This window comes from Pongo pygmaeus, chromosome 7, assembly GCF_028885625.2.
Source record: "Pongo pygmaeus isolate AG05252 chromosome 7, NHGRI_mPonPyg2-v2.0_pri, whole genome shotgun sequence".
NCBI lineage: Eukaryota > Metazoa > Chordata > Mammalia > Primates > Hominidae > Pongo > Pongo pygmaeus.
This window is the reverse complement of record NC_072380.2, coordinates 41,575,270-41,718,824: the sequence shown is the minus strand read 5'-3', so window position 1 is coordinate 41,718,824 and position 143,555 is coordinate 41,575,270. Positions and strand designations below refer to the sequence as shown.

Below are 143,555 nucleotides of genomic sequence, written 5' to 3'. Positions count from 1 at the left end.
AGGAGCCCAGTAAGCCAAGTGGTAAGGTTTGTGGCACAGATTAAGAATTAAAGTTGCTTGATTATTGTGAAGAATAGTTCATTAATTGCAAAAAGTGTATAGAGTTTTCTAAGATCCTATTTGAAAGCACGTAAACATATATTTTTGTTAAATCAAGGAGTGGTATTTTTTTGAGCCAGGATTATATTACAGGAACCACATTGCTACCTGTAAAGGCTCGTTTCTTTCCTTGTCTAGAGGTATGGTGCTATCTACAAATCACATATTTTTTTAAAGGAAAGGGATTTCCTCGAGTATAGGACAGATAAGAAAAGGGATTTCTGGTCAACCCTACCATAGTAATAACCAAAGATCCTAAATAATACGACCTCACAATTTAGCATGTTTTCCCATGGGGTGGTTTTGTTCTACTGAAGTCTGTCTCCTGTCTCATTTTCTGGTTGTTAAGTAGACTGGACCAATGGGAAAGGTGGGAAAAAAACAGTCTCCTGCACACCCTTTTAGCTGGGCGTCTCCTGTTTTGCCCCAAGCCTACAAGAAATTACTTATAGGAATTATACTTCCCAAGATGCAACAGAGCTCTCTAACCCCTTCCTAGGTTTCCAGGCTGTTGGCTCTTCCTGGGCCTTGAAACACATCTTCCCTACCCCCTCGCTCCCTTTCCAGCATAGCTGCAAGTCACCCTGAATATACACTCCCAGGATGCCCTTTGAATGGATCTAGAAAGTTTGGGAAGGAAGGTTGGGATGGATGAAAACAGGGTCCTTTCAAAAACAAAAATAATATTATTAATAATAATAACAGCAATGATACTAAAATAATATTAATAATAACAATAATACTAATCACAATAAACTGCACTTGGAAGTTAGAGGAATGACATTTCCTGGGTGTTATTGAATCAGGAGGAAAACAATGCAGGTTGATATGGAGGTTTTGTTTCTTAAGTTTTTCTCAGGAGGTCTTTATTTTATAAGGCAAAATCTAGGATAGGGTGGTCATAGTTCTCAAAAATACGGGTCATTAGCTATGTGTGTTAAGAAATACATTTTTGATCAAAATATATTTAAACATTTCAGCTGGTAATTTGTTTTTTCCAGAAATAATTGCTTCGCTGAATGTGAACTTCATGGAAAAAATGTTGAAAAATTTCACTTCACACAGCTCTAACTCACATTCCACTTCCCTCATTTACACATTATTCTTTCTAGTGAAATTTCTTTTTACACCTTCTTTTGAGACAGGAAGGGATACACAACACTAAAACAATTTTTAACAAACGTTAACTCAAAAGTCAAGAAGAAATTTACCAGGTGTACTTTTTGAATCAAAAAAATGTTATTAATAATAAAAGACATTTGCAGTTTGTAAATTTCCATTTTACCGGGCAGGAAGCCAAAGTTCTGGATAGTTAGACTAACACCAGATATCCGGAAGCTGGCTTGAGGATTATTTTCCTCATTCTGCTCCCCCTGCACTTGAGGTTAGTGGCGACTCCTTCAGCTTGTCCCAGAGGCCTTCAGTGAGCTAGTTCCTGGTGAAGTTTCTGGGGGTTCAGCCTGTGGAGGGGCGTGGGACACCGGCCACTCTCTGCCATCCCCTGGGGCAGTGCCCTAGGAGATCCCGCCAAGAAAAGGCCTTTCCAGGCACTGGAGGGCTCTCTAACCCCTTCCTGAGAGTTTAGCAACCTCTAACTACCGATCTGGCTGTGTATCTCGGCCCAGGTGAATTCGAGACGTTACATAAAGGCCTTCTTACTCTTTTTCAAGTTGTCAGATTCAGACGGAGCTGTAGAATTTTTTTGAAATGCATTTTATCAGTAGGACTCTTTTTAAAAAGTGTTAACTACATAATAGTTTTCTGCCTCTCTGATTAATTGATGGGTCCTCTACCCAATTAACTAAGGCAAACTTCGAATTTGCATTATTACTGCCCTTTCAGATCCAAAGGCACTTAAAAAAAAAGCGTTCAATGGCTCATTTCAGCTCGACCTAAATGTCCTCACAGCGCAAGCGCAAGCGTTATTTTTGGCTCCAGGCATAGCTTTCCCCTATCTCCCCAAAGCTTTCTCCGCCCAGCCCGCAGAAACCCAGCTTTGCAGCGTCTATTCAGGCCGCTTCCATTTGCATGTCTATCAGTGGTCTTTCACAGCCCAGGGGCCCCCACAAGTGCTCTCCAATAGCGGCATTGTTCTGCAGAACCACCCCAAATCAGAGCTCCCAGCTTCCTTCTCACTTGCTGCTTCAGTGTCCTTGAAATACCTGTTAGTTTTCAAGGCACACTAAATCCCTCGCTTCTACTTCTAGGAGTTTTGCCCTTCCTTCTTGCTGAGATGGCTAAATGTGGGGAAATACTTGAATCTGCTTTTTGGTAAAGTCATTAGAAGCCACCTCAAGTTTTATGTTCACGCCATCTGATCTTCCTTATTGCTTCTTTCCACTCCCTCCAGGCTGGAGACTGGATCGCCATAAAGGAGAGAATGAAAAATATATGTTTCTCTCTCTCTCAATTTAAAATTGCTCTGAAGATGAAGTCTGCGTAAACAAAAAGTGATTATACTGATAGTATTTTGAGATCAACATTTCAGATTCGACGATTAAAAAAATGACCATGGCCAGGGGAATGGATTAAAATCGACTTCACATATTTCCTCCATATTGTGACAGGTCTGATGAGTCCATTTCCAAAAGAGTTGGACCAGGACACATCTGAGTAGATATGTTTGTGTGAGTTTATATATGACACATATATTTATCCCAAATATGTTTGATTGCATCCACATTCAAGATTACTTATACGCTTTGAAGACTAGATAATAATAATAGTAATATCTTTCATTTGTTTGATTCCTTAAAATCTGTACTGGAGCTGGGCACAGTGGCTCATGTTTGTAATCCCAGTATTTTGGGAGGCTGAGATGGAAGGATCACTTGAGCACAGGAGTTCGATTCAGCCCGAACAACATAGCAAGACCTTGTCCCTATAAATAATAAAAAAAAATTAGCTGGGCATGGTGGCATGTACCAGTAGTCCCAGCTACTTGGGAGGTTGAGGTGGAAGAATGGCTTGAGCCCAGGATTTCAAGACTGCAGTGAACTATGATCATGCCACTGCACTCAAGCCTAGGCAACAGAGCAAGACCTTGTCTCCAAACAAACAAACCAACCAAATGCCTGTACTAGGGTGAATACCAGGTAAGCCAGCTCACTTGTAAATCTAGAAAGTGCTATTACATACATACATTAGACATTCACATCAGACCTGTGAGTAAGGCAATCCACTAGTTTTTATTTCCATGTTCTATGAATTAATTATTATCTTTGGGCCAGGTGTGGTGGCTCATGCCTGTAATCCCAGCACTTTGGGAGGCCGACGTAGGTGGATCACTTGAGGTCACGAGTTTGAGACCAGCCTGGCCAACATGGTGAAACCCCGTCTCTACTAAAACTATAAAAATTAGCCAGGCGTGGTGGCATGCACCTGTAATCCCAGCTACTGGAGAGGCTGAAGCAGGAGAATCACTTGAACCTAGGAGATGGAAGTTACTGTGAGCTGAGATCACACCACTGCACTCCAGCCTGGGTAACAGAATAAGACTCCGTCCCCCCAAAAATTTATTGTCTTTAGCAACTTTTTATCATTACTAACTTGCCTAAAGACACTTAATTACTTGGAAGCAGACCTAGGACGAGAAGCCAGGCTTTGTGACCTCTGGCTTTTATACCTGGCTGTCCTTTTGTCTGCTCCTGGCTAGGTAACAACCTCCCCCAAAGCTACACTCACGTTATATGATCATAGATCATTTTTATTTAGTTGGGATATTGATAACAAAAAGCAGATAATTAATTATAAAATGAGTTTTAAAATTCATTGAACTCAGGTAATGCTGACAAAGATTCTTTGGTTGGCCAAACTTTAGTCTGGCTTCTGAAACTTCTCATGGACCCATCTATGCACTTCCTTGTAAAATTCAGGTTTAGCAAAGAACCCTGCTAAATCAGGTTAGCCAGCAGCCCCCACCCACAATTTTGGGTTAGGTTCCTGATCCCCCACTATCCCCCAGGTGATATCTGATCACCCTGGCTTATCTTCAGCAGGAATCCTGCTAGGTTGGTTACCCAGAATCTGCTTTCTCCCTGTGTTTTTCCTCTTAGTAATTTTCCATCCACTGACCCCTACACTGCTCCTTGTCTATCAGTTCCCACTTGCCCATGCTGTATTGGGAATTGAGATCCATCTATGTCCCCCACTGCAAGATCCTATTTCAGTGTTCCCTACACCTATCACCATGGTCCGGAATAAAGTGTTACTTATTGTACTTTAACAAGCATCATTGAATAATTTCTTCCTTAACAGCTATGGTGTCATAACTTGGATAAGATTAGATTCATTATTCAATGCTTGAACCTCTCACTCAGGACCCTAAGTGTGTGCCTTTGAAACCTTTGTCTTCACTCCTGACAGTACTTCTGGGAGTACAGGCATGTACCACCATGCCTGGCTAATTTTTATATTTTTCATAGAGATGGGGTCTCACTATGTTGCCTAGGCTGTTCTTAAGCTTTTGGTCTCAAATGATTTTCCCACTTTGGCCTCCTAAGGTGTTGGGATTCCAAGCATGAACCACTCACTGCACCAGGCCCCCAGGCTACTTTTGACAGCTACCTCCTGGGCTAGAAGGTCATCTTCCTAGCTCCTTGTTCTGAGGAGGGATTATTCTCTGACTCCCTGGGCTGGATGTTCTTCCTGACTGTCTGTGAGGCCTCTCTGTTGTCTCTGTTCTCTCTGTCAGTTCCTGCTTCTCCCATGGAAACTTCTCTGCCACCTGAAAACCCTCTTCTTGAACCCCTGCTGCCTGTATGCTGTGGCAACTCTGTCCACACCCTGCCAGACCCTTTCCTTCCCCACTTCAGCCCCTCAGTCACTTGAACTTCAGGCCCCTCTACCCTCCACTGGGGGCTCTCAAGGGACTTGGAGGGCCCCCAAAGCAAACACCTGAGGCTAAAAAGAAAAAAAGGGAACTACTTGGAAATTAGGCAAATGAAGAATCGAAGGAGTCTTCTCCACAAGTATTGGTTAAAAGCTTTAGCCCTTATTGAGTAGGTAACCTCAACTTGTCCTGTTTTCATTACAAACACAATTTGAATAAAAATATAAGTGGAGGAGGGAGATTCCAAGATGGCCAAATAGGAACAATTCCAGTCTGCAGCTTCCAGCGTGAGCGACGCAGGAGATGGGTGATTTCTGCATTTCCAACTGAGGTACTGGGTTCATCTCACTGGGGCTTGTCAGACAGTGGGTGCAGCCCATGGAGCAGGGCGGGGCATTGCCTCACCAGGGAAGCACAAGAGGTCAGGGAATTCCCTTTCCTAGCAAAGGGAAGCCATGACAGATGGTACCTGGAAAATCAGGACACTCCCACCCTAATACTGTGCTTTTCCAATGGCCTTAGCAAATGGCACACCAGGAGATTATATCCTGCGCCTGGCTTAGAGGGTCCCACGCCCACGGAGCCTTGCTCATTGCTAGCACAGCAGTCTGAGATTGAACTGCAAGGTGGCAGCAAGGCTGGGGGAGGGGCGTCCACCATTGCTGAGGTTTGAGTAGGTAAACCAAGCGGCCTGGAAGCTTGAAATGGGTGGAGCCCACAGCAGCTCAAGGAGACCTGCCTGCCTCTGTAGACTCCACCTCTGGTGGCAGGGCATAGCTGAACAAAAGGCAGCAGAAACTTCTGCAGACTTAAACATCCCTGTCTGACAGCTTTGAAGAGAGTAGTGCTTCTCCCAGCATGGAGTTTGAGATCTGAGAACAGACAGACTGCCTCCTGAAGTGGTGCCTGTCCCCCAAGTAGCCTAACTGGGAGACACCTCCCAGTAGGGGCCAACTGACACCTCATACAGCCGGGTGCCCCTCTGAGACAAAGCTTCCGGAAGAAGGATCAGACAGCAACATTTGCCGTTCTACAATATTTGCTGTTCTGCAGCCTCTGCTGGTGATGCCCAGGCAAACAGGGTCTGGAGTGGACCTCCAGCAAACTCCAACAGACCTGCAGCTGAGAGAAGGAAAACTAACAAACAGAAAGGACATCCACACCAAAACCCCATCTGTACGTCACCATCATCAAAGACCAACGGTGGATAAAACCACAAAGATGGGGAGAAACCAGAGCAGAAAAGCCGAAAATTCTAAAATTCAGAGTGCCTCTTCTCCTCCAAAGGAACGCAGCTTCTCACTAGCGATGGAACAAAGCTGGACGGAGAATGACTTTGATGAGTTGAAAGAAAAAGGCTTCAGACAATAGGTAATAACAAACTTCTCCGAGCTAAAGGAGGATGTTGGAACCCATCGCAAAGAAGCTAAAAACCTTGAAAAAAGATTATACAAATGGCTAACTAGAATAAACAGTGTAGAGAAGTCTAAATGACCTGATGGAGCTGAAAACCATGGCACGAGAACTACATGACGCATGCACGAGCTTCAGTAGCTGATTTGATCAAGTGGAAGAAAGGGTATCAGTGATTGAAGATCAAATGAATGAAATGAAGTGAGAAGAGAAGTTTAGAGAAAAAAGAGTAAAAAGAAATGAACAAAGCCTCCAAGAAATATGGGACTATGTGAAAAGACCAAATCTACGTCTGATTGCTGTACCTGAAAGTGACGGGGAGAATGGAACCAAGTTGGAAAACACTCTTCAGGATATTATCCAGGAGAACTTCCACAATTTAGCGAGGCAGGCCAACATTCAAATTCAGGAAATACAGAGAACACCATAAAGATACTCCTCGAGAAGAGCAACTCCAAGACACATAATTGTCAGATTCACCAAAGTTGAAATGAAGGAAAAAATGTTAAGGGCAGCCAGAGAGAAAGGTCGAATTACCCACAAAGGGAAGCCCATCAGACTAACAGCAGATCTCTCGGCAGAAACTCTACAAGCCAGAAGAGAGTGGGGGCCAATATTCAACATTCTTAAAGAAAAGAATTTTCAACCCAGAATTTCATATCCAGCCAAACTAAGCTTCATAAGTGAAGGAGAAATAAAATCATTTGCAGACAAGCAAATGCTGAGAGATTTTGTAACCACCAGGCCTGCCTTACAAGAGCTCCTGAAGGAAGCACTAAAAATGGAAAGGAACAATTGGTACCAGCCACTGCAAAAACATGCAAAATTGTAAAGACCATCAACGCTAGGAAGAAACTGCATCAACTAACGAGCAAAATAACCAGCTAATATCATAATGACAGGATCAAATTCACACACAATATTAACCTTAAATGTAAATGGGCTAAATGCTCCAATTAAAAGACACAGACTCACAAATTGGATAAAGAGTCAAGACCCATCACTGTGCTGTATTCAGGAGACCCATCTGACGTGCAGAGATGCACATAGGCTCAAAATAAAGGGATGGAGGAAGATTTACCAAGCAAATGGAAAACAAAAAAAAGCAGGGGTTGCAATCCTAGTCTCTGATAAAACAGACTTTAAACCAACAACGATCAAAAGAGACAAGGCCATTACATAATGGTAAAGGGATCAATTCAACAAGAAGAGCTAACTATCCTAAATATATATGCACCCAATACCGGAGCACCCAGATTCATAAAGCAAGCCCTTAGAGACCTACAAAGAGACTTAGACTCCCACACAATAATAATGGGAAACTTTAATACCCCACTGTCAACATTAGACAGATCAATGAGACAGAAAGTTAACAAGTATATCCAGGAATTAAACTCAGCTCTGCACCAAGTGGACCCAATAGACATCTACAGAACTCTCCACCCCAAATGAACAGAATATACATTCTTTTCAGCACCACACCACATCTATTCCAAAATTGACAACATAATTGGAAGTAAAGCACTCCTCAGCAAATGTAAAAGAACAGAAATTATAACAAACTGTCTCTCAGACCACAATGCAATCAAACTAGAACTCAGGATTAAGAAAGTCACTCAAAACCGCTCAACTACATGGAAACTGAACAACCTGCTCCTGTATGACTACTGGGTACATAAAGAAATGAAGGCAGAAATAAAGATGTTCTTTGAAACCAATGAGAACAAAGACACAACATACTAGAATCTCTGGGGCACATTTAAAGCAGTGTGTAGAGGGAAATTTATAGCACTAAATGCCCACGAGAGAAAGCAGGAAAGAGTGAAAATTGACACCCTAACGTCACAATTAAAAGAACTAGAGAAGAAAGAGCAAGCACATTCAAAAGCTAGCAGAAGGCAAGAAATAACTAAGATCAGAGCAGAACTGAAAGAGATAGAGATACAAAAAACCCTTCAAAAAAATCAATGAATCCAGGAGGTGGTTTTTTGAGAAGATCAACAAAATTGATAGACTGCTAGCAAGACTAATAAAGAAGAAAAGAAAGAAGAATTAAATAGACACAATAGAAAATGATAAAGGGGATATCACCACAGATCCCACAGAAATATAAACTACCATCAGAGAATACTATAAACACCTCTATGTAAATAAACTAGAAAATCTAGAAGAAATGGATAAATTCCTGGACACATACACCCTCCTAAAACTAAACCAGGAAGAAGTTGAATCACTGAATAGACCAATAATAGGTTATGAAATTGAGGGAATAATTAATAGCCTACCAACCGAAAAAGTTCCAGGACCAGATGGATTCACAGCCGAATTCTACCAGAGGTACAGAGAGGAGCTGGTACCATTCCTTCTGAAACTATTCCAATCAATAGAAAAAGAGGGAATCCTCCGTAATTCATTTTATGAGGCCAACATCATCCTGATACCAAAGCCTGGCAGAGATACAACAAAAAAAGAGAATTTTAGACCAATATCCTTGATGAACATCAATGCAAAAATCCTTAATAAAATACTTGCAAACTGAAACCAGCAGCACATCAAAAAGCTTATCCACCACGATCAAGTTGGCTTCATCCCTGGGATGCAAGGCTGGTTCAACATATGCAAATCAATAAACATAATCCATCATATAAACAGAACCAAAGACAAAAACCACATGATTATCTCAATAGATGCAGAAAAGGCCTTCAACAAAATTCAACAGCCCTTCATGCTAAAAACTCTCAATAAACTAGGTACTGATGAAACGTATCTCAAAATAATAAGAGTGATTTATGACAGACCCACAGCCAATATCATACTGAATGGGCAAAAACTGAAAGCATTCGCTTTGAAAACTGGCACAAGACAGGGATGCCCTCTCTCACCACTCCTATTCAACATAGTGTTGGAAGTTCTGGCCAGGGCAATTGGGCAAGAGAAGGAAATAAATGGTATTCAATTAGGAAAAGAGGAAGTCAAATTATCCCTGTTTGCAGATGACATGATTGTATATTTAGAAAACCCCATCATCTCAGCCCAAAATCTCTTTAAGCTGATGAGCAACTTTAGCAAAGTCTCAGGATACAAAATCAATGTGCAAAAATCACAAGCATTCCTATACCCCAATAACAGACAGAGAGCCAAATCATGAGTGAACTCCCATTCACAACTAATTCAGAGAGAATAAAATACCTAGGAATCCAATTTACAAGAGATGTGAAGGACCTCTTCAAGGAGAACTACAAGCCACTGCTCAACGAAATAAAAGAGGACACAAATGGAAGAACATTCCATGCTCATGAATAGAAAGAATCAATATTGTGAAAATGGCCATACTGCCCAAGGTAATTTATAGATTCAGTGCCATCCCCATCAAGCTACCAATGACTTTCTTCACAGAATTGGAAAAAACTACTTTAAAGTTCATATGGAACCAAAAAAGAGCCCAAATTGCCAAGACAATCCTAAGCCAAAAGAACAAAGCTGGAGGCATCACGCTACCTGACTTCACACTATACTACAAGGCTACAGTAACCACAACAGCATGATACTAGTACCGAAACAGAGATATAGACCAATGGAACAGAATAGAGCCCCCGGAAATAATACCACACTTCTACAACTATCTGATCTTTGACAAACCTGACAAAAACAAGAAATGAGGAAAGGATTCCCTATTTAATCAATGGTGCTGGGAAAACTGGCTAGTCATATGTAAAAAGCTGAAACTGGATCCCTTCCTTACATCTTGTACAAAAATTAATTCAAGATGGATTAAAAACTTAACTGTTAGACCTAAAACCATAAAAACCCTAGAAGAAAACCTAGGCAGTACCATTCAAGACATAGGCATGGGCAAGGACTTCATGACTAAAACACCAAAAGCAATGGCGACAAAAGCCAAAATTGACAAATGGGATCTAAATAAACTGAAGAGCTTCTGCAAAGCAAAAGAAACTACCATCAGAGTGAACAGGTAACTTACAGAATGGGAGAAAATTTTTGCAATCTACCCATCTGACAAAGGGCTAATATCCAGAATCTATAAAGAACTTAAACAAATTTACAAGAAAAAATCAAACAACCCCATCAAAAAGTGGGCAAAGGATTTGAACAGACACTTCTCAAAAGAAGACATTTATGCAGCCAACAGACACATGAAAAAATGTTCATCATCACTGGCCATCAGAGAAATGCAAATCAAAACCACAATGAGATACCATCTCACACCAGTTAGAGTGGCAATCATTAAAAAGTCAGGAAACAACAGGTGCTGGAAAGGATGTGGAGAAATAGGAACGCTTTTATACTGTTGGTGGGACTATAAACTAGTTCAACCATTGTGGAAGACAGTGTGGCAATTCCTCAAGGATCTAGAGCTAGAAATACCATTTGACCCAGCCATCCCATTACTGGGCATATACTCAAAGGACTATAAATCATGCTGCTATAAAGACACGTGCACACGTATGTTTATTAAGGCACTATTCACAATAGCAAAGACTTGGAACCAATCCAAATGTCCATCAATGATAGACTGGATTAAGAAAATGTGGCATATATACACCATGGAATACTATGCAGCCATAAAAAAGGGTGAGTTCATGTCCTTTGCAGGGACATGGATGAAGCCTGAAACCATCATTCTCAGCAAACTATCACAAGGACAGAAAACCAAACACTGCATGTTCTCACTCATAGGTGGGAATTGAACAATTAGAGCACTTGGACACAGGGTGGGGAACGTCACACACTGGGGCCTGTTGTAGGGTTGGGGGAAGGAGGAGTGATAGCATTAGGAGATATACCTAATGTAAATGATGAGTTAACGGGAGCAACACACCAGCATGGCACATGTATACATATGTAACAAACCTGCACATTGTGCACATGTACCCTAGAACTTAAAGTATAATAAAAAAAAAAATAAGTGGAGATAAACCAGTGAGTTTTTATTACTCTGTTTTACTGCTTCATGATAAGAATTTTTAAATGAAAAGCAATAGGATTTGGTTGCATCTGTCTGTATGTTTATGTTTGTGTACATGTATGTATTTAGTTTCTATGTTATGTGTACATGGTATTTTTCTACCACCAACTAAATGCCAACTAATTATCAGCTAAAATGCCAAGTTGATTTAGGTATAAATGGTGCTCAAATAAATTAAATATTCATAAAAGTCTCAGAAAAATGGAAAGTGACCCCAAGTTTTAAAGTTCATGTGATCTGAGATAATCTTTGGTAAATAAAAGCTAGTTTAAAATTATTGGTAAAATAAAAATAGGAAACCTGGTACAGTGGTCCAGTTACTTGGGAAGCTAAGGCAGGAGGATTGCTTGAGTGCAGAAGTTCAAGGCTGTAGTGAGCCATGGTCATGCCTGTGAATAGCCACTGAACTCCAGCCTGGACCTACTAGAGAAACTCCCATCTCTAAAAAAATTAGTTAAATAATTAGTTAAAATAAGAATGTTTTTAGAATTGTCAGCATTAAATATAATATAGACATTCTTGTATGCTTATGCTGGTCAGACAGGTTTGTGTTGTCTCTGCTTAGATGTTTAAAATCATAGACACATTAAACACAATACACAGTACAAACGAGTTGCCTGATGCATGTTAGTTGCAAAAGTTAAAAAAAAAAGAGGTTGTTAAAGAGCTATGAAAATCTTGTGTAGTCAAAACTGCCAGATAGATTCATTTATAAGGTTTCATTAAAAATTTGTTTTAGTAGTATACTGATGCAAAATAAACTTTGGTCTTCTCTATTAAAATGACAAATTTTTTTTTGAATATTGGTCTGAGAATGTGAAGGGTTTTCCTTACCTTTTATGTAACTGGCCTAGGAAACAAAGATTATGTGTTTTATCAAGATAATTTCTTGTGCTTAATGTTGTATTTTATTAGTTCTTTGATTACTTAAGAAAATTGAGTCTTCTCAATATTAAAAGAGCTAAATTTTTGTTCATAAGTATGTAACCTGTATTTACATTTAAAATCTTCCATTATCAGTTCAATTAAATAGATAACTAATATTTAATCAACTGTTTTGTTTATTTATTTATTTATTTTTTGAGACTGAGTCTTGGTCTATTGCCCAGCCTTGAGTGCAGTGGTACCATCTTGGCTCACTGCAACCTCCGCCTTCCTGGTTCAAGCGATTCTCCTGCCTCAGCCTCCCCAGTAGCTGGGATTATAGGCACCCACCACGATGCCTGGCTAATTTTTGTATTTTTAGTAGATGGGGTTTCATCATGTTGGTCAGGCTGGTCTGGAACTCCTGACCTCAGGTGATCCACCTGCCTTGGCTTCCCGAAGTGCTGGGATTACAGGTGTGAGCCACCACACCTGGCCTAATCAAGTGTTTTAAACCTTTGATATTCTGGACAAACCCAAATCAAGTTCTAAATTAAGTCTTTTTGACTTTGAATTAACTTTGGGATTTTCCAGTTGGGCCTCAAGAAAGCCTTGAAGGATGTATCTTTCACTTTGGAAAATAGAGCTATTAAACTAATTAGGCTTATTTGATATGTTAAATTACATGGGAAGCATTGTCAAATAACAAGTGATGCTAAATGTTCTTTAAGTTATATTTATGAATGTGTTATTGATATGAGTGTTCAAAAATTGCATGAGATTCCTAGAAATCTATTATGTTATCAGTCATAATTCTGGTTATTAAATGTTATATGCAACAGAAATAATAAAATTCATTGTGAGTTGTGCCATTATTACAATGAACTCACATCAGAACTTTAATCATGGCCATTTGAAGTCTTGTTGTCCACAGTTAAGTGCTTTATTCTGAAAACTTTTTTCTTTGTAAGCAACTACAATCCTAAAATATTGTATCTTCAAGGAGATTTATAAAAAAAACTCTGACAAATATAGGTTTCTGATAACTTTAAGATCATACCATTGAACTGGGTAAGAATTTCCAGAAATCTAATGAAACCAATGGGTTCATGAAACTGCTGTCCCAAGATCAAGCAGAACAAGAATTAATTACATGGGATTGAATGAACTGATGAGGATAATTTTTAAGTGACTTTTCATTTGAAATATTGTCAATTCTTCAAAAGTTTTGTTTTTCAGATTTAAGGAAGCTTTTAAAAGCTATTGATAGCTTACAGCAATTTGGTAAAGTATACTTTTGTGAACAAAAGTTGAAACATTTATTTTTTCTCCATACCCAATCCCTCTAGAATTAGGAAACTATTTGTGAGTATTCTTATTTTTATGGCAATGTAGTAATTTGCATCATTTCAATAAGAATCTATTCTTTTTGTAACAGGACACAATTGGAAACACTGGTTATATTACCAAGGCTTTCATTGGAATGTCATATTTCAGCTATGACCAAAGAGCTTTAAGAAACTAAGCCTGACTTTATGGAGCCAATAAAGCTCTCTTTTTGAATAACTGGCCTGAGAGTTTCTGGCCTTACAGGTGAGTCAGGAATGTCACTTCCTGGCTGGCATAAGAAACAGGATATTTTGGGGATCTTGAGAAGAAAGGAATTCATTCAAAACTATAGGTGTTACAGACATAGCCTTATGGCAAGTCCTTGGTTTGGCTTTCTGTCCTTGCAAGGCTTTTACAAGTCCTATCTGAGATTCCTCATCTAAAGTTCCATCAAAATTAACGGAAGCCGATATAGTCAATCATAATTCTTACACTTATGTATATATGTAAGAATAGTGATGCAGTTATGTAAATAATCAAGTTTAATGAGACCAAAATTATTTTGCAAACAAGTCAGTCTTATTTTGATCATCTTTGTTAGAAATGGGGGTGACTGTAAAAAGAAAAATTCTTTCAGAAGAAAACTATAGTGTACCCAACATTAGAGTCTAGCCCTCTTTATTTTCTCTGAAGTTTTATTATCTGCCTGTAATCTGGACTGCATCCTGAATTCTTCTAGTTTCCTCCAATATCTAGCTACAATTCTCCAAATTAATATTTCTAATTTTCTCCCACCCTTCTGACTTGAAATCACTGAAGGTAAAACTACTCTTTTTTGTAGTCCTGCAAGCTGAAGCTTGAGGTCTTGATATAAACTTGAAAGAGATCACCACAACTGTGTATGTACGGACAACCTTTGTGACACTCAAAACTGTAAACCAGGAAAATCTGTCATTTGCCACTTCCTGCCTCTGCCTTACTCCAACTGCAGATGCTTGAAGCCCAGCATCTAGAAATTTTCTTGATTGGCTGCTCTCTGAGTTTGTATAAACCTGAGTTTATAGTTTGTTCCAGGTAGTAATCTTTGTTTTTCTTTTGTTTTCATGGAAATTAAGCTCCCCTGATTAAAGGCTCACACCATCCAGGAGATCTTCCTCACTACCAGATCCTAACAAATGAGCCAGCTGGTCCTTCGTGAACAAAAGGCAACCAAGCAGGAAAATAGCCTTATATTGATAGAGGAGGTAGAAAGAAGTTATTTAGGCAGATAGTGAGGGCAAAAGACTCCTGACAGAGCTTCTTCCCTCTAGCAAAAAGCATTCCCCAAAATCATTTCTTTTCTAAAAAAGAGCAGCCTGAAAAACTGAGCTGCAGACATAGATAAGCAAGCTGGAAGCTTGCTCGGAGGAATGCCAGCAGCTGTGCCAATAGTAAAGGGATACCTGGGGGCCAGGCGTGTCCACCACGGAGGCTCCATCTTCCCTTTTTTTTTATTACCAGGTGTACAGTAATAAAGAAATGGGCAACATTGCGAAGCTCAGGCAGAGAACTTGCCTGCATAATAAAAGATTGGAATGGGGGCAGCCAGAGTTTCACACTCTATGCAAATGGAACACCGGGTCCAACCAGTTTTTCACACCCTATGCAAATCAGACACCATAACACCCCCTATCACACTCCCGCCATGGCTGCATTTCACTGCAGATCCAGCAACCCAGTTTTCTGGGACCCTACTCTATAGCAGAGAGCTATTCTCTTTCTTTCGCCTATTGAACTTCCACTCTCAACCTCACTCTTTGTGTGTCTGCGTCCTTGTTCTCTGTGGCTGTGAGACAACGAACCTCAGCTGTTATTCCAGAAAATGAGGCTGCTTTAATATTATTCAATGAAAAGAAGAATGTTTCTTTTTTCCTTGAACAAGAGTGGGGACTGACAAAGTTTCTTTTGCTTGGCCAAACTTTAGTCCAGCTTCTGAACCTCCTCCTAGGCCTATAAGTGCACTTCCTTATAAAATCCAGCGTTGGCAGAAGAGCCCTGCCAAGTTAGTTTCGCCCAAACCCCCACCCTCAGTATATGATCAGATTTCTCATCCTCCACCATCCCCAGGTGATGCCCGAGCACCTCAGCCTGTCTTCAGCAAGAATCCTGTTAGGTCAGTGTACCAGGGTCCCTCTTACCTCTGAGTTTCCCCTTAGTAATTTTTCATCCCCTGAAGCCCACACTGCTCCTTGGCTATCAATTGCCACTCACCCATGATCTATTGGGAGTTGAACCCCATCTCTCTCCCCCACTGCAAGACCTCACTGCAGTGGTCTGTGTACCTATGGTCATGGTCCTGAATAAAGTGTCTCACTGTGCTTTAACAAGTGTCACTGGATAATTTTTTCTTTTACCATGCTTATTACCCTAGATGTAAAAATAGTTTGAAATGGTTTATACTGTCTGAATTCAATGAAACACATATTTAAAAATTTCGCATTGTTGCCTGTCAAGCAATTTTGCTTTGCAACCCAAGGAGCTTTATTCACTGTTTCTCAGGAGGGTGGTGGCAAAATTGCATTTGGGCTGGTTTCAGCCAACATCTCTGGGCTTCTGGATAAATTGCACAAAAAATATTTACTCTATGGAGTCACCCAAGAGAAATGGCACACATTACAATTTTTGGACATTTTGTGATTAAAGCCAGAGAAAGCTAAGTGGAGTGGAGTCTAAGGAAAGAATTAAAACCTCGATTACTCAAATGAATGTAGCACAAAGTGATTTCAGGCTGGTCCCCAAGTCTCTGGGTGTCTCAGACACCAGGATGACCAGAGGAGCCATGGGACACTTGCTCAGAGCTTGACCTTTCTTCCTCTGGGTCCCCTCTTCTTTTCCTGGAAGGATTTTCTTGACAGTCTGGCTATGTTCCTTGAATTCACCACATTAGGTTGTTACCACTCTCCCCAAATATATTTTCTTTTCTTTTTTTCTTTCTTTTTTTTTTTTTAAGATGGAGTCTCACACTGTCACCCAGGCTGGTATGCAGTGGCGCAATCTCGGTTTGCTGTAACCTTTGCCTCCCGGGTTCAAGTGATTCTCCTGCCTCAGTCTCCTGAGTAGCTAGGATTACAGGCACCCACCACCACACCCAGCTATTTTTTTTGTATTTTTAATAGAGGTGGGGTTTCACTATGTTGGCCAGGCTGGTCTCGAACTCTTGACCTTGTGATCCGCCCACCTTGGCCTCCCAAAGTGCTGGAATTACAGGCGTGAGTCACCACACCTGGCCTATATTTTCTTCTTTCCTAGGCTTAAAGGGAGATCGGCTGTGTGGAGGAAAGTCAACTATCTAAGGGTAGGATGAGAAAATCAAAACGTCTGCTGGAAAGACAGCGTTTGCGAGACAGGAAGAATCAGCTGTGGTCTCAAGGGCTCCTTGGGAAAGGCTTCTAAATTGTGCAGGGCTGGAGATGGGATTAGATACAGCTCCCAGCCTGCGTTGCTCATTCAGTCCAGTTCTCTTTCTGCCCCTTTTCTCTGGGGAGTGACCAGGAGACGGGGCAACCATGTCACTCTGTTTCCCAAGGAGCAAACAGTAGAGGTCGCTGGAGGTGAAAGGTTAAACACTGATGTCAACTAAATGAAGGGAATTTGCGGGGGAGGGGGAGTAGGTCAGCATGGAGGTTGGGGAAAGGTTGGTGGGGTGAGAGCCATAGTGTGCCTGTCCCAGAGTTGAGAGAAAACAGACTGACCCCCCTCCCCAACTTTAGCCCTGATATTCATGTATTAATTTCGATCAGGTCTTTTGCTTCTCTCAGCTGTGATGTTTGGCCTCTGTGTCAATGCTACAGCTACCTTCCCAGAAGATGCTTCAGTTATCCTGGTCCTGCCTAGACGTTGGCTCCATTGGGCACATTCTGCCTTTGGAATTGTTTTCAGTATTGCAGTGTCACTTTTCATGCTGCCCTAATGGTTGCTAAGTTTCCTAAACTAAGGGCATGCTATATATATATATTTTTTCTATACTGATTTTCCTACACTAAGGGTAGGCTTGATTTTTGGAAAAATCCCCAAGTCAATCAGAATAAAATCTGAAAAAAGGCAGAGAATGATGCTGGAGTTCACGAAATGTGAACCTCCTCTTGAAAACATGGGGTTCTTAGGAAGTAATGTGTCTGATGTTTTTTGTGCTGCTCTTCTATATGTTTTAATTTCCAAAATCATTTCAAATAAGTGTGTGGCTTCTCAAAGTGAGTGGTCATTTTGTAGAGCCAGGTTAACTTCGAGATCATTTAGAAAGAAAGGTGATTTTCTTCCCCCATTGCCACATCCCACAAGATGGACTCTTCCTTGAGAGCTGAAAAGAGGCTCCACTCACAGCTCAGGAGAAAAAGACCCAGTTCCCTCTTGGACCACGTTCATGTTGGCTGCCAGGATGGCGTGTTAGAGGACTTCTGCCACCTAAGTCAAGTGGGGAAAAGTGCGCTCTGTTCTGAGGGTGAGATGGAGGCAGGAACACCCATTATGGGCCTGGCTGGGACAGATTCTGCCTGGTGGTTGCAGATTTCTTTCTTTATTGAGCAATGACTGAATTTAAGAGTCCACACTCCGGCTTATATTCTCTTGCCTATAAAATAGGAAAAAAGAGACTGGGCATGGTGGCTCATGCCTGTAATCCCAGCACTTTGGGAGGCCGAAGAGGGCGGATAACCTGAGGTTAGGAGTTTGAGACCAGCCTGGCCAACATGGTGAATCCCCGTCTCTACTAAAAATACAAAAATTAGCTGGATGTGGTGGCACGCACCTGTAATCCCAGCTACTTGGGAGGGTGAGGCAGGATAATCGCTTGAACCCTGGAGGTGGAGGTTGCAATGAACCAAGATTGTGCCATTGCACTCCAGCCTGGGCGACAAGAGGGAAACTCTGTCTCAAAAAAAAAAAAAAAAGGAAAAAAGAGGGTGGTTTCTGTCTTTGTACAATCCAACACTATAGGGATGGCTGTGAAATTCTTTGGACTCAAAAAGGAAAAAGACAGGAAGAGGCCAAAATCCTAAGGAAGGATAAATGAGGAAACAATATAGAGAAACGTCTGGCAGGGAAAAGGCAGGAAAGGAAGCAGATGGAAAAAGAGGGAAAGAAAGGAGAAGAAGAGAGGAAGAAAGTGAGGCAGGGGAGAAGGCAGACAGAAAGGGCAGAGGCAAGAATGATTCTGGTGACGCAGAGGCCAGGCTGTAGGATGGACACTCTCCAGTGCATCTGTGGACGAGAGAGATTTTGATTTGAACATTTTCAAGGACCTGTTTTCTCAGATGTCCTGGGGACACGATTCTAATGCCTTGGAAAACACCAATGTGTGTTCTTTGGTGTTCTGGGTCCTGGGACTGGAAGGAGGGAAAGGAAACCCTCCCAGAAGCAGGACGTACTGGATCCTGGCTTTGGGCTTGTGTTGGATGGGGAGAAAACAGGCCCTCATAGAGAGGATCTGTAAATGTCTAAAGTGGGATAAAGCATTTAGCATATATGAAGTCATGGATGTAAATTTTAAAACATTATAATTTTATTTGTTATAGGTCAATGTATTAAGAAAATCAGTATGGCGTCTGGGTGTAGTGGCTCACACCTGTAATGCCAGCACTGTGGGAGGCTGAGGTGGGAGGATTGTTTGAGGCCAGGAGTTCAAGACCAGTCTGGGCAACATGTTACGAACATAACGTTTGTGGAGACCCTGTCTCTACAAAATAAATGAATACATAAATAAATTAAAAATTTAAAAAAATTGAGCTGGATGTGGTGGTGCACACCTGTTGTCCCAGCTACTTGGGAGGCTGAGGTGGGAGGATTCAGCCCAGGAGTTTGAGGCTGTAGTGAGCTGCCATAGCGCCAATGCACTCCAGCCTGGGGGACAGAGAAAGACCCTGTCTCTAAAGAAAAACCCAATTACTGTGGAAACAATTGAGCTATGAAATACCAAACCACTACCTACCCCCAGCTCCCACCTTCAAAGCACACCAGCATCTCTCTGTGGGAGGACTCCTGTGAGCCGGGAGGGGTCCTCTGGCTTCGGTGCTGGCACCCGGTCTTAGAGCAGCTTCAAATTCTCAACTCCAAATGGAGACACGCAGCTTCGCACATGGTCTGAGGGTGGGCTGGAGTATTTAAAGTTAGACCATTCTGGGAAATATCACTGACGTACAGACTTCCCAGGCAGGCCTCAATGATTCAGCCACGGACCCGCTTTGCCCTCAGGGGGAGGAGGTCCCTTTTCCCTGACAGCGTGGAGGTCCCTGTCCCCCCACAGGGAGGAGGCCTCTGCGTCCTGGCAGGAAATAGCCTTAGGTCTGTGTCTAGGAGTGGAAGTCAGGCTCTGCCCAAGGGATGACCCATTTCCTTTTCCTTTATTTCTCCAAGTGGAGAATGCCCAGGACCCTGAAGGGGAGCACCCTTCTGGAGGGTGCCACATGTCCCGCCTTCCCCTTGGCGGCGGGCATGGAGCTGCCTTCTTCCCACAGGAGAGCAGGGAAGGAAAAGGAAGGCAGGGCCGCTGGCGGGGCTGAACTCAGGAACCGCTTGCCCGGTGCAAGCCTCTCCCAGCCCGGCCCCCACTTCCCCATCCCTCACCACCCCCATCCGCTGGTAACGCAGGGTGTAATCTCGCTTCTAACATAGAATTACAGAAAACGAGGGGGAAAAAGCCCCGAAAAGAATAATTAATTTCTGCTTCCTCATGCAAATCCTTCGGCCAGTCATCCAAGGTTCAGAGCAGGACCAATTCAGTTCCTTGTGCGAATTCCAAGCTGAAGGCGTTTAGAAAAGAAGAGAGAGCGAGAGGAGAGAAATTGAATGGATTTACTTTTCTAAGAACCAGAATTAACAAAGGTTCCATTTTCCATGGTTATGGGTCTGGCTAGACAGCCCTCACTGACAAGCTCTCCAAACACATGTGCTGGCCTGCTGAAAAGGCCTCAGTGTTGACTGACAGATAATTGAAGTGACAAATTGTTTCATTGTATTTGGCAGAGAGAGTGCTGTATTAGATAATTATGGGGAACAGAGGAGCTCTGGGGTCTCAGGTCACAAGACATGCCTGACCCTATTTTCTGAAAACTCTGAATGGAGTTCTGGGTCCCCGAGGACCTGAGTGTGAGGCTGGCTTTTTGTTGTTGTTGAGTTTTTTTCTTCCCCTTTCCCTCCTCCTCTGCCTCCATTGCTTGCCCCTCCCCCCTTTTCCGATCTAATGATTAAGAGCTAAAGAATATAGAGACCTCCAGAGCCGAGGGAACGGGCCCTGCCCCCACCATGCCCGCCCCCACTCCAATTCCTCCCTTTTTAGGAAAACAACTTGTGAATTTTTTCCATGGTAGCCCGTTTGCAAACTCTTCTTCTTATCAGCTCCCCACAGTGGCCTGAAAGGAGGCAGCCGGGGACAAATGAGTGGCTTCAAAGGGTTGAGGGGTGACGGTGTCCCCCTACCCCTCAGAGGGAGGGGAGCAGAGCTGCTTCTCTGTGTGGCCTGGTGAGGTGGGAAAATTGGGCCAGAAGAGACCCTAAAGATGATTAAGTAGTAGAACCATCTCATTTCCCAGCTGAGATGGCCAGGTAAGACCCACAGTTAGTGGATGGTGAAATAGATCAGACCCCAGCTTGTGAAACTCTCCATCCAGGGCTCTTTTTCCCAAACCTGCTGGGATACAAATTTTTTAAGATCAGGAGTGCAAAATTCAAATCACAATATCTCCCTTTCTCTTCCTGGCCCTCTTTACAGCTGTATAATCCTATAAGAAACTGGAAGCAGCTTCACACACACCGTCTTTAGCCTCATGCGTGATCGGGCCCGGGCACAGGGTGGGGGCAGATTTCCCTGTGCCACACAGCAAGGAAGGGGCCAGTCGCTGCCCTGCTGTGTCCTCCACCCTTTTCCCCGATGCCCCCTAGAGAGGTGGACAGGGATTCTTTAGGGGAGAGAGAGACCCTCAGAGCAGAGACATTTCTGGATGGTTCAGGAAGGAGCCCGGGACAGGCTGGAGGAAAACCTACTTACTCCTGCAGGGGACGAGTGAATGGCTTGGTGCCTCTGCTCTTAGCACCAGTGGGGGAGGGGCGGTCTTCAGATTGGGGATTTAGAATCTTCAGTATAAACCCCATTTGCTCTCTACAGGGCTTTGATGCTCTGGAAGATTTACTTTGCTTTCAATCAGAAAGGGTTTTGGAATTATTCAAACTCTCAATGTTCATTTTTTTTTTAAGTTGCGTTTTCACTTTTCCCTCCCTGCCTTTTTCTCCTTTCTTTTGGTTACCTTTTATTCTTAATTATAAGTCCAGAGAAGACCCCCAGGAAGCAGTTTGATGTTTGGTTTCCAATTCTGTTATCTTAAATAAATAAATAAATAAATAAAGCACACGGGGGGAGCACTGGGACATTTCTGAATATGTGACACAGCTTAGTTCCATAGATTTTCTGGTGTTTTTTTTTTTTTTTTGAGGCAGTTCTGCTCTTGTCACCCAGGCTGGAGTGCAGTGGTGTGATCTTGGCTCACCACAATCCCCCCCTTCCGGGCTTGAGCAATTCTCCTGCCTCCCGAGTAGCTGGGATTACAGGTGCCTGCCACCATTCCTGGTTAATTTTTGTATTTTCTATTTATTTATTTATTTATTTATTTTTTATTTTATATTTTTTTAGTAGAGATGGAGTTTCACCATGTTGGCCAGGCTAGTCTTGAACTCCTGACCTCAGGTGATCAGCCTGCCTTGGCCTCCCAAAGTGATGGGATTACAGGCATGAGCCACCCCCTCTTGGGATTTGGCCACCATCGTGTGGGAAGTCCAGGCCATCTGGTGAAGCCACATGGAGGTGCTTTGGATAACAGCACAGCTGAGCTGCTGACAGTCAGTGTCAACCATCAGCCATGTGCATGATTCATCTGGGAGGTCCAGTCTTATTCAGACTCTAGGTGATCTATGTCCAGGCTCCATTTATCTAAATATAGCCCATGAGAGACCCTAAACGAGAACTGCCTGGCTGACTCAGTCAACATATACGTGAACCATAGTATATTGTTGTCTTAAACGACTTAAGTTTTGGAGTGGTTTGATACACAGCAATAGTTAACTAGAGCAAACTACCAGGACTTTGTCCCTAGAGCCCTCTCCTTGGGATGGTGCTGAAGAGAAAAGGGTTTCTCCAGGAGAAGAAGGAGAAATTGGCACACAATCCACTCACAGCAGACAAAGCAAAGACCCAGGAGAAGATGGTGCAGAAAGCCCTGGTGCTGCCACTGGGCCCCATGTGCTTTGAAGTACTAGGGAAAACACTTCATTTTTCTCTCTTTTTACTAAAGGATGCTTTTCCTTACAAAATAGATCTGAAGTATTCACCATGGCAGGCACCCGTCATCCCTCCATCATTTGTGGAGTTGAGTATTAACAGATTTGAAGGTTAAGACAGTGGAGGCTGAGGATGTCTTTGTGAACAGAGGACTCTGCTGGAAGGTTCACATCCAGAAGCTGGAAGGGCTGGTAGAAACCCAAGGTCACCGGGAAGACAAACCGGGAACCCGGCTGACTCTGTCCTTGGGCTTTAGTACCTGGCCTAGCAGAGAGCTGGATGCAAGAGCAAGTGAAATCCAACAACATCAAAGGACTTTGTCATGGGGTTTTAATTTCTCTGGCCCAATGGGCTTATTATTTTCTATTTTCTTTTCCTGTCACTCCATCCCATCACATCCTCCGGCCTGGGTCCTCCCTCATGATTTAATGACCTCTTTGGGTACTAGTGATCTCAGCTTTTTCTCATTTACTAAACCTCTTTTTTTGGAGCCAGCCTTCTATTTGGGCCCAGATACAATTCTGGCTAACAGGCCCGCCCTCCTGGGGCCTCAGTCCTGGCTTCTATGTCTGAGGAAGGAGATTCCACTGGTAATTGTCTTTTCTGAAAGAAGAACAAAGAAGAGAGAAAGTTTCCTTGAGCAAACCCAATGTGAAAGACTCAGATTGGACAGGTAGGTAAATTAGTGAGTTATTCATGTTGAGAAGATGTTTCTTTAAATGTCCACAAGTGCATTTAAATATAATTTGATTTTTAAAAAATAGCAAAAGTAGCACTTCTTCAGGCCATATTTATCATGTAAAGTGAGAGGGACAGATGTTTATAAGACGGGAATCTAGCAGAATGCACCTTAGTCTAAAGACAAAGAGAGCCCTTGATTGATTTCTCACAGGAGGAGACATTTTTCTACCTTCTGAAGTTAAAAACAAACAGCGAAAGAGGTGAACAAATCCAGACTTTCTGCATTCAATTCACTTCACCAAGTCTTTTTTAAGAACCCATGTGTGCCTGGTGGAACTGCCAATAAAGGTCTCAGATTAGTAGAAAAGGCTATGGAAAATCCATTTTCAAAGCTGTAAGAGAGGGATACCCACATAAAAGAATGTACAATGAGAGAGCATCTTTCATTCTTTGTTTCACATCACTTCTAGAGTAATGGGCGGATAGACTTAGGTCTCAGGAATGGAAAATTTTGCCAAATCATCTTGGGAGAAATGTCTAGATCTGGAAAGACCTTCACATTCTAGGCCAAACTTCTGCCTCAAGCAAATCCGTTCTGAGAGTAAGTCAAAATCAAATCCAAACAACCAAAATAAACAAACTAACGAGAGAAAAAAACCAACAACAAAAACCCAACAACAATAAATGCAAAAGGAAAGAGAAGAAATTTTTTTAAAAAACCCACAAAGGCTCTGTGGAAGGAAACCACAGTTAGAAGGGAGGGAGTAGGAGACTGATTCAACTTGATTCAAACCAATCCAATCCAACCCAATCCAATCAACATTTATTGAGCACCTACTATGTGCGGACAGAGTGTTAGGTTCCGAGGCTGTGGAGTTGAACAAAACGCGGTCTCTGCTCCCAAGAAGCTACATTTGCAAGTCTGCACAGAATCAGATGTGTGTTTGTTCATACATCAGAAAAGGGCCCATGCTTCCCGGCCCCTTGGGAAAACTCTGCCCTTTCCGACCTCCACTCTGTGCCGCCAGGTCCTCTTGGCTGCATGCAGGGGGATGCCATCACCCTGTGTGCGGGGTTGGGGGCACGAGGGCAGGGGTAGCCAGGCAAGTAGGACCATCTTTCCCAGCACATCTGCGGGAGCCTGAATTTCATGAAGACCCCTTTTTACTTTCTCCCCACTGTCAGTCTAGCACAAATAATCATTTAAGACCGTTGCCCACGATGGAAATAAAATACAGCCTGAGAGCTACAGCACAGCCCCTCCATTGAGAGCCCGCGGAAGCTTGGTAAGGCCAGTAATTCAAAACAGATGAACGGCCCGGCAAATACTATGGGCTCAGTATCCCAGCCTGACCCGACCTTTGAAACTTGCTGAAAGTTATCCTTGAAATTCCCCAGAACTCCTTGAAAAACTTTTGTAAAAGGCTTATTTATCACAAAGCCATAAATAATATTTGCTAGGTATTTGCTCCATCTATCTAGAAAATGAATTAGGCTAAAAGATGTGAACTCAATGGCTGAGCCTGGGTGGGGGCGGGGTGGCCAAGGTTGGGGGAGACCACTCAGTTTCAGGTAGGAATAAGGGAGAAGCTGAGAATAGGGGAGAAGCTGCTGTGCTCCATCCTCATGTATCTGGAGGGGGGCTGGGGGACAGGGTGAAGATGGGGCTGCTCAAGGAGTTAGATTTAATGCAACAGATTTTAATTTCTTTGCTTCTACAAAGAGGTGGCTGTAGATTGCTGTCAAGGGACATAGCTCTGGTAAATAATTTGCGTGATACTTTTACACAAAATTGCTTCTGGGCAAGCGTCCCAGGGTGCCTGCCCAGAGAGCTACACATACTCTGTGACTGCCTTCTGTGAAAGCTGGGGGCTTCATTCATTCACTCACTCACTCATGCATTCATTCACTCATTCATTCATTCATTCAACAAATCCATCCAAAGGCTTCATCCTAGTTCTGTGGAAGGTGTAATAATATAAAGGATGTAGTTACATCTCTCAAGGAATCTTTATCAGCAGGGAGACAGGAAAACACACAGATTCCTAGGACATGATGTAGAAAGGGATACACAGCTTAGGACAGTACAGAGACAGAGCTATAGGAATGCAGAGGACAGTGAGATGACATCCAGCTCCCGGGAGAGGGTTGCTGGGAGGGGGCAAGGTAGAAGATGAGAGGATTCCTAGAGGGGCTGCACTGAGGGGAACCTTGGAGGCTGGGTCGGCCGTGGCAGGGCAGAGGTGAATCCTTCCAGGCTGAAGGGAGGGTAGGAGGATCAAATATAGGGATGTACAAGCCTTGGCCCCAAATAGGCTATTTATTTAAAAAGGGAGAGGAAATGGTGGAGAAATGAGGGCCCAAAGACTCTGACTATAGTCCTGAGAAGGTGAAAGGAAAGGTGTTCATGGGTACGAAGAGAAGGAATGGTTCACAAGCTACCATGGAAGATGATAGATAGAAGCTGGCATATGGGGCCGGCAGAGTGGCTCACACCTGTAATCCCAGCACTTTGGGAGGCTGAGGCAGGAGGATCGCTTGAACCCAGGAGTTTGAGATCAACCTGGGCAACATAGTGAGACCTGAGACCCCATCTCTAAAAATAAAAATAACCATGCATGGTGGCACATGCCTGTGGCCCAGGTACTTGGGAGGCCGAGGTAGGAGGATCGCTTGGTCCCAGGAGGTCAAGGCTGCAGTGATGATGCAGGTATGGCCATTGCACTCCAGCCTGGGCAACAGAGCAAGACCCAATCTCTTTAAAAAAAAAAAAAAAAGAAGAAGAAGAAGCTGGCACCTGATTGTGTTGGGGGATGGGGAAGAGAGACGAAGGAATCCTCAAGCAACAATGCTAAAAGCATTTCCTATCATGGCACGTGATGCTATTAAAGATGAACCTCAAAGTCTGAGCTTGCATGGTTGGGAGTCAGGGAAGAGCAGGGAAGTTAGGAAAAAGTGCCTGCTTGGGAGAGAGTATGAGGAAGGAGAATCAACAGCATCTCATGCTGTTGACAAATGGGGACAAAGGAGGGTGCTGGAATGTTTGTAGGCCAGCAGGGAGACAGACTGAAGATAAGGTAAGAAGACAACCTACTTGGGTGAAGTGTAATAAAAGGCGATATCCAAGCCTGTGGGAGGAAGGAAGGAGGTAAGGGTGAGCAGGTGCCCAGAAAAATTTGGGAGGGAGAGAGGGAAGTTGAGAGAGCGCCTGTCCTCATCCTGATGAAGTCAGTGGGCTGCAAGGGGCACGCCAAGATCTCAGGAGGTGCCTGATATTTTGGATGTGTTTTTATTCTGCAATGAGGGCCCAGTGGTTCCACTGGGGGCTGCACCGGCCATTTGCTCCCTGAAGTATGGAGTTCTGAGTTAGGTGACTGAGTTCTTTGCCTTTACTCAGGAAGCTGGACTTTGTCATGAGAGGCTGGCTGGATAACAGATCAGGGAAGCTGGGTTTGTGCGTGGTCATGGAGCTTGGTTTGGGGGATGTTCTGAAGATCCTGTCTTGCTGTTCTGTTGTTCTTAGGGGCTTTCCTGTGTGGGCCATCAGTGGATGTCTGCTTTCCCCACAGTGCAGGATTACTGATTGTGATGGAAGGCATCACTCAGGGGCTTGTCATGGTTCCAGTTCTTACTAGAGCATTAGAGCTAAAAGGGATCTGAGAGGTCCTATTGGTCTGGGATGCCCTATCCTGTCAATCCAGAAAACCAGCTCTGGCCCCAGTCTCCCATTGCTCCCAGCCCCCAGCCTGAGAGGCCCTCGAGGTTTAGGGAGGGGATGTTGCAGTGGCAACGCGAGTGGGCCTCTCCTCCTCCCAATGCAGGTGGGAAGCATGCCTCAAAAGAGGTCTGGGACCCATTCATTTAGAACAGCCTCTAACTGGTAATGTCATGGGTTTAGGGGCCAGTGCCTGGCATAGAGTAGATACTCAATAAATACTAATTGAAACAGAAAAATGAGGAAATTAATGAATCATGTTAGGATTAGAGAAAGAACAAAGTTTGAGGACTTAGGGCTTTTTATTCTTTCTTTCTTTATTTTGAGATGGAGTCTTGCTCTGTCACCCAGACTGAAGTGCAGTGGCATGACCTTGGCTCATTGCAACCTCTGCCTCCTGGGTTCAAGCGATTCTCCTGCCTTAGCCTCCCAAGTAGCTGGGACCACAGGCATGCACCACCATGCCCAGCTAGTTTTTGTATTTTTAGTAGAGATGGGATTTTTCCATGTTGGCCAGGCTGGTCTTGAACTCCTGACCTCAAGTGATCCGCCCACCTCAGCCTCCCAAAGTGCTGGAATTACAGGTGTGAGCCACCGCACCTGGCCAGGGCTTTTGATTCTTAGTTCAGTTTTTTCTCATTGTGCCCATAGTCTGTTCTCCCCAGACATCTTCTTTAGTGCTTCTATATCTTAAAGAGTTGTGTGTTCCTACCTTTCTTCTCCAAATTCCGGAATCTTCCCCCAGGCCTGAGGACTTAAAAAAAGACACCTTGAGTGTTAGGACAGTATTCACTCACTCTCTTACTGGCCTCTTGTTAATTCATTCCTTCCTGTCTTTAATGCATTGTGTATTTATTCATTTATGCAGCCATTCAAATATCTATTGAGATCTATTTTGATAAGTCAGGCACAGTGGAGAAGAGCTGGTCTTGATGTTCTGGTAAGAGGAGTGCATGAGTAAATGTCAGCCTATCTGCTGGTTCATTCAACCTTGGGATAGACCTCAAAGGTGGCTACAATTTGTCCCTCCTCAGTTTCACATCCTCTTGCTGTGACTTTGACTGCTTTCACACTTTGAGATGGGGCTCTGTCAGGAGACTTGCTTAGGCTGCTGTGAAACAGGCAGAGGCTGACAAGCACCTATGCTGTGGGGCCTGTCTGCTATTACTGCTTTGGGAACCCTGTGACTGCCACCGCGTGCAGCAGCCTGGGCTGCTTCTGGTGATGAGTGGCCTCTGTCATCCCAGCCAATAACCTGCCACTCACGGACATGTGAGTAAAGCCATTAAGTTTTGGAGTTGTTTTATGGCAGTAGCTGACTGACACAATACTCCTCATTGCCCTTGAGAGGCTATAAGAAGTGAGATTCTAATGTCTTTCCAACCAAAAATCTCCCTTGCACCATGATGCACCTTAGTTAAAGCCCAAAAGTACTTCTGCAGGGACCAGCTGCAGATCCTGTATATCATATACACACTTTCCTGGGAGCCATATGCTCTCTTACAATCTCTGGGCATTAAATCAACCATAAATACCTATTGGATTCCCAGTTGCAGATAAAACTGTCTGTAGGGTGTGGGCAGTCACCAGGTTTCCAGGTCTGATAGGAGCATAGGAGCGGGTCAGGCAGAAACACTAGAGGCATAAGTGAGTATCTGAGGTCAGCACTTCCAGAGGTACCCCCCACCACACACACACACTCAGGGAGCACAGGAGCAAGGATGCAGTCACTTGTGCTGGCCAGCTCAGGGCTCTCTAGTCATCTGCAACCCTGGAGGATCAACTGTCCTTCATGGGCCAGAGGTGGTTCTCCTGCTGCAGGTCCCCAAGGAGTGACATCTCTGTTTGCCCTCCAGGGATCTCCCTCGTAAGGGTAGGGTCTCAGATTCCTGGGCAGGAAGGTTCAGCCCAGGAGGCTTTGCTCTATGTATGCCATCAGGCTGGAGTCTGCAGTGTTCACTGTGACTCAGTGGTTGCTGCCTTAGTGAAGGAGAGAGTTAGAGTGATGCAGGGCATGGGAGCCCAAATTGGGGCTTAGCCCGAGAGGGTGCCTGGCTTTGCCCAGGGAAAAATTCAAGGGTGAGCTGGTGGTAGAAGAAAATGGCTTTATGGAGGCGGCAGTGTTGCAGCTCTGTGCCTGCTCCTGCAGAGCGGGGCTGCCCCACAGGCATGTGCTGAGAGTAGCAGCTCAGGGCAGTGCTGCAGTCAGATTTATACTCACTTTTTATTACATGCAAATTAAAGGGCGAATTATGCCAAAATTTCTAGAAGGGGTTGGAACTTCCGGGATGCCAGATTGTTGTCATGAAAAGGGGCAGTAATATCCAGGTGTTGCCATGGCAACGATAAACTGACATGGGACACTGGTGGGCATGTCTTATGGAAAGGTGCTTCTACCCCATCCCTGTTTTAGCTAGTCCTCAATTTGGTTCAGTGTCTGAGCCCTGCCTCCAGAGTTGAGTCCCACCCCTCCAGGTAGGAAGTACCAAATTGCACTGGGTACCATGGAGAGTGCAGAGAAGATAAATGAGTGATGCTGATCAATCAATCAATCGATCAACTGATAACACATAATTATCTTAATACAATGCTAATAGCAGCTCTTGTTTATTGAGTGCCAGCTGTTTTGCAGTCACTGCATGGTAAACACTTCACGTATATTTCCACTCATGTTCCCTGCTCCCAGTGCTTGCCTTCTTGACGAGCAGGGCATCATGAGTGTCCTGCATGGGCAACAGCCCTAAGTGCTGCAGCTAGAACAGGGCAGTAACAGCTCTGCAGCATGAGTAACGGAGCTCGAGACATGCAAACCTGGGTCTGCACAGGAAAGTGTAGCATGCACATTCAGCTGCCCTCTCTCTGGGCTCTCCCACATCCATCCTCCAGGCTTCCCTTACCCCATTACCCTGACAGCTTCCTGAACATCCACTCCCCACCCCCCAGTCAAAGTGTCCCCATCCTCTGTCATAATCCATTTGGGCTCTGTTCTTTGCAACAGACAGTTAAGCCCAGATAAAGGCAGCTAATCTGTCTGTTAGCTCATGTGTTCCCGTGACAGATAACATAGCTCATTACCACGGATACTTTGCAGGGCTCTTGAAGAAGGTCCTTGAACAGTAACTGTCAGGTTGGAATTTGGTTGGTGCCATGGGAGTCATGGAGGAGTGCTTGGACAGATGGGGGTTCATCACCTCTCAAAACTGTCATGAAGGTGGCTGTGCCACCCTCCTAGGTGTGCCTGATGCCAACCTCTAGGAGCCAGGTATTCCGACTGGGCAGTGGAAAATGGAAGTCTCAGGCTTCAGGATCAGATGAATCTGAATTTGCATTTTATAAACATGGTGATATAACAGTTTTACTTAATATCTTGAGGCCTTGGTATTTCTGATCTGCAAAAACGGGAAAATTATACCCATCATGCAGGCTCACTGTGAGGATTAGAAATAATATAATGGGCTGGGCATGGTGACTTCCACCTGTGGCCTCAGCTACTTGGGAGGCTGAGGCAGGATGATCGCTTGAGATGAGGAGTTCGAGGCCGCAGTGAGCTATGATCCCACCACTGCACTCCAGCCTGGGCAACACCCTATCTTGGAAAAAAATAAATAAACAAAAGGAAGAACATAGCCACTGTGGGTCCCTGACTCCTCTTGCCTGAAGCCTCTGGGTGTGGAGACACAGAGATCCCAAGGTTTAGGGGTGCAGGCCTTGACTCCAGAGCCAAGCCTCATGGGCTCAAATGCTGGTTCTGCTCCTTATTAGATATGTGACCTTGAGAGTTACTTTCCTGGGCCCCAGTTTCATTATCTGTCTGGGACAGTAATAGTTCCTACATCAGAGAGTTGTTATGAGGATTAAATGAGATAGTTCAGGTATGTGATGGAACTGGCCCTATGCCCAGGTAAAAAGTGGTCAGCGTGAACAGGCATTAGCGGGTGGGGGTGAGGACATCACTGGCTGAGTGTTAACTCCCTTTGGCAGCTCGGCCTTCCTAAGTTATTGCTGAGCTGCTGCTCTCAGCAAAAGCACAGAAGGAGTGTGTGTGTGGAGACCGAGTGGCTCAGTGAGGGCAGGCGCTTGCCTGGATCTGCTTCAGCTCCTGAAGGCAACATCTGGGGGGTGTCTCAGAGTCTGATGATTCCAAACAGCTCATCTCAGGAGCCAGAGCAACCACCTGAGGCCTGGAGGGCTTCCAAGAGGAGGCTCCAGGAGTGACTGCCAAGGACCTGGGGTGGGCAAGAGTGGAAGGAGGAAGAGGAAACTCCATGTTTGTGTAGTTCCAACTGCATTCTGCAGCCTGCTCCAGGTATTTTCTTAGAGATCTCATCTCTATAAAAAATTTTAAAATTAGCTGGGCATGGTGGCGCATGCCTGTGGTCTCAGCTACTTGGGAGGCTGAGGCAAGAGGATCGCTTGAGACCAGAAGTTTGAGGCTACAGTGAGGTATGATCACACCGCAGCACTCCAGCCTGGGCGACAGACCCTGTCTTCGAAAAAGTAAATAAACGAAAGAAAGAACATAACCACTGTGGGTCCCTGACAGGGCGCTGGTGTGAAGTGCCCTCTGTGAGTCCTCAAGAAACCTGAGAGGGGTGTGGTATCATCCTCTCCACTTCACGGAGGGGACCCTGAGGCTGTGTCGTTCAGGGACTTGCCAAGGTCCCAGGAGAGGAAATGCCTGTCTGCTGGACGCCAGTGCTCATGCTCAGTGTGCTGCAGCAGGCAAGTGATGACCAGCAGACGGCTTTAGGCACGACACTCTCTGCATTTTTCAGTTACCAGGGAAAGGAAAGTAAGCAACAGAAGACAGACCACCTGGGGTCGTCTGGTGTGGGGTTAGGGAACTGGGTCAATCAATCCACAAATACAGGCAACCTCCAACTTGTAGACACAGGCGTAGGGCAGCCTGGACATGCAAATAGCTGTGTTTGCTAATTTGGGAGAGAATTACTTGTGTGGCTTTTGCTAAAATTGTCACCGAAACTCCAGATGCTAAAGGCTCCCCCAGTTTTTTTTTTTTTTTTTTTTTTTTTTCTGGAACTCTTCTTGACTGCATTTTAATGTCAGCTTGTTTTCTTGGATGGTTTCTCTTTTTCTTCCCGAGAGGGCACTGAGATGGAAAGCAGAACAAACAAAAACACAAACAAAAACCTCGATGAAGTGAAGATTCCGTCGGCTGGAGTTCTGGTTAACTGAAGCCTCTTTGTTGAACGTGGCTTTTCTTCTTGTTTCCAGCATCGGCTTGCGGCTGGACATTTGTGCATCTGTGCGGTGTGGAGGATTTGTCGATGCCGGTGCTAACCAGAGACCCCCTGGCGGAGGGGATTGTGTGTGTCTCCTGCTGTGTGTGGTCGCAGTTAGCTTCTGGGGTGTTGGGGCCAGGGAATAAACGGGCCCAGCAGGTTGGTCCTTTCCTCACTGATTTCCTGTGGGGGCAGTGGCCCTTGAACAAGAGGATTTCACGGGGCAGGGCCACCCCTGCTCTGCCTTTGCATGTTTTTTCCTCAATGAGCACAGGCCTGTGTGACGAATGCTGCTGAAGGCAGGCCCCAGGAAGGGGAGCAGGGGAGGATGAAGCCATTCAGAGATGGTGTGTGCTTTTACCACCTAGTCTCCAGGGAGCCTGGCCTCTCTGGCTACTCATGAGGAGCTGGCAGAGCACCACAATCAGGGGCCTTCTGTTTTTTCCCTCATTCTTTGTTTATTCCTTCATTTCTCCCTCTTCCTTTCCCTTTCTCCCTTCTTCCATCCATCCTTCTGTCCATCTGTCCATCTGTCCATCCATCCATCCATCCATCCATCCATCCATCCATCCACCCACCCACCCATCCACCCATCCATGCATGCATCCATCCATCCATCCATCCATCCATCCATTCATCCATCCATCCATCTTTCCAACCAACCAGCACATTGTGCAAGTGCTGTGGGAGGAAATATACAAGACCAGCTCCTTGCTCTTTCAGAGTTTCCAATCCAGGAAGGGAAAGAAGACAAATGCATGTATAAAACAAAGTAGAAAACCAGCAGGCCACACAACAGAGCACACACAGTTATGGGTGCAGAGAAGGGGTCCTGCCAATGTTGATCAGGCAGAGGGGGATGTTGATTTGAACCTGGAGGGACAAGCGAGGGGATTTCAAATGATGGAGGTGACAGGGTTTGCCTTCCAAGAAAGAGAAACAGCAAGGGGAAAGGTGGGAAGGTGGGAAGTCTTGTGGCTGTTTAGGGCAAGGTGAGTTGTTTGATTTGGCCATGGAGCAGGAATGAGTGGGAAGGGAAGCTGGAGGGACCATTGGAGCCAAACTGCAGAGGGCCCCGAAGTCAGGATGTGGTGCAGGAGGCATCAGGACCCACTCAAGGCTTCTGGGTAAGCATGTGGCACACACAGAGCTGAGCTTTGAGACGGCTATGTTGGCAGAGACCACAGCATGGGACCTTCATGGCCTTATCAGATGCCCCATGGGGAATGCACACCCACTCTTGTCCCCAACCCAGGAACCTGGAGTCCTTGCTGGCCAGGCAGGGCCAGCCTCTCACTCCCCTTCCCGGTGGCACCCTCTCCTTCCTGCCTTGTGCTTTTGACAGCGTGGCCTCCCAGTACCACACACACCAAGGTGTGAATCCAATGCTTGCAGCACCTGGTGTGGCCGGGTGACTCAGGGACTTTGGGTTTCAAGCAAGAAAAACACTGGCCAGAAGAAAGTTCCAGAGCCTCTGGGAGGCAAAGTTGGAGATAATTAAACTTTGCCAGTGACACTGAGCGGCACAGCCTGGCAAATGTAAATGTCCCGGTCATGGCTGTCATGTGGGACCCCAGGCTAGCTTACTTCTAAGGGTACTTTCATGAGTACCAATAGGTATTTTTTCCACAATAATTATTTTACCCTACTCCCACTACCCCAATGCCTTAAATGGTCACTACGAAACATTCTTTTGTTTAGATTACAAAGCCCCAGCATGCAAATGTATCAACGTTGGGAGGTGTGGAGACCACAGTGTCTCAGTGCAAATGAATTCCTTAGGTTAGCAAATCCTGTTGCTGCCAGCTTTTGAGAGATTAGCACCCAGAACTGAATGGATATGGAGGACTTTTCACAAACAATTATCAAGCATCTGTGTGCAAAGGTCCAAGCTGCGGCTGGGGCTGCAAGAATAAAGGTAAACACACCTCAGTTACTGCAATCCAGCAAGAAGCGTTCTGCAATCCAGCAAGAAGAACAAGCACAGCTACCATTTTGCAGGTGAGGGGTATTGTTGTCAGGCATCGTTATGTTTTTTAATGCATAATCTTATTTAAATGCATTAAAACCTACTTGTATGTTACTAGGATTATCACCATATTAGGCTGTGGAAACCTGCTCTGAAACATATGTAGATAGTATTAAGAATCAAATGAAGGAGGATTTAGGGAGATGGGCAGGAATTGGAGAGGGGTTGAGTGTGGACTCAGCCAGCCTTCACCTTCCCTGTTGTGATTATGACAAGGTTATGAGGTGGAAATGACATTTATTTATTTATTTTTAATTAATTAATTTCTTTTTTTGAGACTGAGTCTCTCTCTGTCACCCAGACTGGAGTGCAGTGGCATGATCTCGGCTCACTACAACCTCTGCCTCCCGGGTTCAAGTGATTCTCCTGCCTCAGTCTCCCAAGTAGCTGGGACTATAGGTGTGTGCCACCACCTCTAGCTAATTTTTGTAGTTTTAGTAGAGATGGGGTTTCACCATGTTGGCCAGGCTGGTCTCGAACTCTTGGCCTCAGGTGACCTGCTCGCCTTGGCCTCCCAAAGTGCTGGGATTACAGGTGTGAGCCACTGTGCATGGCCGGAAATACCATTTAAAATGCTACCCTAATGGTGGGATTGGAGTGAAAAAAGCCAATCAGACCCGGAGGTGAGAGAGCAAAGTGGAGTGGCACCAGGAAAGGCTGTGAGCCCAGGCCAGGGCGGGGCAGCTGGCTGTAAAAGAAGCAGTGCCCCATCCACTGCTGCACCCATGCCCATCGAGGTGCTTGGTGCAAGTCAGGCACACTGTACAAGGCTGTCAAATTCATTCTTCTTTCTCATCAGTAAATTTAGGGACTAGAACCAAAAGAAGTGCTGTGGAGGGCAACTACCTTTGTAGGGTTCACTCATTCACATTATGCCCAGGTCTCCTCGAGATGAGACCTGCTCCCTCCCAGGTATAACAGAGGATCCATCTAATTTCTCCACTTGGGTGCCATGGTAAATATTGTGTGGCCCTAAAACTGAATTGAGAATACAAGCCTCCTCTGGTGGGTCCCAGGAGTGGGTGTGTGTGTGTATGTGCGCGCGAGCACATGTGTGCATGTATGTGTGTGCCTGTGTGTTTGTGTGTCTGTGTGCATGTGTGCCTGTGTGCCTGTGTGTGTGCATGTGTATGTGTGTGTGCGTGTGTATGTGTGTCTGTGCATGTGTGTGTGCATGTGTGTGCGTGCATGTGTGTATGTGTGCGAGTGTATATGTGTGTGCATGTGTGTATGTGTGAGAGTGTATATGTGTGTGCATGTGTGTGTGTGTGCATGTGTGTATGTGTGTGTGCATATGTATGTGTGTATATGTGTGTGTGTGCATGTGTGTGTATGTGTCTGTGTGTGCATGTGTGTGTGTGCACATGCACGCTTGGGGTCAGCCAAGCTCTCCCATGCCCATGCAAACAAAGCTGGCTTTCCCTGCAAGGTCGGTGACAACCCAGCCTCCCCTTCACAGGTTGGAGCAAGGCATTAATCTTCTTGACATGGCAGCAGTGGGGGAGGGAGATTTGGGGTGGAAATCCCTCAAACAGGGGCATCCCATGAGCAGAGAGGTCCTTGTCTCATCTGGCTGTATGAATAGGCTTTAGTTTACAAACCCAGGGCATAAAGTCAGGTTGGCTTCAAGAAGATCAAGTAGCATTATAGAAAGTATCTCTCTCTTTTCATTATGTTCATTTTTGGGGAAGCGGGGCAGGCAGAGGCAGATGGGACTCTGTGCCCATAGAAGAACTTGGGAGTGTATTCTGGGAACAGGCACCCATCTCCTCTGCAGCAGGTGGCGGAGTGGGAGGGTGTGGGAGCCCATGCTGGAGAGAGGGCAGGCCTAGAGAAGTCTAAACTTGCAAACAGAACATGATTTATACAGCCAAAATCTTTCACAAACTACTGGCAAGTTGGTGGGGCCTCCACCTCTCTCTTAGGAAGTCCTCCTTTGTCTGATGTTCCTACCTATGTTACTTGTCTTTGTTAACCTGGGCTCTGTGGTTACAGGTTGGGGCTGATTGAGAAAAGCCAGGATCCAGAGGCCAGATAGACCCACAAGGTGCCCTCATTTGAGAACTCTTCTCTGACTCCCCCCTGCACCCCAGATTAGGTCCCATTTATCTGGAATGAGAACTGTAGGATTGGGGTGAGAAGAGTTATTATAGTGCCCAGACACATCAGTTAGGGACTTAGGACAAAGAGGCAAACAGCTGCTGGGCATAGTGGCTCAAACCTGTAATCTCAGTGCTTTGGGGGGCCAAGGTAGGAACATCATTTGAGTCCCAGAGTTGGAGACCAAACTGGGCAACATGGTGAGACCTCGTCTCTACAAAAAACTTAAAAATTAGCTGGGCGTGGTAGTGTGCACCTGTAGTTCTAGCTACTCAGGAGGCTGAGGTGGGAGAATCGCTTGAGCCCAGGAGTCCCAGAAGGTCGAGGCTCCAGTGAGCTATGATCATTCCACTGCACTCCAGCCTGGGCAACAGAGGAGATCTTGTCTCTAAAAAAAAAAAAGAAGAAAAAAGAAAGAAAAAAAGAGGCAAGCAGTTGTCACATACTGTGCTGGGACCCTTGTCCTGGCTGTGGCCGTTGCCCCATAGGAAACACCCAGCAACCCTTTCTTTGACAAGCCAGATGTAACCCATCTTAGGTTCTGCCTTTTTCTGGAACTTCCAACCAAGTCCAGCTATGCGTCAGACCCACACAACTTAATGCCTACTCTTTCCGCAGTTGTTCCCCTCAAGATATCCCAGCTCTCAAGGACTTTAGGCTCTCCTTGGGGAGCTGGAATTGTCTTAGACTCCTCCTTCAGGTCTCAAGCTAAATGTCATGTCTTCAGGGAGGCCATCCCTGATCTAAGCCCTCTAGGCGTAATCATGCTGTTTGACTTCTTTCCCGCTTTCTTAGAAATTCTTGTTTCCGTGTTTCTGTGTGTGTTTTTTCTTGTCTGACTCTATTGGAAAGTGAATGCTGAGAGAGAGCACACTTGCCCACCTTGCTCTCTGCTGCTGCCCCAGTGCCTGAAATGGCACCTGCCACGTGGTAGACCCTCAAAAATATGTGTTGAATAAAGCAAATGAATGAATGAAGCCTCTTTTGCCCTAGCAAGAAAACCAATGCACATGAGTGAATGGGTTGGCGAAGTAGCCACAGGAAAACATTTTAGTTGTGCTGCCTTTAGGCTGTGTTTGGAGGAGGACAGTGAGGAGGGCAAAGGATGGAGCACTGGAGAGGGGGGCTGTGGGTAAACCCAGGACCAGGACTTGGGTTTCTTGACTCCATCCTCTGGGTGACCTCAGGCAGGTGCATCAGTCTCCTTCTGGTTGGATGACACAATCTCTGGTCACTTCTAGTTTTCCCTTCTGTGGCTCACTAGGTCTGCAGGTGACAGCGCCAAGACTCTCTCCCTGGGCGGGATACTCTGGCTGGGCCGGACCTGGCTTGGCAGCGGTGCCTGAGCAGCACAGAGGTGCTCTGCTTAGCTCGGGGGCTGCCGGGCTCTCTATGGAGCCTCTGGGGCAGGATCGTTAGCGAGGAGAGGAAAGAGGAACAAAGGGGAACCTTCCCAATTATTAATAAGGCAGCAACCCCATCCATCTTAATGAGACAGGGCGGAAAAAACCAGTGGCCAGGCATCGCACACACAATAGGCTACAATAGAGACCTTGCTTTCTTTTTAAAGAGGGGGAATGAAAGACAGACAGAAAGGGAGGAGACTTGGAGAGTGGAAAGCAGTTCCCAAACATCCGCCTCTGTGCCCCTCATGCAAACAGTCAGCCTGCTGTGTGGCCACAGCTGTTTAAAAAGCACAGAGGGCACCGTGGTCCTTTGCTGGGCCAGGGGATGGGATGGGGTGGGGTGGGGCGACTTTCCTGGCAAAGAGTAGTTGAGTGACACCCATCCTAACAAGAGCCTTTGTTTCCTGGGCATGGGGTGGCCCAGTGGGACTGTGAAGAGCTCCCACCTGGTGACGCAGGACCTGGTACATTACATGGGGCTCAAAAAGCCCTGTCATCCTTTCGACCCAGCATCTCCCTTCCTCCACCCACCCCACCACTGCTACCATGTCCCATCAAAGGTCTTCTGAGTCCTGGCACTCGGTTCTTCTATTTCTTAGCCTTTGGGCAAATTGCTTAATGTCTCACCTTCAGTTTCTTTATAACTGACTTCCCTGACAGACTTGCTGAGAAGATGACATTGTGCCAGTGTGTGTATAAACCATGGTTGGGCAGCTGACACAAAGCAGACATTCAGCAAATCTTAATCATCAGAATCGGATCTTGCTTCCACTGGAGGACAGCCCAGTGAGGTCTCCTCCAGGAGCTGGGGCTATCTTGAGAATGGATCTGTCTCTGTCTGCTTTGATTCCCTGGGGCCCAGCACTTAGGAGCTGAATGAGTGACTAAAAGGCTGGAAATGTAATAATTTTGTTAAGACAGCATGTTCTGCAAGGGTTGGCCATATCTGGGAGGTGGGGCATTGTGCTTCCTTTTGGGGAATGTTGCACCCTCCCCACAACTGTAGGTTCCCCTGCTGCTGGGCTCAGCTGGGGAGCTCGGGGGCCATGCTACTGTACTTCTGGTTAATATTCTCCTGCTGCCTGGGAAGTGTGGAGAGAGAGAGATGGGAAGCACCAGGCATGGTTGGAGGGCTCCTCATCAGAACCCCAGGAGATGGGCTGCACAGAGATTCACTGGTGCAAAGACCTGAAGCACACAGGTGGGGCTGCAAAGAAGGAAAGACACTGGTCTCTTCTGGCCATCTCTGCTTAGGCTGATGTTTCCTGGGGATGGTGCTGATGGGGACATCAAAAGGATTTTGACACAGGGGAAGAGGAAGGAAGAGGAGCTAGAAGCAGAACCACAGGGCCTGGGATGGGACAGAGAAGTCTCTGTGGAACTAGGCTCAACACTCTCATGCTGGTACCCTCCTGGTGAGCAGAGGCTGCATTCGACTTGGAGCCAGGAATCCTGCTCCCAGTTGCTGCACTTCTGCCCTGAGCCCTGTTAGCTTTGCAGGAAATCCAGCCCTGCTGGATCCTGCCTCATGTCCCCACACACTCCCTGATGTCTGAACCACCCAGCTCTCTGTCTCTCCTCTCTTATCGGGTGACATACAGCTTGACCAGCATTTCCTGAGAACAAACACCTCTAGGCATCTGCAGGGAGGAGCTCGGGTGCTCTCTGCAGCACCCAAGGCAGCCTTCCACCTCCCTCCTGTCCCGGGACAGCGTCCAGTCCAAACGGGAAAGGTGTGTTTTGTGTGGCAAGTTATTGCAGGATGAATTCCTGCAGGCTGGAAGGAGCAGCTGCCAAGCGCTCTCCCAGAATGACAGGTATATGACCTTCCAAGCTCTCCTCCCAGCCCGGCTGCCTCAGGCATTGCTTGTTCTATGCTCAGGAGGGCCAGGAGGGTGGAGGAGCCCAGAGAGCCAGCTGGGAGGCGGTCCGGAGGCCTGGTGTCCACCTGTGACTTGCTGTGAGACCTGGGGCGGGCTGTTCAACCTCTCTATGCCAGTTTCAACCCTCCTATGCATCCCTGTCCAGAGGCAGGGCAGGTGGAAAAGGCTCTGATTCTCTTCTCTTTCGTGGGGCATGTGGCTCAATGAATAGATGCTCAGGGGGTGTGTGCAGGAGGCCCAGGGAAAGCTGACTGCGATGGTGAGAGGAAGACGGAGCATAGAGGAGGGCGTGTGTATGAGCCAGCTGGTGAGAGTGAGGGAGAGCACGAGAGGACATGCTCTGAGCACAGAACCTTGCACATAGTAGGAGCTCATTAAACATTTGCTGATTGATTGTTGGCCTGAAAGTTCTCACTCCCTCTTTGGTGTCTGTGTGTTCTGGAAGAAAGATAGAAAATATGACTCCGCATGCATCACAAGCTGGACAATGGGGGCAATTATCCAGAAAATGTGAGCCATCCTGCACCCCCCACCCCAAGTCTTTTGCAATCATTACCTGACACGTCAGATGAAGTAGGATTTTTAAGAACCTGTGTCACAGAGGTTAATACCAGAGACGCACATTTTTTCTTCCACCCAAGAGAATACTGATTTTTTCTTCCACCCAAGAGAATACTGATGCTGTTCTATGTATCTATCTCCTTTTCTTTAAAATTAATAATCTTTATTTCTTTGCAAAGGTGATATATGGTCATTGTGGAAATTTTTGAAAATGAAGAAAAGCAGAAAGAAGACAGTGTAAATCACCTATAATCTCAACACCCAGAGGTGGCTAACATTTCAGTGTACCTATTTCCAGGATTTTTAGCTTTTTTTCTTCTTTCCTTCCTTCCCTTCCTCCCTCCTTTCTCTTTCTTATCCTTCTGTTCTGTCTACAAAATTGGATTCATACTATATATTTCTATCCCATATTCTCCATAAAAATTCCCTCCTCTCTCTCTCCCCTCCCCTCCCCCCTCCCTCCCTCCTTCCCTTCCTCCCTCCCTTTCTTCCTTCCTTCCTTCCTTCCTTCCAAAAGCCTTTATTTTTTGAGTGCTTAGCAATGTACTATGAGACACATAGGAAGCACGGTCTGACTTTTCTTTTTACATAAAATATCAAAGTTACAAAGGACCTGAGCCTATCTAGCCCAATCCCTTCACATGTTTAGGACCTGTGACTCAGAGAGGGGAAGAGATTGTAGAAGGCCACTGAGGCTAGAAAACCAGACTCCTAGCCCAGTGCTCTTTCCCTGATTGCAGGTGCCTCACATAGGTTGACATGAACATCTTTCCCTTCCAGCAGCCAAGCTGGTTTTTCCTAAGTGAACCTCCAAATAATAAAGACTGTTCTGTAGTCAACCACTGCACCAAGGCTCTCTTGTATTGAAAACGAAGGGTGTGCTTCCCGTTTTCAGTGGCAGCTTTACCCCCACGCCCTGGGACAGATGGCCTGAGTGGCTGGTGTCAGCTTCAGGCCCTTTCCTGGGCACTGGGATGCTCTGGTTGCTGGTCCTGGGAAGTAGCTCAGTGCCCCAGTGCCGACCAGCCAGCCCCTCTTGAAGCCCTGAATATGGACTTTGTCTGGTGGGCTCCACTCTGCTCCCAATGGACAGAAGCCAGTCATTTGGCAAAAATTAGCTCAGTTGCCACCATTGTTCTTAAAGAGGCAGGGCTGAATGGCCCTGGGGACTAATGTATTCTATTATGCCCTTTGGGCTGGCCCCTGAGTGTGGGCAGAGGTCTGCATTCCATAGACCACTGCACCCCCGGCCCTGCCCCCGCCACCCCACCAAGCCCTCTGCTCTCCAGCCCCGCTGGTCCCCACCCCAGAGGGGAGAAGAGTTCCTGAAGCCAGCCATGGGAAGGCACCCCATCTGGCACCTGATGTGGGTGGGAGAGGAGTTGAGGGTGACCAAGAGTCCGGGGAGAGGGCCAGCAGTGGAAATGGGGCATGAGGACCACAGCGATGAGGGCAGCCTGGAGGCTAGGGGAAGGCCAGAGGTGGTCGGTGACTTCTCTGTGACAGGGACTGCTACCCCTGCCTCCTGCATTGATTGTGCCACATATGTCTGCAGCTCCTTCTACTCTGCAGCCCCTTTCTGGCAGGAACAGTCTCCTCCAGAGGACGGAGAGTCATGGGGCTTGTTTTGAGCAGCCTGCAGATCTCTCATTCTAGGGTCAGTGATGCCTGAACCTTGAGAAATATGATGTGTGAGAGACAAGTGGGAGAGGGGCTTGCAGACAGAGAGGCTGCATGCAGGCATTCATTATCAGTGCCCTTTTAAGTAGGGAGCAGGGGTTTGTGTGAGTTTCTGGGTCCCTACTTCTGGCTCCTGTGTTTTGCAAAGTGAGGGCTCCATCCAGGACTGCCCTTCACCTTAGAGAGGCTGAAGGCGAGGAAGGAGGGAAGGCAGAATGCAGCTGTCCTGGCTCAGGTGTCTTTTCTAAAAAGACAGAGATTTGCAAGTATGACTGCCCTGGTCCCAGGCTGCGTGAGCTCATTCTTCAGAGTACTCTCTCCTTTCTTGGGTGTTAGGGCTGCCTGGCTCCACCGCTTATCGACTACAAATGTGCTTCCTCTCATTAACAACCCCCACCCAGACTTGGGGAGAAATATCAGAAGTCTCAAAGCCTACTGATATAGTTCAGAATAGTTTGTGGGGCACGAACAAAAATGATAGAGGTGGGGGAGGGGAGAGAAAAGGAGAGAGGAAGAGAGAGAGGGAGAGAGAGAGGAAGAGAGAAGGAGGTAAGAGGGAGGGGGGCAGATAAGGAGATGGGGGGAGAGAGGGAGAGAGGGAGAGAGAGAAAGAGAGGGAGGTGGGGGAGAGAGGAAGAGAGGGAGGTAGGGAAAAGAAGGAGGGAAAGAGTGAGGGAGAGAAGGAGAGGGGGGTAAAAAGGGAGAGAGAGAACAAGGAGGGAGAGGAAGAGAAAGAAGGAGAGAGAGGCGGGAGGAGAGAGGGAGGGAGGAAAGAGAGGGAGGAAGAGAAAGGGAGAGGGAGAGAGAGTGAGCGCTGTCACCCACTCTGTCCTGCGGGGTATGGGCATCATACTCCACAGAGGGACTGAGGTGGGGTCCTGGTGGGCTGGTTCTGGGGCCATGTCCCTAACATGTCTGTTGGTTTCTCTGGGTTGCCAGACAAAGGGTGGGCAGATAGATCTACTAAAAAGAAGCATGCTGTCCTGACTGGCTGTGACATCCCCTCAGTCCAAACTCTTCCCATCTCCACTCTCCCCAGCCATGGGCTCTATTATCTTCCCTGCTATCCTTTATGTTCTCTTTCCTTCCCACCTTTGTGCTTCTTGGGGTTGGGAATCTATCTTTGATGTCCTCTTTTCCTCACGTGACCCAGCACAGAACCTGCACACAGCAATTGACTGATAGACACCTGTTGATTCATTGACTTCTGGAATTGGGAGAACAGAGCTCAGACAGTGCCTGCCACTGGCCAAGGCTGTGTCAGCAGCAGGGAGAGGATGCAATTAAACTCCAATCTGAAATCCCCATTAATTGTGAAGAGTTGATTTCCTTGGGGTGGGGACAGAAATAAAACCAAAAAGAATCTTGATGAGTTAAAATGTGCAGGATGTAGAGCATTTCATCTTCCAGAAAGAATATTTTATTCTTCTGTCAAGAGGCCAATGATAATGGCAATAAAAGAAAACATAAGTGATGGTGGTAAGGATTATGCAGCAATTTAGGAAGCAGCCAGTTATATATATTTATGGACGTAAATGGCTGGAAAACCCTTCACACCAGAGGACTTAATGCAGAACTTGGAAAGCACTCCGAGGCTAAGTGGATCTCCATAGGAAGTTGTTATTTATGGACCTTCCTACCGTGTATTAAGCAATTCGGTGGCCTAGACTGCTATTAAAAAGTAAAGAGCAAATGGGTTCGATGGACAAATTGTGCTTTTCTGGGTGGGGGAGCCATGGCTGTCTTATAACGCTGTGTTAGAAGAATTTGATAAAAGGCAATGTTTTTATAGGGACAGATACTAAATATGATCGAATGAGAAACTGCTGGAAGATTACAGAAGCCTCCAGATATACAGCTGCTGGTGCCACCATGTGTGGGGAAGAAAGCAAAGTCTGTTCTGCTGCTGCCGTCAGCCTCTGAGGGGCCAAGAGGCAGCGCTTCCTCACCGCCTGCACTTTTACTTTGTGACCTGCCCCCACCCTCCTGGCGCCTGTGTCCTTAAGAGAGTTGCTTTGTGCACTCTTTCGGCCAGAGAACTTGATTTCATTTGATTGTCTCAATGCTCTGTCCTTGGGGCATCTGAGGAACCTCTTTGTAACTTGGTCTCCTCTTCTGAAAAGTGGGGGCTCATAGGACCCTTCCAGTGGGAGGCTAAACAGAGGGCTACAGAGCAATGCACGTTCATGGCTGAGACAGAACACAAATAGGGACAACAGACAAAAGGGTGCTCTGCAGCCATAGGAATTGGAACAGGAGGAAGATGTGCAAACTTCCAGGCTCATGGAGGAGTTTCTGAAGATGGGGTTTCTCAGTCTTAAACAGGCATCAGATTCACCTAGGAGTCTTGTTAAAATGCAAACACTAATTGTTATGCCTGGGGTGGGCGGGGGGCGGGCTGAGTGTCTGCATTTCTGTCAAGGTCCTAGAAGATGCTGATGCTGCTGGTCTGGGGACCACATTTTGAGTAGCAAAGTCTTAGGAGACAGTAAAAGTTAGAACCTGCAGTCTTTGAGCTTCCTGCCTATTGTGAGAATTACATACCTGTGCCAGTGAGGTTTGGTTTTAGCTGCATGAAAGAGAAAATCAAAATGACTTTGGATTTAAGCGAGTGAGGGAGACAGATTGTAGGTCTCCCCAGTGAGAATCCCCAGGTGGGCAGTGCAGGGCTGGTGCAGGGACTCCCTGAGACCCAGGCTCTTTCCTTCTGCTCCACCATCCTGGTCTGCTGGCATTCATCCTCATGGTTGCCAGAGAGCTGCTGTACCTCAGGCAACACAGCTAAATTCCAGGCGGGAAGCAGAGGGAAGAGGCAAAATCTCTAAGGCTATCTGTTTTATGATGCGCTCCAGGGTGCCCCACTTACCAACTTCCACCTCCTTCTCACTGGTCAGAGCTGGCTTGAGATTTGCATTTCTAACAAGTTCCCAGAAGATGCTGGTGCCGCTGGTCTGTGGACCACACTTGGAGGAGCAAAGTTGTAGGAGACAGTAAAAATTAGAATCATCTGTCATGGAGGTTCTAATTTTTAGTAGCCCCTCTCGGACCTACTCAATCATAATTTGCATTTTAACAAGATTCCTAGGTGAATCCGATGCCTATTTAAGACTGAGGAAACCCATCTTGAGCAACTCTTCCACATACCGGGAAGTTTGACACCTTCCTCCTATTCCAGTTCCTAGGCTGCAGGACACCCTTTCTCCAGGAGGCCCCAATTTGTCTCATTCATGCACCCACATTGCTCTGCATCCCTCTGTTTAGCCTCCTACTGGAAGGGTCCTATGAACCCCCACTTTTTCTATTTATTTTTATTTATTTAATTTTTGTTTTAGAAGGAGTCTTGCTCTGTTGCCCACGCTGGAGTGCAGTGGTGTGATCTCGGCTCATTGCAAGCTCTGTCTCCCAGGTTCAAGTGATTCTCCTGCCTCAGCCTCCCGAGTAGCTGGGATTACAGACGCCTGCCACCACACCTGGCTAATTTTTGTATTTTTAGTAGAGACGGGGTTTTGCCATGTTCCCCAGGCTGGTCTTGAACTCTTGACCGTGGGTGATCCACCTGCCTCAGCCTCCCAAAGTGCTGGGATTACAGGTGTGAGCCACCGCGCCTGGCAGAACCCCTACTTTTCAGAAGAGGAGACAGTCACAGAGTGGTTCCTCAGGTGCCCTAAGTACAGAGTATTGAGACAATCAAATGAAAAAGATGAGTCTTGAGACGGTGATTTGCTCAGCAATCACATGACTACTATACACCTACCATGTGGCAGGCACTGGAGATGCAAATACCAAAAAGATACAGATTCTGTCTTCAAGAAGCTTCTAGAACTCCGGACATGCAAACATGCAAAACAAGAAGAGTGGTGCTCTGACAGCCGTGATGTACAGGAAGACTGGGGAGAGACCAGGTAGATGAAGCCCATTAGCCAAACCTGGGATGTGTGCTGTGAAGATGGCCCAGCTTGTGGGGGCAGCGTGAGCTCTGCACAGAGGCTGGAGGCTATGAATTCCCCCACACTGGGGCCCCACTGGCATGCACCTGTCAGGCGGCGAAGGAGGTTTTTTTTGTCTGCATGCAATCTGATTGGTTGGTGCCATGCCATATTGGGTTTTCTATATACACATATATATATTATATATTATAAAATATATATAATATAAAATACATATATATTTTATATTAAATAATCTTTATTTGGAAAATAGTACCTTACAGTCCTAATGCTATCTATCAAACATCAATGACAGGAATTTCAGCAGGAACTAATGAACAGCAGCAAAACTAACAGGGGATCCATCAAAAGTGCTTTAAAGGGAGGAGCACCGGCTGACGTTGTGCCGAGTCTCTGGGCATTCAGGACTTGGCTAAGGGAAAACAGAATCAAACTGGCAGGTGCTCTGGACCCAAACCCTGGCATTGTGACCCGCCTCCCTCCTGGGAACCCTGAAGGCTCACAGTCCCCCTGGCACTTCCAGGCCCCTTGTGGGCTGTGGGTGGAGCCCTAGGGGCCAAAGGGCCACTCAGGAAAGGCTGAAACGGCCTTGGAGTCAGACGGCTTCTGCCTGTTATGGTCATTTTCTTTCTGGAGCACCTGCAGCGCTCTCTCAGTAGGCTCAGTGGCCATCCAGCCTTTCTGGGACATTTTCTCATAGAAAAGGATCTCTCTCTCTCTGAAAACTGAAAGTGTCTTTATTCAATTCCTGGGCCACCTCTCAGGCCATCTTCTTGTAGCAGTCACGGATCTGACATGCGCGGCTCACGTTTTTGTGCACCTTGCACAGTCTCTGGTGGAGGTCTAGGAAGAGAGCCTGGTAAATGAATGGACAATCAGATGTTGCTGGCTGCAAGGGCTCTCCAGGTTTCTCTCCCCAGGGACTGGCCTTCAGCAAAGCCAGGTCTAGTGCAAAGCCAGCAGGATTTGGAGTCCAAAGATCTGTGCTTCCTGACCTGCGACTGGCCCCCACCACAGTGGTTTGGTGGCTGGACTGCTAGTCAGGGTCCCACTATCCTGGGCTTCTGTACCTTCTTCTGTCAAATGAAAGTAATGAACTTCTCAGCCAGCTCAGAGGCTTTTGGTGAGGCCCAAATGGAATAATGCATATAGAGAGCAAATCGGAAAAGACTGCAGCAAGGCATCTTAACTAGGCGACAGGAGATTCTGCCTTCGCCCAGGTGAGTAATGCCCCTTAAATGGCAGATGGCAGATGTGTTATTCAGGCTGAGAGAGACTGTGGGGAGGAGGCTTCCCTGGATGGAGACTTGGAGGCAAGGCTTGCCCAGCTGAGGTTACCAGTTCTTGGGAGCAGGGAAGGCTTTCCTGCCAGGCAGGAGTGTGATGATGGGCACTCCCCCATTCCTCTCACCAGCACCTCATTTATATCTGGCTTGTTTCAGGCTCAACCCCCCGACGAAGGCAATGCACCGTCTGGCTCCACTGCCATGAAGGGTTAGGTAAATAAGCACATGGCTCCTTGGGGAATGTGTCCCGGCGCTGGGCCGCTGCCTTCCCCGCAGCCATCCGGGCAGATTTATGGGCTTCAGGTCACCGAAGCATGTGCCTCTTCACTTTCACTTCCCTGGGATTCCCAGAGGGGCAGGGGTTTCCTAAAGACCTGTGTCTGGTGCTCTGTGATGTCCCAGCCAAGCCTTGAGCCCCATCGCCAGGATCCGACCCCAGGTGTCACACTGTGGAGCCCCCTTCTACCTTCTCTTGCTCCCCAGTCCCCACCCCCACTTGGCATACAAGGCTTCCAGAAACTCTAGCCTCCCAGATGCCAGCTCCTGTTTTTATACAGCATTGTGTGAGGATTTGTGGGAATGGGCCACTGCATTGACCAACCCACCCTCCATGGAGCGACCTGCTCGGTGCACGCCCTGGGGAGAGAGGAGTGAATCGGATGTGGCATCTGTCCACAGGGTCAGCTCTGGGATGGGAAGAGATCCAATAGAGAAGTCCCACACTCTGTTTGCTGTCCTTGTATAAGGCACTGATGATCAGTTCCCTTAGGATTCAGATCTAGAAAAGATTTTCCTTTTCCAAAGACAAAGAGAACTATGGGAGCTATTCATGCTGGCGTATTGCCTTTGTTCTCAGAAAACATGGCACAAAATCAATGTGCAAGGGTAGCACCCCTAAGAACCCGGGTATTTCACATGTCTGTCTCCCCTTTATTTGTTTGTTGGGGTGGGGGTAATTATTGAGCACTCAGTATATGCATGGCATTGTACTAGATGCTGGAGATGTGGAATGGGTGAGACAAAATAAGACAAGGTCCTGGCCTCTAAGAGCTCACTGCACTGTATGATGTACCCGGAAGGGACCAGTTATAAATGTAGACGGGGTGTCTGCAGGCACAGAGTGGGTGAATCAGACTAGGGATGGAGGAGGTCAGGCCTGGCTTCCTGGAGGAGGCAACACTGTTAGGATAAGTGGGTGGATTTGCCAGATAAAATATAGGATGCCCAGTAAAATGAATTCAGTTCAACAATGAATAATTTATAGTATATGTATGTCTCATGTAATATTCGAGACACACTTAATACGTTTTTTCTTGTTGATCTGGAATTCAAATTTTACTGGATGTTCTATTTTTTAATATTTAAATTTAATTTTTATTTTTAAAGACAGGGTGCCATTCTGTCACCCAAGCTGGAGTGCAGTGGTGTGATCATAGCTCACTGCAGCCTCCAACTCCTGGGCTCAAGTGATCCTCCTGCCTCAGCCTCCTAAGTAGCTGGGACTACCGGCATGTACCACTGTGCCTGTAGCTAATTCTTAATCAGCTAATTCTTAAAATTCTTAAAATTGTGCCTAATCAGATAATTCTTAAAAATTATTATTATGTGTAGAAACAGGGTCTTGCTATGTTGCCCAGGCTGGTCTCAAACTCCTGGTCTCAAGCAATCCTCCTGCCTCACTTTCCCAAAGTGCTGGGATTACAGGTATGAGCCACTGTGCCTGGCCATGGGTGTCCTGTATTTTTATTTGTAAATCTGGAAACCCTATGAGTAGTAGCTTGTACAAAAGTAGTGAAAGGCATTACAGATAGAGAAAACAGCATGTGCACACAGCATGAGCCCAGGATGAGAGGCAAGCGAGAAGCCGTTGGGTGGGAAAGTGCAAGTACTTCTGGAGACTGGAAACTAGGCTGGTGGGGGGTGCTGGGGAGGTGAAGCTGGAGAGGTCATGGGGGTCAGGGCTGGGTCTTGATAGTATCCTGGAGCTTGGGCTTTTTCCTGTGGACAAAGAGTGTGTCAGAATTTTAATCAGAGAAATAGTCCATTTGGTATTTTTATTTCTATTTGAAAAGTCATCTTAAAATATGCCTTTTATTTTTAGTTCTCTTTTTTCTAAGAGGTGGTATAGAAATCTTCATTTATTTATATAAAAATTATATTTATAGCCAGGAATATATTTATAATATAAATTATAAATTAATTAATGTAGTAATAAATGAACAAAAATTGTCAAGCCCAGTTTGACAGAGCCTTGCCTGGAGAGTGGGCAGATGTGACCGTCTAAGCGGAGGGGGAGGGACGGTGACCTTGGCCTCTCAGTTTGGGGCTTGGCTGAGGGTGTCTTCCTGGCTGCTTACGATAGGAACTGATCCTAGGATGGCCTAGTAAGAAATTACAGGGAGCAGAGTTTCCCTTCAAGGAAGGAAGAACATTCTAGTGGATTGTCTGAACTTGGTGACTATATCCCAAACAAGTAAAAGGGATGCTCCGTTAGCTTCTGTCAAGAATGGTGCAGAGGACCGGGTGCGGTGGCTCAAGCCTGTAATCCCAGCACTCTGGGAGGCTGAGGCAGGAGGATTGCTTGGGGCTAGGAGTTCAAAACCAGCCTGGATAACAGCAAAATCCCATTGCTCCAAAAAAAAAAAAAAAAAAAAAAAAGCTAGGTGTGGTGGCCTGCATCTGTAGTCCCAACTACTTGGGAGGCTGAGGTGGGAGGGTTGCCTGAGTCCAGGAGGTCAAGGCTGCAGTGAGCCAAGGTCCTGCCACTGCGCTCCAGCCTGGGGAACAGAGTGAGACTCCGTATCAAAAAAAAAAAAAAAGATGAAGAGGGAGGGGTGCTTACTCTAAGAAGAGATGAAGAGATGGGGCTGGAACTTGCCTTCAATTCCAAATTTTTAAGATGCTTCCCAGACATTCCCAGAGTTCAGTTAGCAGGTCAGGCCAGTTCTTTAAAGAGTTAGAAAGGCTCAGGATTACACATCTACAGAGGCAGAATGCAGAAGAAGCTTGTCCAAGTAAGAGCATGACCAGGTTTCATGGCATCTGACAATGAATACCACTTTGGCCCTTTCAGACTTGCCTGAAAGTCTAAGGATGTGCCTCGAGTGACCCTACATGCTGAGAATTCACACTTATGAGCTAGCCAGGGCAGCTGGGCAGGCATTAATAGCTCCGTTTCACAGATGAGAACACTAAGGCCAGAGAGAGGAAGTGCGATTCCCATGAGTCACCCAGCCAGTGAGGAGCAGAGCTGAGGCTGTAGCCTGTGTCCGCTGACTGTGGGCCAGCATGATTTCCTTGGCATTGCCCCTGACCCACAGACACCCAGCTTCAGGCGGGAGCTCCCTCCCCAGTGCTGCTGGCTGAGGGAGAGCGAGCTGAATGTATCTTTGGAGAGGATGGCAGAAATCACTGATGATATGATAGTGGAACACAATGGGAACTGTGGCTGGGAAGGCTCCCCTCCCAGTTTTTCCAGGAGAAGCCAGGAAAAAGCTCTGCGTGTGGGAAGAGGCCACCTGGGAGGCACCTGGGGGGGCCCTCTGTGACCCTCTGTGGAGGCTGAAGAACTGAGAATGCCTCCTCAAGCTGGTGTTTTGAAGCAACAGAGGACGAACTTTCAGGCTTCATGCATGGGCATCTAGCAGTGTGGGAAAAGCAGAACTTTTGGGAAATGAGAAACATAAGTTAAAGCTGCATTTTGCCTCTGTTTATTTAAGCCATTCAAGAAGGAGGGAGGATATGTCTCCTGGCCCACAGTTCTCATACTCAGGAACCCTCATATCTGGGAGCTCTGTCATGTCAGTTGCATGTTTAAAGGGCCTTTGTTCTAGAACCTTCTGCTGTACACACAGGAGTGCATGCACACACACACTTGCCATTAGGAAAAGGGGGACTGGATTTTGAAGTGCAAAGAGTTGACAATAAGTAAAAGGACAAAAGTACTGTATGTACCTCTGCAATACAAAGTCTTCAGGCTGTTCTGCCTGGTGCTGTTATGCAGCATGTGAATTGCCCGAGAGGACGGGGGGCGGGCGGTCCCTCTCCCATATCCCAGGAATGGATTAAAGTCTCTCAGTGGGACTGAGGTCTTAGGGTCCTTCCTTTCCAGCTGGGTCTGGGAGGAGTCAGGAGTGCACTGGATTTAGGATTCTGGGGTCTTCTCCCATCACTCCCTGTTCCACCGAGAGACAATCGTGTTCCCAGCAGGGGTCAGTAAAGCAGTAGGACCACTAGGGGTGAGTGGGGGAGGTGGCGACTGGAGGTGATCAAAGTCTACACGGAGTGACCAGACATAGGCAAGGTCTTCCCCTGAATGGATTTGTGAGATTTACTCCTGACTTGGGACTTCCAGGGCAGTCACCTGGACGAATTTCCAGCATTTAACCGTGGACAGACACAAGTCCTCCTGCCATTCAGGAAAACTGAAAACGTGAGTGAGCGGTCAGCTAAGCATGGCTTCAGAGGTGAGAGGATGTTATCTGCAAACACCCATCTTTGCAGTGAGCAAACAGACACATTTGGCTTGAAGCGGAGGGCCTGGCCCTAGGAGACAAAAAGACCCCCTACCAAACAGCATTTTTCTCTAAATGCCCCTTGAATTGAGACACAGTTGCCGGGTCTCCTGCGGTCTATTCTCTGTGAGGAATGTCTTCCTCAGCTCCACAGGCCGGCCTCACCAATTGTCTTGGGATTAACCCTTGGCCATCCCGATCTTGCTCTCTCTCTTTTCTGTGTCTTCCTTCCAGCCTCCATGTCACCTTTTGAGTGTCAAGGCATCTTCCATTGGCCATGAAATGACAGAGAAGTCATCCGTCTGCAGAAGCCTCCTGTGTGCACCGTGGAATCACCGTGTCTGTACGGGTACGATTGCTTTAAGAAAACAGCCCTGCTTCTTCACAAACTGTAGTCATTTCACTTGGAATCTGTCCATCAAGAAATTAGGTTCGCAGAGTCCAAAGCAAGCTCCCTAGAGCTTTACAAACAAGCTGGCCGGCAAGGCAGCGCGCCCTACAGTGTCTCTGTGGAGCGCTAAGATCTGTGACCCGTTTGCCACATGGGGTGTGCGCTCAGATTGGGCTATGAACATATCAGCCTCTCTCCACCCGCACTTAGGGACAGAAGATGTGGAGACTCCAGGAACTTCATGAACTATTTGCTGTGGTCTTCTGTCCCGGGATAGCCCAGATCTCACTCCCAGCTCTCCAGAGCTTAACCCTCCCTCTCAGGGGAATGTTTGAAACCTACGAAGAATTCTCAGGAATTCGAGGTAGAAGGTGGCAGAGAGACTTCTGTTCCTGGGGGCCGAGCTGTTGTGCTGATACCGTTCTCTTGGCGTCTGCCCTAGTGGGGACCCTTGGTTTTAACTTGAAGTTCCTGGACTGGTCTGACCTTAGCATGTGTGCCTGAGTGATGGACTTAGTATTTACACCAGCCACGCTGATAAGTGCACGTGTTTTTAATGTTTTGGCTTTCCACACCACAAACACACAGATGTGCTGTCGCCCGGGCTAGGACTTGAGTAGGTTTTTTCTATTTAAATATATATTATATATTTAAAAAAGTGTCCTCCCAGAGCTAATACCGTTGCTAGCAGCTCTTCCCGCCGCCACACCGGGCAAAGTCCATCCACTGCCCCAGTGTTGAGGGCCACCATGGGCGGCCCCACCAGGAGAGGTGCTGCTCACAGCAAACAGCTCCAACTGCGCTTTCGCCTCTCCTTCCAGGGAGCCCAGCCAGGCCCACTGGGGATTTACAAGCAGACCTCCCTCGCTTCAGCCTTCCTGACCCCCAGTTAGTTGGGAAACGACCTGTCCGCACCGCAGCCAGAGAACCGAGGAGAGGAGCCGCTAGTCTAAAGGTCTGTTGGTTGAAATTAGGAAGCAGTGTAAAGAAAAAGAAAAAAAAAGTTTGGGAGGCCAAGGCAGGAGCATCACCTGAGGTCAGGAGTTCGAGACCAGCCTGGCTGACATGGTGAAACCCCGTGTCTACTAAAAATACAAAAAATTAGCGGGGCCGTGGTGGCACGCGGCTGTAATCCCAGCCACTCGGGAGGCTGAGGCAGGAGAATCGCTTGAATCCGGGAGGCGGAGGTTGCAGTGAGCGGAGATAGCGCCATTGCACTCCAGCTTAGGCAATAAGAGCGAAACTCTGTCTCAAAAAAAAAAAAAAAGTCTTCATAATTTCATGGGTTTGCAAGTATGATCCAGGCTCCCCGCTTCTCTGCAAGCCAATGCGAGTTAATTACAGCGTCCGCCCTGGTCTCTCTCCACCCCACGCCGCGATCCATTCCCCTTCTTTTTTACCCTTGTCTCTTTCCTCCTCCCCCTTTTATTTACGTATTTTTGGTTTTGCTTTTTAAGGGGTGTTGAGCCGCGTCTGGTTCTAGTAAACCGAACCCGCTCGCGAGGGAGGCGATTGGCTCCCGCGCCGGTGACGGACGTGGTAACGAGTGCGGCTCGCCCCGCCGGGAGCTGATTGGCTGCGCGGGGCGGCTCCGAGGGCTCGGCCGTAGGAGCCCCGCGCACTCCAGCCCTGCAGCCTCCAGAGTCGGTGCCGCGCTCCCGCCGCCCCGCGCCTTCCTGCTCGCCGCGCCTCCCGGAGCCGGGGCGCACCCTGCCCGCAGCGCCGCCTCCCCGCCCGCGCCGCCTCCGACCGCAGGCCGAGGGCCGCCACCGGCTGGGGGGACCCGGCAGCAGCTTGCGGCCGCGGAGCCGGGCACCGCTGGGGACGGCGCCTTTTGTCCCCGGAGGTCCCTGGAAGTTTGCGGCGGGACGCGCGCGGGGAGGCGGCAGAGGCAGCCCCGACGTCGCGGAGAACAGGGCGCAGAGCCGGCATGGGCAGCGGGCGCAGCGTGGGGGGCCGCCGCGGGGCAGCCCTGGGCGTGCTGCTGGCGCTGGGCGCGGCGCTCCTGGCCGTGGGTTCGGCCAGCGAGTACGACTACGTGAGCTTCCAGTCGGACATCGGCCCGTACCAGAGCGGGCGCTTCTACACCAAGCCGCCGCAGTGCGTGGACATCCCCGCGGACCTGCGGCTGTGCCACAACGTGGGCTACAAGAAGATGGTGCTGCCCAACCTGCTGGAGCACGAGACCATGGCGGAGGTGAAGCAGCAGGCCAGCAGCTGGGTGCCCCTGCTCAACAAGAACTGCCACGCCGGCACCCAGGTCTTCCTCTGCTCGCTCTTCGCGCCCGTCTGCCTGGACCGGCCCATCTACCCGTGCCGCTGGCTCTGCGAGGCCGTGCGCGACTCGTGCGAGCCGGTCATGCAGTTCTTCGGCTTCTACTGGCCCGAGATGCTTAAGTGTGACAAGTTCCCCGAGGGGGACGTCTGCATCGCCATGACGCCGCCCAATGCCACCGAAGCCTCCAAGCCCCAAGGTAAGGCTGCCTCCTCCCACGTGCGCGAGCCACCCCCTGCATCCCCCGGCCGGGGCTGCAGGAGAACCCGCGCCACCCTACGCCCGCCCGCCGCTGTGTCCCGGTGTTGGGGACTGACGGTCCGAGGTTGCTCGCATGCTGTGCACGTGATTCCTAAGCACGTCTGGTCTGTCCCAGGTATCGCTCAGCGCTCCTCGCGACCCAGGTGCACGGCGAGGCTGGCCCGGGAGCGGCGGCTCTGCGCCTCGGCCTCGCAGGGGCTCGCTGTAGTCCCCGGAGCCGCTCTTCCTGGGATCCAGCTTCGCCTTTCCCATACCTGAAACAAAGCCTTGCGCTTTAAATAACAGGGGAGCTTCCCTCTCCTCTAGGAGGACTCCGAGTCCCTATCGAAGTTTTTAACCTCTGAGACGGGAGGAAAAAACAAAAACCCAAAGCGTAGAAAGTTCAGAAAGGCCGAGAGAATGCTTGGAGCGGCTTTTGTTTATTTTCATAGGTTCGACAAAGATTTAAAAAATAAAACCAAGCCCTTTCCTTCACTGGTCATTCAGTCAAGTAGCCTTGGGATTGCTGCAGAACTGGCTGAGAAAGTTTAGGAACCGTGGGGACTTCTGTTTCTCCACCCCTTCCAGGTACCAGCTCTGCTCTCGGAAGGCTGGGGGTGGAAAGTCTTTTCTCCCTCCCTCTAGCGTACCCCCTGCTTTTCTCATTTACACAAATCCTCAGCTCATTAGAAAGATAAAAATGTAATTAGCTCATTGTTCATCTCCTCCCGGGGAGAGCGGCTCTGCAAATTGGAGACTTTCCTAACAGCCTGAGGGACCGGCCCGAGGTTCCTCTCAAAACCCCCTTATGTTTAAAGAGCAATTCTTGAGGGGGAAGAAAAAAAAATCCTGGGAAGTCAAATAAAATGAAATAAATATAAATATAAAATATACACATCACAGACCTGACTTCTATAGAAGTAAATTCAACCCAGAATTCTCTAGAAGCGAAGTTGAGGCTCTGAGGTGTGGAGAGGGTCAGGGATGGGGGAACTGTACCCCAGCTGCGCTTAGCACAGACGCAGGCTTCCTGAGGGCTTTTTGAGGAGGGCCTTTAGGGTGGGGGAGAAAGACTGCCTACACTTAGCTCACCTTAAAGTGCCTTTAACCTCTGTTATTGATGCTAAAAGAGGGGCGTGCAGTCAACTGGCTCCTCTGAGTGAGGATTCGGGCAGGTTGGGGAAAGGAATACCCAAATTTTAGATGCTTTTGCTTATTCTAGGGAGGGTGGAGATGGGTCCACAGTGACTGACGTTGGATGGCTGGATGGGAACGGCACTGATTGCCCGCAGTGGCTAGGTCTGGGCACCGCTGCTCTTAGGGTCAACTCTGGTGGTGGGAGTGGAGTGAGGGTAGCGGATGCATCTGCACTTTGCGAGCGAGAACTGAGCAGTTTACCTGGAGCAAACAAAGCGCCTTGTGTTCTGTTGGCCTGCACCCATCCCCTGCAGCCTGCGGGAATTTCCTTCTCCCCTTCCTCAGCCAGCGGGGATTAGCCCGGCCGTGCCCTGAGAGGCTGTGCCCAGCCCTGACCTGGAGTCCATTCCCAATGGCCACCGATGGTCTCTTTCTGGGACCGTCTGCAGACATGAGTGGACACCTTAGGGGGATCGGCTGCGGAAAAGGTGCTGCAGTCCACAGGGAACATGGGGGGATTGGACGGGTTGCCTGCAGAAGAGAGGAAAGAATCCCTCACCCCAGCCCCCAAAAGGCTGTGATGGGATGGGGAAACCCCATAATCGCTGTCTTCCGGACACCTTTTGCCCCTTGGCTGCAGTTCCACTGGTCGGCGCCCTTCTCAGCCTGGCTTGGAACCGTCCTCACTCTCCTCCACTCCTCCCAGCAGCGCTCAGGTAGTCACCCTCCCAAGACAGGTCTTTGAGGAACAAAGAGAAAAGTGGGGAGAGGGCCGGTCGGGAGTGGGACTTGCTTGGGACTGGTTTTCCCCTCAGTGGTTTTGGTGGGGGGCTCTGCCCTGAGATGGCACACCACCCTCCCCAGGATTGCAATCCCTGGTGTAAGGAAGCCCCACGTGATTTCCTGCGAGGTCCCTCTGGAAGGGAGGGTGGGGCGTGTGTGTGTAGGTGTGTAGAGGGCAGGTCAAGACAAACCAGACTACTGATCCTCATAACCTTGTGGCTTGTGGCTGTGGGGTAGTAACTGGCACTTTCCAATGAGAATAAGTATGCATGCACTACTCTTTTATTCGTTTATTCTTTATGCTTTTATTCTTTAAAATTAAAATGCATTTTCAAAGCAGTGTCATATCTTTGCATACTGGTTTCTGTTCACACACTTGGGCATATTCAGTTTTGGGGTATTGGCCAGCTGTCCGTGGTCATATGTTATTAAGGAGAAACCTGATAATGAGAAATGACTTGACATTTTTCCCCTGCAAAGGCTGATACCCAAGCCATAGAAGCTCCTGTTAAGGAAGAGGCAATTGCTCTTTTTCTAGGGAAGTCATTTCTAAATTTGGCACTTCCATTAGAACTGTGAACTCCCAGGCTGATGCATTGTTGTTTCCCTCTCTGCCTGGTTTTACTGGTTGAAGTTGTATGAGCCCAGCACATTGGGTTTGATTTTGTTGTTGCTTGGGCATGTTGTGCATTTAATCAGCGTGGTAGAGGCCACAGAGCCCTCCGTTCCCCAGAAAACCTTCCTTAGGGCTCCCTTTTGGTCCCCCCAGGAACTGGCCAGGGAAGATTGTGGGGTTGTGTGTGAGAGAGGGAACGAGAGAAGAGAGAGAGAGAGACTGATAAAGCACTTGTGTGTGTGTGGATTGATATATTACAAAAATCACTTAATCCTGATTCAGCTGTTGGGCTGTCTCCTCCACACACCCTTAAATATTAATAAACACAAAACCTTTGCTTTTTTTGTTCATTTGCTTTAAACATTATTTTAAATACACCTGAAAACAGCGATTTAGTTCAACCTCTCAGAAGGATGACTGGATGGATTTCTCCTGCAGAGGCAGCCTGTAGAGCCCCAAGATGCACCAATGAGGCGCAGGTTAATACCGCATCACACATTTCTCTTTCTCTCTCTGGATCAGGCTGCTCCAGAGTCAGCCGTTAGAAAAGCTGAGATAGGGGAAAGCCGTGGTAAAAACACACAGCCCACTCCAACGAGCTCCTGCCATTCTGAGAGGCACTGAAGTCCAAACGTAATTGACGGGACTGAGGAAAATGTCCCTGAGAAGTGCAGAGCCCTCCTTAGCCGATTGGTTCAGGCGAACTTCAAGTGTCCAGAGGAGATGCAGTGAGTGTGTGGAGCGGGCAGAGATGTGCCCTTTATGTTTGCATCACCCTGACTTCACTATTTGGTCAAGATTGTATTCACAGAACGTTGCAATGTGTGTTTGTGTAACTCCCACTTTTCCTTTTTCAAAATAACCTAGACAAGGAAAACCCAAAAGCACAGTTCACTCTCCTTGTGCAAGTAACCTGGTTCTTTCCATATTGTCACACTTCCTTTTCCCCACGTGGAAGCAAAAACCATTATGCAAAATTTGTGGTAAGTTGTCTCCTTTGTGAGAATTACCACCTCTAGAACCCAGTCTCAAGTTCTGGGTGCAAAGCAAATTTCCAGCATCTGGGCTAAGGACAGTCATGCCATTGTCTGCTGGGAGCGTGGTTCCTAACTGCACTGAGAATCTGGAAGGTGTTTGCTCCTGGGTGCAGAGTAAAGGTGGGAGAGGAATGTGTCAATAAAAACTAAGGATGGGGTCTCTGTTGGGCCCTGCAGGGACCCTGCTTGGAAGTGGGGAGTGGTCTGTGGGCCACTTGTGTCCTGAGGGCAGCCTTGATCTGGGGGTGCTCTGCAGGTCCCCTCTTCTCTTCCACTTAGGGAGCCTTTTCCTGTTTCAATGTCTGAGCCATAGGGAGTGCTGATGGGGAGGGAGAGGCTGCCATGGAAGCCGTGGTGGAGGAGGACGAAGAGCAGTGGGCTCCAAGCACGCCAAGCCCCACCTGCTCTCCCCGAGTGCAGGGTCAGGGGTGACTTTCCTGTGCTCTTCAGCTCCAGCCTGGCTTGGCCTCCTGTGCTGTGCCCGGGGGTGGGGTGCCCCTAGAATGTGCTCATGATGTTTTCCTAGACAGTCGATAAGCTCCAGGCTGCTTGATAGGTGAAGGTGATGACAATGATGATAAGCCACTTCAGCCCTTGGAGGAAAGCGCCGTCCCGCTCTCCCTCTGTCCTGGGAAGTGGGGGTCCTTTACCTCCACTGGATCTTCTGACTTCAGCAGTATATTGGCTTGGAGGAGACTTCTGCCCTGGCCTCAGACATCTCCTCCCAGGCAGTGGAGCTGCCTCCCAGCGTTATGCACGTCTGCCCCGACACACCTCCTCTTCAAAGCACTTCACAGTTGCCCAGGAAAGAGCCTCTGAAGGGCCCCTTCCTATCCAGCCCTGTCCTCCCATTTGGCAGCGCCTGTTAGTGCCCCACCCCGCCCGCCTGCCCTGGCCTCCTGCTGCGGTGGCCCTTTTGGAGAGGAGGTGTTCAGGGGCCGAGGGGTGGAGTTTGTGAGTCTGGCTGAGTTTGTTTCTCTCTTGGCTCCTGGAGACCTGGTCAGAGGGATCAGCAGGCTGGCTGGGAGTGTGGAAATGGGAAGGGGGTAGGAATCGGAGGATGGTACTGAAAGGAGAAGGGAGGATGGGAAACAAACACAAGGAAGAGATCTCTGTGGGTTTGTAAGCCAGCTTTTCCCGGCACTCACAGTGCCCCGCAAGTCATCATTCACGTGACCTGCCCCCACCCAGCCTCAGGTCATGCTGGCTTAAATAACTGTGTCACATTTAGCAGCTCTGGGCCAAAATGTTTCAAGAAACCTGCGCCTGCTCTGGTTGTAGACCCTGGGCTCAAGGCTTCTTGTTTTCAATTCTCAGGTCCCCTTCAGAAGTTCCAGAAGACCTTTAGCCACTTTCAGCCTGGACCCAGGGCCAATCTTTTCCCCAGGGGCTGCTCCCTTCCTGCTCTGTAACTTACAGTTCCGTTTCTCCCTACTTCCTTTCCCAGGCACAACGGTGTGTCCTCCCTGTGACAACGAGTTGAAATCTGAGGCCATCATTGAACATCTCTGTGCCAGCGAGTTTGGTAAGAAAGCGTTTCTAGCTGCCTCTGGAAGGTTTGGAACCTCCTGGTCTGTGTCCCTGCTGGACGGAGGCCCTGCTGGTGTATCTCGTTGCAGCTTTCCACATTCTCTACCTCATTCCTCTCCGAATGGCTGCTTTTCTCAGGCAGATGGGAGACTAGACAGGGTCCAGAACCGGCCAGTTTTTATGAAGGCCATACTTTGCCCTCCTTTGTGTGGGATTGCTGGACAGATTTTTGGGGATCTTCTCTAGGCATACAGGGAGGCTGATTTGGGGACAGGTCGAGAGGAGCAGGGAAGGACAGCAGCTCCTTCTCAGAAGCTGCAGGAGGTACAAGTTGCCACCTGCTCCCCTGTCTGGTTGGGCCCGGTTTTTTCCGGACTGGCTCTTTTTTTTTTTTTTTTTAACATCTACCCCTAGGTGTCAGCATGACTCTGTCCAGAATTTAAATGGCTGCCCTCCGGGTGCCTTCCCAGGGAGGGGAGATTTCAATGCTTAGGGGATTCAGAGTGGGGGTCCTCATCAGGTTCTGTGAGGCAAAGAAAATGGACATCCCCACAGTAGTGTGGTTTTTCTCTCTTCTTCCCAAGTCACTCTCCATCGAAAGAGAATTCTGAACCAGCACTCGCAGCTCCAGGAGAAGGAGGAGCTGGTTGGGGGCCAGGGGGAGGTGGGGGAGATGCCAGGGGCCTTGGGGCCTTTCAGGGATGGTCTGTTATAGTCTGACCTGCAGAAGACCCGAATTCACCACACCCTGAGAGTCTCTCCTCTGAAAAAAGTAAATGTAAACGGCACCCCTTTGGAGGGCCAGCTCCCTCTCTCGCCTCTATCTGACATGGATGCAGAGAAGTGGCTCCAGCCAAGCCACACTTTCAGAAGGATCAGCGTGATGCAGAACAATGTGTTTCTCATAATTCCTGCCTTGTGTCCCTGAGATCGGATTTCTTACAGAATTCTTATCTGGAAAAGCGTAAAGATAGGTGATGTGAGTCCATTTGGAGGCATCCCAGTCCATGTTTTCATTAATCGAACATAGTAAAGTACACAGAAGGGTCTTGTTCCTGCAAAGAGCCCTGTCTAAGTAAGCTGCACACACGTGGGAGGACACATGCAAGTCAGAGGGAATCATGCCTCAGGACAGGGTCATTCTCAGGGTATTGCAATTGTGGATGAAGATGGAAGCTGGATGTAGATGGCCACCAGAGCTAAACTGGAGAGCGCGTATCCTATTTCCATGCATGGGGAAGATTGATGTGTTCTCTGTGATGCAGCAGTGTGAGTTACTTGTCTGTTTCTGCATTAACTCAAATTCATCAGTGAGGATTCCCTGTATACCTAGTGCTTTCTGAGTTCTATAGATACAGATTGAGGGTGGAACTCTTCCTCTAAATAAATGTAATACATGAGTATTATTTTTTAAAAAAGACAGAAGTTGGAGGATTCAGACCCTTTGCCACATAGGCTGAAGAGGCAAGCCTTGGGAAAGAATTTGAATCTGGCAAGGTTGACCTTAAGGTGTAGGGCAGGGGTCTAGAGGGCACTCAGGTAACTCATCTGGGACGGACATCTTCTTCCCACGGCAGCAGGGACCTGCCAAATCAGCCAACGTTCTGTACACAGAAGAGGACGGAGGATCTCATGTTGATAACCAATCAGGGTTTGTGGAATCTGAGTGATTAGCTGTTTGGGATTGGATTCCTTTAGCCCTGACAATATTTTCTTCTTGGGTTCACAGAACTTTTGGGTTCCTCCTGGACCTCAGAGGTCATCTTATCCAGTCCTCTTATTTGATAAAGAAGGAATTTGACTTTCCCAACTGGAGTCCTTTTACACTCTGCCACCTGCCCTCCTCACTTAAGAGTGGATGCACAGCCGCTGGGCTCCACCACGGAGGCGCTGACCTCCTTAGTGTGTGTATGGTGTATGGCAGGCTTCTTTGAGCTGGTTGTAGGAGAAATCTTTTTTTTTTTTTGTCTGTAATGTTCTCATAAAACAATATATAGGGATTTTTTTTTTTCTCTCTCTCTGCAGGGGCTGAGCTTAGCTCTGCCCTTCTTAGCACCTCAGAGAATGCAGCCTTGTCGAGAAACGTGTTTCCTAGCTCAGCTCACTTCAAGTAAGTGAGGCAGTCAGCCACACTGATGGGATTCAGTTAGGAAACAAAGAAATTGAACAATGCAAGCTGACACACAGCAGAGAAGAAAGGGAATGCTTGACTCCCTCCTCCAGGGATCAAACTTTGCATTAAGTGGCCCTGACATCCCCAGTGGGAAGACATCAGGTTGCTGGAAGACATCAGGTTGCTGGAAGGCTCTCTGTGAGCTCCGGGAACAAGGGGTGCATTTCCCTGGGTAAGCAGCACCCTCGTCCCCCTGCCACTGCATCTGTGGTCTCTGGCAGCCTCTGTGGAGCTGGGCATGTCTGACCCCTGACCTTCTCGGCATGCAGTGCGCTTTAACCCCTTGGCAGATCTGCTTAGTCACTCGTGTCTCCAGCCCTGCACTGTACCCCCTCAGTTTCAGGGCACATTTTTTCCCCAACGGGAAAAAAAACATGAGCAGAAAAGCTTGTGTGCTGATGCTCAGGAATGCAGCTGATCAGCCTGGATCAAGCACCAGATGTGGGAGCCAAGACTTAGACGGGGCAAAGTCACCGCATTGAACATGGCGACCAGCCTGCCTGCTGGCTTCCATCAGCTTGCAGGGCTCTGCTTTTTGTTCTCTCTCCGCTTTTCCTGCTCTGTGACAACAGGGTGCCACTCTCGCCTCTTAAATAGCCCAATATAGTATTTGCGAGCCGCCACACTAATCATCTTGCTGTTAACAGCTCAGCACCCACGGCCGTCTTCCCTTTGGGTTGGTTTATCCCAGGGATATGAGGATCTGATTTATTTATAATTGTGGTGAGGTTAATTCCTGCCTCTGGCCACTTTCTCTAGCTTCTTCTGCAGTATCTGTAAACACCCGTAAGCTTTCTTGGGGGAAATTTGCATGGTGATATACTTCTGCTAGGAGAGTTCAGAGCTTCCACTTGTACTGCCTTCAGTGTTTTGAGCTTGAGAGTTCAGGTGGCAATTTCTTCAGCCCAGTATTTTCTCCCTATGGAAAAGGATTTCTTTGCCCCTGGAAACTTTCCTTGCCTTCTGGAAGGATTCTTTTTTCCATTTATATATTTCCTCATAAAGAGAAAAGCTGTACTATGCAACACTAAGGTTAGTCAAATAGGAAGGAAAAGAACATCAGCTTTCACAGTTAGCATTAGGGAGTATTTCCTAGTAGAAATATTTTCAGTTTCCCACACTTCCGTACCTCCACTAATCTGTTCTCACTCTGCCTCCAACTTCTTTCAAGGTGTCTTGGCTGTGCTGCTGTTTGGGGAACAGTGTTTTACTCTGACGGGCAGTTTGAGTTCTTGCAGAAAGTAGGCTCAGCTTTTCCAAACTAAACCTTGGGTTTCCTCCTAAAGATGAAGCAAGCTGGCTGCTAGCACAGTCACTGCAGCACCTGCAGGCTGCCTGAGAGCAGGCTCTGTATCTGATGCCATGTTTTACCTGGTGGGAGATGCCTGTTAATTGTGAGACACACTGTTCAGTTTGCACTACTGACAAAACAAAAACCAAAAAACAAAAAAACCATACTTCTTGCAGAAATGTGCAGAAAATCTGTGTCTTAGAATGAACAAAGTAAGGCCTATTTGCACTCAAATAGTTCCTGGCACAGTGTCTTATACATGGTAGGCATAAAATGAAAGTTTGTCAGCTGAGTGTATGAATGACAGGGGCTGCGGGATGTGGATGTTGGAATTTATTTATTTATTTATTTATTTTTGAGACTGAGTTTCGCTCTACCCGGGCTGGAGCACAGTGGCATGATCTCAGCTCACTGCAATCTCCGCCCCCCCGGGCTCAAGCGATTCTTCTGCCTCAGCCTCCCAAGTGGCTGGGACTACAGGTGCCCACCACCACACTTGGCTAATTTTTGTATTTTTAGTAGAGATGGGGTTTCACCATGTCTTGGTGAACTGGTCTTGAACTCCTGACCTCAAGTGGTCCCCCTACCTTGGCCTCCCAAGATGGGGATTGCAGGCATGATGGACTTCTTTGTTTTATAAAAGAGAAGGCTCTTTTCAAGGTGGATGTCGGCAACTTGTGTATTAAGTTCAAGGAAAACTACATGCCCTGTTTTGGGTGACTGAGCATATACACGTATACATGTTTAAAAGAAGCCCCAACATCCAGAATCTCATTCAGTCAAAGTAAAGTTAGACATGGAAGGAATTGTTACCCTGGGGGTGGAATTGATAGGTGGAAAACAACTGGGTTTTATTGTTACTGAAGATACATATCCTATCCACAGATCTGTACAAAATGGAGCTAATTGTTAGGATGTTTTATGTGCGTAAAAACCTGAGATTGGCCCATTGCTTAGTGCACTAGAGGTGTGAGTCCCAGCTGAGAGCCTGTGTCTCTTTCTGAGCAGCCTTCTTGTGCATGGGAGGTGGGGGGTGGGGGGGTAGGCAGTGAAGAGATGGAGGCCGAGCCAGTGTTTGTCCTTTTGCATCTGGCTTATGTGTTATGCATCATGTCCTCATCTTTGGATATGACTATAAACTCTCATAAGAAGGGGAGTGGAGAGAAGGATTTGTCCTCAAGTTCACCTTTATTTTCTGAAGCTTTTCTGGATGTGGGTAGAGAAAGAGGGACAAGGGACGAGTGGGTTGAGGGGGCTGTTCACAGCTCATGTGAACTGCCCATTTCTTTGGGTGCTGCGTTGCTCACCTGTACCACTTAAAATTTTTTTAATGGATACAAAATAGTTGCACATATTTATGGGGTATGTTTGATATTTTGATAAAAGCATCCAATGTGTAATGATCAAACCTGGGTAATTGGGGCTGGGCATGCTGTCTCACATCTGTAATCTCAATGCTTTGGGAGGGTGAGGCAGGAGGATTGCTTGAGGTCAGGAGTTTGAGACCAGCCTCAAGACCCCAGGCAACATAGTGAAACCCCATCCCCATTAAAAATTAAATATTAACTGGGCATGGTGGCATGCACCTGTAGTCCCAGCTACTTGGGAGGCAGCGGTGGGAGGATTGCTTGAACCCAGGAATTTGAGGCTACAGTGAGCCATGATCACACACACCACTGTACTCTAGCCTGGGCAACAGAGCAAGACTCTGTCTCAAAAAAAAAAAAAATTGAGTAATTGGGATATCTACCACCTGAAACACTGATCTTTGTGTTGGAAATGTTCCAAATCTACTCTTCTAGTTAATTTGAAATATACAATAAATTATTGTTAACTATAATTGCCTAGCTGTGCTACTGAAGACTATATCTTATTCTTTAAAAATACGGAAGACTTCACGAACTCACGTGTTATTCTTGCACGGTGGCCATGTGAATCTTCTCTATATTGTTCCAGTTTTGCCATGTGTGCTACTGAAGCAAGCCCCTGTACCACTTTGCCATTGTAAAGCCGTGTTGAGTTGGATAGGACCTCAAAGATCAGCCAGTCTGTGCCCTCACGTTACTGACTGAAGGAAATAAGACAAAAAAATAAAGGAGTTAGGCATTCAGTGACCCAAGAGCACTCTACCTGGATCCCTGTTACTGCCCACCAGCACTTCCCTGGCATCCAGGCCAGATTGCACACCCTTGTTCCTTCCCATCCTCTCACACCCATCATGCAGGAAGGTAGTTGAGGAGCTTCCTGGGCAGGGGCATCAGGTGCTCCTTTACCCTTAGGGTTTGTAGAATTTAAATGCACTGATGTCTGTGCCCAGCACACAGAAGGAGCTCAGCAATCATTGGCTCCCTTCTTGGTGGGAAAGCTGGCAGTGTAGCAGAATGGAAAGAACACAGGCTCTGGGCCAGACAGACTTGGATTAAATCCCTACCCTATAAGCTAAGTGACCACCAGAAAGTCTCTTAACCTCCCTGAGCCTGGCTCCTCATCAGCAAACTATGGATGAGAATTCTTACATGACTGTGTTGGGAGAATTGGATATAATCAAGTGTGGACAGTTCCTGGAATATGGTGGCTGTTCAATCTGTAATAATTATTGTGTCTTCTTATTGGAAAAAATTGTTTTAGGATGAAATTTAGCTTAGGAAGGAAAATTCTAGCACTAATGAAATCAGCTTGTTGGGGGGAAAGTTTTTTAGGAAGAAGAATGGAATATGCTAGTTAATTATCTGGTTAACGGAGGATTAAACTGAAGAAGTCTTTTAAAAAACCCATTTGGAAGACCTTTAAAAGCTTTAGGCTGCTGGGCATGGTGGCTCACACCTGTAATCCCAGCACTTTGGGAGGCCGAGGTGGGTGGATCACCTGAGGTAAAAAGTTCAAGACCAGCCTGGGCCAAAATGGTGAAACCCCATCTCTACTAAAAATACAAAAATTAGCCGGGCATGGTGGCAGGCGCCTGTAATCCCAGCTACTTCAGAGGCTGAGGCAGGAGAATCGCTTGAACCTAGAGGCCAAGGTTGCAGTGAGCTGAGATTGCGCTGCTGCACTCCAGCCTGGGCGATAGAGCGAAACTCCATCTCAAAAACAAAACAAAACCCACAAAGAGAACTGCTTTATGCAGCTTCAAGGTGCTGTAATTCACAATAACAATAACAAACAACTCCCCCTCGGAAAGCCAAACCCTAACTAGAAGTTAGGAGATCTGGGTTTTAGTGAGATGACATCCTTATGGCAATGTAAACCTGGAAGCCTCCAGACAGTGATGAAGGCTGAATGCGGGAGCTGTGACTGCCTGGTGTTCCAGGGTAGGACCACTGAAGTTTTCATTTGTGTGTTTTTTAGAAACACTCTACCTAACGTATTCTCCTTCTAATTTAGCAGGGCCTATGTTTGAGGGACTTCAGAGCCCCTTTGTGCTGTTTTACTTCACTTTGTCCTCCGTTTTTCTCCAGCGATATCTCTGGGACACTTTTCCCTTCCCCTACCCCAACCCCAACACCTGCCTTGTGACATTCACTTTCTTTAACCAAAAAATAGGCTATGCATTATAATGCGAATGAGCGTTTAAATATTGGTAAGTTTCATCCAGTTTTGCAGAAATGTGCTGGAAGCCCCAATCTGTTTTTTTTTTTTTTCTGGAAGAACAAATGGCCAAAGAAATGTCAGACCATTGCCCTGCCCCGACCTTAGGGCAGCCAATTAAACATGCCTTCGCTTTGGAAGGCTTCTCAAAGGCCTATAGATTGTGCTTGAAATCTTTGTTTAGTCTTTCAGGAACACTGTCACACGGATGATTTATCAAAGAAAGTTGTTTATCTGGCAGTAAAATAAACTCTGGGCCTGTTCAGACTAAGATTTCCCGTGAATTTTTACCAAGGTAAACACTACTAACTGGCAGGTTGCAAACTCCATGTGAAAGCCAGACACATACAATACATATTTGAACTACAGCTTTGTTGCGTATGGGGTCTGGCCTGCCGCTAGTGTTTGTCACTCCCACTGTACCCAGAGGACCTGGCACTGCAGTCTGTCTGGCTGGGTGACCAAGAAGAGGGACTTGCCCCGTCGTCAGTGTGTGCAGGAGCCACCCCTGTAGCGTGAGCCTCCCTGGGTTTGAGTGCCTCTTACTGCTGGCACCTGGGGACTTCCTAATTCAGAGGGGGCAGACTCAGGATGGTTGCCCTCTGCATCCCACAAACAGTTGGTGATGAGTTATGAGGAAAGTGAACCAGAAGCAGCCAGCTTAGGTTTCTTTGAAAATAGACATTTGTTGAACCACATTGGCAGGGGGCTGGACATATTGACTGATTTGGGAGCTGGGGCCAGGGCATGGTGGTAGGGGGTAAAGTCATCTTCTAGATTCTGCTGAGTGTTAATGACACTGGCAAAAAAAAAATGCTGTAGATACTCCCCCAGCGTCTCTGGCTTTGCTAGTGGGTGGCTGTGAGAGACCCATTTGGGAATTAGGTAAGTTGAGTTCTGTGAGTGCCGCAGCGCATATTTAAGTGAGAGGGTGGATGGACACATGAATGGTAATGATGGGGACGAGATGAAATAAAGCCTTCCAGGTCTTTCCAGGGAAGGTACTGTAGTGAATTTTTTTTTTTTTTTTTTTTGAGACAGCTTCTTGCTCTTGTCGCTGAGGCTGGTGTGCAGTGGTGTGATCTCAGCTCATTGCAACCTCTGCCTACTGGGTTCAAGCAATTTTTCTGCCTCAGCCTCCCGAATACCTGGGATTACAGGCGCCCACCACCACGCTCGGCTAATTTTTTTTCTTTTTTTTTTGAGACGGAGTCTTTCTCTGTTGTCCAGGCTGGAATGCAGTTGCGTGATCTCGGCTCACTGCAACCTCCGCCTCCTGGGTTCAAGCAATTCTCCTGCCTCAGCCTCTTGAGTAGCTGGGGTTACAGGCGCGCACCACTGTGCCTGGCTAATTTTTGTATTTTTAGTAGAGATGGGGTTTCACCATGTTGGCCAGGCTGGTCTCGAACTCCTGACCTCGTGATCTGCCCTCCTTGGCCTCCCAAAGTGCTGGGATTCCAAGCGTGAGCCACTGCACCGGCCTGTAGTGATTGTCGATAGTGGTTTTTTCAGGGAGACTGCTGGATTATAAACTGCTTGTTCTTGCAGTCTCAGCCAGCTCCGGATGCTGGAGTTTCCATGTCACACTAGCCTTGGGGTTCTTCCTGCAGGGCTGAGTTTAAAGATGATTGTGGGTAGCTCCCATAACTTATGCTGCACACTGGGTCCTTCTCATCCCAGCTTCTCAAAGGGGCAGGAGCAGGAACTGGGGACTCCTGAGAGAAGGTGACATTTGTGTCTGTGTGGGCTTTTGGGGTTGGGATCTCGGTGCATGTGCAGAGCTTCCATATACATGTTTGAGTCTTGAATGTAAAAGGTGTTGGTCTGTTAGGTTTGGGGGTCTGTGAGCATGAGAGCTGAGGCTATTTGACAGCTCTTAGGGATTGATGTGCAGGTAATAGATGCTTACTGGCTTGCAGATATTTGGAGGCATAAAAGAGGTATTTTCTGTAGGGCAGGAATTAAGGGAAATCATTTACAAATTCTGAAAGGATGTCTGTGAGTTGTAAAGAGATGCCAAAATAGTACTTTGGCAGTGGGGAGAAAACGAGAAACCAGCTTCCCTAAATGATGTTCTTTCTCATTCAGGCAGGATTACGAGGGGGATTTTCTCTCTCTTGTTTTCTCTAGCCCTTCCATCAGCTTTCTCCGCAGGACATTTCCTTTTGGGACTACCTCAGATGTGTTCTCTTCTCTTTGTGAGCTCTTTGAAAATTATTCCACACCGGTGTCTTCCGCAACGGATGCATTCAGCTTTTGGGAATGGCTTATGGCTGAAGGAAATCCCCAACTGTATGTTGGTGGCACCAGAGCTAGAAACAAGCCTGGATAAGCACTTTAAACCCTGAGAGCAGCTGGTGCCTAGACAGCGCATTCCCTCCTGCGGTACTCCATAGGGCGGCTGTGCCAGCCCGTTGTGCTCACCTCTCAGGCTCATAGACAGCCTGGGCGCCTTCCACTTTTCCTTTGGTCTCAGCCCCATATGGAGGACCCTGTTCCTGCCCTCGACACATTTAAGAATCTGGTGGCCAAGTATGGTGGCTCATGCCTGTAATCCCAGTACTTTGGGAGGCTGAGGCAGGAAGATTGCTTGAGCCCAGGAGTTCAAGACCCTGTCTCTAAAAAAAAAAAAAAAAAGCCAGATGTGGTGGCACATTGTGGTCCCAGCTACTTGGTGGGATGTACGTTTGAGCCCGTGAGGTCGAGGCTGCAGTGAGCTGTGTTCAGGCCACTGCACTCCAGCCTGGGTCTGAGACAAGGCGAGACCTTGTCTCAAAACAGAAACAAAAACAAAAACAAAACCCCCCACAAAACCCCCAAGAATGTGGTGGGCGAGACAGGCTTTTGCCATGCTTTTTTGTCTCTGCTCTTTGGTAACTTCAGATGCCTTTGTGCGTAGTTCTAGCGTTCAGGACTGAAGGAGGGAGGGGTCTTCAGTGGGGCCTGGAGAAATTCAGGGAAGTTTCCCGGAGAAGACGAGGATCTAACTGTCAGGCTGAAGATTAATGGAGAAAGTAGAGGAGGGCATTCCTGGTGTCAGGAGATGAGGACAGGGAAAGGGAGTAAAGACTCAAAACAAGTAGTAATTCTTCAATTGACGAAACCTAAACTGGTTAATAAATACAGAGGAGAATGTTGGTTTGTCATTTGTCAGTTATAACAACTCGCTTCGCATTCTATGTTCTGCTTAGCCCTGGCCCACAGCGTGGGGACTCAAAGTCTGGATCAAGGTATGGGAGGGGGAGCTGCTCCTTCCAATTTGCAGCTGTCTGTGTACCCAGCTCAAAGGGTGACGAGGTCCCAGCAAGGCTGTACCTGTTCTTGTGGTGCAGCAGTTGGAATGAACGGCTCATGTGTTTCAGCGGTCCCTCATGTGGTTGTGGCCATGGGCCTGAGTCAGATATGACACCCAGGGAGTGCACAGCTGCGAGGGGAAGGAGTTCAGTCAGGTAAGTACTTATTGTCAGCCCTGGGCAAGGAAGGTGCTGAGAAGTGCACAGGCAAGACTTGAGTCTTGAGAGCAGCCTCTCACCTCCACGTAACCCGCAGCCGCTGCTTCCACTCACAGGATGCAGGGCTGGCTAGAAGGAGTCTCGACCTTTGTTCTGAGATGTAAAGGCACTAAGAGCTGAGATGTCTGCACAGTGCCAAATGCCAGCCGGCACCCAGCCTCTCTGGTTACAGGGTCTTTACTCTTAACACACATTCATTTAAAAACAGGCTCATGATGTGTGTTTGTGCATGTGTTTTCTTTTGAAAATCTAACCACCTGCAGAAGGCGTGCACTCTTGCAGAGATAATTCAACAATCGTTGGGCTTTTACTGAGCCCTGCTTAGTCTATACCACATCTGTTGACTAGAATCAACATCCAAAGAGATTTTAGCTGTGTAAACAGAAGTGTTGATATCATTTCTTCCCAGGGCCTGGGAAGAGGGAAGTCTCCATAATTGTATTAGTTTGTTCTCATACGGCTATAAAAATACTACACAAGACTGGATACTTTATAAAGAAAAGGTCCACATGGCTGGGGAGACCTCAGGAAACTTACAGTCATGGCATAAGGGGAAGCAGGCACGTCTTATATGGCAGCAGGTGAGATTTTGTGAAGGAAGTGAAGGGGGAAGATCCCCTTATAAAACCATCAGCTCTTGTGAGAACTCACTCACTATCGTGAGAACAGCATGGGGGAAACTGCCCCTATGATCCAGTCACCTCCTACCAGGTCTCTCCCTCAACACCTGGGGATTACAGTTCAAGGAGAGATTTGGGTGGGGACACAAAGCCTAACCATATCAATAATCAAAGCCAAAAAGGGCTGCTATGAGGTCTTCCCTGCAAAGAATTCTGCAGCCATCTCCTCCCTCCAAGTGCTCTGAACCCGAGTTAAGCCCTGGGTAAGGAAGGTGAAAACTCTGTTGGCCATAGATAGCTCTTACCTGCACACCTGAGTCCAGGAGCGGAAGTTTTTAGTGGTGTAATTCTGCCTGGGGTGTGTTGTTTTTGAAGTTGTGTTATCAGTGAGAAGCCCTGCAGTGAGCCTCGGGCTGGCCAGATAGGAGCTGGTGAGTTTTGGAAGAGAGGGTGAGGGCGTCTGTACTGGGGGGCCCCTGGCCACACTAGGGTACCTCGCTGTCCCCACTCCTGGGGCCTGTTTGAGGCAGAAGCTTTGGGTTTGTCACAGGCTTCTCCAAGGTGCCTCTGTCCATGCTCCAGCCCTGGATCACGGTGCCTTTGTGCTGCTCCTCATGGTGTTTCCTGCCTCGGGGAGGATACGCCTGGATTAACCTAATTTCATGTTAGTGTCAGAGACCCAGTCAAGGCTGACTGCGTGGTGTGTGTGCTGGGCTCCGTGCTGGTGAGTGTCCAGAAAATGGTCATGGGGTGTGATTGGGAAGTGGTTCTGCTCTACCGGGCCTTACCATCTAGAGGAGGTCAGGGGATGCAGAGATGCCCGTGATAGAGAAGAGCTGGGAGCCACGGGAGCATACAGAAGGGAGCTGGTCTCCAAGGAAATGGTCAAGGGGAGCTGCAGAGATGAGAGAACCTGTGCTGTCCTCCATGGAGCTGGTAGGCATTTGTCAGGCAGTAAAGGTGGGCCTAGGAAGATAATCCCAGTGGAGATCAGACCAGGAGCTGTGACGCTGCATTGGGGAGTGGCAAATCTCCTTGTGGTTAGCTAGCTTATCAGGGTGTGGTGGTGAGTATCTAGAAATGATGACAAAACAGGCAAAAGCCAGCTTGTGCGGCAACCTGACTGCTTTCTTACAGAATGGAGATTTGGCCTTGTTGGTAACACAGAGACACTGAGAACCTATTTTAAAACATGACTGTCTTATATCTTTAAAAAAGACCTCAAAAAAGGCCGGGCACAGTGACTCACGCCTGTAATCCCAGCAGTTTGGGAGGCTGAGGTGGGCGGATCATGAGGTCCAGAGATCAAGACCATCCTGGCTAACATGGTGAAACCCCGTCTCCACTAAAAATACAAAAAAAATAGTGGGGCCTGGTGGCGGGCACCTGTAGTCCCAGCTACTCAGGAGGCTGAGGCAGGAGAATGGTGTGAACCTGGGAGGTGGAGCTTGCAGTGAGCCGAGTTCGCGCCACTGCACTCCAGCCTGGGTGACAGAACAAAACTCCATCTCAAAAAAAAAAAAAAAAAAAGACGAGGAGGAGGAGAACAGGAAGACCTCATTAATCAAATAATGAAGTCCTAATGGCAGAACTGCAGACATCAGTGGTGAGACGTTTTGGACAGGGAGTCTCTGAGTGAGTGTGGGAGGGAGCGAGGAGCCCTGGAGCTGCGTCCCTTATGAGAGGGCTCAGGGTGGTGCCTGTTGGGTCTGGGCCTGCTCAGGGCCACCCACTTGAAGGAGCCCTCGGGAGGTGGCTGATGAGGTCAGCACAGCTGTCCTGGCTGTCAGGGAAGGGGCCATCTGCTGCGGTCAGTGCCCCAGGGACACCTGTGTTCTGCGTGTGCAGAGTGGGAGCCAGAGCCTGTAATCACCTCATACCTGGATCGCTGCAGAGCTGGCCATTACCAAGAGCAGTTGTCATTAGGACCCATCATAAATGGTCCTGACTTTTCTCTCCAGACCTTGTTATTGATCAGGGGCAGCAGGAGCAGTGCCTCCGGAGCCAGCCCCAAAGCATTGCACTGGGAATGGCGTTTGTGAGGGCCTGCAGGGCTGGGTTAGCCCAGGTGTCTGGAGCTTCCCTGAAAGAGGGAGGCAGGAGAGGCTGCAGTGACAATAAGGGACAAGGGGAGGTGCATGTGTGGTTTGTGTGTTTATGCCTCTGTGCACGTGGGGTTATATCTGCGAGATATGGGTGTCTGTCGATGCCTATGTGTAGTTGGGGGACACAAGGGACCACCTGCTGTGCACACATGTGTGTTTGTGTCTGTGTTTGCCTGTGTATGGGTCAGTCTGTGAGGTGTGGGTGTAGACAGATATGGGTAGTGTGTGGTGTGATGAGCTGTGTACATGTGTCCTCCTGTGCATCTGTCTGTGTGTGCATAGCACATCTGCCTGGTGAGCCTGGCTGTGCTGGGCAGCTGCCTTTTCCAGCTGGCCTGGCCTTCCCAGGGACTTGGTCTCCACTGGTGAGGCCCGAGGGTCACTTCCTCCCCCAGCACTTGAGAGAAACACTGTCTAGAGCATGCTGCTAATCCACTATCCTCCAGAAGAGCTTCTGAGAAGCCCAGGAGGGATTTCTCTGCATTGATGCCATTATACAAACTGAGTGCCATCTTTGTAAGTTTGGGGAACACTCCTATGGTCTTGGTATTTTGTTTATTACTGTGACTGCCAAATAGACCTCTTTTGTTTAGGTTTCAGTGTTTGCAGCAAGTCCATTTAGAACTGCTGGTTCTCTGGGCAGGAGTCACTTCCTTAGAGGATTCCAGTGGTTAGCAGGGATTGGCATAAAGGCGGTGCTGTAATCCCTAGGATTTAAAGAGTGCATTGGAAAGCACACGTGTAGCCTTAGGAGTTGTACAGGCGTGAGCCCAGCGTCTGGTTCTACCACCTACTGTGTCAGCGCCCGCAAGTCACTGAAGCCCTCGGCGGCTCAGTTTACCCACCTGTTAAAAAAAAACAAAGACTTTTGCGTTAGAAGATAAAATATGGAGTAAGAAAAAAATAACACAGATTCTGGAGTCCTGGCATCTAATTTCTGCACTGCTACTGAACTGTTTGTGACTTTGGCCAGTCAGTTCAACTCTCTGAGCTTGTTTCCTTAAGCGAGTTGAAGGGGTCACCATAGGTGATCTGTGAGTCTCCTCCAGCTCTGCAGTTAGGTGGTTTTGGTCTGTGGCAAAAACTCTGTGACTTGCTCTCTAGGGGTGATATCTTGGTTGGCACCTCCTGCTCCCCAGGCAAGGCCCCTGGGAACCCTGGCCTTCACCTTGGGTGCATGGGGAAGAGAAGCCTCTATGTGCCTGAGAGGGTGGAGCAGATGAAAACTGAGTTGGACGCATTCATTGAAGGGTTGAGTTGGGGGTGCATTGGAGGGCGTAGGACCACTGCAAAGGGCAGTGCATTGCATAAACTGTGGATCAGTGGTCTCTGACCAGGGTTGGGCACTGCTGGACATCGTGGCCCCAGTGCCATCTTCCTGGGCTGGTCCCCGCATTTGCAGCCCCTCTCCTGAACGTGTCTCTGAGCTGCTGCTTCTTCCCTTCTGTTCTCAGAAACCCAGAGATGGATGGCATAGGAGCCCCTTCCACTGCATAGGGTAGGAGAGAGCCTGCTATGGGGAAGCAGTTTGGAAGCAGTTACTTTCTAAAACTCAGAACTGAGTTTTCATTCCTGCCCCACAATTTACTAGTCCCATGGCTTTGGCCAAGGGCAGTGCTTGGAACCACAGTTTTCTCGTTTGCTGAATGATGGCCATCATGCATCCCCCACAGAGCTGGTGTGTAGACATGAGAGTGTATGGAAGAGTCCTGGAGACTACAAAGTGCAGTGTAGTTTTTTTTTTTTTTTTTTTTTTGGACAGGGTGTCTGTTGCCCAGGCTGGACTGCGGTGGCACCATCACGGCTTAGTGCAGCCTCGAAGTCCTGGGCTCAGGCGATCCTTCTGCCTCAGTCTCCCAAGTACAGAGACTACAGGTGCATATCATCACACCTAGCTAATTTTTATTTTTATTTTTATTTTATTTTATTTTTTGGAGATGGAGTCTCACTCTGTCATCCAGGCTGGAGTGCAATGGCACGATTTTGGCTCACTGCAACCTCTGCCTCCCGGGTTCAAGTGATTCTCTGCCTCAGCTCCTGAGTAGCTGGGATTACAGGCACGTCCCACCACACCTGGCTAATTTTTTTATTTTTAGTAGAGACAGGGTTTCGCCATGTTGGCCAGGCTGGTCTTGAATTCCTGACCTCAGGTGATCCACCTGCCTCGGCCTCCCAAAGTGCTGAGATTACAGGCGTGAGCCACTGTGCCTGGCCAAATTTTTAATTTTTTTTTTTATAGAAACGGGGTCTTCCTATGTGGCCCAGGCTGGTCTTGAACTCCTGGCCTCAAGTTATCCTCCTGCCTATAGGCATGAGCTGCCATGTCCAGCACACAAAGTGCAATTCTCCTCTAACTTGTCATTCACCCCGTGGCAGCCAGTCCCAGCTGCTGTCTCACAGCTCCATGTGGCATCCCTGGAAGGGCTTCCTGTTTAAATGAAGGCTGTCAGCATCCCTTGTGGTCCGTCCCTTCCCTCAAAGCATTTGTGGCACATGCTGCACTGTCCTTAAACCGTAACAGGTGAATGCATTTTATGGATATACCAGATTGAAGTCAGGGTAGTAATGGTGATGTATTTCTCAGAGGAGCTTAAAAAGAACTTCAGAGGTTATTATAATACACACCGATCTATCCCCTCACCTTCTCTGTGGACTCACAGGGAGAGCAAATATTAGCTGAAGACCCTGAGACGGAAAGCATCAAATCAGAAAGGATGCTTGAAAAATCCAGGCTTGAGATGTAGAGCCAGGCTCACCCCCAAAGAGGGAACAGAGCCCACAGCAGGCCCTGGTGCAGGTGGGATGGATGCATCGGGGCCAGCAGCCTGCAGTGGCACATGACCTGGTGCTCTTACCCACTCTCCATGATGTTCCTCTGAGTCGATGCCAGCATTTAGAATGAGCGCTCAGCATCGCTTTGGCCATGGCGGCCGATGGCAGGGATTTTGTGTAAGAGGAGCTGTGAGATGAGAGAAAACAAGCTGGCACGCCTGTCATTCCTAGGCATTTCCCACTTTCCCCAGGCCTGGCCATTCTCTTCCCTATATTACCCCTTGAAATGGACAAGCCTGTGTGTTTCAGGATGTCCACCTTTTAGGACTGCAGGTGTCAGGAAGAAAACAGATGTGAGGGCCAAGGCTGTGCAGTCCAGCAAAGGGAAGACTCCTGTGTGGCACCGGAGAAACTGGGCTTGAGGAAATGAAATCTTGTTCAGCAGAGGGGCAGGCTGCCTTGTTCCGTGGTAGGGTCCCACTGTAGACGTTATTCAGAGACCTGGCGGCCTCTTAGCTGTGATACCTGGAGGCCTGCACTGGGCAGGAAGCCAGAGGCATGACCCACAGGACTCTTTTTCAGCTCTTCAGATGCCACGCTTGCGGCACTCACTATGTGCTTTCTGGCTAGTGGCTTCTCCCCAGAAGTTGGCTGTGTTGGTGGGTGAACCTTCCTTCTGGTGGAGATGTAAGATGATCTTTCTGAGGAAGGTGGAGGAGCCAGCTAGGGCGCCCATCTCTTTAGGTCGCCAACAGTGTATGAATCCCACCCTTGAAATGAGTTCCTAGCTGCCCCCAAACTCATGTGTGGACCCCCTCTTCAATGAAGAAAGGGATGACGCCAGGGTGTGTAAAGACAGAATCCTGGAGTCATTCCATGTTGCGTGTCTTGGAGAGGAAGGCCAGATGGCCTGGAGCATTCTAGTGGCCGTGACTCTTTGGGAACGGACCTGCAGTTGCCAGCAAGGAGGCCCCACGGACATGGAATGAAGTCCAGGCCCAGGGCTGAACCCCCTCCCCCCGCCCCGCTTCCTTCATCCAAGGAGGAGCCACTGGCCCCACACTCCCTCTGCCTCCCTTGGTGTCGATTTTCCTGGTGACTTTGAAAAACAAATCCTTTTTTGCCTTCACAGTTGTGTTCCTGTGTGTGTGTGGCGGGGGAGGCGGTGGGAAGGTTGAGCAGTAACCACCCCTGCCTCGGAACAGGAGTAGAATCCATGTATTGTGTTGGGTTTTCCCTGTGACTGACAGCTCTTTGCCCGGAGCCTTCTTCGCTTACAGACTTAATGTATCTCCTGGCAGGTTTCCTTGTTTTGGATGATTACTCGAAGTCGGGAACAGGCAAGCCCAGGGAGGAACACAGAGTGTTTCTCTCTCTTGGGTTCATCGTCCCCATCCCTGTCCCCCCATTCCCGATGCTCTTTGGAAGTGGGGTGATGCCAGGAATCGGGTCTGGGCCGGCTGGAAACTATGCGCTTCTGCTTTACCCACCCACCCCCTCCCCCCGCCCAGTTCCATAGAATGAGGACCCTGGGTTGGAGTGGAAACGTTGCCTGTTCCTCCCATGGAGCCCTCAGCCTGAGAGTTCCTGGGGACCCATACCCCAAAACTCCGCAGAGGACACCAAAAGGTGGCCACTTCCGAGGTGGCTGGGAGGGATCATTGGCACCCCCGACCCTAGCCTGAGCCTGGCCATCCCATCCGGTGGAGCCTCCATCCTGCTGGAGCTAACTGAGCACGCCTGTCTGTCCTACGTCCCTGCCTCACCCCAGAATGCTCTTCAGAGGAGGCATGGCAGGGGCACTCCCTGGCACTCGCTGGGGCTCAGCGTTTCCTGAGTTGGAAGGGTTGGGGGGCTGGGCCACAGCCCTGCTGTTGTATCTGACTGTGGTCCTGGGAAGAGTGAGGCCAGGCGGGCTGGCCTCAAGGTCCCTGGCTCCCGGCTTTCCTGCCTCACTGCAGCCGCATTTCTTTTAGGAAATGACTTATCTGATAGTAAGCTGGGGCTACACTTCTTCAGCCTGGAGTGGGGCTTAGTTGTCTGGTTTTTGGCATTTTATTCTGGCAGGGAAGTGGGGAGCGGCTTGCTTGCATTTGTGGAAAAAATGAGGGAAGCTGATTGAGCCCATGGGGCTGGAACCCGAGGGGCTGGGGCGTCACCCTTCCGGAAATGTGTGTGTGAAGGGAATAGTGCGTGGGCAACGAGGGGTGGGGGACAGCAGTGGCTCCAGGAAGTCCGGAGTCCTGGTTCTGGTGCCAGCTCAGATGCTGACGGCTGAGGGGCTGGGGGCTTCATTTTCTCTCTGGGCCTCAGTTTTCTGATCGGTAAAATGAGACTTTGGTTAGATGGCCTCTTAAATCCCATTGTGCTTTAATATTCTGTGCATCTATATGTGAAGTTCGTATTCGTTAAACACTCATGTGCCACGAAGCACAATTTTTCTTCAGAGGAAATCTCACCTGGAACTCCATTGTGGAAAACCAGGCAGCATAGGCCACCAGGTCGGAAGCGGAGGGGACTAAGTGTCGGGCTGGCTTGGACTCCACTTACTCTTGGGGTGCATCTGTGGGGCATAGGGAAGAGTGAGTGTCTGACCTGAGGGAAGAAGGGCAGAGTGAACTCAATGAGACACTGACTCTGTACTTTCTCCCTGGACTGGAGCATGGGCCCTGGCCTCGCAGCCTGGAGGTATGCGTGATGGCAGGCCATGTCAGCCTGCCAGCCTGCACTTGCCTGTGCTTACCAGCTGCTCCCAGAGGCTTTGCCTCTGCCTCACCTAAGAATGCTCTTCAGAGGAGGCAGGGGAGACCCCTCCCCCTATGCCACCTTCCCTGGGCTCTGTAGAGTGAGCAGGTGTGGGCCCTGCAGGCTGGGCTCTGTGGAGTGAGCAGATGTGGTCCCTGCGGGTCACTTTATTTGCTGCTGCCCTGAGCTGCTGTACTGGCTGTTGTCGGCCATGCTGGAGGTCCGTGAGTATTTGCAGCCCAGCCTCTCCTGAGCGGCAGCTCCATTGCCAGCCTGAGGGTCCCTGCTGATGCTCTCAGCCATCACAGAGCCACCAGAGCACTGTGCCAGTGCATGAGTGGGGTTCGCTGTGGGAGGGGCCTTCCAGCAATGTTGGCCGGGCCCTGGTGTGTCCCAGCCTCTAGTGAAAGAGCTCTTCAGGGTATTTACCTGGCACTTTCTTCCCTCAGTGTGGCCGGTTTCCATAATAGCCACTGTGCTGCACCTGGAGCTGCCGTTCTCCTCCTCCTCTTCCATCGGAGTCTGAGCTAATGAACCAGACTCTTTCTTATTATTCTTGGATTCTCCAGCTTCCCATCCGCACTCAGTGATGAGGCTCCTGTCAGCCACTCTAGATGTGCGGGCCTAGGTTAGGATCCTACTTGCTGACAATCTTAAAGTTTGCCATGGCAAACAGGTAATGCTGGTGGGAGCTGTAGGCAATCCCCCAGAGGGTCCCCTGACCCAGCTAGGACACCTTGTGTGCAGCAGTAGGTTGGATGGAACAGTCAGGCTGAGCAAAGTAACAAGCTGTAATCAACTCTTTGTGTTAGCCCAACTCATCAATAGATACAAGAAAATTGGAGGAGTTTGGCCGGGCGTTGTGGCTCAGCCTGTAATCCCAGCACTTTGGGAGGCCAAGGTGGGTGCATCACCTGAGGTCAGGAGTTTGAGACCAGCCTGACCAACATGGCGAAACCCCGTCTCTACTAAAAATACAAAAATTAGACGGGCATGGTGGCAGATGCCTGTAAGCCCAGCTACTCTCGGGAGGCTGAGGCAGGAGAATCACTTGAACCCGGGAGGGAGATTGTGCCACTGCACTCCAGCCTGGGTGACAGAGCGAAACTCTCTCTCTCAAAAAAAAAAAAAAAGAAAGTTGGAGGAGTTTAATTTTTTTTTTTAGTTTCTATGAAAATAGCATTGATCTGAATGATTTTTACAAGTTCAGCTGCTGACTTTGGCCTGATCTTCTGATCACTTCATTGGATTGTCTTTAAGTAAATCTTGAGCATGGCTGAAACAGCAATCGGGGGCCTGCACGTTTTCTGTCTAGATGGTCTCACAGGGGTTTCCTATCTAGCCACCAGCTCTGTCTAATGCAGAGAACGTGACCTATTCGCAGGACAAGGCCTAAAGATCATCCTGCTCCCGTTCTGTGGGAGACACACACACTCTGAAAGGGACTCGGAGGAGGAGATAGATGTGACGCCTACCTGGTGGTCTAAGTCTGACACTTGTCAGGGAAAAGTACTTTTTATTGTAGCAAAGGGAAGGAGAAACAAAGACATGACTGACCTGAAACTTAATAAAGAAAGATATTGAAATCTACATCTAGAAAGAGAGGAAGAAACAGGTTGGAGACTTATGTTGTCCAAGGTCATGTAATAAAAGCAAGAATCTAAGTTCAGCAGTGTTCTTATCTGTGAGATACGTTGGAATCTTCATTCTTTTGGAGTGGAATGAAGAAGAATGAGATCGTAGATAGCCACAGAGAGCTTCTTGAAAGAACATAGGGAAATGAATCAAAATTTCTAAAGCTGGAGTTATTTTGGCCCGATCAGTGTAAAAAAACTTTATTTGCTTGTCTCTGGCTTTTCCTGAAGGCAGGGCAGTACTTTAAAATTGGACAGAAAGCCAGGAAAATAAAATAAATGAACAGATGAATAAAGCATAAACATATATATAACTCTGTACATGTATTTGTGTATATAATTTATTTTTGAATATGTAGTTTCAAAAAGGCAATGTGTTCACATTGTATAAAATAAAAAATGTCCAAATAATACAGAATTAAAAGTAAGAGGAACAGGTTGCCATGTTCAAAATGCTTTCCCATGCTTGAGCTTATTTTTATTTTATTTAAAAATTTATTTTACTTATTTATTTTTTTCTATTTCAGATTTCCAAACAAGCATTTTTTGTGTGTTTTTGGAGGCAGGGTCTTGCTCTGTCACCCAGGCTGGAGTGCAGTGACACAATCTTGGCTCACTGTAGCTTTGACCTCCTGGGCTCAAGTAATTCTCCCACCTCAGCCTTGAGTAGCTGGGACTACAGGCCCACACGACCAAGCCCGACTAGTTAAAAAAAAAAAAAAATGTAGAGTTGGAGTCTTGCTATATTGCCCAGGCTGGTCTCAAACTCCTGGGCTCAAGCCATCCCCCAACCTTGGCCTCCCAGAGTGTTGGGATTATAGGCCTGAGTCACCCTGCATGGCCAAAAACCTAATTTCTAACATTACAAAACACAGAGCTACAAGGTGCACACATCTGAACACCTTGGGTGAGAGGCCCTTTGCCATGCAGGCAAACCAGGGACAGTGAGAGGCAGATGTGGGAGGCAACCAAACAGCTACCCAAAAGGCCCTTAGCAACCCAGTCCTATAGGGTGACGAGAGGAATGGAGGGGCCGCCTTTTGTGCCCTTGGCCCTGAGTGCTCTGAAGATCTCCAGCTGTCTCGTGAATTGTCCTAGAAGCTCATTTCAAGCTCTTCAGACAAATGAGGACCCTTTGAAACTTGTTTATTTGTTGACCATGAGGCACGACATATGCATTCGCCAGAGGTGCTCTGGACAAATCACGATCAGGGTAGGCGAGAACACCAGAGAGTGGTCAGCAAGGTTGGGAGGGGATCCTAGATCTTGAGACTGTGCCCTTCCCAGTTGGCCATGTATATGAAATTCATCACCCTGTAGGGTGTGGGGGTTTCCCCTGCACACAGCATTGCAGCTCCTCAGGTTACTGATCGTGCTTAGCTAGGGTGTGTGCAGTATATGAGGGATGGCTTCACAGTGAACCCTCAGTCAATGACAGATTGACCCTGTGACTGTTGTTTATATTATGCCCTTGTACACACATCCATCCACAAGAGATAGGAGCCACAAGGGTGCTTGGATAGCACCTGAGGACAGACTAGCTGCCTCCGCATCCTCAGTGTGTCTGAACTCTTTGGATGGCAGCATGGGCTTAACCCTTCTGTGCTCTGAAGGGACTTTGCCTCTAGCTATGGGTGAGTGCAAGCTGACATTTGTCTTTCATTTTCCCCTGTCTGTGGCTGCAACATCAATCCTCCCACGCTGAGGAAGTGAGGGGCACTGCACTCCCACTCCACTGGCAAATCCTTGAAGGGCCTGCCCGGCCCCCCGAATGTGTCCAGCTGTGTAACAGGGCAAAGCTTGCTGGTGAAGGCTGGTGAGGTGGGGCTGTGATCAGCACCCCTGATGCAAACTGGAGGCCTTGGGGAGGAGGTGCAGGAGAGAGGACTCCCACTCCCTCCCTGCATGGGGTGGAAGGCCATGAACGAGGTAGGAGCACTTGGCAGGTGGCAGGAGAGGCAGGAAAAGGAAATAGAGGAGAGGGAGCTGCATACATTAGAGGTGGTCATGCCTGCTGGGAGCTCACGGGCCTGTCCCACAGGACTCAGCCTTGGCCCCCAAACCTGGATGTTGACTATCTTCAGTAGGAAGAGAAGCACGGTCCCTGGAGAGTACTTGGAACATTAAAAGAATCTGTCTGTTGTGGAGCCACTTGGTAGAGATACTTAGAAAGCACTTGCCTTCTGCATGCTAGGAGCGCTTCTGGGAGTTGGGGAAGGCACTCCAGAATGTGGGCCGAGCACCCGTTCCTGCAAAGCTCTGTCTCTGTGTGCCCCGAGTCTTCGCCCATCCAGCAGCCCTCTGTGGTCTCCTCTAGGGCTGGGGCTGTTTGTCCCTCTGCAGGTGCTAATTTGGCCTCATGGGCCAGCAGCTCCTGCAGCCACAGGGAAGCTTTTTGTTTGTTTCTTCTCAAGAAATGGCTTCCTGAAGAAGCAGAAAGGGCATGCAGAGTCGGGGTTGTATGGATTTTTATTGCTGCTCGCTCCCTTCAGCTCTCAGAACCTCTGCCCCGTGACTTGTGTGTAGGCTCCAGATGGGTTGAGAGAAAGGAAAGACCCAGGGAGGGTCCGAGGACCCGGAAGCCGGAGTCGGGGCATTCAGCTTGAGGCCGATGCCACCTGGCTGCCCTGAATGCGTGCCAGCGGAGTAGGGCAGGGAGTGCGAATTCTAGAAAACAGAGGTAAGGCCGGCTTTGACATAGGACTGGGTGCTGATTCCCCTTAGCTTTTTAGATTCTTGGCTTCGGCCAGACCTATCTCAGGTCAAGACACTTTTCAGCTTTGAGAGGCCAGCGTTCCTCTGCATCCTGTTTGGTGTACATTGTCATCTCACTGGATGATTGTGTGCCTCGGACAGGGCTTTGCCGCACCACCCCCCGACCCTGCACCCCACAAAGGAAAACTGTATGAGCTCCGTCAGCCATTCCCCTGCACCCCCCTGGACTTGGGAGGGAAGCCCAGCGCTGCCCATCTTATGCCTGGGAAGGTGTGCGGCTTGGGCCCAGGCTCAGACTGGACCTCGTGCCCGCCAAGGGCCGGAGTCGGAGCAGGCCACCAGGGCGCCTCTGTCTTCAAGCCTTCCTGCTGTTAACATAAAGCCTAGAAAGCTGAAAAAAAGAAAGAGACTATTCAGGTGTAGAAGGTTGGATAAATAGGTAGGGTCAGAAATGGGAATAAGCAAGAACCTTGAACTGTGCTTGTGACACTATCAGGTCCAGAGAGACGAGGCCTGTATTTTTGCTTTGGAGAGAATCGTGTGATGGCAAGGATGAAGGATTTTGGACATAGGTTTTTTTTTTTTTGCTTTCTTAGCTTTGTACTTTGGAGCTGTCTATGATGGATCAGAGGGATGCTTCCCTGTCTAAATCCCTTTATACCTAGAAAGCTCTTGCAGGGAAAAGGGGCCAGTGAGACCCTTCTCTGCCCCCAGGCCTGAAAAGCAGCTATCCCCAGTAGAAAGGGGACTCCCAAGACAGAGGCCTCCTGTTCTGCTTATGTGGTTCGTTTTGCTTCTGGTAGTGTTTATATGTTGTGAGCCAGGCTTCTTGGATCAAAGTCCAGCTCTGCCATGGACTAGTTGTGGGACTTGAACCTTTCTGTCCCAGAAAGGTTCTGCTCCCAGACATCTAGAAACTGGATGTCATTATTGGAGTATCTGCCTTCTAGGCTGTTAGAGGTGTCCCGGAGTGCATCTGCTGATGGGTGGGTACACCAGACCCCGGCCTGGGCAAGCACTCGGTGACCGCTGGCTCTTGCTGTTGTTGTTAGTGCTGAAGCGGAAGTCTGTGCAGAGAGTTCCAGTCTCATGAGTGAGTCTTTGAACTTCCAGGCAGTGGCTGAGCTCTTTCCATCTCTCTGTTCATTTGTGTGCCCCAAGTGTGTTTAGCTGAGCCCCCTGATGTCAGGCATTGCACTAGTCATTGAACAGAGATTGGATGAGTTGTGGGCCATGTCCTACGTGAGCTCACAGAGGGGAGGAGAAGAGGTAGGAACACTCGTGGGTCATTCTCATGCAGAACTCTGCTGCATCAATGTTGAGGCAAGGAGAGCCAGGAAGGCCAAGGCTAGACTGGGCTGGGAAGGCATCAAGGAGAAGATGGTTTGTAGCTCGGCCTGAAGCACAGGTGACTTTTGCACCCTTCCTCCAGAGAGGACAAACCGAGAACATGATAAAGGGAGAAGAGTGAGGTGCACCTGCTGAGATTTTGCAGAGGCATTGGACTTTGTCAGGGGTCTCTCAGTGAAGGGGCCGGCAGCCCCCTAGGCCTCTGCTCCCCATCTGTCACATGGGATGGCATGAAGACCTGCTGATTATTATGTGTGGAGTGTGTCAGGTGTTTTTCCGGGGCTATCTTTGAGCTTAGACAACTTTGTGACCAAGATGGTGCTATTGTGCCACTGTCTGCCCTGCAGAGCTGGCCTCAGGCACATGCAAGCAAGGCCCCTGGGGATGGAGCGGCTTGGGCAGCATTGCCATCTGAGAGGTGGGATGTTCCTGTTGTGCGGTCTGGGCTTCTCTACTGGATTTCAAAGACAGGGAAAGGAAATAGGAAGATGCAGATGTGGATTGCCATTGCAGGCAGGGAGACTGAGATGAACGGGTCCATCTCAGTGAATGAACACATTCATTTTGCAAATGGCTATGCTGGGAGCCAGAGAAGTAAAATGATTTTACGCAGGTTCATGCTAAAGGTTAATGGTGGAGTCTAATCCACTAAAACGTGAGTGGTGGGGTTGGTCAGCTGGGGTCTGCTGACTCTCCACTTGGGGTCCTTTCCTCTGAAATGTGCTGCCTCTTGCTATCCAAGCTTTTGTTTTCTTGACTTTGCAAGCACCCACAGCTCTGGAATAGACCTCAGCAATTTTGTAAGTAGTGCTGACCACCTTGCCTTACTCCGCTGTGTCTTGGACAGGCCTGTGCCAATTTTGCTGGCTTCCACCTGAGCTCCAGTGGGTTTGGGGGGCTGCCCTGGGCCTCTAGGATGTTTAGACGTCATCCAAGAAAGAGTCCTTAAAATGTACCATTGTGAATAACCAAGGTGACAAATCAAACAACCCACCCTGTGCCAACCCTCAGGCTCTTTAAACCAGTGGTTCTCAAGTGTGATCCCCAGGCCAGCAGCATTAACATCACTTGGGGACTTGCTAGAAATGCACATTTCTGGCCAGGCACAGTGGCTCATGCCTGTAATTCCGGCACTTTGAGAGGCCAAGGTGGGAGGATCTCTTGAGGCCAGAAGTTTGAGACCAGCCTTGGAAACATAGTGAGATACCATCTGTACAAAACTAAAAAAAAATTTTTTTAATTAGGTGGTGTGGTGGCTCATGCCTATAGTCCCAGTTACTCAGGAAAATCCTTTGAGCCCTGGAGTTCAAGGCTGCAGTGAGCTGTGAGTGCACCACTGTACTCTGACCTGGGCGACAGAGTGAGACCCGGTCTCTAAAAATAAAAACCAATGCAGATTCCTGGGCCCCATCTCATGGCTGCTGACTCAGAAGCTCCAGGGGTGGAGCCCAGCAGTCTGCATTTTTAACAATCCTCTAGGTGATTCTGATGATGCTCACTGTAGCATCTCTCAGAGCGAGGGATAGTTTGTGCCTTTTCTGTAGCCCACTCCCCATCTTTTCCCTCCCAGGAGACCATCCCACATTTCAACTTGCCATTTGGGCAAACACCAGGGGGTAGATTGGAGAGGAATGAAAAACCGGTGACCCCATGGTAGGAAAAGCTGTTTGCCTTGGCAGGTTTGCCTGGACTCAGAGCCAAGATTCAATCAATCCTAGTGATGGACTTTATTTAAGTGATTCTCCTATTCTTCTTTCTCTCCCTCCAGCGCAGGGTGGTGGCGGGGGTGGGGGGCTGGGGGTGGAAGACGCTAAGGTGCACAATGGGAAGGGGAGGAGCCACAGTTCTTCTCTGATCCACTCTGAGGCCCAAGCCCTTGCTCCCCAAGACGCGTGGCTTCCCAGATGAAATCACACAAGGCAACACTTTGCTCTCAGAGCGGGGTTTTCATTTTGCACCATTAGCTTAACTCAGTGGGGATTTAACACGATCCAGGAAATCAAGCAGTTAGCAGCAGGATTCTGGATGGCTGGCACTGATGCTGCTGGTGTGTATGCATTGATGATGCTGGCGAGTGTGTGTGCATGTGTACACGAGCTTGCATGTGTGCGTTCATATGTGAGTATTGGGGAGAGGGCTCTGAAAAGTTGCAATCTCTACTCTCCTGCCTGGCCACCTTCCCGAGGTGTCTGGGGTCCAGAAAACAGGACAACTTCAATTAAATAATTTGTCCCAAATGAGCCACTCAGGAGCATTTTCCACATCTGCTGTTTTTTGTTTTGTTTAGTTTTGCTTTGTTTTGTTTTTGGAGATGAGAGAAAAAGAAATCTGCTTTGGATCTTGTTCTTTTAGTTTAGTTTTTTTTTTTTTCTTGTGTGTAACGTATGTCTTGTAGTTAGCAAATGCATCTAAGTATGCAGCATGTGGCTTGTGGTCAAGGGGAGAGACACTGAGTTATTGTGACAAAGCACAAATCCCTTTCTCTGCTAAACGAATTAATGATGCCAGACATCGGCTCCTGCTGGGAACAGTGGGGTCTGTTAAGCTGCCATTGCAAGGCCATTGTCAGTAGGACTTATCTGGGCCCTAGTGCTGCAAAGCCAGTTCGCCGTGGTGCCCAGACCTCTGCTGAGTGTTGGAAGGAGATTGTGGTTGCTTGCAGCCAAACGCCGTACCCAGTGCTGTTACTGAATCTCATTTGCACAGTTGGATTTGGGGAGGGTGCTTTCTGCCTCAGACCTCAGGGTTACCCAAGACATGTGTGATCTGGGGCTAGGAGGCAGGAAACCAGTGCTCTGTCTTCATGGCTTAGTGAGGCTTTGGTATCTGAGCAGACTTCCACCTGGAGGCTCTGTGGGGTAGGAGGGGTGGAACAGGCCCATGGGACTGGTGCATTGGGGTGCCCGTCTGTGGGCCTTTCCCGATCAACCAAGCTGGGCTAAGCCACCTTGTAGAGTTTACAGACTGGTGTGGTGGCTCACATCTTTGAGAGCACTTTGAGAGGCTGAGGTGGGAGGATCACCTGGGCTCAGGAGTTCGAGACCAACCTGGGAAAGATGGTGAGACCCTGTTTCTACACAAAAATTAAAAAATTAGCCAGGTGTGATGCTGAATGCTTATAGTCACAGCTCCTCAGGAGGCTAACACTGAAGGATCACTTGAGCCCAGAAGATCAAGGCTGCAGTGAGCTGTGATGGCGCCACTGCACTCCAGCCTGGGCGACAAAGTGAGACCCTGTCTCTTAGAGTTTGCCAGTTTCGGATCACGAGGTCAGGAGATCGAGACCATCCTAGCTAACATGGTGAAACCCTGTCTCTACTAAAAATACAAAAAATTAGCCGGGCGTAGCGGTGTGTGCCTGTAGTCCTAGCTACTTGGGAGGCTGAGGCAGGAGAATTGCTTGAACCCAGGAGGCAGAGGTTGCAGTGAGCTGAGATTCCGCCACTGCACGCCAGCCTGGGCAAAAGAGCAAAACTCTGTCTAAAAAAAAAAAGAGTTTGCCAGTCTCACTGTGACTAGCTTGCCTTCTACTTCTCATGTTATCTCTTTGGGAACTTTAGGCCCCTCTGAAAGAGAAAGCAATTTAGGGAAAAAGCAAGTCTCTTAGGAATCGGAGTGTGTGGTCTGGTATCTGCCTCTGGGTGATTTTTTTTTTTTTTTTAACAGCACCTTTTGGAAAACATGGATCCAACTGCTTGCCCCGTCGTCCCAGATGGCTAGGCCCCCATTCATCCCCTCTCGCTCTCCTACTGGAGGAACTGCTGTATAAAACATAAAGCTCTGAGCAGAGAAGCAGGGAGCAGGTTCCAGACAGAGCTGACAAGTGACTTCACTTTTGAGCATTGGTTGAACCAGATTTAACATCTCTTCCAGTTCTAAGTAAATAATTTGCATTCTAACCCAATTGATTTTGTTATCTGAAAAATGATGGGGATTGACTAAATCGGTGGACTGCCTCCCTTCTCCTCCTCAAAAAAGAAAAAAAAAGGAAACAACAAAAAGCTGGCTGAGAAAGCAGAATTCTTACTCAAAACCCTTAAGAAGTCCTAACTATATGGCCAAGTTGCTCCAGCTGAATGGAGGGTGAAGGGTCTGGAGATGTAAAATCTCTGTATTTCCTTCATGATCTGACATTTTGTGGCTCATTTATATTTTATATATACTGACATTCTTTATTAGACTGTAAGTTGTTTAAATTTTAAATTTTTGATTCAACATAAATATAGTTTAAAAAGTTAAATTGGAATGAAAGGTTTTTAGTAAAAACTGCAGTTCCCTTCCCACCTCTAGTTCCTACGACCTAGAAGTAATAATTTTCAAGTATTTTAGTGATTTCTTCATATTCAGCAAACTGGAGCAAATAAATAACATGGTTATAATTGGATTTCTTATTTTTAATATTTAGATGTTCTTTATTGATTTTCTGTTATTGAAGTTAAAGATTTATCTCTCTTACACTGTCTTTCCAGTACAGTTATATCACATTTTTGGTTAATATTCAGTGTTTAATTTATTATAATTATGTAAATATTATTTGCAGCTGAGCCATGTAGTGTACTACATATTTATTTCCTTTCTTTTACATCATTTTGTTTTTCCTGGAGATAGTAACTGCCCCATTTTATTAACCCAGTTACTTATGTTCATATTATGAATTCAGCCCCAAGCTTTCTGGCAGGTATGCGTCAGGAAATCTGCCTGAGTTCTCTTTCCTGCCATTGGTCTGGGCTGATGGAGCTTTAGGCTTGTTTGTTAGACAGGGCTCTTCAGAGAAACAGAACCAACAGGAGATGGGAGAGGGAGTTAATTAGGGGCATTGGTTCACAGGATTGGAGAAGTCTCATGATAGGCTGTCTGCAAGCTGGAGAACCAGAGAAGCCTCAGAACAATGCAGCCCCCAGTCTGAGGCTGAAAGCCTGAGAACCCCCAGGAGGCCACTGGTGCAAGCCCCAAAGTCCCAGAGCCGAAAAACATGGAGTCTGATGTGCAAGGGCAGGAGAAGAGAAACAGCCATTATTGGGAAGGGAGGGAGAGCAGAAACTCCACAAGCTGAATGCCCGCCTTCTTCTCCTTGCTTTATTCTGACTGCCCTCGCAGCTGATTGGCTGGTGCCGGCCCACATTGAGGTCTGAATCTTCCTCTCCCAACCCCCTGACTCACATGTCAGTCTCCTCTGAAACACCCTCTTGGACACACACACGTTTCCAGCCTTCTCGGCATCCCTCAATCCAAGCTGACACCTAAAATTAACTATCACAGCCTGCCACACAGTTGTTCTGGAAAAACCATCCTAAGCCTTCCTTTTCCTTTCTTAGGTTAGACCTTTGGTTTCCTGAATCCTGTGTCTTCTTTAATTCTGCATTTTTTTAAATACGTAAGTGAGATGATGGACATGCTAATTAGCTTGATTTAATCATTCCTTCTCATATACAAGACATCACATTGTAACCCATAAGTGTATACAATTACTACTTTTCAATCAAAAATAACATTAATAATGCCTTTTTTTTTTTTTTTTTTGGAGACAGAGGCCCAGGCTGGAGTGCAGTGGCATGATCTCGGCTCACTGCAGCCTCTGCCTCCCGAGTTCAAACAATTGTCCTGCCTCAGCCTCCCAAGTAGATTGGCCCACAGGTGCGCACCACCATGCCTGGCTAAGTGTTTGTATTTTTAGTAGAGACAGAGTTTTGCCATGTTGCCTAGGCTGGTCTCGAACTCCTGAGCCCAGGCAATCTGCCTACCTCGTCCTCCCAAAGTGCTGGGATTACAGGTGTGAGCCACTATGCCTGGCTAATAATATATTTTATAAATTAAAAAAATTCTGCATTTTTGTAGAGCACATCATTGAGTAGTTTTCTAAGAAAAGATACATGGGAGATGATGTTTTAAAACCTTTTAATGCCTGAAGATGTTTTTATTCTACTCTTGCATGCTGATTGATAGCTTGCCTCAGTATAAAATTTGTCAATTTTAAAGGCATTGATTCATTATCCTCCAGTTTCTAGTGTCTGTATTGATAAATCCAGTGCAACTGGGATACTGATCTTTTGTATTAGATGTCTCCTCTTTTCTCTTGAAGATTTTAAAAGTTCTTTTTCTCTTTCATATTTCTAAATGTCATGATTCTTTGAGCTGGGTGTTGTTTAACCTGAGGACTCATGTTCTTCATTTCTGGAAAGTTTTCTTGTATTATTTCTTTGGTATTTTCTCCCATTTGTTTTCTTGGTTCTCTCTTGCTATAATACCCTTTTCTCAGATGTTGAAACTCTTGGATTGATTCTCTTTTTCTTTCCTCTATTTCCCATCTGTTTGTCATTTTGTTTATCTTTTCAGGAATTTCTTCAACCTTATCTTTAAAAAAATTTTTTAAAAATATTCTTGAAAAATTTTTTTGAGACAGTCTGGCTCTGTCACCTAGGCTGGAGTGCAGTGGTGTAATCTCAGCTCACTGCAACCTCTGCCTCCTGAGTTCAAGCAATTCTCCTACCTCAGCCTCCCAGTTAGCAGGAATTATAGGCACATGCCACCACATGGCTAATTTTTGTATTTTCAGTAGAGACAGGGTTTTGCCATGTTGGCCAGACTGGTCTTATCTTGAACTCTTGGCCCCAAGTGTTCCACCTGCTTTGGAGTCCCAAAGTGCTGGGATTACAAGCATGAGCCACGGTGCCTGGCCTCTTCAACCTTATCTTAAAACCATTATTTATTGATTTTCTGTTATTGAAGTTAAGGATTTATCTCTTTTACGCTATCTTTCCAATATAATTTTATCACACTTTTGGTTAATATTGAATGTTTGATTTATTAGAATTATGTAAATATTATTTGCAGCTGAGCCGTGTAGTGTACTGCATATTTATTTCCTTTCTTTTACATCTTTTTACTTGTCTTGCATTTTATATTTCTTCTCTTATATTTTAAATTTCCAAGTAATCTTTCCTAGTCTCTGAACATTCCTTTTAATAGCTTTCTGTTCTTGTTTTAGGAATACAAAAGTCTTATCTAATTTATTATCATTTAAAACAATTTTTTTTGAGGCAAGGTCTCACTCTCTCACCCAGGCTGGAGTATAGGGGTGCAGTCATAGCTCACTGCAGCCTCAATCTCCCCAGACTCAGCTGATCTTCTCACCTTGGCTTCCTGAGTAGCTGGGACTACAGGCATGCACCACCATACCTGGCTATTTTTTTTTTTTTTGGTAGAGATGGGGTCTCACTACACTGCCCAGGCTGGTCTCTAACTCTTGGGTTCAAGTGATCTGCTTGCCTCAGCCTCCCAAAGTGCTGAGATTACAGGTGCAGGCCACCACTCCTGGCCATATTATCATTTTTTAAAGTTTTTTTTTTTTTTAAATTTTATTTTATGTACAGAGAGCTAGCATGGTTTCTTTCACTTGGTGGATGCCTTGGATAATCCATTCAAGGAAGCTCACTTAGTCTAACCTAATGAAGCCTACCTCCTCTGCATACTGATGGAAACACTGGCAGCACATATTGAGGCCATAATGACAAGAGCCAGAACCCTGGCCAAATTTTTTTGGGTGGCTCCAGGAGAGCTGCTGGTGACCCATCTTGCTTTTAGGAGTGCAACAAGGCAAAAAGCGAAAAGTTTTTTTTTTTTTAATACTCCCTGCATTGTCTCTGTTATCTCTGAATTCCTTTTCTTCCTTTTCTGTTTTGTATGTTACGGTCTCTGCCATTCACATTTGGAGGCTTTCCTTAAATACTTGCCAGCCCTTGACTGTCCATTTGCATTTAACAGCGAGACATGAAGTTGGAAGCTCTTTGTGTACATGCAGGGCCTGTGATTTGTTGGGCCTCACTTGAGAATTTTGCAGAGGGCCCATAGGTCTTTTCTTTTGAACTGCTCTTAGGTTGATGCAGAAGTAACTACGGTTTTTGCAATTGAAAGTAATGGCAAAGACCGCGACTACTTTTGCAACAGCCTAATAGTTTCTTTAGAGAAAAACCACTCAATCCTCTGACACAGGCATATAAATGTAGTGTTCTAAGACCCGAGTGTCTCATTCTTCACTTTGCAGACTTTCATGTAACCTTTGGTGTTCACGCAGCAGCACCCTGTCTGGTCCTCCTCTGTGTCTAGTATACCCCAGCAGCAGGCTGTGTGCAGGTTCAGGCCTTCTTTTTTCCCTCTTGTTTTCTTTTTCTTTTTTTTTGAGATGGAGTCTTGCTCTGTCTCCCAGGCTGGAGTGCAGTGTGTGATCTCGGCTCACTGCAACCTCTACCTCCCGGGTTCAAGCGATTCTTCTACCTCCATCCTCCCGAGTAGCTGGGACTATAGGCCTTCTGTATGGATTGAAGCCCATGGCTACTGCTGGAGTTGGTGAGGGCAGCCACCTGGACTCATGGCCCAGGGGAGTAGGTTTGAGTGTCCATATGTAAACTTGCTGCCAATCCCAACATTGACAGCCTCTGTGATGGAGTTCAGGAGTGTCCGGGGGCCCCAATCAGGAGCATTTGTGGGACCTGGTGTGCAAATGGGCTTGTTTCTTACTGGCATCCCTGTCTGTCCCTCTTTTTCTTCTTTTCTCTGCACTTTACTGGCATCCCTATCTGCATTTTAGCTTTTCTTCTCCCTTTTAAGCCAGATTCTACCATCCATTTGCTTTCTATCATACAAAATGTTGATACGTTCTTTTTTCCTTTACCACTTTCTTGCATGTGTTTATAACTTGTTTTTTTGACTATAATTTTAAACTGACTTCAAGAAGAATGGGAATGATTGCACGGGCTCAGTCTAATCCATGTGGCTAGCGTGCCTGGGAGTGCTCCTTCGCAGTCAGTCCAGAAGTTTGGTGGTATGGCTTCTCTCTTCTTTTGCCTTCCCATTGGATTTTTGCTCTCTGGAATTTGCCCTCACCACTCCGGATCCTGGCCTCCTATGGGTTGGCGTGGCCCCCTAATCACCCAGTGAAGTGCTCTAGTTTCAGACTCATTCTTAAGCTCTTCGGCACTTAGGGTTGAGGGGTGTTTCCTCCATTTAAATGGACCCTGTGGTCTTCATTGACACTGGGCTGCCTGGTTTCCCAGAGGGGTCTCCCATGGCTTTTACAGTAACTCTTCTTCCTTTCACCCAACGAAGGTGCTCCCTGGTGTGACCCTCTTTCTCTCTGTACTTTACCCTTCATTGCTACTATCATCTGCAATCAGAGGAGTTGTAAGATTGATTCCTAATGCGACCCCATGCCACCTTTCCCCACAGACCCTTCCTGGATTCCTACAGCCATTCCACAGGACTGGTTATGAAATGATAAGTTCAAAGTCATGGGTAGGATGTCTCGGGCTTGGGAGGGTTGGAGGCACCATTCATAGAAGCAGGGAGTCAGGAGGAAGAGACGGCTTTGAAGAATGTGAGGATTTGGGATGGTGTGTGATGACTTCCTTATTCTCATTTCAGCTTCCCAAATAAGGCCAGGCTTCTTGGGGGAGCCTACCAAGGAAGTATAATTTGTGAGCAAAAATGGTTTGGGTGACTGCAAGTAGAATGAAAGCTTAATGGCCTACTCAAATGTAATGGATTATTTTAAGATTTCCCAAGAAAGACCCAGGCAGGCCCTTGTTGCAGCCTCAAATTTTGAGTTTTCAAAGTTTCTGGGTTTTGAATTCTTGTTGGCAGCTATGCCTAGGTGGGAGTCATGTCCTACCCTTGGAGGATGTTAAAATTGTTGCTTAAGAAAAAAAACACACAATTTAAAAATTTTTTTTGTTTGGTTTTAGATCAGGGTCTAGCTGTTACAGGGAGCTAAGATCCAGGGCCCAAGGTGGTAGTTTAGTTTTAGCCCTATCCTCCAGGCACAGCAGGGCACCCAATGAGGGAAGCATGGAGGGAGCACAGGGTGGGGATAGTGCTGGAGATAAACTTTGCTGTCTCCCAGAAGTACCCAGCAGGGGCTACTCAGATGGTCAGTCCACCAGGCCTGCAGTCGGATGGTGCCCTGCACTTTACAGACAGAGTACTGAGACTCAGAGAAGAACCCAGGACCTGGGACTGTATCCAGCGGTTGCCCCAGCTGCTACCTTCTGGGCTTCTGTTTGTTCACCACCACCATTTGCATTGCAAATTCAGCCCATGGGCAACATCGCTGGGGCCCAGGCCCTGTGAGCATGATGGGATGGGGTGGTGGTGATCAGTTCCGGGCTGCTCTTGGGCCAGCACCCTGCCCTCGCCCCAGCAGCCCCGGGATGCAGCATGGTGGGGTCTGCACACACACCCACAAGGAAAAATCCACCCGGGACGGCTCATGATCTTTTCAACATTGTTGGTAGTCTGCACCCCTAAAACAAACCCTTGAAAGATGGAAAGATGTTAGTAATTTCTGGCCATATGTGCCTTCTTCCCTGCTCTCCCCACCTCAAAAAAAGAAAGGGGCCAAGTGGCAAGACAAGAAGTAAAGTCTAATGTGTAACACATTCCCATACTCTGATTTCTCCTCCCTGGCTGCTCCCCCACCTACGTAAACTACATACCTTTACCCGGTCATGGCAAAGGAACATTAATTTTTGATTTGAATTGTGATTGAAAGCAACACAATCAGAAGAGTGAAATAGTTTCCACTGAAGCAATATCATTTCTAACCGGGTCGTGGTATGTATGGCAGGAAAGAGTGATTTTGGGGTTAGGTGTGGGTTCTGATCCTGATTCTGTCTCTTACAAACTGTGGCCTCATGCTGTTGTTACTTAACCTGAGTCCTTCTCCTTGATTGTAATAAAGTACTATTGATGCCTTCTTAACATGGTTGCTGCAAGTATTAAACAAGGAGTTGTAGATAGACATTCCATTCTCATCTGCAGAGCCCAGCATGTGGTGGGTACTGTCTTACAATGGCTCACTTCTCTGCAGAAAAGAGGGTGCCCGCCTTGTCAGCTGGAGCGTGCATTAGTTTCTCCCATCTCTAATAAATAAAATAAATTAAAATATTAAATAATAAAGCTTTCACAAATGCAGTTTCTGCTTTGCCAGAGAAGTCTCTTTTAACCAGGAGGCACTCTTTTGCCATTTCATAAGTGAAGTCATTTTGAAATGTAGTTGAAACTGGGAAGAGGGTCTGAGCTCCTCCCCATGATCTTCTTGGTCCATTTAATCAGTACTCCAAGTTTGGGGTTCATTCTAAAGAATTTTGGAACCATAGAGTCAGCATGGACAACATGCAGATTAAAAGTGCACATTTAGACATGGGTTTCAACTTAGGATTAGTGACTTTAGGCAAGCCAACTTAACCCCCTATGCCTCAGTTTTCTCATCTATTAGATGGGAAAATAATTATGCCTTCCTCCTGGAGTTGTTAGAATTAACTGAGGAAATGCACGGAAAATACTTAGCACATGTTCTGGCAGGTCACATGCTTTCATAATTGTTAGCCACTGTGGTTTAGTTCAGGTTCAAGACTTTCCTCAGGGTGTGTGGGTGGAAGCCTTGCATCATTAAAAAGTGGGGGCTTGGTAATTTTCTATTAAAAAGAATTCAGAGGATATGCAAGTTATCTGGTGACTGGCACCTAGAAAGTGATTTCCAACTCCTTTGGGAATATCTCGGGCTGACCAGTCTTAAAAGGGAGTTGATTGTACCAGCGACACTGTGTGTTCAGTCTGCTTCGTTTATAGAGCATGTCCACGCTCATTTATCTTCATCAGCAGCCCCTGTGGAGCCATTGCTACAGGATGTGGCTCACAGGTTAACACTGTTAATTCAGTATCCATTGGGACAGAGAAAAGAGAAAGCAGAGTTGGTGAATGGGCTGGTTTTCCCACTCTCCTGGGAGTTGAGAACAGAAGCAGCCGTGGTACCATATTGGATTTGAAGAGAGCTCATCACCTGGATTTATCAATTAGGACTTCACCAGGACTTGCTCTAATCTGCCAGGAAGTCAAAGTAGATTTGGATTTTGTGTAGATCTTCTCAGTTGGCAGAACATTAGTGCTGCCTGTCAGTGGGGTTTAGTGGTTGATTAGCGATTGACTGATACTAGCAGTACCTGCTATCTTACCGCCATAGAGACCCAGTAGCAGAAACTGATTTCTCCTATACTGTGGTTGGACGTTGATGTTTAATGCAGGAAGCATGACCATTTGAAACAATCTTTAACTTTCCCTTGCTGAGTGCACACACATAATTCTGCCTGTCATTTTATAGGACACAATTTTCAAGGAATTGTAGGTCTTTCAATGTTAAAATACTAAACCAATAACTTGCTCTTCAAAACAAAAGCAAACAAAAAGAAGCCCTCATGGTCAGGCATGGTGACTCATGCCTGTAATCCCAACACTTTGGGAGGCTGAGGAGGGAGGATTTCTTGAGTCCAGGAGTTCTGGGCAACATAGTAACACCCGTCTCTTAAAAAAAAAAATCAGCTAGGCATGATGGTGCATGCCTGTAATCCCGGCTACTTGGGAGGCTGAGGTGGGAGAATTGCTTGAGCCCGGGAGTTTGAGGCTGCAGTGAGCCGAGATCGAGACACTGCACTCTAGCCTGGACAATAGAGTGAGACCCTGCCTCCACAAAGACAACAATAAAAAACAAAAACACGCAGGATTTTTTGTCTTTGAATGCTGAGATCAATAGCATCAGATCACGTGGAGTAAATTGGGTTACAGGACCCTTTTTTCTCTTAAAGCAGTGCATGATATTCTGAGTCACTGGATTTTTGAAAAGAGCAATGTGATTTAGTTTTGAAATTTGTTTGAGGATCTCCTGGCACCGATGGCCGTTACAGAGAGATACCACTGGACACCACAGAATAGGGGGCGGAGGCGGTGGCAGAATGGGTAACTGAGACCTTGATTATTTATTTTTTATTTTGAGATGGAGTCTTGCTCTGTCGCTCAGGCTGGAGTGCAGTGGCATGATCTAGGCTCACTGCAACCTCCGCCTCCCGGGTTCAAGCAATTCTTCTGCCTCAGCCTCCTTAGTAGCTGGGATTATGGGCACCTGCCACCATGCCTGGCTAATTTTTGTATTTTTAGTAGAGATGGGGTTTCACCATGCTGGCCAGGCTGGTCTCGAACTCCTGACCTCAGAGGATCTACTCATTTTGGCCTCCCAAAGTGCTGGGATTAACAGACCTTGGTTTTTATGGATAAAACTGCCTGTTTCTTGACTTGTTACTTGCCTTTCATTTTCTTCTCCACCTCAGCTGTACACTTGGGTTATTGTTCTAGATGAAAAGCTTTGTTCTACAGTAAACACTGGAGATTCCAAAAGACATGAGGGAGGATGGCCGACACTGTAATTGCTGCTTGGGCGATGGCATTATTAGAAGCCCAAACCTCAGCATCATGCAATATACCCATGAAACCAACTCTGCACCTGTGCCCCTGAATCTATAATTAAAAACATATATATTTACAAGAAGAAAGTATAAGCAAAAAAATAAAATAATAAAATGCAATCACTTGGAGGATCAAAAAAAGAAAAGCTGTGTTCTAAATGCTTTCTCTTCCCCTCTTTTCTCTTCCTCTGTCCTCTCCATCTCTAGCGCTGAGGATGAAAATAAAAGAAGTGAAAAAAGAAAATGGCGACAAGAAGATTGTCCCCAAGAAGAAGAAGCCCCTGAAGTTGGGGCCCATCAAGAAGAAGGACCTGAAGAAGCTCGTGCTGTACCTGAAGAATGGGGCTGACTGTCCCTGCCACCAGCTGGACAACCTCAGCCACCACTTCCTCATCATGGGCCGCAAGGTGAAGAGCCAGTACTTGCTGACGGCCATCCACAAGTGGGACAAGAAAAACAAGGAGTTCAAAAACTTCATGAAGAAAATGAAAAACCACGAGTGCCCCACCTTTCAGTCTGTGTTTAAGTGATTCTCCTGGGGGCAGGGTGGGGAGGGAGCCTCGGGTGGGGTGGGGGCGGGGGGACAGTGCCCCGGGAACCCAGTGGGTCACACACACACACTGCGCCTGTCGGTAGTGGACATTGTAATCCAGTCGGCTTGTTCTTGCAGCATTCCCGCTCCCTTCCCTCCATAGCCACGCTCGAAACCCCGGGGTAGCCATGGCCGGGTAAGGCAAGGGCCATTTAGATTAGGAAGGTTTTTAAGATCCACAGTGTGGAGCAGCAGCCACTGCACAGGAGGAGGTGACAAACCATTTCCAACAGCAACACAGCCACTGAAACACAAAAAGGGGGATTGGGCAGAAAGTGAGAGCCAGCAGCAAAAACTACATTTTGCAACTTGTTGGTGTGGATCTACTGGCTGATCTATGCCTTTCAACTAGAAAATTCTAATAATTGGCAAGTCACGTTGCTTTCAGGTCCAGAGTAGTTTCTGTTTGCTTTAAATGGAAACAGACCCACACCACACTTACAATTAAGGTCAAGCCCAGAAAGTGATAAGTGCAGGGAGGAAAAGTGCAAGTCCATTATGTAATAGTGACAGCAAAGGGACCAGGGGAGAGGCATTGCCTTCTCTGCCCACAGTCTTTCCATGTGATTGTCTTTGGATCTGAATCAGCCAGTCTCAGATGCCCCAAAGTTTCGGTTCCTGTGAGCCCGGGGCATGATCTGATCCCCAAGACATGTGGAGGGGCAGCCTGTGCCTGCCTTTGTGTCAGAAAAAGGAAACCACAGTGAGCCTGAGAGAGACGGCGATTTTTGGGCTGAGAAGGCAGTAGTTTTCAAAACACATAGTTAAAAAAGAAACAAATGAAAAAAATTTTAGAACAGTCCAGCAAATTGCTAGTCAGGGTGAATTGTGAAATTGGGTGAAGAGCTTAGGATTCTAATCTCATGTTTTTTCCTTTTCACATTTTTAAAAGAACAATGACAAACACCCACTTATTTTTCAAGGTTTTAAAACAGTCTACATTGCGCATTTGAAAGGTGTGCTAGAACAAGGTCTCCTGATCCGTCCGAGGCTGCTTCCCAGAGGAGCAGCTCTCCCCAGGCATTTGCCAAGGGAGGCGGATTTCCCTGGTAGTGTAGCTGTGTGGCTTTCCTTCCTGAACAGTCCTTGGTTGCCCTAGAACCTAACACCCCCTAGCAAAACTCACAGAGCTTTCCGTTTTTTTCTTTCCTGTAAAGAAACAATTCCTTTGAACTTGATTGCCTGTAGATCAAAGAAATTCAGAACAGCCTGCCTGTCCCCCTGCACTTTTTACATATATTTGTTTCATTTCTGCAGATGGAAAGTTGACATGGGTGGGGTGTCCCCATCCAGCGAGAGAGTTTCAAAAGCAAAACATCTCTGCAGTTTTTCCCAAGTGCCCTGAGATACTTCCCAAAGCCCTTATGTTTAATCAGCGATGTATATAAGCCAGTTCACGTAGACAACTTTACCCTTCTTGTTCAATGTACAGGAAGTAATTCTAAAAAAATGCATATTAATTTCTTCCCCCAAAGCCAGATTCTTAATTCTCTGCAACACTTTGAGGACCTTTATGATTGTCCCTCTGGGCCAATGCTTGTACCCAGTGAGGATGCTGCAGTGAGGCTGTAAAGTGGCCCCCTGCGGGCCTAGCCTGACCCGGAGGAAAGGATGGTAGATGCTGTTAACTCTTGAAGACTCCAGTATGAAAATCAGCATGCCCACCTAGTTACCTACCTGAGAATTATCCTGATATAATTAACCTCTCACAGTTAGTGATCCTATCCTTTTAACACCTTTTTTTGTGGGGTTCTCTCTGACCTTTCATCGTAAAGTGCTGGGGACCTTAAGTGATTTGTCTGTAATTTTGGATGATTAAAAAATGTGTATATATATTAGCTAATTAGAAATATTCTACTTTTCTGTTGTCAAACTGAAATTCAGAGCAAGTTCCTGAGTGCATGGATCTGGGTCTTAGTTCTGGTTGATTCACTCAAGAGTTCAGCGCTCATACGTATCTGCTCATTTTGACAAAGTGCCTCATGCAACCGGGCCCTCTCTCTGCGGCAGAGTCCTTAGTGGAGGGGTTTACCTGGAACAGTAATTACCACAGAATACGGAAGAGCAGGTGACTGCTGTGCAGCTCTCTAAATGGGAATTCTCAGGTAGGAAGCAACAGCTTCAGAAAAAGCTCAAAATGAATTGGAAATGTGAATCGCAGCTGTGGGTTTTACCACCGTCTGTCTCAGAGTCCCAGGACCTTGAGTGTCATTAGTTACTTTATTGAAGGTTTTAGACCCATAGCAGCTTTGTCTCTATCACATCAGCAATTTCAGAACCAAAAGGGAGGCTCTCTGTAGGCACAGAGCTGCACTATCACGAACCTTTGTTTTTCTCCACAAAGTATCTATCAAAATCAATGTGCAGACTGATTGGCCTGGTCATTGGTCTCCGAGAGAGGAGGTCTGCATGTGATTTGCTAATTATCACTAGGGCCAAGGTGGGATTTGTAAAGCTTTACAATAATCATTCTGGATAGAGTCCTGGGAGGTCCTTGGCAGAACTCAGTTAAATCTTTGAAGAATATTTGTAGTTATCTTAGAAGATAGCGTGGGAGGTGAGGATTCCAAAAACATTTTATTTTTAAAATATCCTGTATAACACTTGGCTCTTGGTACGTGTGGGTTAGCACCAAGTTCTCCCCAGGGTAGAATTCAATCAGAGCTCCGTTTGCATTTGGATGTGTAAATTACAGTAATCCCATTTCCCAAACCTAAAATCTGTTTTTCTCATCAGACTCTGAGTAACCGGTTGCTGTGTCATAACTTCATAGATGCAGGAGGCTCAGGTGATCTGTTTCAGGAGAGCACCCTAGGCAGCCTGCAGGGAATAACATACTGGCCGTTCTGACCTGTCGCCAGCAGATACACAGGACATGGATGAAATTCCCGTTTCCTCTAGTTTCTTCCTGTAGTACTCCTCTTTTAGATCCTAAGTCTCTTACAAAAGCTTTGAATACTGTGAAAATGTTTTACATTCCATTTCATTTGTGTTGTTTTTTTAACTGCATTTTACCAGATGTTTTGATGTTATCGCTTATGTTAATAGTAATTCCCGTACGTGTTCATTTTATTTTCATGCTTTCTCAGCCATGTATCAATATTCACTTGACTAAAATCACTCAATTAATCAATGATACTGTGAGCTATGACTTTTTTTTCCCACTCAGTCATACACTTCTCACCCTCTCCAGTGAAGCACATGTATCTTTCTCCTCTTGAGTTTCTTCAGTGATGCTTTCTGGTCCCAGTTCAACAGCTTGCAAATGGTAACTGGGTGTGGGTGGGCTGAAGGAGAACTTGGGAGGCACCACAGGCTACCCGCGGCCCCCACCCTCCCATTTACCATCTGCTCCTAGAAATAACTTCCAGAAGTGTTTCTCCTGGCTGTGTGTGTTTCAGATCAGAGAGAAGGTTAAATGCTTGCTCTACAAGAATGTAGCTTTCGGCCCTGCCTGAATTTCTTTTCCATGTTTCTCATGGAAACATTCTCTTTCCCCTCTGGCTCAACTCAATGTTATAATTACCAACTAGAATTGGAAAACTTGTCCGTATCTGGAGTCTTAGACACATAGGAGGCCTTGGAGAGGAACATATCCACCCTTTTAATGTAAGATGGGGATATAGCTGGGATTTCCCAACTAGTCTGGGACTCCCAGGTCACTCGCCTGGTTGGAATTAGAACCCAGGGCTCCTGCATCCCACTTGCGTAGGTGTGATGTCTGCGCTCCCTGCCGAGCTTCCCTTTGGACTCAGAGTGCTGCACCATACCCAGCCCAAGCTGTTTCATATTAGGTTATGTGCTTCTTGCCTAAGGAATTCTTCCATGCGACTTCTAATTCTGCAAGCAATTACAGTGACAACTTCAGTGGACGTAGTTCCCTGATCAATAAATCACCTCCAAACCGCAGACAACTGGCAGTTTTACCCAGAAGTGATAAAATATTCCCAAGTTACCCAAATCCACGCCCAAGCACAGAGACACAACTTTTTTTTAAGGTGTGGTGTGAGGACTTGTAAACATTCTATCAAAGTCATGCTGTAGTCCAGAAAGATTCTCACATGCTAATGTACCTGACTGGTGAAATAGTGAGATACTAGTCCAGCCAAGGAAAATGTCCATATTTCCTTTTAGCTCCCTGTGGTTAATAAGAAAGAAAATTTACTTAGGCTGGGTGGAGATCTCATTGCCACCCCCTACTGAAGCTCACCACCATGACCCACCATTTCCATTTTTTTTTAAGTCTGCAAAAGGATGATGAACTGTGTGCAAAGGTATCTCAGTTCCAGCTGCTGGAGTCACTGTGGTGGAGTTTGGGGTGCCCAAGGGTCTGGACTGCTTGAGGCTTGTGCCTCAGAGATGCTGGCAGCACTTGGAACCACAGGCTTGTCCTTAAGCTGCATGGTACCTGCACCTCTTTAATGAATAATTTCGGCACTTCCCTAGGCAGGAGGTATAAAAGACCAAGGGACACAGAGGTAGGCTGGTCTTAACTTCAAAGGCTGTCTCCCCACCTTGGGTCCAGAAGTGCTAGCAATTCACTTTTGCTCCTGAGGGAGGGACATTGTACTAATCATCCAATAGCAATTGAAGGGCAGAGCGAGAATCATTCTTAAATTTCAGCCTATGTGAGTGTCACCAAGGGGAGCTTGCTAATATGTGGGTCTTGGCTCCCACCCCCAGACATTCTGATTGGGAAAGTTTGGGAAGGTTGGCAAAGGGGCTCTAGAACCAAGGTGCAAGGTTTCTCTGATGCCAGCAGTCCACAGGATCTTACTTTGCAAAACATTCTCATAGGACCTGCGTGGCCTGGGGATGAGAGGCAAGAAGTTATTTTGTAATCTCCCTCTCCCCACATCCACACTTCATATTGCCGCAGTCCCTTCTGAAGCTCTGTGAGTTCATCTTACCTGGCATCAGCTAATAGAGGCAAGTTAAATGCAAGGGGGAATGAGCCCTCTTTCCTTAAGGCTGGGTACATTTGGCTGTCCAAGGAGTGTTTCTCACATTTTAATATGTGTATGACTCACTTGAGGACCAGTGTTAAAATGCCGATTCTGAAGGGTAGGTCTGAGGTGGGCTTGAATTCTGCATTTCTTTTCTTTTTTTTCCTAATTTTTTTCCAGTTTTATTTGTATAAAGACATGCATGGCCTATCCAATGGAGCTTTGTCAAATAATCCATAAGTACCTAAAGCACACATGACTCGTAATGCTTTTAATATCAAAAGAGGTTATTTTTCTTAACCCAAAGATTACTTTATATAATTATTCTTTTTGCAAACTACTAGTTGGCCATATTAACATTTGAATAATCTTTTAAAAATTTAAATATAAATTTTGGATTTGGGGGCACATGTGCAGCTTTGTTACAAGGGTATATTGCATGATGCTGAGGTTTGGGCTTCTATTGACTCTATTACTCAGATAGTGAACATGGTACCCAATAGGAAATTTCCCAATTCTTGCCCCCACCCTTTCCTCCTTTTGGAGTCCCCAGAATTGATTCTCTCTATCTTGATGTCCATGTGGACCCATTGTTTAGCTCCCACTTATAAGTAAGAACATGTGGCATTTGGATGTGACTGCAAAGCACAGGATTTTGTTCTTTTTTATGGCTGTGTAGTATTCCATAGTGTATATGTACCACGTTTCCTTGGTTACCCGGGTGAGGCTGAAGCTGTGAAGCTGTCAGTGTGCAGAATGTACTTTGGGTAGGGAAGCTCTAACAGGCTGATGGTTTCAGGCACATCCTCACCCCCTGTTACAGTATCACCATCTCTATGATCAGCACAACCCATCTCCTAGGGAGTCAAAATACTGACCATGTTTTGGAATGGGAAGCAAATCAAACCAGAGAGTCACGCTTATAAACCCAAAGCTGGGGCTGATCTTCTCAACCCACTCATTAGATTTCATTCTTGTCCTGGACCTTAAGGGTTAATTCTTTTCCCTCAGACCCTGCTCATTATGGAAACTCACAGGTTCCTTCCTATTTTTCCCATCTATTAACATTCTGGACTGTGCCCTTTACCAAACTTCCCAGTCCCCAGCCCCCATCCCCAGACCCACCAGGGGTTGGTGGTGGTAACCAACTGGTGGTATTTACCTGGACAGCTAAAGTTACATAGGAATTTGACAAGAAAATTGGGACTTTCCCTGTTCCATTTGCTCATGTCTGGGCAGTTTCAACCTCAGGTTATGGGAGGAGCCAAGAAAGAGAGGGGAAATTGAAGTCTTTGGAGGGAAAATCCCACCCCTGATACATTGAGGACAGCCTGCCCCTGGGCTGACTTACTAGGGGAGCAGGCGTAGGAATTGCTGTCAGCAAGGTCTAAGGGAGGCCACTTGTTGTAGGTTTGGAGAAGATGGGCACCAGAACAAGCTCAGAATAGGAGCAGAAAGCTCCTGTGTCTTCATGCATCTGCAGACTATTTAGATAAGAAGGGGCTGTACCTAATAATGGAGAGTTGTTTGCTTAAATAAAGGAAGGGAAAGCTCCATGTGTGTGTGCTTAAGGGGAGAAGGAGGAAGTGGGAAGAAGGAGAAAGGGGCCAGGAATTTTCCACAGCTGAAACCCACCACGTGGTTATCATTAGGATGACCTTCCTATCACCTGAGCAACAGGACTGGTGGATGGGGCTGGTGAGGAAGGATTTGGGATCTGATCCCTGGGATTTCAGCTAAGTTCTGATGTGGCAGTTGCAAGCACTAAGGAGAAGTTCTTTTCTCCCACTTCCCTGGAGTGCCTGAGTCTACAGGCCTACAGCTGTGTACCCTCAGGAAGCCTGCCCATTGGCTGGCCAGGTGGGATCCAGGGATCCAGCTTCTCTGAGACTCAGAAGAGCAGAGGGTGGGAGTAGGGTGAGGAATGAGAAATTACCTATTGGGTACAGTGTATACTCTTTGGGTGATGGTTACACTAAAAGCCCAGACTTCACTATATAATTCATCCATGTGACCAAAAACAATCTGTACCCCTAAATCTATTGAAATAGAAAAAAAGAAACACCCAGAACTGCACAATAAATTTCCTTCCAAGGAAGGGAATTAGAAAGAAAACAGGAGATTCTGTTAAAATGCTTTGCACATGATCCCCATCTCTATTGCACTTTTTGTTTTATTTTAGTTTTATTTATTTATTTTGAGACAGGGTTTTGCTCTGTCGCCCAGGCTGGAGTTCAGTGGTGTGAACTTGGCTTACTGCAGCCTTAACCTTCCAGGCTCAGACAATCCTTCCACCTCAGCCTTCTGATTAACTGGTACTACAGGCATAAGCCACCAAGCTGTGCTAATTTTTAAATTTTTTTGTAGAGACAAGTCTCACTATCTTGCTCAGGCTGGTCTTGAACTCTTGGGTTCAAGCAATCCTCCTGCTTCCACCTCCCAAAGTGTTGGGATTACAGGCATGAGCCACCATGCTCAGCCATCTATTGCACTTTTTAATGATTTACACTAGCATCTGCTGTTATTGTTTGTACTTGGGAATGGATTGAGGGTGGAAGGGTGGTTTAGGGGCCTCAGTTTCCATTTTTGCTGCCTAGTTCTCTGGGGGGCTTATGCAGATCTGGGTAATCTTGCCCCGTCAACTAGATGAGTAGGCCCGTCATCTGAAGGAATAAAGAGATCACATGCCACAACCCAACCCACAACCCAAGTGCATATTTCACAATGTGGCCCAAGGACAACCAGGGTGGGTTCCACAGATTTAACTGGATTCCTCTGGGGTCAGTGCTCCCTCCCAAGGCCAGCAGCTGAGGCCATAGGAATCCAAACTTGGCTGCTAGTCTTGGCAGGTTGCTCAATGACGCCTAGCCGCACAAATCAGGCCCCAAGCTGGGCCGGGCTTGAGGGAGGCCCCAAGGCCCCTACAGAAGAGGAGGAGCAGGAGGCAGCCAGTAGTTGCCTAGAGAAAAAAATAAGCACCAGCCTGTAAATTGCAATGTATATCAGCATGAAGCCTTGCTAGCTCTGCTCCCCCCTTGCCAACCACTGCCACGCAGAAACTCCCTGCATCCTTTCCAGACTTCCCCAGGCTGCTGCCTTATTTTCAGATGCCTCTTCCTGCAGTGCCAGAACCGACAGCTATGAATGAGAAACATAGGCTGGAGCTGGATAAGGAAGGCATCCCATAATGGAGACTGAGTAGATGTGCATGAGGACCCAGAGACTTGCACTGATTTTCACTCAACTGATGGAAGGAAATAATTTACCTTTCGAACCCTAGAACCAGCTTGACTGTTCTATGGATCTTGATGAAGAAAACAAGGAAAGCTGGTATGTCCTGGTACGTTTGGCTCCCTGCAAAATATTTCTTTCCTAGGCCCTCTTCATTAGAAACCTGCCTCTGCCCTGAGTTAGAGAAGACAGGCCTTTTCCCCTGCTGTGCACATTTCCCCACAGTCCTGAGACTGAACCTATAGCAGGGCCAGAGAAATCCTCTCCAGTTTTCTCACTGTTTCCTCCCTGACTGGTGGATGGAAACCAGTTTGCTCAGGAGAAGTGGTTTCTACTGCAGGGATAAGAGATCCAGCCTCTAAGACAAGTCAGATGAAACTCATGTGCTAGACACATACACACACACACACACACACACACACACAGTCACACAGTTGCCCAGGAGAGGGTCGCAGCTCTGCACCAGGAGGACAATTTGTTTTAAGGTGCAAGCTGCCCCGGCTCTCAATTTGTTTTTCATTTTTATAATCACTGTTGTGTTCCAATTGTTGTAAGTGGCACTGGGAATGTTTGTTCTCATGTAATTGCTTGTTTCCTACTGAAATTTCCATGTCAGACCCCTTCATTGTTCTCAGTATTGCTCTCCTCCCATTCTGTGGGGTTGGCATGGATTATCCTAGTGGCGGCCGGCAGGGCATGTGCGCACCATTCCGCTCAGTCCTGACGCAGCTGAGGACGGCTGGGGGAACTGGTCCCGGCTGCTGGGCCAAACATTGGGATGAGAGAATCTTGACAAGGGCCTGGCCTGCCTCCTGATTCTGGACTAGGCCAAATTCGGAGTGCATTTTGCACCCCCACTGCCAAGTATTTCCGAGGAAATGTGACCCTGTGTTCTGATTCATGTGCACTTAACTCGTTAAAATGTTGATTTACAAAGGGTGGGTGGTGTCCAAACAAACCTCTGGAGCTTCAATTCCAAGCCAGCCTTTTTTTTTTTTTTTCTTGGTAACTTTTTGTGGGGAGGGTAGGTGGGAAGAAGGAATCAAAGATTTTGTCTTTGATCGGGAAGTTATATTCCAACAGGAATGAAACTTGGACCTAACAGGCACAAACAGGGACCCAGACCTTTGCAATTGATTGGGTTCTCTATTGGATGAGTTATGTGCTTCCAGACCTAATCAGAACCACCTGGACTTCCTCAAGGCTCATCACTGTCCACGCCGCATGAAGCATTTGAACTTGACCTGCATTGAAATTGAGCCAGGGTACATAAAATGAAAGCCCAGCATCCACTTACAGGAATAAATGTACATCTGCAGAGAGGACTTGGAGTTCTGCAAAAAACACTCAGAGCTTGGTGCTTCTCTTCTTCACTTGGAATTCTAGCAACTACCACCCATGAACATTAATCTACTCCTTTAAAAACCTCACCCCTTCCAGGAACTTGGGGTGTACTTTTTATAAGGTGCATGTGAAACCTGTCTAGAATGGGGCAAAGGATGGTGATATGTTATAAATTCAGCCGGGCTGTCTTCTTGGGCCTCCAAACTGCTTTAGGAAGCCCTGGGCTTTTGTCCATTTATCATTTCTTATTTATTTACTTATTTTAGAGACAGGGTCTTGCTCTGTTGCCCTGGGCTGGAGTGCAGTGGTGTGATCTTAGCTCACTGCAGGCTCAAACTCCTGGGCTCAAGCAGTCCTCCCAGCTCAGCCTCCTGAGCAGCTGGGGCTACAGGAGTGCATCAGCATGCCTGGCTAATTTTTGTATTTTTTGTAGAGATGGCATCTTGCTATGTTGCCCAGGCTGGTCTCCAACTCAAGCAATCTTCCTGCCTTGGCCTCCCAAAGCACTGGAATTTCAGTTATGAGCCACCATGCCCAACCTATTTATCATTTCTTTTAGGAGAGGAATGTTAAAAAAAAAATGTATCCCGGCACTGTTAGGGTGTGTGTGTATATGTATGGGTGTCTGTGTATGTGTGTGGGTGCATATCAGTGTCAGCGTGTGTGGGTGCTGGCATTGAGATGTGTTCTTGTGTTTGTGTTGGTGTCTGTGTGTACAATGTAGTTCCAATGCCAGGCCACTGGGACTTCTCCTCCTCACTGGCCCTTCTGCTGGAAGCCCCTACATACTTGGGGTCGAGTGGAATGTTAAATTGTGGTACCAAGTCTGCTTTGTATTGATCACCTTTTTTTTTTTTTTGAGATGGAGTCTCACTCTGTTGCCCAGGCTGGAGTGCAGTGGCGTGATCTTGGCTCATGCAACCTCTGCCTCCCAGGTTCAAGTGACTCTCCTGCCTCAGCCTCCTGAGAGTAGCTGGTACTGCAGGTGCCCGCCACCACACCTGTCTAATTTTTTTGTATTTTTAGTAGAGATGGGGTTTCAACATGTTGGCCAGGCTGGTCTCGAACTCCTGACCTCAGGTGATCTGCGTACCTCAGCCTCCCAAAGTGCTGGGATTACAGGTGTGAACCACCCCGCCTGGCCTGTATTGATCACTCTTTTTCTTGATTGTCCCTTCATCACTTCCACTTGTCTGTCAGCACCATGAGGACGGCTGCCTTGTATAATATGAGCTCTGTGTCTCCCTCCCCACTGCCATTGCCCTCAGTACAGTGCCTTGCACATGCCTTAAATTCAAGAAACTTGTACAGGGTGGTTAAGAAAAAAGAGGAATGAATTAAACCAATTGGACTTCAGAGTGTGGCAGAGCATGGCCTGGTGGGGCTCCCTGGGGAAAGGCACGTGACTCTAAAGTGGAGAGAGTTGGGCAGCACTCCAGGACCTTTCCTGTCCCTGCCTGGGAGCCTCTCCCCCACCCCCTATTGGCACTATTGGGTTGACGTCCTCTTCCATTAAACTAGCTTTGCTTTTCCATTGCTAAAGGAAAATGATGCACTCATTCCAGTATATTTGGATGTTTTAAAGGTTGGTCTGGCTTCACAGACGATGTCCATCAGTGGCTGACATACCAATGAAATTGAAGAAAAGCTGGTTTTCCAGTATTTCTTTGGCAGAGAATCTAGCGGCTGACACTGGATCAGAATTAGGGCTCATAAAACTTAGAGCCAGGACCTTGAATCCTGAGTGCTCACTTATAAGATGCTTTCAAGTCCTTATCTTGCAGAACAGTTAAATGTCTGCATCTGGCTCACTCCCCTTGGGATCACTTTTTAGAATGATCCCTGCTGGTGCAAAGTGTGGAGAGCTGAACTGGCCAGCAAACCTGGGATGTTTTCTTCTGAATAAGTGGTTCATTTGAATCTTTTATGTGAAGTTAATTCTGCAATATTTCTTGCTGCAGGACTTGAAAAACCATAGTCAGAAGGCAGAGATACAAACCAAAACACCACCAACATCAAAACAAAACCCAACCAGACAATAAAACAACAAAAAAGCCCAAACACAAAACCTTCTATTTAGCATAGGTCTGCAAAGAAAGGATTTCTGGGAACCTCACATATAGACTCTGATAGGGAAGGTAATGGAAGAGGTGGATTATGTCCTAACTTGGTCAACAAGTTCTGCTGAGGCTAGGCTGAAATACTGGTGGATGGGGGTGCACACACTTTGCAGTCATCAGGGCAGGGTTTTATCTTGTTCTTTCTCACTATTTTTTTGTTTGTTTGAGACTGAGTCTTGCTCTGTCATCAGGCTGGAGTGCAGTGGCACGATCTCGGCTCACTGCAACCTCCACCTCCCAGGTTCAAGTGATTCTCCTGCTTCAGCCTCCCGAGTAGCTGGGACTACAGGTGCGCACCACCACATCCAGCTAATTTTTGTATTTTTAGTAGAGACGGGGTTTCACCATGTTGGCCAGGATAATCTTGATCTCTCGACCTTGTGATCTACCTGCCTTGGCCTCCCAAAATGCTGGGATTACAGGCATTTAGCTACCACGCCCGGCCTCTTTCTCACATTTAGTGACATCTTGAGAAGTGCCATAATATTGCAGTTGACTTAAAATTCTGCTTCTTTGCGTCAAAGGACACAATCAACACAGTGAAAAGGCAACCCACAGCATGGGAGAAAATATTTGAAAATCATACATTTCATAAGGGATTAATACCCAGACTATATAAAGAACTCCTACAATTCTACAACAACAAAAACCAAATTGCCTAATTAAAAAATTCACAAAGGACCTGAATAGACAGTTCTCTAAAGAAGGTATACAAATGGCAGATAAACAAGTAAAAGATGTTCAACATTAGTAATCAGTAGAGAAATGCAAATCAAAACCACAATGGAATATTACTTCCTGCCCATTTGAATGGCTACTATCAAAAACAGAAATTAGCTGGATGTGGTGGCATGTGCCTATAATCCCAGCTATTAAGCAGGCTGAGGGAGGAGGATCACTTGAGCCCAGAAATTCGAGGCCAGTCTGGGCAACATAGCGAGACCCAATCTCTTAAATAAACAACAGAAAATAACAAGTGTTGGCAAGAATGTGGAGAAATTGATTGGAACCTTTGTGCAATGTTGGTGGGAATGTAAAATGCTGCAGCTACTGTGGAAAACGGTATAGCAGTTTCTCAAAATCTTCAAAATAGAATTACCATAAGATCTAGCAATTCCACTTCTGAGTGTATACCTAAAATAACTGAAATCAGGGACTCAAAGAGATATTTGTGCATCTATGTTCATAGCAGCATTAATCATAATAGCCAAAAGGTAGGCGAGTGGAAAACCAAAATGTGCTGTATACGTACTACACAATAGCATTTGCTTTTTCTAAGAATGAAGGAAATTCTGACATGCTACAATGTGGATGCACCTTGAGGACGTGATGTTAAGTGAAATAAGCCAGTCTCAAAAAGACAAATACTATATAATTCCACTTACGTGAGGTATCTGCAGTAGTCAAAGTCAAAGAGACAGAAAATAGGTTGAAGGTTGCCAGGGGCTGGGGGAAGGAGAAATGAGGAGTTATTGTTTAATGGGTAGAGGGTGTCGGTTTTGCAAGAATTCTGTGGAGGGATGGTGGTGATGGTTGCACAATAACATGAATGTACTTAATGCCACAGAACCGTACACTTAAAGTGGCTAAGATGGTAAATTTTCTGTTATGTGTATTTTACCACAATTAAAAATTAAAAATAATTTAAAAATGTTGTTCCTTCTCTCATTTCTGGGACAAAAGATATTGTCCAAAGTCCAGGAATATGTAAGTTGAAAGCTATGTGTGCAGCAGAACCTTATTTCTGAGTTACGCAGTTTAGTGACCTAATGGAAAAAAACTTCACAGAGTGTGTTTTCCACTGCCTTCAGCTCACCACACTGAGGATTACAAGAGGAAAACAGCTACACCAGAGTCAAAAGTGATCAGACCTCTGATTTTCCAACTCTGGCAGAGAAGCTGCAAGTGCGCGCGCGCGCACACACACACACACACACACACACACACACTCTCTCTCTCTTTTACACACTTTCCAGCCAGCTCAGCCGACTTCCTCTGAGAGATGACACCACTTTGCAGCCTCCCTGTGGGACAGACTGGAACTTGGAACTCACTTTCCTGGGCCTCCCAGGGCTTTGGCTGCCTAGAAGGAAGAGAAGGGAGTGCTAGGCTTCTCTGAGAAACTCACAGCTTCCTCTGCAGCCCTGCTCCTGGCCAGCATGAGAAGAGCGAGCTTGAACCAAGAGTCCTCTCCTGGACGGGAAACCTATCTAAGAAATATTTTCTATCAATCAGTAGGGCTCTCAAAAGCCGTTACTGCCAACATCCTTTCTTATTTGCCATCTCTTCTCCCCCCTTTAAAAATGTCCTTACTTTTTCCCTTTTTTTCCCGTCTTTTCTTTCTTGTCCATTCCTTTTTTTTTTTCTGATGGCTTTGTAAAGGGGAGGTACCCTGCACACACTCTCTTTTTTGTTTTTTTAAATTTTACTTTAAGTTCTGGGATACATGTGCAGAACCTGCAGGTTTGTTACATAGGTATACATGTGCGATGGTGGTTTGCTGTGTCCATTCTTTTTTTTTTATTTTTTAAAATCCTCTTCCTTCATTTCTCCCCTTCTGCCTCCTTCTATCCCCCTGTCCTCAATCTTTCTGCTTTTCTTGCTTTCTCCTCATTTTTCTCTCTTTCTTGACTCTGCTTCATAGCTAAAGATACCGTTCTTGGCACAGGACTCCGGTTCTGAGGAGTGACACAGCAGGAATTCATCCTGGGGACCCTCTCACAGGCAGCGCTGCACACAGGGAACCTGTCCTGGCTGTGGGAGGCCAGGCAGCCTCCCCCTCCAAGGCAGAGCCAGACTAGGCTGTCCGTCCTCCTTGCATTTCTCTGTCACCTTGTTCAGACGGCCTTTGACTTTGGGGGAGCCATGCTGATTTACAGCAGGTGCATCATGGCTGGATTGCAGGAAGAGCCACCTCTCTGCGGTGGGGGGATGTGGATTGGAGCCTGTAGGATGAAATGTGGCACATTGGGCCTGATCGCTGCCATCAGTCCGGGGCATTCTCAGATGCAGGAACAAAAACAAAGCACGATTGTGTTCCAGCCCTGTGGTGCATTCCTTCCACAGCTCATCACCCTGTCATCAAGCCTCGTGCCTGCCACACACACCGGGGGCTGAAACAAAAGCCGTTTCCCTTCACACAGCACTGAGCTATCTTCCATCTGTCGGGGCTGCTTCCCCACCTTGGGACAACTGGCAGTGGGCTCTGACACCCTGCTAGGGTGCCCAGGAGAAATGAAAGGAGACGTCCTGCTCAATTGAGACAGGGGACAGCTGGTGTCCTTGTTTTCTGAAGGGCTCAGAGAGGCACAGAGCGCGTCAAACTGTCCACTTAGTGACCGATCCTTTTCCCCAGTGCTGAGGGAACTTCCCGGACTGGGGGCCTTCAGGGTCTGGGCCTTACTGGCACTCAAGGTAGGAAGAACAGGCAAATAGCTGCTTATCTCTGCCCAAATGACTCCATCCAGACTTAGGGAGAGAGTTCTTTTTTTTTTTTTTTTTTTTATTTGAGACAGGGTCTCACTCTGTCACCCAGGCTGGAGTGCAGTGGTGTGACCTCAGCTTACTGCAGCCTCTGCCTCCTGGGTTCAAGTGATTCTCCTGCCTCAGCCTCCTGAGTAGCTGGAACTACAGGCACACACCACCACATCCAACTAATTGTTGTATTTTTTGGTAGAGATGGGGTTTCACTGTGTTGGCCAGGCTAGTCTCAAATGCCTGACCTCAAGTGATCCTCCCACCTTGGCCTCCCGAATTATTGAGATTACAGGTGTGAGCCACTGCCACTGGCCTTATTGTTTTCAATCATTAATAAAAATCAATGGTTTGTGGGTAGCCACTGTACCAGCTCTTATGAAGGATGCAAAGACAAGTCAGAGATGAATTCTGCCCCCAAGGATTTTACAATCTCACAGGGAAGGTAAGAGGTTGGTATAAGAACCCCAGTGCTGAGTAGGAAGTGAAATGAGAAATAAGAGAAGTGTGGACAAACTCCCCTGAAAATCCTCAGAGTGATGGTGTCGGGAGGACTCACAAGGTGGGGCAGTGAAGTGGAGCCTGAGAGTGGTCAGGACTGGATACGCAAGGTCAGGAAGAGGGCACAGCAGTCAGAGAAGGAGGACGTGGATCCACGCTGGGGGGTCTGCTGAAGGCTGATGCCAGGCGGACTGACCTAATCAGAAATGGCTTTAAGGAGGCTGGACAGGCCAGCAGGGAGACATGGAAGGCATGGCCTAGGTCTGCCAAATGGCCTGCAAGTTTTAATGACTGGCTTCCTGGGAAGTGCAGTGGCCAGGGCTGGCTGCCATGAACAGTTCCTGGCTGGGCTGGGACTGCTCACAGCATGGTCCGTGGACTGGCTGTGGCTGGTCCATGAGGAAATAAGTACAGAAATTGTAATTTGATGGAGTAATTTTATGTCCGTCCAATCTAATAATACAAATTTTCAGCTTGTATTTTGTGTGCTTTGTTTTTATTCAATTTTTCCTAATAACTCATTTGTACTGCATTTTACAAAATATAGATCTGTGACAGATTGGACAGAAAAAACAACAACTGGTCTTTCCTGACAGCCTTTCTCAAACCATGGCTGGTTTGAGAAGATGTTCTTCCTAGAAGAGGCTCCATTTTCCTAGGGTGACTCGTGCTCTAGCCTCATATGGTTTGCTGAGGGCTGCTGACTGACGCCTGATCTATTTCCTCTCTCCAGCTGGAGTGCAGGTGGCCTGTCATATCTACATACCTGTGCTGGGGTCCCACATGGTTAGGAAGGGACACAGGTTTTCAGGTGTGTGTGGGAGCTAGGGCTGGTGTTTCTGGCTCCACCCTGAGAGTACCCTTGGGTCTTGGGGAAGGTCTGGAGCTGAGGACTGCCACCAGCCTGCAGGCGAGGCCATGGGGTGGGGGACTCAGGAAAGACAGAACAGCCCGCAGGAGAAGCCATGGGGTGGGGTAGGGGGGACCCAGGGTGGTCTGCAGGGGAAGCCGCAGGGTTGGGGGACTCAGGGTGACCTGCAGGGGAAGCCGTGGGGTGGCGGGGCACTGAGGGAAGATAAAGCAGCAGCCTGCTCTTTGTCCGGGACTCTGGGCTCCCATCTCTTTTCCTATGAAGATTTTCCTGCATCTAATATTTGTAACTGGTTTACTGAAGGAGCTAGCTCCCAAGTAGCTGGGACTACAGATGTGTGCCACCACGTCCAGCTAATTTTTGTATTTTGAATAGAGATGGGGTTTCACAGTGTTGGCCAGGCTGATCTCGAACTCCTGACCTCAAGTGATCTGCCCGCCTCGGCCTCCCAAAGTGCTGGGATTACAGGCATGAGCCACCGTGCTCAGCCACAACACATACTTTTAACAGATGTACCATAGTCATGCAAGATATTAACATTAAGGGAATCTAAGGAAGGGTGTACAGTAACTTTATACTGCCTTTGCAACTTTCCTACAAATCTAAAATTATTCTAAAATAAAAATTTATTTAAAAAACATCCATTATAAATATGCTCAAAAATCTAGTGGAAAATATGAAGATAACGGAGAGAGAAATGGAAGATATAAAAAAACCAAACAGAAATTCTAGAGTGGAAAAATATAATATCTGAAATGAAAAATGCAACTCCTGGCTTTCTGTCCTCCATATAAGGAACTTAGAAGTTGCCACTCTGTCCTAACAATAAGAGCTGAACAAACTGAAAAATCAACCACTCTTCTTAGATGCATAAGAGAAATGAGGTCATAGGGCAAACTACTGCCCCCTAAATTAAAGAGACAGACAGCAAATATAGAGAATCATAGTACATTAGAGCAGCAACCTCTGCAGGAACCACTGCTGCCTGGGAAAACCGGAACTGTAATTGACAAGCTGCTGGAGTCTAGGCGTGGACAAATCTGAGAGTTAAAAGCTCTAGAGAGACCCAATCTTAGGAGGCCCCCAACACTTATGTGAGTTTTGTCTTCAGGATATCAACCAGGTTCTCACAGTAAATACTGGAGAAAAATCTCCTCATGCTTTCAGCAGGATGGGAGAGAGAAAGGAGCCATTTTGAAATATGCCAGAACACTCTGTCTTAACAAGGTCTGCTGTCGGAGAAATTAGTTAACCAGAGTCTAACCTGCTGGAATTTTATCAGAGCCTAATGACCTGGGAGGGAAGGAGGAAATGCCCAAATCCAGCCAGCTCTACCCTTCTATGTAGAAGAGGGGAAATAACCCAACTTCAGCTACTCTAGCCATGCTGTCCAACCTAAGGTGGAGAAAAATTGAGAAGTTCACAGTCCAGAGGCACAGACTCACTAAGAGACAGAAATCTCATCATAGAAATATGGAATGCTTATTCCCCCTCTACACATACACCTTACCACCACATTACTAAGGGTTATTTACTGCATTTCCTTTAACCTACTACATCATGTCTAGCTGTGAAGAAAAAATTACAAGGCATACTAAAGAACAAAAGACACAGTTTGAAGAGACACAGAAAGCATTAGAACCAGACATGACAGGGATATTATAATTAGGACAGGAGATTTAAAATAACTCCTATTAATATGCTAAGGGCCATAATGGATAGAGTAGACGGCATGCAGGAACAGATAGGTAATATAAGCAGAGAGATGGAAATCCTAAGGGGAAAACCAAAAGGAAATGCTAGAGATCAATAATACTGTGAGAGAAAGGAAGAATGGACAAGTCCTTTGATGGAATCCTTAGTGGACTGGACATGGTTGAGGAAAGAATCTCTGAGCTTGTGGATAGATCAATAGAAACCTCTAAAACTGAAAAGCAAAGAGAACAGAGACTGAAAAAAGAAACAGAACTGTGAGACACTTACAAAATGTGTAACATACATGTAACGGGAATACCAGAAGGAGAATAAAAAGAGAAAGGAAACAGAAGAAATGTTTGAAATAATAATGACCAATAATGTTCCAAAATTAATGTCAAACACCAAACTACAGATCCAGGAAGCTCAGAGAATATCAAGCAGGATAAATGCCAAAACAACTACACCTAGACATGTCATTTTCAAATTACAGAAAACCAAAGATAAAGAAAAATATCCTGAAAGAAGACAGAAGGAAAAACCAGCTAAGCTAGAGAGATGCAAAGCTAAGAATTGCATCCAACTTCTCCTCAGAAACCAAGCAAGCAAGATGGGAATGTAGTGAAATAGTTAAAGGTTTGGGAGAAAAACCCCGCCAGCCTAGAATGCTGTATGCTGTGAAATTATCCTTCAAAAGTGAAGAAAAAAAAAAGACATTCTCAATCAAACAAAAACTTGGGGAATTTCTTTGCCAGTAGATCTGCCTTGTAAGAAATGTTAAAAGAAGCTCTTTAGAGAGATGGAAAATAGTATAGGTCAGAAATTTAGATCTACATAAAGAAAGGAATAACATCAATATAAAAATGTTTATTTTTCTTCTTCTTATTTTTTTCTTTTTTAGATTATTATTATTCTAAAAATAGAGGTGGGTTCTCATTATGTTGCCCGGGCTGGTCTCAAACTCCTGGGCTCAAGCTATTCTCCTGCCTCAGCCTCCCAAGGTATTAGGATTACAGATGTGAGCCACCATACCTGGCCTATTTTTCTTATTCTTAATTGATCTAACACAGCACAGTTTGTTCAAAATAATAATAGCAACTGCACCTTCAATTATGTACATAAGATATATACATAAGATTTATAACTGAATACCTATATATTAATATACGCTTGTGATGAATATACTTATATATTCACACTTACATATGTTTACATATAAATGAAATGAATGACAGCAATGACACAAGGAATAAAAAGAGGATTTTGGGTTATTTTGTTATTATAATGTACTCACACTACCCATGAGGCTGTATATTGTTATTTGAAAGTGGGCTTGGGTTAGTTCTAAATGTATATTGCAAATTCTAGGGCAATGACTGAAAAAAGGTAGGAGAAGTATAACTGATATGCCAAGAAAGGAAAGAAGACAGAATCATAGAAATGCTCAATTAAAATAAAAAATTCACCAGGTGTGGTGGCTCATGCTTGTAATCCCAGCACTTTTGGAGGCTGAGGTGGGCGGATCACCTGAGGTCAGGAGTTCGAGACTAGCCTGGCCAGCATGGTGAAACCCCTTCTCTACTAAATATACAAAAATTAGCTGGGCATGGTGGCAGGTGCCTGTAATATTAGCTACTAGGGAGGCTGAGGCAGGAGAATCGCTTGAACCTGGGAGGTGGAGGTTGCAGTGAGCTGAGACTGCACTGCTGCACTCCAGCCTGGGCAACAGAGCAAGACTTTGTCTCAAAAAAAAAAAAAGGTGAATTGCTAGGAAAAAATGAACAGAGTTTTGTGACACATTGGACAATATCAGTTGGTCAATATACATGTAATTAGAGTCCCAGAAAAGGGGGCAGAATAAATGTTTGAAGAAATGATGGCTAAAAAATGCTCAAATTTATAAAAACTGAAAAGGCACCAATTCAAAAAGCTCTGAGAATTTCAAGTAGGAAAATACAAAGAAAAGCACCCAAGGGTACACCATAACCAAATTGCTGCAAGTGTGATCAAATGAAAATTTAAAAAAGCAACCCAGCCAACAAAAAAAAGAGACATATTATGTATTGGGGAGCAAATATAAAATTTGAGGCTGTTTTCTTGTTGGAAACTATGCAAGTCAGACACAATGAAGTGATGTCTTTGAAGAGCAGGGAGGGAAGGAAAGAAGCTTGTCGACCAAAAATTCTATTCCAAGCAAAAGTGTCTTCCGAAACTAAGAAAAGGTGACGTGAAGACTTTTTAGATAAACAAAAGCTGAGAGAATTTTTATCCAAGAGGCCTACCTTACTAGAAATGCTAAACGAAGTTCTTAACACAGAATTAAGATGACACCAGATAGAAAGACATTAGATACACAAAGGAATGAAAAGTGCCAGAAACAGAAAATATTTGATTAAATATAAAAGATACTTCCCTTCATTTTTGAATTTCTTTAAAAGATTTTTGACTCTTTTATAATAATACTTTGTGAGATTTATAATATCATCACAGACCAAATAACATTTCAGGCAGTAACAGATCACATGTATGACAGTGGTCATGCTTCACTTAACAACAGATTACATTCTGAGAAATGTGTCATTAGGTGATTTTATCATTGTGCAAACATCACGGAGTGCACATACACAAACCTAGATGGTACAGCCTACTACACACTTAGGCTATATGGTACAGCCTATTGCAACACAGTAGTTTTTGTGTGTCCAAACATAGAAAGGATAAAGTAAAACTATAGTGCAAAAGATTAAAAGTGGTAGACCTGTACAGGACACTTACTATGAACGGAGCTTGTGAGACGGAAAGTTGCTCTGGTGAATCAGCGAGTAAGTGGTGAGTGAATGTGAAGGTGACATGGTTTGGATCTGTGTCCCCACACAAATCTTATGTCCAATTCCCAGTACTGGAGGTGGGGCCTGGTGGGAGGTGTTTGGATCATGGGGGCGGTTTCTAATGGTTTAGCACCATCCCCCGGTACTGTTCTCATTATAGAATTCTTAAGAGGCCTGGTTGTTTAAAAGTGTGTGGCACCTGTCCCCACCTCTGTTTTCCTCCTGCCTCTGCCATGTGAGATGGGTGTTTCCCCTTCTGCCATGATTGTAAGTTTCCTGAGGACTCCCCAGAAGCAATAGCTGCTATGCTTCCTCTGCAGGCTGTGGAACTGTGAGCCAATTCAACCTCTTTTATTTATAAATTATGAAGTCTCAGGTATTTCTTTATAGTGGTGTGAGAATGGACTATTTAGAAGGCCGAGGACATTACTGTACACTTCCGTAGATTTTATAAATACTGTAAGCCTAGGCTACACTAAATTTATTAAAAAATAAAGTAATTGCATTACAATGGTATCATGGCTACGCCTTCACTAGGTGATCAGAATTCTTCAGCTCCATTTTACTCTTATGGGATTATCATTGCATATGCAGTCCATTGTTGACTAAAATGTTATGTGGTACATGGCTGTGCCATATGTTTACTGTATCTAGGACATCATATGGATCCTAAAGGCATTAATAAAATACTATTTCGAAAAAATTCTATGCCAATAAATTTGATACCCTAGATGAAAAGAACAAGTCCACTAAAACAACCCATTTATCAAAACTGACTCAAGAAGTGAAAATATGGAATTGACTCACATCAATGAAAGAGATTGAATTAATAATCTAAAACCTTCCCACAAAGAGTACTGCAGGCCCAAGTGGCTTCACTAAAGAGTATTATCAGATGTTTAAGGAAGAAATTATGCTGATCCCACGAGAATATACGAAATAGAGATGGGAGGAGCATTTCTTAGTTCATCTTTCAAGGCTGTATTTACTCAGGCTACTCTGGTCACTGTCGCTTACACGACTGGACTTTCGTTCCTCTGCTCTCAAGTGACCTTTGTGAACACAAATCTCCCAAATACTTTACAGCACTCAAATGCCTCTTTTTCTTTTTTTTCTTTGTTTTTGTGGGGACGGAGTCTCGCTCTGCTGCCCAGGCTGGAGTGCAGTGGCGGGATCTCAGCTCACTGCAACCTCTGCCTCCCAGGTTCAAGCAATTCTCCTACCTCAGCCTCCTGAGGAGATGGGATTACAGGTGCGTGCCACCACACCCAGCTAATTTTTGTATTTTTAGTAGAGATGTGGTTTCACCATGTTGGCCAGGCTGGTCTCGAACTCCCGACTGTGTGATCCACCCACCTTGGCCTCCCAAAGTGCTGGGATTACAGGCCTGAGCCACCATGCCTGGCTGAATACCTATTTTCCGAACTTTGATTGCACTAAGGAGCCCAGTTCTTCTCCACTGAGCATAAGGATGCCCTCTAATCATTCATGTGAATCATCTACGCCCTGTGTAGATAGATGCAGGGCTTCTCCATGCATCCTATAGTCCCACATACACTGTGCATGTCCCACCCAGGCTTGTGGCCATACTCACACACCAGGAAGCACTACTGCTTGAAAATGGTGACTTTTCTCCAACTAAACTCCAGGTGCCACATACCAGCACCAGCCTCTTCCTGTCCCTCGGCACTTCCCCAGGCACTGTCTCTCCCCTCACTCCGTCCATTCTCATTTTGAGAGATGATGTAGTTTTCCTCTGGGTCACACCATGACCCCGTGGGTGGTGGAAGCAGCCCCGGGCCCAGCAACCACCCTCGTGTTTGGCCCCTATGGATCACCCAGGCCCCTGAGGGGACCAGCATCCCCGCTCATCTGAGCCAGTCCCCAGTGACAGCTGTCGTTTGCCGCAATTGTTAGTAGTTCCCCTTTTCATTCTCAAAATCCCCTGTTTGAATGATAAATGTTACAGTCACCCTACAGATCCCTGGGAGGAGGAATTAAAAGGTCAGGATGGTCATTATGGGTTAAATTGTGCCCCCCTACAAAATATGTGTGTTGATGTCCTAACCCACAGTATCTCAGAATATGACCTTATTTGGAAATAGGTGTAGGTATAATGAGTTAGGATTAGGTCATACTGGAGTAGGTAGGGTTGGCCCCGATCCAATATGGCTGATGTCCTATAAGAAGAACGCCAGGCTGGGTGTGGTGGCTTACTCCTGTAATCCTAGCACTTTGGGAGGTCAAGGCAGGTGAATCACTTGAGGCCCGGAGTTGGGGACTGGCCTGGGCAACATGTTGAAACCCCATCTCTACTAAAAAAAAAAATACAAAAATTAGCTGGGTGTGGTGGTGCACATCTGTGGTCCCAGCTACTCGGGAGGCTGAGACGGGAGAATCGCTTGGACCTGGGAGGTGGAGGTTGCAGTGAGCCGAGATCATGCTACTGCACTCCAGCCTGGGTGACAGAGCAAGACTGTCTCAAAAAAAAAAAAAAAAAATGTTAGAGACACCACCCCTGCCTTCCACACACATACAACACACACACATACAGGGAGAACATGATGTGGACATCAAGACAGAAATCCGGGTGATGTGTCCCTAAGCCAAGAAACACCAAAGTATGCCAGCAAACCAGGAGAAGCCAGGAGAGGGAAATGAAACAGATTCTCCTGCACAATCCTGAGAAGGAATTAGCTTTGCTGTCATCTTTCTCTTAGACTATTCACTTCCACAGCGATTACACAAAATGTATTTCTTGCTCTAAGCAACCTGGCTAATGGTACTTTGTTACAGCAGCCCTCAAAAATGAAACACAATCGTTATAGCAGGAGTGGCCCCAAGAGATCTAAGTGTGCCTTCATACCAATGAAGAAGCGGAGGCCCAGAGAGGGGAAGCGGTTGCACAAGGTCCCCCAGCTTTTAGTGCAGAGCTGAGACTGAAACCCAGGTCTCTGACTCACTGACAGATGCTTTCTGCTTCGCCAGACTGACATTCAGCCCACAGAGGCGGTCAGCTGCCTCAGGTGGCCTTTCTAACCCTCCTTCCCAGAGAAAGTCCTTCCATAAGCGGAGATTTATCTTCCCTGAGTGGATGTTTTGAGTTTGGAGAGTTATGGCTGTGGTCTGCGGGTCTGGAGGCTGAGCCAGTGAGGGACCAGGACGTGGGAATGAACAGTGTTTAAGGAGGAGAGGAGCAGGTTCTTGAACTGGGTGAGAGACAAGTGCGTGCACATCATAACTCTCCCACTCTCCTTCCTGCCGGGAGTCAGGGCACCTCTCTCCTTTGCACCAGACACCCCCAAACCACAGCCACATTCTGCTGTGGGGCCATAGATCACATTCTTGCTAGGTTGCTAGGATGACAGTTACCCAGTACAGATTTCCGCACACTTATTCAGAAAGTATTTGCTGAATGAACTGCTGAATGAATGGTTGTCAGAAATAATTTGAGCTGCTTTGGGGCAGGGAACATGACATCCACCTCCGCAGAGCTTGGGCCCTGCTGCAGGGCTGGGCACTTAACAAGTGCTCATTCTTTCTCACTTCCATGTTCCTGGTTTCACCCAGGGACACCCATTCTTCAGGCCACCGAGATGCCACCTCATTTTCATACCTGATGCAGTGCCTTGCATATTTGAGCAGGCTGTGCCTTCTACCTATGTAATCTATCCTCCTCATTTCCAATCCTGAGGCTCTAGGCCCTCACTAGATGCAGCTGTGAAACAGGCTTTATTGCCTTAGGGCTAGAAAGCAGAAAGAATGCAACCGAGGGCAGGGGTTTCTATTGGTTCACAAGTGCCTGTAACAGTGTTTGACACATCATGGATTTTTCTGTTTCTTTTTTTTTTTTTGAGATGGTGTCTCACTCTGTTGCCCAGGCTGGAGTGCAGTATGCAGTGGCGTGATCATCGCTCACCGCAGCCTTGAACTCTTGGGCTCAAGCAATCCTCCTCTTTCAGCTTCCTGACTGGCTAGGACCACAGGTGCATGCTAGCGTGCCTGGCTAATTTTTTAATTTTTTTATAGAGATGGAGTCTCACCATTTGTCCAGGCTGGTCTCAATCTCCTGGCTCAATTGATCCTCCTGCCTTAGCCTCCCAAAGCATTGGGATTACAGGTGTGAGTCACTGCAACTGGCTGATAATGGACTCTTGATAAATAGTGAATGAATCAACTTTTTCTCCATTTCTCTTGTAAGATTTACCTTCCTAAACTGCAGCTCTGATCAAGTCAGTTGTGGCTCCAAAACTTTTAGTTATTCTTCACAAATAATTTATCTACATAACTTGGTCCCAACTTAGATAACCTTCCTCCTGAATTTGGTGTTTATCACTCTCACGCTATTTTATATACGTTTTTGTACTATTTCTACATAGTATGTATTCATAACTAGGTATCATAGTAATAATGGCAACATTTTGCATTTTTCAAATTTTATTTAAATGGTATCACATATATGTATGCATGTATCACTCTCCAAATTTTAAGAACTGAACTTTGCGTGATTTATGCATGTTGATAAGTGCACAGATAGAGTCCACGGATAAGTGTGTGTTAGATTTTGCATTTTCACTATATACTCTATTATATGCATAGCCATAATTATAAATGATAAGTACTCCTGTTGGTGGATTAATAGTTTGCTTCTATTTTCCAAAGAAATCTAAAAAGCATCTCTGAGCTCTGTTCTTCTTTTCAACCCTTTTCTGATCTTTTCAATAAAAGCCCAGAAACTGAACTATGAGAGAAGGCAGAAATCTCCTCTGAGGGTGAGAGGAGAGGCTAGGCACTGAATGCTTATACTTAAATGTATTTTTGCCTTATCCATCGACAATGCTTACTGAAGCCCTGACTAATGATGTGCCTGGGCCCCATGCATGAAGTTTTCTTAGACTCTGCCCTTATGGAGCTTCTCATCCAGTGGGAAAGATTGGCATGGAGGAAGGGCAGAAGTAGGTGATATTCTAGAAGGAATTAGGAAGTACTGTCAACCCTCCATATTCATGGCTTTTGCATCCATGGATTCAACCAACTGAGGACTGAAATATTTGGGAAAGAACATTTCACAGTTGCAAAAGGCAAAACTTGAATTTTTGTTGCGTGCTGAGAAGTAAGTGGATTTCATGCACACTAAATGATGTGTAGGCTTTGTATTAGGTATTTTTACAGTTTACAGGGGGATGTGCATAGGTTACAGGCCATTTGATATCCGAAACTTGAGGCTTGAGCACCCATGGATTTGGGTAATCTTGGGGTTCTGGAACCAATCCCCCATGGATTCCAAGGGACAACTGCCCTCAGGTTTGGAAAGGTGCTCTGTCATCCAGTCCCAGCAGTACTACACCAGGGTGCAAATGCGTTCCCTCCGAAGACCTGCCTGCAGATGGACTGCAAGCTGGGACATCAGGGATTAACCACAACCAATGGAGTCTTGTGCAATTTGGTTGACTCCTAAGGAGGAGAGGTAGAGCAGGGTGTGGGATCCTGCTCAGGTGTTAAGGAGTATTTAAAAGCAGTGAGTCCTCAGGGACTGGCTGGGGCCACCTTCTGATCAGGAGAGCTGTGTGTGCTGAACCCCACAAGGACAAGTATAAGACCTGGAGAATGAGCACTGCAGAGGCGGCAGGGGCACTTGAGGCAGCACACTGGAGCACTGGGACAGTTATGGCAGGCCCAGCTGACTTTGTGGGAAGGGACAGCATTCTGCTGCAAGCAGTCTTAAAGGGTGGCCCCACCATCACAGGGAGGCCTTTCCTGGCTACTTTCAAGAGAACAATTCTCTGAGTCCAGTATCTGACAAATTAAATGTAGAGACATTCTTACATAATAATAATAAACCAACCACTTGCAAGATCTCATTCTGAGGGCTTTATTTGTATTAACTCTTTTAATTTTCACAACAACCCCTGGGAGGTGGAGTGGGGCAGTGGTGCTGATGAGGAAACCAGGCACTGAGAAGTTAAGGAACTTGCCAAAGTGTTCACAGCAAGGAAAGGGAATAGCTGGGATTTAAACTTGATCTCTCAGTGCGTGGGTCTGTGAGGGACAGTGGGTCCAGTGGCTTAGGGCATGGTCTCTAGGGTCAGATAGTAAACCTTAGCCCTACTTTGTTATAAAGTTAAACACGCATCCATTCAGTGCCCCAGCAATTTCACTCCCAAGTGAAATGAAATCACATGTCCAAAAAATACTTATTCATATAAGCCTTTTTCATAATAGCCCCAAACTGGAAACAACCAAGTGTTCCTAAACAAGGGGATGGATAAACATATTATATTATATTCGTATATATAGTACATTCATAGTATAGTAGATTCATACAAATCCTACGCAGGAGTAAAAAACTAATTAGCTGCTGATAGACACAACAGCATGGTTGAATCTCAAACATATTATGCTAAGTGAATGAAGACATTCACTAAAAAGTACCTTATGATTCCGTTTTTATAAAATCCAAATCTAGGCAAAATACCCTATAGCGAAAGATCTCAGATAGTGGTTGCTGATGGTGGTGGAAATATTCTGTATCTTTATTTGGGTGGTGATTACAAGAGTGTCTGCAATTATCAAAACCCATCAAACTGATGACTTGAAATGGTGTGCATCTTATTGTGTGCTAATTATACCTCAATCGAAAGGGAAATCTTGGCTTTTCCACTTAATGGCTGCGTGATCTGGTTTTTGAGTTACTTTATCCCTTAAGCCTAAGTTTCATCATCTGTGAAATGAAGGACTTCGCCAACTCTTCCAATACTGATGTGTTGTGATTTCATATCTTTTCTAATTATCGAGAAGAAAATAAGAGCATGCGCAACTGATCTTGGGATGGAGAGAGCTTTATAAGCATGAGATCATGGCAGGAACCACAAAGGTAACTCTTGTTAGATTTAACCATGTAAAACAAAGAAAAGTCCCCAAACCAGCTATATTTACAAAATCCCGGTATAATATAAGTTAAAAGTAAAATGACACCCACTGCTAAATTTGACTGGTCTTTAAAAATAAAAAATAATTGTAAAAAGTAAAATGGAAACAGGCAAAAATATTTGCAATGAGCATGACAAATAAGCAGTTCCTAATTATATCAAGTCAATAAAAAATACTAACATACCAACTTAAAAATTATCAAAGAAAATGAACAAGCAATTCTTAAAAGAAGAAATCCAAACGGTCAACAAACTAAGAATTGGTCAATAGAACCATTAATCAAAGAAATAGGAGTCCAAAAAAAAAATGAAATACCATTTCCTCCTGCTACTCTGAAAAGCATTTAAAAATACTGACTAGTTTTTGCAATGTGTCTGCACTGACAGATGCAGATAGAACTGTAAATTGGTCAATTTCTGGAAACTATTTGGCAATAAAAATTTTTGTTAAAATATTTATATCATTTGTCCCAGTAATTCCACTTTTAAGTATCTTCTAAAGGAAGTAATCAGAAATGTGATCAAAGACTTCTGTTTAAGCCTGTTCATCCCATATATCAGAGTGAAAAATTATAAACAGCCCGAATGTCCAAAAAATATTGTTCAGCTATAAATATTGTGTTTTGGAAGCATTCTTAATGGCAATAAAATATTTATCATAAAATGTTAAGAGAACAAAGCAGAGTAATAAAACACTTGTATCATTGACTCAATTTTATTTAAAAATGCAGTTTATATTTATATGTCTACAAAGAAAGGCCTGGAAAGGAATACACCAAAATGTTAGTGTGGTTATCTTGGGGAGAAGAGAGATTTTAGGTGATAATAGTTCTCTTCTTCAAACTTTTTTTTAAAACTGTTTTAACCATTTTAATTGTACAATTCAGTGGCAGTAAATACATTCACAGTGTTGTATAACCATGCCATTATCTATTTCCAGAAACTTTTCATGATTCTAAACAAAAGCTTTGTGCTCATTAGACAATAATTTTCCACCTGCCTTTCCTCCTAGCCTGTCATATCTTCTTTTTTTTTTTAATTTCTTTTTTTATACTTCAAGTTCTAGGGTACATGTGCACAACGTGCAGGTTTGATACATAGGTATACATGTGCCACGTTGGTTTGCTGCACCCATCAACTCATCATTTACATTAGATATTTCTCCTAATGTTATCCCTCCCCCAGCCCCCCACCCCCTGACAGGCCCTGGTGTGTGATGTTCCCCGCCCTGTGTCCAAGTGTTCTCATTGTTCAATTCCCACCTATGAGTGAGAACATGCGGTGTTTGGTTTTCTGTCCTTGTGATAGTTTGCTGAGAATGATGGTTTCCAGTTTCATCCATGTCCCTGCAAAGGACATGAACTCATCCTTTTTTATGGCTGCATAGTATTCTGTGGTGTATATGTGACACATTTGCTTAATCCAGTCTATCACTGATGGACATTTGGGTTGGTTCCAAGTCTTTGCTATTGTGAATAGTGCCGCAATAGACATACGTGTGCATGTGTCTTTATAGTAGCATGATTTATAATCCTCTGGGTATATATGCAGTAATGGGATTGGAGGGGCAAATAGTAATTCTAGTTGTAGATCCTTGAGGAATTGCCACACTGTCTTCCACAATGATTGAACTAGTTTACCCTCCCACCAACAGTGTAAAAGTGTTCCCATTTCTCCACATCCTCTCCAGCATCTGTTATTTCCTGACTTTTAGTGATTGCCATTCCAGCTGGTGTGAGATGGTATCTCATTGTGGTTTTGATTTGCATTTCTCTGATGGCCAGTGATGATGAGCATTTTTTCATGTGTCTGTTGGCTGCATAGATGTCTTCTTTTGAGAAGTGTCTGTTCATATGCTTTGCCCACTTTTTGATGGGGTTGTTTGTTTTTTTCTTGTCAATTTGTTTGAGTTCTTTGTAGATTCTGGATATTAGCCCTTTGTCAGATGGGTAGATAGCAAAAATTTTTTCCCATTCTGTGGGTTGCCTGTTCACTCTGATGGTAGTTTCTTTTGCTGTGCAGAAGCTCTTTAGTTTAATTAGATCCTATTTGTCAATTTTGGCTTTTGTGGCCATTGCTTTTGGTGTTTTAGACATGAAGTCCTTGCCCATGCCTATGTCCTGAATGGTATTGCCTGGGTTTTCTTCTAGGGTTTTTATGGTTTTAGGTCTAACATTTAAGTCTTTAATCTATCTTGAATTAATTTTTGTATAAGGTGTAAGGAAGGGATCCAGTTTCAGCTTTCTACATATGGCTAGCCAGTTTTCCCAGCACCATTGATTAAATAGGGAATCCTTTCCCCATTTCTTGTTTTTGTCAGGTTTGTCAAAGATCAGATGGTTGTAAATGTGTGGTGGTATTTCTGAGGGCTCTGTTCTGTTCCATTGATCTATATCTCTGTTTTGGTACCAGTACCATGCTGTTTTGGTTACTGTAGCCTTGTAGTATAGTTTGAAGTCAGGTAGCATGATGCCTCCAGCTTTTTTCTTTTTTCTTAGAATTGGGCTCTTTTTTGGTTCCATATGAACTTTAAAGTAGTTTTTTCCAATTCTGTGAAGAAAGTCATTGCTAGCTTGATGGGGATGGCATTGAATCTATAAATTATTTTGGGCAGTATGGCCATTTTCATATTGATTCTTCCTATCCATGAGCATGGAATATTCTTCCCTTTGTTTGTGTCCTGTTTTATTTCGTTGAGCAGTGGTTTGTAGTTCTCCTTGAAGAGGTCCTTCACATCCCTTGTAAGTTGGATTCCTAAGTATTTTATTCTCTTTGTAGCAATTGTTAATGGGAGTTCACTCATGATTTGGCTCTCTGTTGGTCTGTTAATGGTGTATAGGAATGCTTGTGATTTTTGCACATTGATTTTGTATCCTGAGACTTTGCTGAAGTTGCTTATCAGCTTAAGGAGATTTTGGGCTGAGATGATGGAGTTTTGTAAATATACAATCCTGTCATCTGCAAACAGAGACAATTTGACTTCCTCATTTCCTAATTGAATACCCTTTATTTCTTTCTCTTGCCTGATTGCCCTGGCCAGAACTTCCAACACTATATTGAATAGGAGCGGTGAGAGAGGGCATCCTTGTCTTGCGCCTGTTTTCAAATGGAAGGCTTCCAGTTTTTGCCCATTCATTATAATATTGGCTGTGGGTTTGTCATAAATAGCTCTTATTATTTTGAGATACGTTCCATCAATACCTAGTTTATTGAGAGTTTTTAGCATGAAGGGCTGTTGAATTTTGTCAAAGGCCTTTTCTGTATCTATTGAGATAATCATGTAGTTTTTGTCATTGGTTCTGTTTATGTGATGGATTATGTTTATTGATTTGCATATGTTGAACCACCCTTGCATCCCAGGGATGAAAAGGACTTGATCATGGTGGATGAGCTTTTTGATGTGCTGCTGAATTCAGTTTGCCAGTATTTTATTGAGGATTTCTCAGCGATGTTCATCAGGAATATTGGTCTAAAATTCTCTTTTTTTTGTTGTGTCTCTGCCAGGCTTTGGTATCAGGATGATGTTGGCCTCATAAAATGAATTAGGGAGGATTCCCTCTTTTCTATTGATTGGAATAGTTTCAGAAGGAATGGTACCAGCTCCCCTCTGTACCTCTGGTAGAATTCGGCTGTGAATCCATCTGGTCCTGGACTGTTTTTGGTTGGTAGACTATTAATTATTGCCTCAATTTCAGAACCTGTTATTGGTCTATTCAGAGATTCAGCTTCTTCCTGGTTTAGTCTTGGGAGGGTGTATGTGTCCAGGAATTTATCCATTTCTTCTAGATTTTCTAGTTTATTTACATAGAGGTGTTTATAGTGTTCTCTGATGGTAGTTTGTATTTCTGTGGGATCTGTGGTGATATCCCCTTTATCATTTTTTATTGAGTGTATTTGATTCTTCTCTCTTTTCTTCTTTATTAGTTTTGCTAGTGGTCTATCAATTTTGTTGATCTTTTCAAAATACCAGCTCCTGGACTCGTTGGTTTTTTGAAGGGTTTTTTTGGTGTCTCTATCTCTTTCAGTTCTGCTCTGATCTTAGTTATTTCTTGCCTTCTGCTAGCTTTTGAATGTGTTTGCTCTTGCTTCTCTAGTTCTTTTAATTGTGATGTTAGGGTGTCAATTTTAGATCTATCCTGCTTTCTCTTGTGGGCACTTAGTGCTATAAATTTCCCTCTACACACTGCTTTAAATGTGCCCCAGAGATTCTGGTACATTGTGTCTTTGTTCTCATTGGTCTCAAAGAACATCTTTATTTCTGCCTTCATTTCATTATTTAACCAGTAGTCACTCAGGAGCAAGTTGTTCAGTTTCCATGTAGTTGTGTGGTTTTGAGCGAGTTTCTTAATCCTGAGTTCTAGTTTGATTGCACTGTGATCTGAGAGACAGTTTGTTGTGATTTCTGTTCTTTTACATTTGCTGAGGAGTGCTTTACTTCCAATTATGTTGTCAGTTTTAGAATAAGTGCAATGTGGTGCTGAGAAGAATGTATATTCTGTTGATTTGGGGTGGAGAGTTCTGTAGATGTCTGTTAGGTCTGCTTGTTGCAGAGCTGAGTTCAAGTCCTGGATATCCTTGTTAACCTTCTGCCTCGTTTATCTGTCTAATATTGACAGTGGGGTGTTAAAGTCTCCCATTATTATTGTGTGGGAGTCTAAGTCTCTTTGTAGGTCTCTAAGGACTTGCTTTATGAATCTGGATACTCCTGTATTGGGTGCATGTATATTTAGGATAGTTAGCTCTTCTTGTTGAATTTATCCCTTTACCATTATGTAATCGCCTTCTTTATCTCTGTTGATCTTTGTTGGTTTAAAGTCTGTTTTATCAGAGACTAGGATTGCAACCCCTGCTTTATTTTGTTTTCCATTTGCTTGGTAGATCTTCCTCCATCCCTTTATTTTGAGCCTATGTGCATCTTTGCACCTGAGACGGGTCTCCTGAATACAGCACAGTGATGGGTCTTGACTCTCTCCAATTTGCCAATCTGTGTCTTTTAATTGGGTAATTAAAAGACATTTAATTTAGACCATTTAATTTAGACATTTAATTTAGACCATTTAACTTTTAATTTAGACCATTTACATTTAAGGTTAATATTGTTATGTGTGAATTTGATCCTGTCATTATGATGTTCACTGGTTATTTTGCCCATTAATTGATGCAGTTTCTTCCTAGCGTTGACGGTCTTTACAATTTGTCATGTTTTTGCAGTGGCTGGTACTGGTTGTTTCTTTTCATGTTTAGTGCTTCCTTCAGGAGCTCTTGTAAGGCAGGCCTGGTGGTTACAAAATCTCTCAGCATTTGCTTGTCTGTAAAGTATTTTATTTCTCCTTCACTTACGAAGCTTAGTTTGGCTGGATATGAAATTCTGAGTTGAAAATTCTTTTCTTTAAGAATATTGAATATTGGCCCCCACTCTCTTCTGACTTGTAGGGTTTCTGCCGAGAGATCTGCTGTTAGTCTGATGGGCTTCCCTTTGTGGGTAACTTGACCTTTCTCTCTGGCTGCCCTTAAGACTTTTTCCTTCATTTCAACCTTGGTGAATCTGACAATTACGTGTCTTGGGGTTGCTCTTCTCAAGGAGTATCTTTGTGGCGTTCTCTGTATTTCTTGAATTTGAATATTGGCCTGCCTTGCTAGGTTGGAGAACTTCTCCTGGATAATATCCTGAAGAGTGTTTTCCAACTTGGTTCCATTCTCCCCATCACTTTCAGGTACACCAATCAAACAGATTTGGTCTTTTCACATAGTCCCATATTTCTTGGAGGCTTTGTTCGTTTCTTTTTACTCTTTTATCTCTAAGCTTGTCTTCTCACTTTATTTCATTAATTTGATCTTCAATCACTGGTACCCTTTCTTCCACTTGATTGAATCGGCTATTGAAGCTCGTGATGGTTTTCAGCTCCATCAGGTCATTTAAGGACTTTTCTACACTGTTTATTCTAGTTAGCCATTCGTCTAATCTTTTTTCAAGGTTTTTAGCTTCCTTGCAATTGGTTCGAACATCCTCCTTTAGCTCGGAGAAGTTTGTTATTACCGACCTTCTGAAGCCTACTTCTGTCAACTCATCAAAGTCATTCTCCATCCAGCTTTGTTCTGTTGCTGGCAAGGAGTTACAATCCTTTGGAGAAGAGGCACTCTGATTTTTAGAATTTTCAGCTGTTCTGCTCTGGTTTCTCCCCATCTTGTGGTTTTATCTACATTTGGTCTTTGATATTGGTGACCTACAGATGGGGTTTTGGTGTAGATGACCATTTTGTTGATGTTGATGCTATTCCTTTTTGTTTGTTAGTTTTCCTTCTAACTGTCAGGTCCCTCAGCTGCAGATCTGTTGGAATTTGCTGGAGGTCCACTCCAGATGCTGTTTGCCTGGGCATCACAAGTGGAGGCTGCAGAACAGCAAATATTGCAGAACAGCAAATATTGCTGCCTGATCCTTCCTCCGGAAGCTTCGTCCCTAAGGGGCAGCCCCCTATATGAGGTGTCTGTCGGCCCCTACTGGGAGGTGTCTCCCAGTGAGGCTACACGGAGGTCAGGGACCCACTTGAGGAGGCAGTCTGTCTGTTCTCAGAGCTCAAACGCTGTGCTGGGGGAACCACTGCTCTCTTCAGAGCTGTCAGACAGAGACGTTTAAGTCTGAAGAAGTTGTCTGCTGCCTTTTGTTCAGCTATGCCCTGCCCACAGAGGTGAAGCCTAGAGGCAGTGGACCTTGTTGAGCTGCAGTGGGCTTCACCTAGTTTGAGCTTCTGAGCCGCTTTGTTTACCTACTCAAGCCTCAGCAATGACAGATGCCCCTCCCCCAGCCAGGCACAGGAGATTGATCTCAGGCTGCTATGCTAGCAGTGAGCAAGGCTCCATGGGCGTGGGACCCGCCGAGCCAGGCACGGGAGAGAATCGCCTTGTCTGCCCATTGCTAAGACCTTTGGAAAAGTGCAGTATTTGGGCAAGAGTGCCCCTTTTTTCCAGGTAGTCTGTCGTGGCTTCTTTGGCTAGGAAAGGGAAATCCCCTGACCCCTTGCGCTTCCCAGGTGAGGTGATGCCCCGCCCTGCTTCCGCTCGCCCTGCATGGGCTGCACCCACTCTCCAAACAGTCCCAGTGAGATGAACCAGGTACCTCAGTTGGAAATGCAGAAATCACCCATCTTCTGCATCAATCACGCTGGGAGCTGCAGACTGGAGCTGTTCCTATTTGGCCATCTTGGAAGCCCAGAGTTTCTTTCCTTTAAGTTTTCATTCCTTTCTCACCCTGGGAGGATACCATTTCTAGGCATCTCGGGGGACATGATGTCTAGCTGGGGATCTCCCAATACCTGCAGGTCACAGGGCCACAGAGGCTGGGTCTCTAGGAGCAGAGGACATAAACCAGGGAAGATGAGCTCTTCTTCAAACTTCTAAGTGTATTTATACCTCCAATTTTTCTACAACAGTATAAATTACTTTTAATGGAGAAGTATTTACTTGTATAATCAAATAACTAAACTTTTTCTTTTTCTTTTCTTTGTTTTTTTTCTTTTTGTTTGTTTGAGAAGGAGTCTTGCCCTGTCCCCCAGGCTGGAGTGCAGTGAGGCAATCTCAGCTCAATTCAAACTCCGCCTCCCAGATTCAAGTAATTCTCCTGCCTCAGCCTCCTAAGTAGCTGGGATTATGGACGCCTGACACCATGCCTGGCTAATTTTTGTATTTTTAGTAGAGATGGGGTTTCACCATGTTGGCCAGGTTGGTCTCGAACTCCTGACCTCAAGTGATCCACCCACCTCAGCCTCCCCAAAGTGCTGGGATTACAGGCATAAGCCACTGTGCCTGGCCTTTGTGTGTGTTGTGTGTGTGTGTGTGTGTTTGTGTGTGTCAGATTTGAAAACACAAGCCTGACTAGGAGCTCCTTGAAGGACCCTTGCTTGGTGGGGGCAGCAGCATTTTTCTCCCCTGGTGAGCATGGCTGGGTACAACTAGATGCATCGTTAACATCTTCAATCATTTAGCCAGAGGGAGTTCCCTGAGGAAGTGTCTCATCCACCCCAGACCTGGAAGCTCCACATGCTGGCAGTCCTGAGCAGAGAGCTGCAGCTTCCCTGTACTTGGGTCATTTCTTCCTCCAAGACAGGTATTGGCCGTAGACTGGAACAGAACATACGTGTGGATTTGTGTAAGCCTGTTCCCACCAGGAGCTAACTAGCTCACAATGCATGCCTCCCTGTGGTGGGTCAGGAATGGGAACCACATCTTTCACACAAGGAGAGAAAGACTAGCCCCATGACATCATAGGCTTGTAACATACCCGACTTTGCCCGACTGCATGCTGTTTCGAGTTCACCTGTCTCTTCTGCCAGCCTCAGAGGTGGCGACCAGCTCTCACAGACTCCCACTGACTCCAGCAGTCAGCCTGGCTGTGCCCCGCCTCAGGCTCACTTGGGCTCCTCTTGTCTTCTGCCCTGGGGCTTCCCGGGGACCCTACTCAGCGCTCATATCCCGGCACCCTCCTGCCCCAGACTCACAGTCATTAGTCACACCTTAAGAAGCTTCTAGGCGGACAGTCTGACGAGGTCAAGAACCTGCATTTAGTGATAACCAGCTTGGGGCGGATCCCACCCTCCCTTCCTCCCTCTTGGCTCTCTGGAGAATCCAGGCTAAGGAAGGATATGCAATGTTGTAGAAATTACTTAACTTTTCTGAATTTCATCATCTTGAAAATAGGGAGGATATAACTTGATATAACTTGTAGGGTGGTTGGATGAGTCAATGAGTCAATAGATTCAAGATGGTGGAACAGTGCTTGGTCTATGGTAGATGTTCAGTAAGTGTGAGCCTCGCTCTGTCACCCAGGCTGGAGTGCAGTGGTACAGTCATAGCTCACTGCAGCCTTCTACTCCTGGGCTCTAGTGATCCTCCCGCCTTGGCCTCCCAAAGTGTTGGGATTATAGGCATGAACCATCATGCCCGGTCTCCCTTTATCTTTACAACTTTACAAGATTGACATGGCCTATTGTTCCCTGTTTATTATCCAAGAAATGGTCCTGAGGGAAATTAAACAATTCCTTAAAATCACGGAGGCAGTCCCAGGTAGGCCCAGGATGGCACCCAGAGCCCTGTGGTATGAATGCCAGCACCACCCTATTTCTTGCCCTCAAACCTAATCCAAGACCCTGCTCCTGCCTCCTGGCTCTGCTGCTTGTCAATGACTTTGGGGAACAATTTCAGCATTTTAGCTTCAGGTTTTTATTTGTAAAATGAGAAAAATATCTGACTTATTTCCCATAGTTGTCATTCTCTAGGTCAAGTGAAGTTAAAAATTTTAACAAGAAAGTATTTGTAAATTGTTAGTCATAAACTTGAAGCTTAAAGGCTGCTTTGATGGAGAGACCTTAGAATGTCACTAGTTGAACATAATGAGGGGCTATTTCTCATTCATATCAAGTCCTGGTCTGTGCTCTCTCTGTACGGGTGTTTGGGGACACAGGCTGAAGGATGGGGGTCTGGGCATGTGGTTTCCAAGGTTGCTGTGGATGCCAACATCCTGCCAGGATATAGAAGAGAGTTTGGAAAAGACGCATCTGTTTTTTGTCGCTTTTGGTCTGGAAGTGCTCCAATTACTCCCGCTCATCATTCCATTGCTGAGAACGGATCACAGGCGGGTCTGGGAAGTGTAGTCTCTGGCTGGGCAGCAGCAAGTCCACAGAGGGGAAGGGGCATGCAGACCTCAATGGGCATCCGCATCTTTGCCAAGGACACCCTATGCTTCAGCATTCTTCTTTTACAAGATGCAAACTAAGCCAAGAATGGTGACACTGTCGACTCAGAATTACAAACTCAATTAACAACAGAGTAAAATCAGGCATGGAAGTCTCTTGCTTCACGCCAATGCCCCCATTGTTATCATCATCTTTGTCATTATTCCTAGGAGGTGAGCCATGGGATAAACTCTTTTTTGTTCCCTTCCCACTATAGAGTCCTGACCAGCTAAGGCTGGGGTGACTGTCTTCTGTAGGTTTTCTGTAATGTTGCCCAAACTTTGCCAACATCACCAACTGGACAGAGGATGGCAGGACCTATCCCTGATGTCACTTAACCCAAAGCTTTCTAGGGCAGCTCTCTTCTCTGTTGAGTTGTGTGCAGTTCTTCTTTCACGTTGTTTCAGGAAAGATCAGACTCAGAATGCCACACGATGTCTCCTAGTCCCCACGAAGGCGAGTCCATGTGCTCCCCACCTCTCCACCTATTCTTTCCCCTCTTCCTTGCAATCCCATTGGTAGCATTGCTGGAACGGTTTGTCATGGCTCTCCCATCTGCAGACTGCAACCCCCTCCCCGCTTCCCACAGGCTTTTCTGAGGCAAACTGAAAGATGTGACACTTTCCCTTTGCTGTGGCCTTTGAAGAGCTGACCACATGTCAAGTCTCTTTCCTTTGGCTGGAATTATATCAGTGCAGGAGAGGAATGTTGGCTTTCCTGGGCTGATGAGCAGCTTTTACTACCTGTGAGTCATAAATTATGAGAACACAATTTAATTGGTGGTTAATAAACACATTTTTGGATAGATGGCATTTAAAAGAAGATATCCACAGGGTAAACATTAATGTATGGGCCCATGAACCACACACTGTGAGTCACATTGATCCAGGATCTTCAGGCACTCAGCTGGCAGGATGTCTTGCACGTCTGACCCCATGGAAAGCTTCTAGCAGGACCGCTGGCTAAGGCAGTCTGTCAGTGTCTGGTAAGGCTGGTAGATCAAGGGTCTGCAGTGGCATTGACTTTGCCATGGTTCAATCAGAGAAGCAGGACCAGTAGGATACATAATAAAGAATTTGTTACAGGAACTTGACTTTACACAGTTTTGGGAGTTAGTTAAAAGATTTATGACAGATGGTCAGGTATGGTGGCTCATGCCTGTAGTCCCAGCTCCTCAGGAAGCCAGGATGGGAGGATTGCTTGAGCCCAGGAGTTTAAGGCTACAGTGAGGCATGATCATGCCACTGCACCCTAGCCTGGGTGACACAGTGAGGCCCTGTCTCTAAAAAAAAAAAAAAAAAAAAAAAAAAAAAATGGTTTATGTGTGGGGTTACTGCTTCTTCCACTGGTGTGGGAGTATGAAGTCAGCAGGCAGGCAGTTGGGAGGCAAGGATGTACCTAAATGGGGGAAGAGAGGACCAGCATCTACACAGGCAACACAGATGCTGTGAGCATGGGTGAGAACCTGCGCCGACCTCTCATCCTCTCCATGCCTCAACTTTGAAGACAGGTGGTGAAGGGCGGGAGAAGCTGGCAGCCGCTGGCACGGAGCTCAAACTCCTAGGAGATGGATGAGTTTAGGGGGAAATGGGCGAGGTTGGAGGTGCAGTCACCATGCTGAGAAGGTGAGCTCACAGAGCAGGGGGCCACGAGGCAAGCAGCAGCAGGGCCTGCTAGCCTGCGTCAACTTTCTGAATGTAAAAAGGACGTGGCTTTGGCTTCACTTTTGCCATCCAGATCTCACACTAAATGTGATGATCTCACACTTGTGGCTGATAGTAACCCAGGACTTCTGGGAACCACAGTTCTCGTTTAGCTAGAACTGGTCTTACCGTGATTCCACAGTCAAGCTAAGTTAAACTAAGTTGACTTGATACATATTTACCACTATCTAACCCTTGTAACCTTCTTATCCACATACAACTATTTTAGCATACTTAATTGCCTGAAAAATACAATATCAAAATTGTGCTTTCACCTAAAATAATGCAACTGTCCATACAACTGAAAACACTCTTAGCCTTCTCCCTAAAAGATGCAAAGTCCCTTTACCCATATGTGGATGACAGTCATTCCATCTCTAGCTGAGATGCATTCTCCCATTGACATTATCTGGCTCAAACACTGAGATATAAGGTTAACTACTATTGACACAACTTATAGTGGATGGTTGGAAATAAGAAGAAGGCAAGACAGAAAATAACATAATATATACACAAATGTGTTCTTATCAAAATGAAAAGATACTCCTATCTATTACAGTTCTCTCTATTATTAAGTACCTTCTTGCACTTTTCATTCCATATTTATTTCTTTTGCTTTTAGCAATCACCTTGGATCATCGTAGTTCCCTGCCTGATGGGGTGACCCAAACCTGCAGTCCTGTCTATAGTTTTCCATTAATTTATTCCATTATAATTAAAATTCTAGAATTAATTCTACTAATGTAATCACAGGGCATGGGAGTACTAGGAGGTAGCATGTTACTGGTTGAATTTTGTCCTCCCAAAAGATCCATTCTAACCCGTAGTACTTGTGAGTGTGACCTTATTTGGAAATGGTATCTTTGCAGATAGCATCAAGTTAAGATGAGGTCATTAGGATGCACTTTAATCCGATATGACTGGTGGCCTTATAAGAAGAGGGAAATTTGGACACAGACACACGCAAGGAGGCAAACACCATGGATGACGTGGACACAGAGGGAAGATAGCCAGGTGGTGATGGAGGCAGATGTTGGAGGGATGCTGCCTCCAGCTAAGGAATTCCTTGGGCTACCAGAAGACAGAAGAGGCAAGGAAGAATCCTTCTCCAGAGATTTTGGAGACAGAACCTTGGTTTTGGACTTCCAGCCTCCAGAACTGTGAGAGAATACATTTCTGCTGTTTCAAGCCACTCAGTTTATGGTGATTTGCCAGGGCAGCACTAGGGGCAAATGCACACTCCAAGGGATCTCTTGTAGGAGATCCACTAAAATCCTCATATTTTATAATCTTTATTCCATTACAACAGCTCTTACCCTCATTGTGTAATAATAACCCAACTTTCCCTTGATAATCAGGATCAGTCACCCCAGCCAGTACAGTTACCCCCTCCTTGGCTTCTTGATTTACTGACATGAGGAGCCCAAGGTGGGTATGTGGGAGTGTTAACTTACATTTTAATGGAACCAACACTTTGTCCTCTGGTGGAAATATTCCTCCTATGGGGATTAAGACTTCTAGACCAGCATCAGAGCCCAAATTTGCAGTGACAGACTGCAAAAATTTTCTTAGTGGGTCATCAATTGTAACAGAGAGAGGATCTGGTTTTATTTCCACTCCTTCATTTCTAGGCCTTTACCTACAGACTCTGGAGAAACAGTACCGTGTATGCAGAGGATACCTTTTACTTTGGAGGATTTTGCTCTAGCCCTACAAGGTGTTGCCCTCCAGCTGGTGCCGTGATGGAAGATTCAAAAAGCCACTCCATTGTTATATCAGGCCAGCTGCTTCAGGACTATGGGATCATGGTTAGACCAGCAAGTTTCGTGGGCATGAGCCCACTGCCATACTTCATTTGCTGTAAAATGAGTTCCTCAGTAAGAAACAATGCTGCATGGCATGAATATGGCAACGTTCATTGGTGGTGCTGACAGAGCTGTGGTCAAGAAAGGCAAATCATGTCCAGAGTAAGAGATTATTTTGGTGAGATCAAATTGCTGCCCCTTCCATGACTAAAGTGATGATTGGCTGATTCTCCCAGGGAATGGCACCATAACAAGCATCCCATGTTGGTGTCCACTGTTGGCAGATTGGACTCTCAGCTGTGGCTGCAGTCAGATCAGCCATGGTGAGAAGTCTATGCTGAGCCCATGCAAGACTTCCATCCATGTTGCCCTAGCCCAGTAAGCAAGGACAGCTGTGGTGGGAAATGACATTGACTCATTTTTTTCATAGGACGGGTCATTTTATCCATATGATCATTCCGTTCCTTCTCTGCTGAGCTTGCTCTTCTAAGAGCTTTCACAAGAGCCGCATACCTTCACATGTGGTGCCCATTCAGGAGATCTATCACCTGCCTCTTCTCTAGATTACATTGTTACCAATTTTCCAATCATCTTACTGACAAATCCCCAGCTACCCCTCGGAATCATGAGCATGTGTTCGTATCTCTGGCTAATCCTCTTACAGGCAAAGTGAACAACATGTGCTCTCTTCACGGTTCTGCCCTCTGTGAAGATGCTGCTTCATGATGGTTCTTTTAGCCATCCCTAGTTGAGCTATAGTGCTATAGCCATTCATTTGCAGGTAGTGTTGGAATTTTTTAGAGGAACACCCCTGAATGAGGCCCAAAGGTTTTGTTTCTCAGACAGCATCTCTTAGGGATCTCTGGATGAGATTCTCAGTGCAGGATAAGAGGAAGGAGGCAATGAAGCAGGAGAAGGGGCTATGGGCATCTGCCCCACTGCTCATGCCACTTGCTGTGCCTTCAGGATATGCTCAAGCCACATAGCATGACTGTCAATGCCAGCTGATGATGGAGTGCCTCTGTGCACACCCAGATTTACGGGACGTGGTGGATCAGACAACACACAGTTCATGACAGACAGTTCAAGTTCCACAATAACTTAGTGGTGCATGGTGAAGCATCCCACCTATGAAGGCCATGTAGCACCCCAGGAGCTGCTCCTCAAAGAGACAATGGCTCACCACAGAGGATGGCATTGCTTTGCTCCCAGATGCCAGCAGTCTGTGCCATGATTTTTCCAGAGGGACCTGTGAAAGTTTCCATCATATGGCATTTATATCTGCCACAAGTGCTTCAAGCACCATTCATGTCCTCAGCCGTGTAGCCCACATAGTCTGGACCTGTTGCCAAGCCTTCTCTTGTTTTGCTGGTAGCTTTTTGGGCTACTCAGTAAATATGTCAGAGTACTCAGATGAGGTGTATGCTGCCCTAAAATCCAAACGAGGCTGCTAGGCACTGTGTCTCTTTCTTAGTGGTAGGAGGAATCAGATACAGCAACTTGCCCTTCAATTTGGAAGGGATATTTCACCATGTCCAAGACCACTGGATCCCAAGAAAGTTCACCCAGTTGGAAGGCCTCTGAATTTTTGTGGGAAATTAATCTCTCACAGTCTGGCATTTGTGTGTCTTACCAATGTGTCTAATGTAGTTGCTACTTCCTTTTCACCAGGACCAATTAATATGATATTATCCATGTAATAGTCAGTATGCTATCCTGCAGAATGGAGAGACTTACTAAGGTGCCTATGGAGTGGATGACGACATAGGGCTGGAGGGTGGATTAGCTCTGAGATAGGACAGTGAAGGTGTATTTCTGGTCATATGAGCTAAAAGCAACCCGATCCTGATGTCCTTAGCAACAGGTGTTATGCTGGGCTGAATATTGCCTCCTTCTCCCTCACCCTCTGCCAAGTTTATGTCTATCTAAACTTCAGAACGTGACCTTATTTGCAAATTAGGTCTCTACCGTATGTAAGGCCTTATCTTTAATATGACTGGTGTCTTTCTAAAAGGAGAAAAGAGGCCAGGCTTGGTGGCTCACACCTGTAATTCCAGCATTTTGGGAGGCTGAGGCAGGAGCATTATTTAAGGCCAGGAGTTCGAGACCAGCCCAGGAAAAGCAGAGAGACCCTCTCTACAAAATAAATGAATAAAATTAGCTGGGTGTGGTGGCACATGTCTCCCTATAGCCCCAACTACTCAGGAGGCTGAGGCAGGAGGAGTTTGAGGCTGCAGTGAGCTATGATTGCACCACTACACTCCAGCCTGGGTGACAGAGTGAGACCCTGTCTCTAAAATAAAATAAAATAAAATAAAATATTTCTAAAGATTGCAAAAAGAAGAGAAGAGACACATGGGGAAGAACACCAGGTGAAGATGGAGGAAGACATTGGAGACCCATCTACAGGCCAAGGAATTCTGAGACTGCCAGCAGCCACCAGGGGCTAGAAGAGGCGAGGGCACTCTTCCCTGGAGACTTCATGGGGAGCAGGGCCTTGCTGATGCCTTGACGGTGAAGATCCAGTCCTGGAACCGTGAGGTGATAAATTTCTGTTGCTGTTTTTTTTTTTTTTTTTTTTTTGAGACGGAGTTTCACTCTTGTTGCCCAGGCTGGAGTGCAATGGCGTGATCTCGGCTCACCGCAACCCCCGCCTCCTGGGTTCAAGGGATTCTCCTGCCTCAGCCTCTCGAGTAGCTGGGATTACAGGTGTGTGGCACCATAATCAGCTCATTTTGTATTTTTAGTAGAGACAGTGTTTCTCCATGTTGGTCGGGCTGGTTTTGAACTCCTGATCTCAGGTGATCCACCCGCCTTGGCCTCCCAAAGTGCTGGGATTACAGGCATGAGCCACCGCACCCGATCAAGTTTCTGTTGTTTAAGACACTCAATTTGTGGTGCTCTGTAACAGCAGCCTTAGGAAGCTAGCACAGAAATACAGAAAAAAGCATTCACCCGACCGGTGGCTGCATGTGGATCCTATGGGACAATTGATTTTCTTCAACAATGAAAACATACCAGGAACAGCTGCTGCAATTGGAACCAACATCTAATTAAGTTGATGATAATCCACTGTCATTTTGAAGATCTGGCTTCTGCACAGGTCAAACACGTGAGCTGACAACGATGCGTTGGGAATCACCACTTTTACCTCTGTCAGGGTCTTAGTTGTGGTATGAATCTCTCAGTCCCTCTAGAAATGGGATGTTGCCTTCGGTGTCATATTTCAGGAGGTGGAGGCAGGTATCCTGGCTTCTCCTTGGCCTTCCTGCCATTACAGCCCTCACTCTGTGAGTCAGGGTGGAATGTGAGGATCTTGCCCTTGCTGAGTTTATGTACTCAAGTTCCCAAACAGAGGGGATAGCAACCGAGTATTTTGGGGCTTTAAGGACACAGTTAGACCTGAGCCAAAATCCCATTGATTTAATTATCCTGTTAAATCTTCTCTACGTGGTGATTTTGTTGTTGTTGTATAGTTCCTTAAAATTTTATTACATGTATAGATTTGCGTAATGGCCACTACAGTCAGGATATAGAACTGTTCCATACCTCAAAGAAAATCCCACGTGCTGCCCTGCACAGTCACCCTCCTCCAAACTTAACCCCCGCAACCACTGAGCTCTTCGCCATCGCTGTTATTTTGTCATTTTGAGACTGTTACATAAGTTGAATAGTATAATATGTGACCTCCCAAAATGGGCTTTTTGACCTTGAGACCCATCTAATGTATTATGTATATCAATAATTTGTTCCTTTTTATTGCTGAGTAATATTTTATTGTATCGCTCCAGCAATTCCACCTCTGGGTATTTATCCAAAGGAAATGAAGTCACTATGTTAAAGAACTAGCTGGGCTGAGCATGGTGGCTCATGCCTATAATTACAGCACTTTGGGAGGCTGAGGTGAAAGGATCTTTTGAGCCCAGGAGTTTTAGACCAGCCTGAGCAACATAGCAAGACTCTGTCTCTACAAAAACTAAAAAAATACATATAAAATAAAATAAAATAAAATAAAATAAATAAAATAAAATAACTGGGCATGGTAGTGCCTGTAGTCTCAGCTACTCAGGAGGCTGATGGTGGGAAGATCACTTGAGCTTTCAAGGTTGAGGCTGTAGTGAGCCA

At 46.4% G+C, this 143,555-nt stretch overlaps 1 protein-coding gene, 1 long non-coding RNA gene and 1 other non-coding gene across 3 annotated transcripts; 2 read left to right on the top strand and 1 right to left on the bottom strand.

The window, feature by feature from the left end:
• The first annotated feature begins 53,788 nt into the window (after positions 1-53,788).
• SFRP1 (secreted frizzled related protein 1) lies at positions 53,789-101,391 on the top strand. The gene is made up of 3 exons (XM_054499099.2): positions 53,789-54,734; positions 59,796-59,873; positions 97,874-101,391. Exons 1-3 carry the CDS (start codon positions 54,191-54,193, stop codon positions 98,194-98,196), a joined length of 945 nt encoding a protein of 314 aa, XP_054355074.1. The 5' UTR covers positions 53,789-54,190; the 3' UTR covers positions 98,197-101,391.
• Positions 65,222-65,324, bottom strand: LOC129043269 (U6 spliceosomal RNA). The gene has a single exon (XR_008504368.1). It is a non-coding gene; the product is annotated as a U6 spliceosomal RNA (small nuclear RNA).
• Positions 101,392-106,047: 4,656 nt separating the features above from the next.
• LOC134740000 (uncharacterized) lies at positions 106,048-111,550 on the top strand. The gene is made up of 2 exons (XR_010127178.1): positions 106,048-106,544; positions 107,519-111,550. It is a non-coding gene; the product is annotated as an uncharacterized LOC134740000 (long non-coding RNA).
• Positions 111,551-143,555: the final 32,005 nt, after the last annotated feature.

Excerpts from the sequence above, each read along its gene's own strand:
- SFRP1 (XM_054499099.2), top strand. The coding sequence starts at position 54,191 with ATGGGCAGCGGGCGCAGCGTGGGGGGCCGCCGCGGGGCAGCCCTGGGC. Across the intron at positions 54,735-59,795 it reads CGAAGCCTCCAAGCCCCAAG|GCACAACGGTGTGTCCTCCC; the intron begins GTAAGGCTGCCT and ends TTCCTTTCCCAG. Across the intron at positions 59,874-97,873 it reads TCTCTGTGCCAGCGAGTTTG|CGCTGAGGATGAAAATAAAA; the intron begins GTAAGAAAGCGT and ends CTCCATCTCTAG.